The sequence below is a fragment of the Marmota marmota genome, unplaced genomic scaffold (assembly GCF_001458135.2).
Source record: "Marmota marmota marmota unplaced genomic scaffold, marMar, whole genome shotgun sequence".
Classification (NCBI taxonomy): domain Eukaryota; kingdom Metazoa; phylum Chordata; class Mammalia; order Rodentia; family Sciuridae; genus Marmota; species Marmota marmota.
In genome coordinates, this window is record NW_026000169.1 from 3,126,987 (window position 1) to 3,232,670 (window position 105,684).

Sequence of the window (105,684 nt, forward strand, 5' to 3'; positions counted from 1 at the left end):
GAATAAAAAAAAAAAAAAAGTGGAGGAAGGGGGAACTAGTTCTCTTGCACTTGCTCTCCCATCATAGGTAGTGTGTTATTCTGTGGCTTTCCTTACCCTTGAATATTATCAGACTTCAGGTTCTTCAGTCTTTGTGAGATATATTTTTTTTTTTTTAGATTGGGTGGGGCTTCTTGCTAGGTTGCCATGGCTGGCCTCAAACTTGTGATCATCCAGCCTCAGTCTCCTGAATAGCTGAGGTTATAGGTGTGCAGCATAGAGACTGCTATGGTTCTTCAGCCTTTGAATGCAACAGTGGTTCACAAGAGGAGTGTGGAAGGGTTTAGAGAGGCTAGATAAAGCCAAACTGTTGTAAATGTAGCTTAATAGATGATTCTGGTAGTGGCTTAGAACACCTTATGCTGACAGAAATGTAGAAAGAAATGTAGGCCATACTGATGAGGTTTCTTTTTTCTTTTTTTAGATGTTGATGGACCTTTATTTTATTCATTTATTTATATGTGGTGCTGAGAATTGAACCCAGTGCCTCACACATGCTAGGCAAGTGCTCTACCACTGAGCCACAACCCCAGCCCCCTGATGAGATTTCTGATGGAAATGAGGGCTCTCCTGGGAATTAGACTAGAGATCACTTCTGTCACACTGTGGTAAAGAATTTGGCTGTATTTTGTCCATGCCCTGATACTTGGTGAGAGGCTGAACTTAAAAGTGATGGACTGGTTTACTTAGTGGAGAGGATTTCAAGGAGCAAAGCCTTCAGGCCGTGGCATGAGTATTATTGGCTGCTTTTAACCTAATTTACAGTGAGAATAAGTAGCAAAAAGGAGCAGAGTGGAAAAATTTAAAAAAAAATTACAGAATGCTTTGAGTAATAGGAACATTTGTTTTTGTTGGCTTTCTGACACTTTAACAAATAGAGTTAATCGATTTGTAAAGAGAAAAGGTTTCTTTTGGATCATAGTTTTAGAGGTTTTAGCCCATGATTAATTGGCCCTCTTGTTTTGTGTCTGTGGCAAGAGAAGCACATCATAGGGAAGCATTTGGTGAGCAAAACTGCTTACCTCATGACCAGGGAGCAAAAGAGAGGCAGAGGAGGGGACAGGGAGAGGCTTAAAGACGAGCCACTAGGCCCCACACTTTAGGGTTGTCACCAAACTGGAGACCAAGCCTTTAAAGTATGTGCCTTTGGGGAGCATTCCAGATTCAAACTATAGAACATTTTAACAATGTTAAGTCTTCTAATCTACAGTCGTGGGCCATCTCTACATTTATTTGTGTCTTCTTTAATTTGTTTCATCGATGTTTTGCATTTTCAATGTACAAGTCCTTTTCTTCCTTAGTTAGGTTTATTTCTAAAAAATTTATTCATCTGATGATACTATATATAGGATTGTCCTCTTAATCTTTTTTTCAGGTGGCTTGTTGCTAATGTATAGAAATGCATCTGATTTTGGTGTAATGATTCTGTATTTTGCAGTTTCACTGAATTTATTAGTACTAACAAGCTTTTGATGGAATCATTGGGGTGTTCTACATATACGATCATATCACCTATGAACTGAGATCATTATAATTCTCCTTTTCTGATTCAAATGTAATTTATTTATTTATTTGTCTAATTGCTCGTGCTAGGATTTCCAATATTATGTTGAAGAGAGGTGGCAAAAGTGTATACCCTGGCTTTGTTCTTGCTCTTAGAGGCAATACTTTCACTTTTTCTCTATTTAATATAGTATTATCTATGGGTTTTTATATAGTATCTTCATTATGTTGAAATACTTTCTTTTTATTGTTTGTTTGATAAGTATTTCTATCATGAAGAGTGTCATATTTTTTAAACACTTTTTCAGCATCTATTAAAATAATCATGTGATTTCAGTCCTTTATATGATGTACAATGGCATATTGCATGAACTGATTTTAACAAACTGAACCATCCTCACATCCTAGGGGTAAACCCACTTGGTCACAGCACATAATTCTTTTAATATATTGTTGAATTTGACTTTTTATTTATTTATTTTTTAAGTGTTGGAAATCAAACCTAGGGCCTTGTCCATGCTAGGCAAGTGCTCTACAATTGACTATATCTCCATCCCAATTTGCTAACATTCAGTTCAGATTGTTTGCATTTATGTTTATCAGGTATATTGGCCTTCAGTTTTCTTTTTGTCTTGTATAGTGTCTTTTTTATTGTTTTAATATCAGAATAATTCTGGTTTTACGAAAATGTTTAACAGTGTTTTCTTTGATATTTTCTTCGATAAGTGTTTGAGAAGGCTTAGTGTTAATCATTTAAATGTTCAATAGAATTCAACAGTGAAGCCATCTGATCTGGGCTTTTGATTGTTGGGAGAGTTTTATGATCGACTCAGTCTCACTAGTTATAGATGGGTCTGTTCATGCTTTCTGTTTCTTTACGATTCAGTCTGGGTGGATTGTATATTTCTAAGAATTTATCTTTTTCTTCTATGGTTTTCAGTTTTTTGATATATAAATGTTCATAGTAGTTCTTTTTATTTCTGTGGCATAAGTTGTAATGTCTCCTCATTTATAATTTTATTTGCATTTTCTCTTTTTCTTAGTCTAGAAGATGTTTATCAATTTGGCTGCTCTTTAAGAAAAACTAACTCTCAGTTTCATTTATTTTTAAAATTGTTTAAAATTACTTCATTTATTCCTGCTCTAATCTTTATTATTTCCTCATGTCTGCTAATCTTGTATGGTTTGATCTTATTGTTCTAGTCTACAGTGAAAAATGAGAAGGTTTGAGATCTTTATTTTCTAATTTATCTATAAACTTCCTTCTCACTGCTTTTGCAACATCCTATAAATTTTGTAGGTTGTCTTTTGTCTCAAAAATTATCTAATTTCCTTATTTTTTATTCAACTCATTGGTGTTCAACAGTGTGTTGTTTAATTTCAACATATTTGTGCAATATTCAGTTTTTTTGTGCTATTGTTTCTAATTAAATTTCATTGTGGTTGGAAAAAAATAGTCGGTGCAATTTCAAATTTCTAAAATTTGTTTAGACTTGTTTTGTGACCTAACAAATTAAATATTCAGGAGAATGTGTATTCTGCTACTATTGAGTGAATGTTCTATATTTGTCTGTTAGATTTATTTGTTTTACAGTGTTGTTCAAATCTGATATATTTTTTTTTTTCGTTGTTGATTTTCTGTCTGGTTGGTTCCTTTTTTTGGAAAGCGGGGTATTAAAGCTTTCTTTTTACTATCACTATCTATGTCTACCTTTAGTTCTGTCAATGTTTGCTTTATATATTTAGGTGCTCTGATGTTGGATGCATAAATAATTTATGAGTGCAATTTCTTCCTGTTTAATTTACTCTTGTATTATTATATAATGTCCTCCTTTGTCTCTTTTGACACTTTTATCTGAAAGGATAACTACCCCTGCTTTCTTTTGTTTACTGTTTCTCCAAAATATATTTTTCTATCCCTTCACTTTTACCTCCTTGTGTCCTTAAATGTAAAAAGAGTCTTGCAGATAACATAAAGTTGTATTTTGTTTTTATTTCATCCAGCTACTCTATGCCTTTTCACAGGTGAGTTAAAACATATTTAAAGTGTTATTAATAGGGCAGGGTTGACTATTGACATTTTATTAATTATTTTCTGTCTGTGTTATAGCCTATTCATCTCTCTTTTATCTGTTGCTGTCTTCCTTCTTGTTTCACTGATAACATCTTAATTCAGTACCTTACAAAAATTCTATGCTTTTATTCTTCTACCCCCCACTGTACATTATTGATGTCACAATTTATGTCTATTTATATGGTGTACCCATCAACATTTTCTTATGTTATTTTTAATACCTTTGTCATTTAACTTTAGGATAAGAATTAAAAGTATTTTAACTAACATTGTTATAGAAATGTGATAAATATGAGGACTGACCTCATATTTATCTTTATTGAGTTTTGTACTCTCTTACATACTCAAGCAGCTATTTAGTGTCTTCATTTCAAGTTGAAGAACTCCTTTAAGCATTTCTTCTAAGGCAAGTCTACTGATGATGAATTTCCTCAGCCTTTGTTTGTTTTATATCTCCTTCATTTTGATGAATAGTTTTATCATATAGAGTATTTGGGGTTATCTTTTAGCACATTGGTATATATCATTTACTCTCTTTTGGCCTGCGAGGTTTCTGCTAATAAATACACTTAAAGTCTGATGGAGATTTTCTCTGCCACTGTATGTGACAAATTGCTCTTCTCTTGCTGTTTTTGAAACCCTTTGTCATTAACTGTTGATAATTTTATTATAAAGTATTTTCCTGTGCATTTCTTTTGATTCATCCTAATGAATGCCCTTTGGATTTCCTGGATCTGGGTTCCAATTTCCTTCCCAGATTTTGGAAGTTTTTATCTATTATATCTTTGAATAAGTTTTGTGATCTGATTTTTCTCTTTTCTTTCTATGACTCTATAATGGATGTTTTTTCACTTGATGGTGTCCATTAGAATCCCTTAAGCTTTATCTCATTTTAAATTTTTTTTTCCTTTTTCTCCCCTACTAAATAATTTCAAATAACCTACCTTTGTATTTATTGGTATTTTTTCTGCTCACTCTAGTTGGTTATTTGACCCTTCTATTGAATTTTTCAATTCAGTTATTATATTCTTCAGCTCCAAGATTTTTGTTTCATTCTTTTAAAAAATTTCAATCTTTGTTGAAATTCTAACTTCACTCATTCTGGACCTTTGAGCATTTTTATAATGGTTATTTAAAATTCTATATCATGTTATTCATAGAGATCTTTTTTATTGAGTTTTGTTCTGGTAATTTATCTTGTTTCCTTGTTTGAGCTGTGCTTTCCCCATTTCTTCACTTTCCTTGACTCTTTGTGTTGCAATATGTGCATTAGGAAAAATTGCCACATCTCTATTCTTCAAAGACTGGCCTCATGCAGGAGAAGACCCTGACCATAAGCCAAGCCAGAGATTCTAGGAAATTCTCAAACCTTTTCAAAAAAACAAAACCTGTGTTTTCTCTGGGCTTGTGCATACAAATTCCTGATCAGAGGGATAAGTGGTTTCTCTGTTTCAGGAATTCATATCTTTCTCTCTGGTATTCTGTTTGCTGACTGCATTTTCTGGAGCAGTGGGCCCTAATTCTTTCCTTTTTGTCTGCAAGAGCCCCTAGGCATCTAGAGAATGCTGGTCCCATCAATACTCTGGGCCAAAAGCCAGTTCTGCCAGCAGTCCCTTGAAAATTAGCAAGAATGACTACATAGTTCAACTGTTTCCCTCTCCAGGCAGAAGCTGGAATATGAGGTTTCTGCCTATTCACTTGGCAATTAATTAGGGAGAGGGCTTTATAGTGAATGTCTGTGCTTGTTCTAAGTTGCCTTTGTTCTCTCTCAGGGCTCTTTGATGTCAGTGTTCATCTTCAAACAAGACAGAAACCAGACTCTCAAGTCGCCTACAGAAAAGTCAGAATATTGGATTAAAAAAATTTTTTTTAGTTGTACATGGACACAATACCTCTCTCTCTTTCTTTCTTTCTTTCTTTCTTTCTTTCTTTCTTTCTTTCTTGTGTTGAGAATTGAACCCAGTGCCTCACATGTGCAGGATAAGTGCTCTCCCACTGAGCCACAACCCCAGCCCTGAATATTGGATATATTGTCCAGTCCTTTCCTCCCTAGAAAGGGAACTGAAGTTTTCTCCCGATTGTGTGGTGCTGTGCACAGGGAGAGATTATGTCAAGTGGGTGTCTCAAATCTTTCTATCTATCTACTCTGTTGTAACAGGTTTTACATTCACATGTGGTGGTTTCTGAATTTCTCATGAAGGGAAATGGTTCTGTGTATTGTTGCTGAATTTGTGTATTCCTAGGTGGAAATAGGATCAGATATTTTTATTTTGTCTTCACACTGAAATCCTTAAGTGTTGATACTTACTGACTTTTGAGAGTTCCTTATATAACCTAGGTGTTACTAGATATTGAGTCTGCAGTATTGTCTTAAATTAACAGTGTCTTTCAAGGATCAGAGAGGAAGGTCTTAATTTTGATGAGGTTCAAAGTTTTCATCTAGAAGTTTTAAACGTTTAGATCTGTGAACCATTTTGAATTTTTGTATGTGATACAAGACATTGGTGGATGTTTTTTCTTTCTCTCTTCCTTCCTCCCTCATTTGTGTGTTAATTTTTTCTTCTTTTCTAATGACTTCAGTCTGGTTATGCCATTTTTAAAAAATGTATTTCTTTATTCTAATTTGTTATATAGGACAGCAGAATGCATTTCAATTCATAGTACACATATAGAGCACAATTTTTCATGTCTGGTTGTACACAAAGTAGAGTCATACCATTCGTGTCTTCATACATGTACTTAGAATAATGATGTCCACCTCATTCCACAGTCTGTTCTACTCCTCTGTCCCCTCCCTTGCCCTCCCTCTCCTTTGCCCTATCTAAAGTTTCCTCCCACGCTCCCCCCACCTAGTCCCCATAATGGATCAGCAACCTCATATCAGAGAAAACATTCGGCGTTTGGTTTTTTGGGATTGGCTTACTTCACTTAGCATAGTATTCTTTAATTCCATCCATTTTCCTGCAAATGCCATGATTTTATTCTCTGTTAATGCTGAGTAATATTCAATTGTGTATATATACCACAGTTTCTTTATCCATTCATCTACTGAAGAGTATATGACAAAAAATCTCTGAAAGAGAAACTAGGAAAACTACCCCATTTATAATAGCCTCAAAAAAAAAAAAAAAAACACCTGGGAATCAACTTAATAAAAGACGTGAAAGACCTCTACAATGAAAAATTACAGAACACTAGAGAAAGAAATTAAAGAGGACCTTAGAAGATGGAAAGATCTCCCTTGTTCTTGGATAGGCAGAATAATATATGTCAAAATGACATACTACCAAAAGCACTATACAGATTTAATGCAGTTCCAATCAAAATCCCAATGATATTCCTTATAGAAATAGAAAAAGCAGTCATGAAATTCACCTGGAAAAAACAAGATGCCCAGAATAGCCAAAGCAACCCTTAGCAGGAAGAGTGAAGCAGGTGGCATCACTATACCAGACCTTAAACTATACTACATAGCAATAGTAACAAAAATGGCATGGTATTGGCACCAAAATAGACTTGTAGACCAATGGTACAGAAGAGAGGACACAAATAAAATGCCATTTATTTGTAACTCATTTATTTCTATCATGATTTTGTTTTGAGTCTCCACTTGAATTCTGGTTGCTTTCAATTACATAGGTAGGTAAGTAGATAAAAAGATAAACAGATAAATAATGAGTAGGTGAAACACTAACATGGTTCTAAAAGCTGGAACTTCACAAAAAGTTCTACTCAGAGAAGCATTCCCACCTCTTTTATCCTATCTCAATTCCCACATTCTGTTCATATCAGTTCCCACCTCACATAGGTAACCAATCTTATTATGTTTGAATTTATCTTCCCTATTTCTTTTTTCAAGACTACATCATCATTAATTATAGTTACCATGCTGCCTAATAGGTCTCTTTATTTCCTTATTTTCCTTAATGTAATTATCTACCCTTTCACCAATATTTCCCCCATGCCCTCTTTCCCTTCCTATTTCTTTTTCAGTTTGTCATTCTTTCTTACTAAATAAAAGGCATCATACTACTTTTTTTCTCTTAAAATATATCCACAGAAATTCATAGAGAACATTATTTCTTATAGCATTTTGTGGATTTTTATAATTTTTTTAAACATTCTTCAAGGTATGAGCATTGTTTCCAGTGTTTTACAATTACAAACAAAACTGCAACATGTGTGTGTGTAGTTTTATATGTTGTTAAAAGTATATCTTCAGGTAAATTCCTAGAAGTAGGATTTCTGGGTAAAAAGGTGTTGTGGGTTGGATTTGAGGTATCTTCCAAAAAGCGCATATATTTGGCAATGCTGGAATATTGATAGGTGAAGTGATTATGTTATGAGTTTAAACTCATCAGTGGATCAATCCATTTGATGGATTAATAATTTGCATTTATTACTGGGTGTTAAGATTAGACAGGAGGCCATGGCTGCAGGAAGTAGGTCACTAGAGTCATGATCTTAAATTATATCTCCTGGCCTCTTCCTCCCTCCTTTCCTCTCTTCTTCTCTTCTTTCCCAGCTTCCATGAGCCGAGAACAGCTTTCCTTCACTATGCTCTTCCATCATGATGTTTCTGCCTTGGAGCCAGTTGATTGTAGGCTGAACCTCTGAAACTGTGAACCTTCCAAATAAACTTTTCATCCTCTAAGTTGTTCTTGTGAGGTATTTTGGTTACAGTGAAGAAAAATCAACTAACACAAAAGGCAAGTACATATACAGTTGGTTGTACTAACTTGTTTGCAAAATTTCTTTCCAAAAGCATTGCACCAGCTTGTATGTGTACTGTCATGTGTGAAATAACTTGCTTCCTCAATGTCTTACCAATAGAATGCATGCCAATCTAATTGGTGAAAACTGGTATCTTAGTATTGCTTGAATTTATATTTCCCTGAGTGAGTCTGAATTATTATCCATTCATATCTTCCCCCCATTTTCTATTACATTTTTAGTCATTTTGTTATACATTAGGAGTATTTTATCTTTATCTGTGTTGCAAATCTTTTTTTTTTTAAACAAGTTTATAGTTGTCTTTGGCTTTTTGGGAAGCTTTACAAATACTTGCATAGCTCCCTTTTTTATATTTAGATTCCAAATACATTTGAATTTACTCTTATGTATAGTATGAGTCTGATATATAATTTTTTTCCAAGTTGCTAACTAGTTGTCCTGGCATATTTATTATAAAAGTTCATCTTTTCCCCAAATGACTTGAAATGCCATCTTTATCATACCCAAATTTCTATAGGTACTTGGATCTATTTCTTATCTGTTTTATTCCACTATCCTATCATGGTGTTTTAATTATTGCAGCTTTATAATGTATTTTAATATTTGGCAAGTCTATTTCTCTTTGTTTTTATTTGTTTTAGGATTTTCCTACATATTCTTGCATATTTCTTTTTCTCTGTAAATTTTAATAAAATCTGGTTTAATTCCATAAAACTTTGGTTGATCTTTTATTGAGATTATGCTACGTTAATTTAAGGAAGTTAATATTTTTATGATGCTGAGTCATTTTATACAAGAACACAGTTCCCAAGAACACTTTCATTATTGCAAAAGCATGGATTATTATAACATCCATTTATAAAATACTAAAACACTTAACATGTCAGTTACTATGCTGATAACTATAGAGATATATTGGTGAGCATGACAGTTTAAGATTTTTATATAAATTACAGATAAATAAAAGCACATATGTGTCTCAATTAAAGTTAAAATACACATGTCAAAGTGAACTAGGTCTTTTTGTCTGTGATGTTTAATCTGGTGAAGGCTCACTATGGTTCCATTTTTATGTTCACACTTTCCTAAATAAACATCTTTGCATTGAAAAGGCTTGTTTTGAAATATGACAGAACCAATATCTTTAAGTTTCTGGAGCTTCAACAATATTGGAATTACTGTGGACCTACCTAGGCCATTCATAATGGCATCGTAATGATCAGTTTAACCCAGCCAACAAAATGCTTAGATGAATTTAGGTTAGTGCTTTGTCTGTGCCTCACTCATTACCCGAGCTCTGATGGAGGAAACTAATAAGCAGAAAAGTCTGGTGCCATTAAATATTCTCAAGACTCAATCTCAAACAGACCCTCAACTTCCCCTTGGCCTGCTTTTATATTTCTTTGGTCAGCCACATTTTCACTTCCATAAAGACTTCTTCAAATTCTTTTCACTGTCTTCAAACTTCCCTTATCATTGCTTTTGTTCTGAGCAGATGTCCCACCTCCACTACAGAAAGAAAGCAGAAGTCATAGTGTGGGGACTCCCTCAACTTCCCCCTATCAACTCTGTGCAAGGACTTCAAGAACTTGAACTTATGATCTCTTCATTCCAGTCTGTTATGGTGAAGGAGATATTATTATTATTGTCATGGTCTAGATTCATCCCTTAGCTTACTTCTGGTCCTCAACTCTTTTTTAGCTTTTTTACTCTTAATTCAGCTTTATGCCTTCAAGTGTCTATTTTTTTGTTTTCTATCGTTGGCCTTTCTTTTTACTCTTCTCCTTTTCAAAACATATATACCTATTGAGTTCTAACATTAAAAGCAAAATTCTTTTTACTTTCTGGCAATGGCTACATTTCTTTCCTCTCCTTCAATCTAATTTCTCAAGTCATAAGTCTGGGATTTTGTGAGGAAAAATAGAGATAATTAATATGGATGCATAAGTGCACACAGAGAAATAAACAAGCTTGAAGAAAACATGGGATAGCTGCAGACCACCACAGTGTACCTGGGCTTTGGGGCCAGGTTTAACCCAAGGGGTTGGGTGCCACAGCTGATGCATAAGATATGCTTGCCTAGTCTTGGTGAACTATGTAATATAAACAACGTGGTCTTAGCAAGGATCTTCCTTTATTTGGAAATATGAAATAACTAAAGTTATCTTACAATGTTGTTTTGAGGATAAAAAGTTGATAGATATAAAATCATATATTATGATATATGTCTAATATTATGTTTATATTTCTAATCACAATTATTTTGTCATATGGGCAGGCTTGCTCCACCAACTATGGAAACATGCGTATTCAAAATTTTCTTTGATCTATAACTGTGACTAGTGCTTTAGACAGAGCATTCACTCATTCACTTTTTCACTCAGAAAAAGTGTATCAGAAACTTTGGTGTAGGCATTAGGGATGCAAAGAAGAAAATGAAATTCTGTGCTCAGTGATCTCACAGTCTTAAGACTGTCGAGGCTTAAGCATGCAATTATAGTGCTGTGTGGTAGGGGCACTGATTGACAAGCGTAGAGTATTTAGGGAGTTTGAAGAAGGAAGCATGTGGTTTGGTGTGAAGTATATTGAAGATGTCTTCCTGGTTCACGTGAAGCTGGAGCTGATTATTAAGGAGGGTAGGTATTAACAGATAGAGGAGGCCCACAGTGAAAACTACAGTTTATCTCTCCACACAGTTTAACTTAAAGGCACTGAAAGTACCTGCTTTATTTAGCTAAAAAAAAAAAAATATTATCCTAAAAAGATACTTGAAGCCCACTGGCCTATTTGAATATGTAAAGAACAAGATACTACATGATGATACAAGAATAAAGCAAATCTTTCTTCACTGGGAGTGGAACCTAGCAGGAATTGCTGTAGGCAGAGTGACATAATATATTTTAAGGAACCTGGTGGCTGGGAGCCCAGGTAGGACTAGTACCAATGATGAAATGCCCTATAATGTCACCATGATCCAGGATTTTGCTCCTTGGCTTTGAATGGTACAGGAAGTTGATAGGTAGTAAGAAATGGCTAATCTGTCTCTCTCTCTCTCTCTTCCTCCCAGCCCCGCTTCTGTGATGGCTAATATTTTGAGGACTGATCAGTTTAAAAACAGGAGATGAGCATTAGGGATGTAGCACGCTGGCAGAGTGCTTGTCTGGCATGTGTGAGGCTTAGGTGTGAGTTCAATTCCCAGCACCACAAAACCAACCAACCAACCAACCAATCAAAAGCAAGAAATGAGTTTATATAAGTTTCAGTGCATTCACTTGTAATAACTATAAAATTTATGCAAGGTCCTTGTCCCCGATGCCAATCCAATAACCAGGGCACAGTTTTAAGAAAAAGGAAAAAGCCTTATTGCTTTGCTAGCAAAGGAAAAACACAGGGAACTCCTGTCCCAGAGGCCGTGACTCTGTCCATCGGCAGGCTTTTAAAGAGGTGATTCAAAGGCTACATTCCACATGTTCTCTGTTGAAATTGTAATTCGCTTGTTAATATGGGAGATAATCATTTCTGAGATCTTCTGGTGCCATCCCCAAGTCTGAATTACTTTGATCCTGTGGTGGTATGCTCAAAGACAGATAATTCTGCCTAGGATGGGGAAGAAAGGTAGTCCTGTTTCCCCCCGTGATTAGGCAGGGGAAGAGATATGGGAGGAAGAGAGAGAGAGAGAGAGAGAGAGAGAGAGAGAGAGAAACATTTTCATTTTGAAAATAAGTTGCAGTGGCATAGCATCGAGGGCTATACCCAAAGCATAAAGTAGACCACTGTTACATCATAATTGGTATATTAGCTACACATAGGTGTGTTTAATAGAGCCCTGGGATCTTGAAACCAGAACAAAAGGAGTTAGCAGCTTTCTGGTTCAGACAAGGATCTGAGCAACAGAGGCTCAATTTCCTGCTGTGATTCTTCAAAAATCTCAATCTATATGATTTTAGAAGCTTCAGAATTCTCATTATTGTGGTTAACTGAAAGATGAGATCTGAAATCAAGGGTAGGTCTTAGGCTAATAAGCATCTAATGAGAATACGTTCTGGAATAGATACAAGTAATACTTGCTGAGGCAGCTAAGACCGTGTTAAGTCATCTGGGGAAAGAAATTAGCGTGAGAATATGCAACTGCCAAAATGCTAACGCAGCACATGCTGTGGAGGCGGGATAACTCTGGAGGTTTGAGAGCTAGTTTCATTAAGATAAATTAAGAGTATTATGTATGTTATTCATTTGTGTAAAATAGTCCCATGTATATACATAGGAAAATCTATGAAATTATATACAAAATATCCAGTGGTTTTTCCTCTTAAGGAGAGCACAGGTGTTTCTGATTTTTTTCTTTTCTCTCTCTTTCTCTCTCTCTCTTTAACTGGGGATTGAACCCCAACAGTGCTTAACCACTGAGCTACATCCCCACCACTGAGCTACATCCCCAGCCCTTTTTATATTTTACTTAGAGACAGGGTCTTGCTAAATTGCTTAGGGCCTTGCTAAATTGCTGAGGCTGGCTTTGAACTCTCAACTCTCCTGCCTCAGCCTGCCGAGCTGCTGGGATTACAGTAGTGAGCCACTGCACCTGGCCTGATTTTCTTTTTGCTCCATCTGTGACTTCAAATTTTAATGTAATTAAGATGTGCCAGTTATATAATTAAGATATAGTTAGGGAAAATTAACATGAGAGGAAAAAAGTCTAAATGCTACCCACGTTCACTAGAATAACTATTATCAATTTAGTCTGAATGATTGTTGGACATGAAAAGTTAAGATTGGTAGGAAATACTCTGGGGCAGAGCAGACGAAGGGACAGTTTAGGGGAGTATAGGAAGAGCAAAAATACTTTACAAAAAAATTTATTTTCAGTTTGTACTTAAAATAGGAAGAAGCTATTTTTAATAGTTTAAATGCCCCTCCCGTTGCTATTGCCAGCCTTGGAAATATTTATACTAGAAAAATCTTTATGAAAATTGAGCATGTTCTAGGTTATAAATGATATCTACTACTCCAGAGATCGACTACATGTAGATCATAATGCGATTAAATCAGAATAAATAGCAAAAATGTAACTAATTCCTCCCCCAAACATTTTAAAATAAAAAGTCTGCACATCTAAATAATTCATAGATGATAGAAGAAATCAAAAGCAAACTTAACATACTTAGAACTCAGTGATACTGAAAATACTGCTTCTCAAATACTTACAGAATTTGGCCATTGTCTATCCATAAGAATTTGGCCATGGTCTATCCATAAGCTTCCCTCAGGGAAGTTGTAGAGAGGATCTGCCAAGGTGTGCCACGTATTTTATTTAGACCTTATCATTTGTATTTTCTACATTATTTATAGAAATATATAATAGTATGCACTATTATAATTTTGTTAAATGAAAAATGAAGTTGCATTGGCTAATTAAAGAAAGATAGTTTTGAATTTCTGTAGAAGTTCTATAACAATTGTGTGACTAATAGGTTTTCTTTGGATCTCAGAATGAGATAAATGAATCCTGTCTTAGGACTCACTTTTTTTTTGGTGGGTGTGGGGGGTAACTGGAGGTTAAACTCGACCAGTGAACCACATTCTTCCCAGCCCTATTTTGTATTTTATTTAGAGACAGGGTCTCCTTGAATTGCTTAGCATCTCGCTTTTGCTGAGGCTGGCTTTGAACTCCTGATCCTCCTTCCTCAGCCTCTGGGATTATAGGCATGCACCACCATGCCAGGCCAGGACTCACTTTTAATGAGTTTAAAAGTTGCTATGGTTCAAATATTTTTGTCTCTTCCAATACTTGTGAACTTAATCCCTAAAGCAACAGTGTTGGGAGATGGGGTTTTTTAAGTCTTCAACTCCTTAAATGAATTAATGCCACTATAAAAGGGGCTTGTAGGATTTATTCCACTGTCAGGGAGTGAATTCTCTTTCTTCTATTTTTCTGCCATGTAAGGAGAAAGAATAGTATTTCTCCACTCTGGAAAATGCAGCATTTAGGCCATATTGGAAGCAGAGATCTGTCCATTATCAAACACCAAAACCTGCCAATACCTTGATCTTGTTTTTTTTTTCAGCCTCCAGGACTATGAGAAATAAATTTCTGTTCTTTATAATTATTACTCAGTTTCAGCCAGGCACGGTGATCCCAGTGCCTAGGGAGGCTGAGGCAGGAGGATCATGAGTTCAAAGCAAGCCTCAGCTTCAGTAACTTAGCAGGATCATAAGCAACTCAGTGAGACCCTGTCTCTAAATAAAATGCAAAAAGGGCTGGGGATGTGGCTCGATGGTTAAGTGCCCCTAGGTTCAACCCCCAGTACAAAAATAAATAAATAAATAAATAAATAAATAACTCAGTTTCTGGTATTCTGTTATAGCAGCATAAGATGGACTAAGACAGAAATCTATCTAGTAGGAGTAAGGCTTGTGTCCTGGATATATTCCAGTCTTTCTTAACTAGGTTTCTTGCTGGGTTTCTGTTTGCGACTAAAAGGCTCAGGGGTTACTCCAGTTGAACTGGGCTGACTGGGCTGCGAAAAATAACCACACAAAAGAGACACAAATACCTTTTTCTTTGGGGTCACTGTGATGGCTCCTATGACCTTAAGGGTCCGCAGAAAGAGAGAGAGCAAGAGCACACTGACCCCTTTTATTGAGGAGAAGCTATTCAAATGAGGCAAGGGGTCAGGTTTCAGGGGGCTGAGTCTATCTTCATGATGTCCACTGTCAGCAGGTTGACTGACACCTGGGTAGGCCACACCCAAGGGCACAGTAAGAGAAGGGGACACACACAAGGCACTTCCATGGAAGATTCTATCCTAAACAGGGCAAGAGGTTATATTACAAAGGAACAGGTGAGTATAGCTTCACCCATGGGGCTGTAGGAAGACACAGCCATGCACAAGACACCGACCCTCGAACCCAATAAGGATGGGGAAAGCTCTGCCATATTTCTGTGCCTGAGCGCCTCAGCACCCAGCCGGGGAGTGTGACTCAGTCACGTGCAAGGTTGGTCTCCCACAGTTTCTTATGAAGATTACACTCCAATGCCTCAAAGCATCCTTTCTATGTAATGAGTTCTCTTTCATTCATCAAAAACGGGTTAGATGGGGAGTTTGAGAAAATAGTCACTCAAATAATTTGCTGCATTCTGTGGTTTAGATGAGGCACCCAAGTTTTAAAAAGTTGTGAGACACTCCCTGACAGTGGAATAGATCCTGTGCAGACCCTTCTGGGTCCCATATCTGAGCTCAGCCCAAAGGGATCCTTATCTCTGTAAAGTAGGTGACCATGTGATCAGGAACAGAGCTATGTGAGAAGCCCAGCTTCTGGGCTGATGGGGCATGTGCTTGAGAGACACAGCCTTACGTGCATGTATTAGTTCTAAATCTACATTAAGAGTCTTGATATCATTTCTATCTGTCAAACACTTTCGTGTGTGTATTCAACCATTGCTAATTCATTTATTCATCCTTCAAAAAATATTTAACAAAACTTTGGTTTCCTACCATGTGATCAGGGTACCACATGATACCAAAAAGCTTCTTCCAAAAGCTCATAGTCATGTTCAATGTCATCTCTGCAGAGGTAGTTCCACTCGTGACTTCTCTGTTCCACTAGGTGTATCACATTCTTTCACGTATGTAAATGCAAAACCTTTGAGTTTTATTTGACTTTACCCATTTCCTTTTACCCTAGTTATAGTCAGTCACTAAATTCTATTTCCTATTTGGATTTTCAAATATACATTGCTGCCATAATACGTTTGAAGCTTCTCATACCTGGCTTCCTTCTAATTGGTGTTAAAATGAGAAGAAACTTTTATTCTCTAACCATTTTATTTGAATGCTGTTTTCAGATTATCTTCCTAAATGACAGACTTCAGTGTGTGACTTGGATTAAGACCTATCATGACTTCATAATAAACAGACCAAATCCATGAATCTGGAATTGAAGACCTCCCCAAATTTGACCTCAGCTTTCCCTTTCATTATCAAGCGTCACTATGCGCCTCTATTCATTCTGTCCCAGTTTCCAACCTGCTCCTTCTTCAGTCTTCCTCATAGTAAATGGTAGCTCCTTTGGTCCAGCTGTCTGAGCCAAATACCTGAGGGTAGTCTTGGCATCTTTCATGTCCACATCTTAACTGTCAGGTCTAATCAATCTGCCTTCAAAACACCCAGAATCTGACCACTGTTATCACAATAATGGGCTGACACTGGGCTAAATCAATGGCTCTCGCTTGAATCACTGTTAAGAGTGTCCTAAGTGATGTCACACTCTCTGCTCTCATCTGCCACACAATCTGTATTTAAGTATCCTTAAATAAGAAAACAAATTAGATAATATCAGTTTTATATTCTTTATTTTTCTACTATAGTCATAAAGGTCTTCACTCCTCTACTTTTGGCTTATTGCTTTAATTACAAATTCAATCCTAACTGGCAGCTCAGCTCTTTCCCAGCTCAGCTGAGCTTCTAACGAATCTCAGTTCACACTAACTGAGAGGATAGTTAAAAAAAAATCAATTAAACCATAGTCTCATTTAAATAAACATATGTGAAGTGTCTACTATACTTTACTCACCTTTCTAGCTCAGTTTGATATAGAGATGAGTGAATTATAGTTCTTGTCTTTGAGAAGTTCAGGGTCTGGAGGTGCCTAAAGGTAAATAGCTCATTTCAACATGCATGGCCCTGCTAATAGAGATAAGTGAGCTTGCTTTAGGGATTGGGGGTCACAGGGGATGGACCCTAAGCATAGATGGGAAATGAGAGGTCATAGAAGTCCTGCAAGAAGAGATGATGAGTGAGCTGAATCTCAAAATGTAAGAAGGAACACGGGAGCAAGTCTGTAGCATAAGAAGAGCCACCATCAGTATCAGAATCAGAATTATCAACCTATATTATGACATAAGATGCAGGGTTATTATTATTATTGGTTTGGGTTTGGTTTTTCCTTTCTTTCTTTTAGAACTATATGGCTTCTTTCTTCCCTGGGAACTCAGACTACTTGGTGGCATATGGCATGAACACACAAAAACATGCTTCAACGGATGGTTGGCAAGATAAGTGCCCAATGAGTGGTTCACAACAATAAGAAAGGTGCCCCAGGAGTCAGGGGAGGAAGACATCAGTTTCAGTCTAGAGAGGCTCTTAGAGGAAGTGGAATCTACACTGAACCCCAAACAGGGACCATCCATATAGTTGGGAGGAAGGGAGGGAGGCATAGGAGTATGCACAAAATAGTTCAAACCAAAAGAGGAATGTGCTGGAGATGCAAGAGGGACATCACCCTGCTCAACCCCCACCTTGGCCTAGGACTCTAGCATGTCCCAGTCCATCCAGGTACGCAGTCTCTAGCTTCTCACCAATGCTGTATGATAGCAGTAGGTTCCAAACAGTGGCCTCCACAATCTTTAGGCATGGGACCAGGCAAGAACCCAACAGCAGAGCAGAGCCTCCAGGTTCAATAGTCCAGCCACCGTGCTGGCACTGGTGTTAAGCCATCTCAAAGAAATCTTCCCCTCTCCCCACCTGCCCTGGCAACAACCTGCAGACAGCATCTTACTAGTTTCAAGGTATTAGGATAGGTGTTTTAGTCAGCTTTTTCACCACTGTGATGAAAGAATAGGGAGGAAAAGTTTAGGCACTCATGGTTTCAAAGGTCTCAGTCCCTAGGTGGCCAACTCCATTGCTCTGGGCCTTAGGTGAGGCAGAACATCAAGGCAGAAAGGTGGCAGAGGAAAACAGCTCAGGGCATAGCAAGGAGGAAGAAGGAGACATAGGGGGAGAGAGAGAAGGAGGAAGCAGGAAGAGGGAGGGAGGGAGAAAGGAAAAAAGAGAATGTGTGTGCATTCTATTCAGCAGGGACAAAATATAAGCCCCTAGTGACCTGCCTCCTCCAGCCACACCCTACCTACCTACAGCTACCACCCAGTTAATCCATTCAAGTGGATTAATGCAATGATTGGATTAAGAATCCGATAACCCGATTGTTTCTCCTCTGAACTATATATATATATATATATATATATATATATATATGCGCCATAACAATAGGGTTCTGAGTTCCATGTTTATCAACCTAGAGATGACGTTGTTTTCCTTCCTTGGTTTCCTGCCATCCTTCTCAACCTGTCCCTTCTTATATTCAAGCCCCTTGAGAGAAAATACTTTCATATCTCATTGATGCTTTCCTCCCAAGAGGATTTTAAAATAGAATTTCTTTGCAGGGTGGGGGTAGGGGCAGGTAAGATAGCATATTGTGAAGAGGCAGTCATGTTTGGGCACGGGGCTGAAACATTTGGTTCTTCCAGGACAAATTTCTGGCATACAGACCCTAATGACATAGATGTCAAGCAGTGGCCACTGTGGTGTTTGCTGAAAAGTTTACTGTTATGAATACATACTGTTTGTGGATTGGGCTGCCTTTGTGAGAATAAGCATTTGGAAACTTTTATGGAAGTCGGGAATTGCTACAATATCCAAGCATATGATTTTCTGGTTTATAAAAATATCATTCTCGATTTGAAATGGGTAGGGGTGGGGCAAGGAGAAGAAAGGTCCCTTCCTCAGAGTTTAAGAACCACTGCTCCACACTGTTCTTGTTCCTGAGCTGTGTAAGTGATGGGGTCGTCTGGGTTCTCTGGAGAAGCTGCAGGAGGCTCTGGTGCAATTCCCACTTTTATGTCTGTACTTCTATAAGCCACAAGATATTATTAATAGAGAAATGAAGAACTGAAAGGGATAGCTTATGGTTTTTGTAGCAAAAGGAAACAGCAAGTCACAAGTGTGTCTAAACATTAAACACATCTGAGTCAGGACACTGATTTCTTCATCATGAACTCCATCTACCCTAGAGTTGGGTTAATATGTTACATGACCCGACATTGGCATAATCTACACAGTGGCCAACTGCTATTGTTTAAAGGTGAAAGACAAAATGTTTTTAAAACTGGAGTTAGATTGTGTGGTATCTGTGTATATGTAAGAACCTGCATATTTTATAAAAGAACAGAAAAAAGATAACAGCATTTTTAGCAAACACGAAAACATTAATGCTATTGCTACAAACAAATACAAAACCATTCTCAAGGAGAATTCTCTACTGGAAAATATTCATCACCACTTAATTCATCACCACTATGAGAACAAGGACGTTTTCAGAACACATCACTCAAAAGTAGGCCTGCCATGTGCTGGTCGAATAAAAATGCATGGGACTGAGGCACAAAAAGAACAACTCCCTCGTCACTTTTGTCATTGTTGTTCTTTTTTTAGTCACAAAAATAAAACCTGTATGATCATTGAAAAGATGCTGCCAGGAAGACAGGAATACTTCACTTGTGCAATAGGTAGAGTTCTGAAAAAAAAATTACATGATTTAGTTTTTATTTCTATAATTATTTTGTACACATAGGAAATATTTAATAAAGAATTTTTTTTTACTTGGACATTTTACAAAATACAGTCATCACTAACTATGGAAAATCTATTTTATTTTTTCTGTAATAATAAGCTGCGTAATAAATGCATCTGGTAAAAAAATATACAATTAGCATTTATAATGAGAAGCAAGTCACCTGACCTAATCACTTCTCTTTCCCATTCCTCTGGGGTGGTCCCTTTCTTTTATTCATGCTTTGAGTGCTTTGCCATGAATTGAAACAATATGCTTCTATTATTTTTTCTTGTTGAAATTATCTGACCTATTTCCTGCTATTAGATGAAGAGTAAGCTCACTTGCAATACATTCCATCTTATTCTCTCTCCTCTTCCATTATGCATGGTATCCCTGCTATTTAATGAAGAATGAGTGTACTCGTAAATAAAAAGTGGTTCTCTCTTTTCTTTCTTTCTTTTTTTTTTTTTTTTTGGTATTGGGGATTGAACCCAATAGTGCTCTATGACCAGCCTTTTTAGTTTTTGAAACAGAGTCTCACTAAGTTGCTAAGGCTGATATCAACACATCCCATTTTATTCTCTTTCCTCTTCCATTATCAATGGTATCAGTCCTTCCTTTTGTCATTTCCATAACTTCAAACACATTTCATTTCTTACTCCTATCTTCTCAGCAAGTGGTGTGTGCACACAAAAAGGTTTTTCTCTCTTTCTCAAAAATCAACATGATTCATAGTGATATTTCTGACCTCATCCAGTTTTATAGTTAATTCCAGCATTCCCTCTTTGCTTATTTATAACTTTTTCTCTTTAATAATAAATCTGTTACTTATATCTAAAATATATTTACTTTATCAACCTGTAATTTCAGAATTTTAAACTCATGCTTTTCTGTGGAACATTAGATTAGAGCTTGTACTATGCTTTTTTCTTTTTCTTTTTTGGTACTGGGGATTGAATCCAATGGTGTTCTACCACCAGCCTTTTTAGTTTTGGAGACAGAGTCTCACTAAATTGCTAAGGCTGGTATCAAGCTTGTGATTCTCCTGTCTCAGCCTCCTGAGTTGCTGGGATTACAGGTGTATACCACCATACCCCGCTTGTACATGTGTTTTTTTTTAAATAAACAAATAAACAAAACCTTATAATATCCAAATATTATTTTGGAATAATATTATTTTGGAAAATATTATTTTCCAAAGTTAGTCAGCTCCTTTTTCCATCACTTTCTTCATATAATAAAGCTACATTCATTCACCACAGTCTGCATTCCATCTTATGTTCCATCCACATTTGGTTGTTTTTCGCTTACGGTAAAAGTCTTCCTTTGTGGTATATACTTTGAAGGGAGAGACTTTTGTAACCCTTTACACAGATCAGATTCTAGAAGATAAGGATAATTTCTCCTAGCCACAAAACCTGAAAAATGATTAAGAATCCAGTTAGAACTGGCCACCCTGGGCCAACGTTATATAGAGTTGTCATGTCAGTGAGGACTTGAAAATATGATGTCACCTTTCTGTCAGTCAAAAGTCAAGAGGTGGACCTGGGAGGGACTCTCCGGAAACTTCTCTGGGGTCCCCAGTAAAATTGAAGGTGGGGCTGGAGATGTAGCCCAGTTGGTAGGGTGCTTGCCTCACATGCAAAAGGCCTGGGGTTCAATCTCCAGCACTGGGCACTCGCACACGCGCGCGCGCACACACACACACACACACCAAAAAAAAAAAGATTGGCGTGCAGGAGAGGCACATTGTTCCTCTCTCCTCTGAGGGGACTCACTCTCTCCCTTGATATATTGTCCCCTTTCCCTTTTCCTATCCCTTCAATAAACTCATTCCTGACATGTCTCTAAAATCTTTCAGACTTGATTGCAAGAATTGGGGTTTGAAGGGGCAAGGGCTTTTCAGAAGGCCCCAGCTTTGAAACACATTCACCCGTTAAAAAAATCTCAGTTGTTTACAGTTTTGGTTCTTATGAATGAAGATGATATAAACATTCAAGAACATGAATTATATTTGTATAACCATAGTTTCCAACTTACTTGATAATTAGATAGGAGTGATCTTATTGGGTCCTGTGGCAACCGTATGTTTAACTTACTATTTTTAATCCTGCCAAACTAGTTTCCAAAGTTTTTGTAGCATTTTAAATGCCTGTCAACAATCTATGCTCTCTATCCTTATCAGCACTTGATACTGTTAATTTTGTATTGTAGCTCTTTTAAGAAATGTGCATTGTTATCTCATTGTGACTTTCTTTAACAATATCTTACTACTGACTGATGGTATTGAATGTTTTTACCTAAGCCGGTTTGCACTTATGTATCTCCTTTGGTGAAGCATCAAAAAACAAAAATAAAAATTTATGGTTTCTAAGTCTGTACTATTCAATAGATAATCCAAATCAAGGAGGTAAACCCAGAAGTAATTTTAGAATAGATGTTTGTTTTACCTTTACACATTCTCATTTCTTTGTATAGATCCAGGTTTCTATCTAGTATTAAATTCCTTCTGCCTAAAGATCATCATTTAACATTTATTGTACAGTAGATCCACTAGCAATAAATTCTCACTTCTTTTATTTTTTCTTCATTTTGAAATATATGTTTTGCTGGGCATAGAATTCCAAGTCCTCCTGCCTCAGCTCCAGAGTAGCTGGGATCACAGGTATGCACCGCCATATCCAGGGATTCTCAATATTTGTTCTTCATATACAATGTGTCTTTTCATCAACCTCTGACTGCTTTCATAACTTTTTCTTTGTTTTATTCCCCCAGCACTTTGAATATAATGTGCTTGACAGTGGTTTTGTGTACTTATCCAGCCTGGAGTTCTCTGAGGTTCTTGGGTCTGTGGTTTGGCATCATTACATTAGGCAAATTATCAGCCATTATTTCTTCAAATATTTTTTTCTGCATTGTTCTGTCTTCTGGGATTCTGACTACATACATGTGACACCTTTTGATATTGTCCCACAGCCCTCAGCAGCCTTGCTTGGCTTTATTCACTTTTTTATCTCTTGTTAGCTTGCATAATTTCTTTAGTCTTATCTTCATGTGCATTGATCCTTTCATTAACTGTGTGAAGTCTGCTGATAAGCCTATTAAAATTATTCTTCATCTCTGGTTAGTATGTTTTTATTTGTAGGAATTTCATTTGTTTTTTTTTTCCTATTGTTTTCAATTCTATGCTAAAATTGCCCATTTTAACTTGTACAATGTTTACTTTTTTCTTTACAGCTTTTGACAATAGTTATCTAAAATTTGGTATCAGATAATTTCGATATTCATGTTTTATCTGTGTCTGGTTTGAGAGTGTAAATAGGGGGCTGGAGTTGTAGCTCAATGGTAGAGGGTTTGCCTAGCCTGTGTGAGACACTGGGTTTGATCCTTAGCACCACATAAAAATAAATAAATAAAATAAAGGCATTGTGTCCATCTACTATATATATATATATATATATATATATATATATATGAAAAATTTTTAAATAGATCCTCTTACTTTCTCACTCAATCCATAGTTTTCTTTTCCTTCCCTGAAAAAGGAGTGTTTCCCAATTTGGGGGCAGAGCTCTGGAGCAGAGCTGTCCAATAATTAGTCATGACTAGTGATAAGTGACCTCAAGCACTTTTAATGTGGCTAGTTTGAATTAAGTGTAAAATATACACTGCTTTTAAAGACACCATAAAAAGAATAATGGTATCTAATTAATAATTCTATACCGAGATGACAATATTTTAAACACACTGGTTTAATGAGATACATTATTAGAATAATTTACCTATTTATTTTGACTTTTTAAAAGTACGAGAGTTAACATTTGAATCACACATGTGTAAGAAAACCTGAACAAATGGTGAGACATACCATGCTCATGGACTGGATGACTCAGCATAGAGATGCCAGTTCTCTCCACACTGATACATTGGTTTGATACAAATGATATCAATCTCCTAGCAATTTATTATAGCCATAGACAAGCTTATTCTAAAAATTTATATAGAAAGAAAACGAAACTCTACTAGCTAAAAATTTTGGGGAAAGAAACAATAATATGGGGAAAAGCACTCCACCTAATTTTAAGATTTATTATAGAGCAACAAGTAATTAAAATTATGTGGCATTAGAGAAGACATAGACATGTAAGTCAATGGCATAAAAAGTATCACCACTGTTGTAGGGCCAACTGATTTTGATAAAGTTCCAAAAATAATTCATTCTGTGGATTTGTTGGACATCACGCAGGTTTCCCTTCTTTTGCTGGGTGGAACAAAGTGAAACCCTCTGTTGTAATGTTGTGCCAGTCTGGAGTCCCTAACCAGTTTGCCTTCCTCTTTCCACCTTTTTGAATTCTACCTTGATTGTTTCTACATTTCATCACGGGTCTCTAGTTGTAGTTAGAGGGGAAGAGAAGGGAGAAATTAATGTACATCATCTCATCTGGACCAGAAACTTTTCATCTTTCTATAAATGTATTAGCCTTCCAGAATTAAAAGATAAGAAATGGTTCACATTATTTTTCCAGTGGACTACACTGAATGGCTCCACTGAATGGTTAATGTAACTCATAGCTGAGCCCTTTAAAATGCAGTATCTCTGTTGCTATGGTGACCACAGCCTTCTCACCCTTCCTTTCTTTGCTTTATGCTGGCATCTCCTTCCAGTAGAATGTTATGTTGTAGACCTAAAAATGATATGTCATCATAGTTTTTCTTCTGCATGGCCTAGATCTGGTCACCTCAATTCAGAGATTAACAGACAAACCTTTCAGAATAATTAACTTTTGAAGGACTTTTTTTTTTTTTTTTTTTTTTTTTGCTCTGAGGTCTGGGGAGGTAATAGCAGATCTGAGGTTCCTCTCTTGTTTTATTCCAAAGGTCAGTTTTTGAACAGGTATGCATTAGATTTTATAGTTGAAATTCCTGAGTATTTTTTGGTGGTTATTTCTTTGGAGTTTTCTCTTTTATAGTTTGTTATTTCCAATAATTTTCAAAATATTACAAGGAAGGAAAATAGGACAAAACTTATTTTTCTCATTTTGTTCCCAGGTTAGTGGTTCTTTTAGCTCTTGCAGGACAGAAATCAAACATGGTTAACAAAGAGAGGGTTGATGAGAATTATTTACTGCACTGATTAATATAGCATGATGGCGATCCCATAGTCAGAGAACCAAGGAGATAAGGGGTAAACAACATATAAATGTTTGGGGGTTATAAAATAATATATTCATAAACTATGTTGCATTTTGACATTGTGCCTGTGCTAATTTGCACACAAAAATGTGTCTAAAATTATGTTAAGTCTTCCCGCTGGGCATTGTGAGAAACATGCTTACCTGTCCAAACCCAAAGAATAGACTAAGAGGTGTGGAAAAAGCGAGATTTTTACTTTAATGACGGTCTTGTAAGAGCATGTGTCTAGGGGAGCAGGCACCCTCATATGGGGTACAACCAACATGCTATCCTCTAGAGCATAAGATCCTTCCCCTGTATCCTCATTGACTGAGTACTATGAGGTGTACAGTCTTCCTGAATGAATGTCTCCTAAGTTGTACTGTTTCCTATCTGGTTAAAGTTGTCCCCAACTCCCTTTGTTCTCTTGGGGCGGGGGAGCCCCCTGGGATCGATTGCTTTTGGATTGAGTGCCTTTGGGCACATATACAATTTATTCTGTTGGTAGGTTGGTCCTCTTCCTTCACAGTCAAGGGGCTGTGAATTTTTACACCCTGTGTTAACTGCTTGTAACTTTTCATTCTGTTCTCCCCTCCAGCTGTCTTTCTAACATCCCAAGTCATTTTACATTTAAAGCTAAATATTGCATTTTGAAAATACACAGCATGTCTTTTAGCATTTAAATGCGTTTCAATGAACATCAGTTGTTTTGGGGTAAATGGCTGTGGTTGTTGTTAGATCTGCTTAGTCAGGGACTGGGGTTGTGGCTCAGTGGTAGAGCACTCGCCCGTGTGATGCTCTGGGTTCCATCCTCGGCCCCACATAAAAATAAATAAATAAAATAAAGATATTGTGTCCAATTACAATTAGAAAATAAATACTTTTTAAAAAAACCTGCTTAGGCAGTTTCCGTGCTTTCTCTTCTTTTGTCCTAAACAATAGCTGTAGTTGGGGAAGGTCTTCTTGCCACTTATCTCAAGCACAGAGCATGCCATTTTTTTTTTTAGCAGTCACCAACTTAAACTTTAACCCTATACTCCTGTCTCAATATACACTCTTTATTTACTTTTTTGATACTGGATATCTAGCATTAAACAAATGAAACACATGTCTAATTGATTTAGTATCATTATTATTTTAATATTTCAAAGTCAGACCTTGCATGTTTTTAAGAATAGCATATATAACCAAATATATGAAGATTGATTGTAGTATTCATGCCTTCCTCTTGAATTAATTTCTTGTATTCACAGAGTACTTCTTTTACTCTTCTTTCTTTTTTTGCAATTTTTTAAAAATATATTTTTAAAAGATGGGAACCCTTTTTTTAATGCATTTATTTATTTTTATGCAGTGCTGAAAATCAAACCCAGGGCCTCACACATGCTAGGTAAGTGCTCTTACCACTGAGCTACAACCCCAGCCCTTCTTCTTCTTTCAGGTAGAGTTTATGCATGATAAACTTTCTGAGCTCTTACATATGTGAAGAGAATTCTGAATTAATAACTATGTTTCTTCAGAAATATGAAGCTATTGATCAATTTTCCTTTAACATCTAGTATTCTTGCTGAAACATCTAGTGCTGATCTAATTCATATTGCTTTGAAATATTTTTCTTTGTCTAGAAACCCTTAGGATCTTCTGTAGTTTCTCCATAAGTACTTATGTCTGTTTTGTTTTTAAATCCACCTCTAGGTAGTGTATTTTTTTTTCACTTCTGAGCATTTTCCCCCTATAATTTGTCCATTCCTTCTGTTTATAATCTCTGCTTTCCCTCCTAGAACTCCAGGTATTCAACACTGAAACATCCTGATCTACCTTACATATCTTATAACTAAAACACACACACACACACACACACACACACACACACACTCATCATGCCTCACTTAATGAAGGGATTACATTTTGAAAAACATCAGGTGCTTTAGAGATTATTACTTTTTTTTTTTTTTTTTTTTTTAGAAAAAAGCAGTGTAGGAATTGGACCCCTGCCTGGGTGCCATTCTTAGGTCACTGGCATTACTTGTATTACATGTCCATATTGCTAAATGGGACAACCCAAGGCAAGGTCTCTGTTTAAAGGTTAAAATCCCCTTGCATGCAGCAGGTGAAACTTCCCTGGCAGGCTTTCACCCTTGAGCAACAGTTAGCTTTGTCATGCTTCATTGAGGGAGCATTTAGTCAGTTTTCAGCAAGCAGAAGATAATAGTTGGTACGTTCCAGGAAAACAGGTAGAAACCCATACCTAGACTCAGGAACTTCAAACTTTTATTCTTACCTAACATCTAGCATATTTTCTGCAAAAATTTTGAGATAAGGGGATTAAATGGAGATAAGATATCTAAATGGAGATGAGATAGCTCAAATGTAGTTGGGACCAGTTTTAAAAATCCACAAACAAAACAATAAAACAAACATGAAATACATAAAATAAGAACAAAATCTCAAGTTTTAGATAGTATATGTCTTCCTCTTTTCCAGCTGGATGCTCCTTGGAACAACTGTTGGGATAAGTCCAGAGTAAAATGCAGTGATTTCACCGAGAGCACACATCTGATTCATGGAAGAAAGTCTATGTTCCAGCCAGGACCAGGTTAAGTATTTTCAGTGTCACTGAGGTCTCAGGAAAATGCAAGCCTTAGGACACTCGAGGCTGCTGCCTAAGTGCAGCTGGATTTGGTGTGTGTAAGTCCTTAAACTTTCATTGGTCTAAAAATAGGTGTTCTGCTGGTCCGTGGTGTTCAGTTGCAGGTATTCCAGAGTGCCTTTCTTATAGCTGGCTACCCGTGTTGGTTTTCGGCTTTTTATTCCTGCAGCCTGTCTTTTCTGTAAAGAGTTGAGGATCATATCTGAAAATTCTTCTTGCAAACGCTGTTGATTCTCCCTGGAAAGAGGGTGGGGAGAGAAAAATGAAACATCTTAGCAATTCACAGAGAATATTCCCCAGCTCCAGAATCATCAGTTCAGTTCCCCAATTACTCTGTGAATGTCTATTCTGTGCCAGATGTAGAAAGCTCCAAGAATGCAGAATGATCCTTACCTTTAGTGAGCTTGAAGGACTGCCATCCCTGCAATGCTTATAGAGTAAGCAGAATATATTCTACAGCAGGCAGGGTATTCTACTGCAATTTCAAAATGAATCAACAAGCTGCTAGAATTTGGAAGAATAGTCAGAAGATCTAGGTTTTCAAATACCACTGTATGCTACTGAGGAAGGGGAAAGGAGGCCACCCAACCCTCAAAATACATTGGTCCCACATATACCTGTGGATATGGGTATTGTTTGGGGAGAGCTCAGGATGGTAGAGGGCTTCAAGAATGGACCTGGGGTACTGCTAGTAAGGAACCAGGTTTCCTATGTTCTGGGGAAGATCTGGGTTATCTTGGTGTATCTCTAGCCATGCACCATCTCTCTGATGGCATCTAGGCGTCTGCAAGACAGGGATTATTCTCTGCTCTAGCAAAAGCCATGGCAATAACCACACGACGGATTGCTGCAATGTCTACCAATATGCAACTGAACTTGAATCACCTTTTAGAGAACTGAAACCTGCTATTTAGACCTTGGCTTTGTCATCTCAGGGTGAACACAGACTCCATGTGAAGATGCAGAACCATGGTTGTGGGGCAGAGGAAGGTCCTGTTTTCATCAGATGACTAGCAGAAAGATGAGACAGGAGGAGAAATGCTGAGAGCTTCTTGTCTCCAGCATGTTCTACTCTTGTAAGAGCCAGACATGCATTAAGTGAGCTCCAAACTGCTTTTTGTTCTTTCAAGCAAGTCTGGAACACAGCACTAGCTTTGCCATACCTCATGGCAGGGACATTTAGTCAATTTTTCAGCAAGCATGAAATGATGGCTGGCACATTTCAGGAAAATGATGTAATAGGTAGAAACACATACCCATACTAAAGAAACTTCTATTTTGTATTCTTACCTAATATATGGCATGTTTTCTGCAAATATTATGAGCTGAGTATACTTTAATGGGGACAGGTATTTAAAATACAATTGGGACAGTTAAAAAAAAAAAAAACTCTCATTTGTACAGAAGGAAAAAAGAGCCAGTAAACGAAATCTCAAGTTTTATATAGTATATCCCTTCCTCCTCTTTTCCAGGTGGACGCTCCCTGGAACAACTGTTGGGATAAGTCCAGAGTAAAATGCAGTGATTTCACTGAGAATACACATCTGATTCATGGAAGAAAGCCTATGCTCCAGCCAGGGCAGCCAGGCTAAGTATTTTTCAGTGTTGTTGAGGTCTCAGGAAAATGCAGGTCTCAGGACACTCAGTTCTAGAAGCTGGAGAAGGGAGGGTTCTCATGTGTATAGCCCCCTGCCTCATACTCAACACATCATTGCCACTTGCAAGGCACTTGCCCCAACTTACTTGAATGGCTGTAAGGAGCATAGCTTACAAGGCCAAAACCTCCAACTCCCCTATCCCTCCTGGTCACACCCAGAAACTTACACAGTTGGTGGGGTTGGCAGGTTGTATTTATGGTCCTTCATCCCAGTCAGCCAGTAGGTGATCTCTGTTCCTTTTCCCTAGGGAGACAGAAGAGGTGAGTCCAATGGATGCCAATGAGACAGTTCCGCTCTAGCCCACTGTTCTACAGGGATCTGTTTCCAAGAGGCATCTCACCTCCACATTTCTCATCAATGCCTATATTTAAGCGCATAGCACATGCCTTTATGATTTGTGTTATCTCTAGATAAATTTTTATTTCCAAATTCCTTTAAAAAAATAAATCTCTGACTAAATAGGTTTTTTCCCATAAGATATTTGAAAATATCACTATAGCTACATTTCAACAACTCTAATTTAAAAAAAATCATCTGTAATTCTGTTGCACCAACAAACCCAACCAGTTTTCATTGCCTACATTTTCTTCTTTTCCTTTTTTTTTGGGGGGGGGGAACATGCTGGAGATTGAACCCAGTGGTGCTCTACCTCTGAGTTTCAGCCCTTTTTATTTTGAGATAGGGTTTCACTAAGTTACTGAGGCTAGCCTCAAACTTAAAATCTCATGCCTGAGCCTCCCAAGTAGCTGGGATTACAAGCATATGCCACCATGCCCAGCTGTCTACATTTTTATTTTAGCACCTTTTGCAACAAAGTTTTGTCACAAGACTTTTGTTACTTTACCTACATTAAATGTGTAAATTATCAACACATATTCTCCATAATAAGCACTCCTTGAGTGACATTTGTTTGGCTCATCTGGGGACTATGAAATAAACATAACTTTATCAGAAACTGTTTTTGCTTAAGCTTATACTCAAAAAGGATATTAGATGGCTGTGTGTGTATGTGTGTGTGTGTGTGTGTGTGTGTGTGTGTGTGTTCACTTTTAAAAATAGTGGCTGGTTGACTGTTTAGACTGCAGTAATCTATAATCTATAAGTCACTTCTATTTTCAGAGGAATGCTCTTATGTAGAAAATATATTGTCCATTTATGGGCTGGAAATGTAGCCAAGTAGCAAATGCCAAGCATTTGCAAGGCCATGGGTTCAATTCTCCACACCAAAAAACAAAACAAAAAACCTGTAAAATGTGTTTATGGAGGACTCAAAAACTGAGTGTGATGTTAGGACACCTTTACATACAAGGAGGCTTTTCTAAGTGAAGCTTGGAGATCAGGGCATTATGGCTACTGGAGACAGAAAACTGTTGATAGCTGGCTTTAGACCAGTTGTGAAAAGACTGTAATTTTCAAAGAGCAGACTGAGAGCCAGTTGGAGACAGTTGGTGGCTTTGGAGGGCAGCTGTTTTGTTTGTTTGTTTTTTTGTTTTGTTTTTGGTAGCAAGGATTGAACTCAGGGGCACTCAGCTGCAGAGCTACATCTCTAACCCTATTTTGTATTTTATTTAGAGACAGGGTCTCACTGAGTTGCTTAGCGTCTAGCTTTTGCTGAGGCTGGCTTTGAACTCGTGATCCTCCATCCTCATCCCCTCCCCCCCAGCCTCTGGGATTACTGGGGTGCACCACCGCACTGGCAAGGGTAGCTGTTTTTGATGTGAGGAACAGCATGGGGAATTTAAAGCTGTAATTGTCAAACTTCAGTGTGATCACAAACATTTGCAATACTTGTTAGTAAGATTTCTGATCTATACCATGGAGTCTCAGTAGGCCTGGTGGGTGTACAAGTCAGGAGTAATGGGCCATACTTTTCAATCTGTTGGTCCAGAGTTTCAGAATAATAAAAGCAACTGACAAGAAGGGTGACCTGAGACATAGCATCTTGCCATTAGAGTAGGAAATTGGGGCTTTTGACTTAAACAAGTCTTGAACAGAACAAGCTCTTGTGTTTGGAGGAATAACTGAGGACAAACCTTGTACATATATAGAGGAAATAGCAGTGTTGTACAACATATTGGTCATAGACCTAAGGGCCTTCCTGAACAAAGGAAAGTTCTGATGCTCACATGTAGGTTCCTCCTACAGGGATGGTGGAAGATCTTTGTGAGGCATATAGAAAAGGAGTCTTCATCCCTGTGCTTCTTGACTTTCTTGGCTAAGTCTCCCAGGAGATGGCCCAGATGTGTGTGACAAATTGTCTCTGTAGATTCCTTACCTTTAAGTAGGTCTCTCCTCTTACTTCATACAGGAACTGACAATCGGTTCTCTTCAAGGTGGCTATAGTGGAGCCACTCATGTGAATCCTATAGGCTGGAAATGCAAAAGAGACAAATGAAAGCTCCTCGGTTTTGACAGCTATGATATGCCACATTTGTTTCCCCTTGATTTATGCTATCACAAACACCTGAAGCAAATATCCTAAATTGAGGAGAAACAAACATAGCTTTTTAAATGAAAGTACCCTTAAAAATAATGCCAGTGAGCTGGGCACTTATAATCCCAGCTGCTCAGGAGCATGGGCTCAGGAGTTTCACATGTTCAAGCCAGGTAAGCAATTTAGTGAGGCCCTAAGGCAACCAGCAAGACACTGTCTCAAAGTAAAATGTAAAAAGTGATCGGGGTGTGGCTTAAGCACCCTGGGTTCAATCCCTGGTACCAATAAATAAATAAATAACATCAGTGAGATAAGAAATATTATCACACATGATAAGGAAAAAAGGGTTCTGGTTTTCAGGATCCTGAGTGATGGCACTCCTTGGGTTTTGTCCTCTGATCCTGGCTCAGGGTGGTAGCCTCTAGGACCAGGTTTTGGATCAGACTTTCAGTGCCAAGCTTAGGAGTTAGAATTTGCTTTGGGTTCCTGTGAAAAAATTCTAGCGCACAGCTAAAGGGCTGGTGGCAAGATGAAAATCCAGAGTCTTGATTTTCTCAAATTATTTTTCTTCTTCTGTACAACAGTTATCCTCTGAAAAACAAGCAGGGGGCACTCCATGCTCCATTATTGACTACGGTCTTTCTCACTATGGTGCCTAACAGCCACACCACAAACAGTGTCAGTAGGAAGAATGATGGAAAGCCCAGGTGTACACCTACCACAGGCCAGAGCACTACTAAATGCTTAACATACATCATTCCGAGTTCTCCCAGCAAGGTTAGGGTATTATCCTCAATTTACATCTTCATCTTTCAGAGTCCTAGAAAGATCGGGTACATTTCCCTCCAACTTACTCTGATAGTAATTAGCATAGTTATGATTTTAACCCAAGTCTGTATGACTCTTATTCTTTTCTTTATACTCTTGATTTTTCCAGCATATACTAGTATCAGATTGTCAGTTGACTACCAAACTACTATCCTGCCTCCTGTGTTTTTGTCAGCTCTTATCTACTAGTGCTTTTTTCTTCTACTATATATTTCCATTATTATCATTATCTCCAATATTATTGAGCAACTACTACATGCAGCACCCTGTGCCTTTATCTTGGCAGGGCAAATATAATATATATCTTTGCATATAACAAACACCAAGACTCTTTCCTTTACTAAAATTAATTCCTAGAAAAACCAGATAAAAGAGAAATGGGAATTTGAAGCAGTGTGTATAGTCCATATATAGCCCATAGGAGTTTTTTTTTTTTTAACTTCCATAGATCTATGATAAATTTCATGACTATTCCAGGTAGAGCACGGTTGAATTAATTGAAGGTGGATGAAAAATATAGAAAATTAAAAACTGAGCAATAATAGAAGAATAAGATAATTATCAGTAAATGACAACAACAAAAGCAAATACAGCAAGGACCAGATTGACACAGGCTCACATTCTGCTGCTGTGCAGGATCATCCTGCATCTCCCCGGTACTTTGTGTCTGCTTATTGTGCATGTAATCCCACAATTGCCCTCCTCTGCAAGAAAGCATCTTTGTCCTCTAAGAAAAACAATCTCCATCCTTACGAAGGCCAGTGGATTCCATCCTAGAGGCTGTGTTGACGGTGTCCCCGAACAGGCAATAACGAGGCATCTTGATTCCCACAACTCCAGCGGCACAAGGACCTGAAAGGAAGAACAGGAAGCTAGAGGTGGAGGCAATGGAAACTGCAGAGTGGAGTTGAGATGAAGGAGCCTCTTTTCAGGGTCACAATGTCAAACACATCATGTTGTGGGGAAATGGCAGAGAGTGTGATGTGCTTGGTGATTTTTGCTTTAAATGAATACACCCAGCAAGGACATGCTTTCAGAAAATATTTTGCTCTGTGAAGAATGTTGCATTGACTCAGAACAAGAAGGCACCCAGAGATCCAGGTCACAAAAGCGGCAAGTCTTTCTTAATATTTTAAATAGAAGAGTGAGGGTGATCCCATGGCTTGCTTACTGTACCAAACCACTCAATCCTGCACCCTGGACTGCTGGAGGACACTGTGGACTTGGTGGTTCAATGGCCCAAGTTAGTTTTATTTTTATTTTAGGGTGTTATTTCTGGGATTGGAGGTATAGTGATGGAAGACCAAAAGACAAGGATTGGGAATAATTTTCTCTAAGTAATTCAGGTTTGATGCAAAACAAAACAAAAACCGATTTAAGAAAACAAAACAAAACAATAACGGAAAATGTACAGCAGGAAAGATTTATGATCTGGCCGATGCCCAGGAGTTCCCTCATATAAATATGGAAACATGATATTTGGCTCTGGTCATGATGGGGAAACCACAGCTATATTCCTGAATACCACTGGATAGGCGAAGCCTGTGGAGGAAGGACACTAACAAGCAGAACAAAAGCCAAGGCAAGACAGCGTTGAGGCATATGAATCATGTATTTGTGTGGGCTGCCTGAAAGCAAGGAGTTAAAGACTTTAGAAGCTAAAGATTAACTTGAAAACTGCAAAGCTGGGTTTTTGGTAGAGGTAATCATTAATTTTCTAGTTGACAGTAGTTTTTGATCTATTTGAGTTTCCTTATAGATTTATTTTACCCCTGTGTTTGTGTGTTCATAAAGAAAGAAAGAAAGAGAGAAAGAAAGACAGAAAGAAAAAGAAAGAAGAAGAAAAATCCTCAAAATACCACATCTTCCCCAGGATCCTTAGCCTTCACTGTCAGGTTTGATGTAAAACAAAAGAAAAATCGATTAAAAAAAAAATAACGAAAAATGTGTGGCAAGAAAGGTTTAGCAGAGGCAGTTTTTGATCAGATCTCTGAGTTCCCCAGCCGCACCAGGCTGTGCACTAGGACTGGTAGGTCTATTTGCAAGTGACTTCTTACTTCAACAACAGACTGATAAGGCTGTGGAAGGCCTAAAATAGCAAAATTCCTGCTGATACTGTTTCTTATTCTCAGTTATTAATACTTAACTTTTGTGGAATATGATATGTCAAGAAATTTGTAATGTTTTGAACAACCCACAATAAAAAAAAAAATACTTAACTTTGCAACTGTTCAATTTCCTGAGCCTAAACCCTTCCAGGCATATGTGCCTAATAGCTACTCTCATGCCAGCCCAGTATGGCAGTACCCCGGTGTTTAGCTCAGACATGGAGCAGGTCACAGGTAAGGCCTCCACCCTCCTTGATGTCAATAAATCAAGCCTGCTGCTAACCCCTCCTCCAGGTTTGACTATTTGTGATGGGACAGAAAGGAGATAGTTCACTCACTGCCTGGGTGGTCTGGCAGATGCCAGGAGTTCCCTCATATAAATATGGAAACATGACATTTGGCTCTGGACATGATTGGGGAAACCACAGCTATATTCCTGGCTGTCAAAGATTTGGCAGCAGTTTTTAAGTTCTATTTACTGTCACTTTGAGAAAATCATTCATTCATATCAACAAATATTTACTGTCAGGCTCTGTAGATATAAGAGGACTTCAGGAAATGCAGTTGTTTGGTCCTTGCCACAAAGCCTAGGGGCATCTTTTAAGTTTTCTGTACTCTGGGTCTCCTGTAAGCCTTGGACCAGGAGCAATGCCAGGAAATTTATAGAGATGTGATTTAACATGAGGAAAAACTGTCTTAATAATTAACCATTTCAACAGTGGAGTGAGTTGGAAAACTATGAGTTTTCAAGGAGTCTTGGGGTTATTCTAAATGTGCCATACTATTATTGATCTTGGGACCTATAAAGACAATTGTACCTTGCAAAGGATTAATCCAGATGACTTTTGAGTTCCTTTCCAACTATGTTTTTCTGTATCCATAACTCATCTTCTCAAATCATTATGTTCAAGACTGTTAAATAAAACTAAATATAGCCTGAGGCTGCTTCCTACCTGGCATGCCTATGGAACAAGCACAACCTAGTTACAAATTGAAAGCCTAATTTAGAAAGATACTTTTGGAATAAATGGCTAAATCTCAGGTAATCACAGCAGCTGAGAGTCAGCCAATCACAGGCTGCTAACTGATCATATCAGGCCTACAAATGGCAAACATGGAGCTGTAAAACCAAGTGGTTTCTGTACCTTACTTCTATTTTCTGTCTGTATAGACTGCCAGCCCGTATTACCCACTGGAGCTCTCTAAACCTCCTCTGGTTCTGATGGTCACGGTTTGTCAGTTGTTCTTTCTCAATTAAGTTCTGTTGAATTTGCCTAAAGTGTTTCTTTTCAACAAAGCTATGAAGTTTTTCATGGTCTTTTAAGTGACCTATGTAATTTCAGTACAACTGCAGGGGAGCGGGGTATACCTGTTACAGGAATTTGACCAGTTATTTTTTCCCCTGTAGATAATCAAATCCACTTAGGTACTATTATATTTTAATGGGAAAATGTACAGAAGTTGAGATTGAGAAGAAGGAAGGGATGAGGAGGAGATAAGTGCAATAGTAGATACAGTGACTTAAATGGGAAGTCCTTCTTGTTTTCATATGTGGTTGGTGTTATCCATCCAAGAGTGAAAACTGCTGTCAAATGTGTTGTTCCAATCACTCTCTATAGACTGGGTCTAAATATGTCAGGATGTGTAATGGTATATTTGATCCACAGAATTCAACAGTAAATCTCTTGTGAAAATCAATCATGTTTGAGGTCCCTCTATTTTTTCTGATATAGTTGGTTAACAGAGGTACAAATGGTCTTAAGAGGCTTATCTCCATACCAGAGTGAACTCCAATGCGAATCCATACTGGGAGGCCGGGAAGATGCTCCAGTTCAAAGGTCCCTATGAAGCTGAGGATATCTAAGGCCATCTTGGAAATATCTACTGCATGCCGATTGCCATTTCTCTTAGGCAAACCACTAGCCACCACGTAGGCATCACCAATGGTTTCTACCTGTGGAAATACTTTCTCATCAGTGGCTCTGTTCCTTCAAAAGGCACAGATTTTAAACAGAAGCAGTTAATCACAAAACAAACACAAAAGGTTTTTTGGGAACTCAGAGGCACATCCTATACACTTTTTCTGGGCCAGTTCAACACCAGTTTTATGCTAATTTCTCCAGAGTAATTTTTTTTTTTTTTTTTTTGGTACCAGGGATTGAACTCAGGGGCACTCAACCACTGAACCACATCCCCAGTCCTATTTTGTATTTTATTTAGAGACAGGATTTCACGGAGTTGCTTAGCACCTTGCCATTGCTGAGGTGGCTTTAAACTCGTGATTCTCCTGCCTCAGCCTCCCCAGCCACTGGGATTACAGGTGAGCACCACCGTACCCAGCTTTTTCAGAGTTTTTGTAGTCTAGTTAAATGAATGATAAAACAAAGTGTTTTATCTAAAAGTGTTTCATAATTACGTAAATTGTACAGATGTGGTGACAATTCTTAAAATGTTTAAATAATCTGATTGGGTTTAAGTCATTTTAGGAATACTCTTAATTTCCAGAAAAGTAATCTATAGTTGTCTTTGTCATTTTCTACATGCAATTTGAGCAAAAATAATTGTAGTTTCCTCTAAGTTATAAGATATATTCTATTTATTTAAACTCTAGTGTATTCTCTGCTTCATTTGCACTCAATCTAAATATCATCCATTTTTTGAAGGTAATTTGAGAGGGATGACATTTTCTCTAAATTTAGTTTCCAAAATTCATTCCTGTGGAAATTTTCTTCTTTTGTGCTATTTCTTAAAAGTTAAATGGTAATTTTGATATGTCACCCTTCCAATTCTTCCACTTCTCTTCCCTATTAGCTCAGTTTCAACCATCAATTCATTAAAGGTTAAATTACAGAGGACAAGAGAAATAATAGGAAGAGCCATGTCAGGCTTTGATGCCCTTGGTCTGTTCAACCATGAGGGAAGCAGTTACCTTGTAGACATCATGGTGATCCACGATTTGGTCAAAACTCTTATAGATGTCATTAAGCATGTCCACCACTTCCATGGGGGTGCTGTATTTGCAGATAGTAGTGAAACCTACAATGTCGCTGAAGTAGATTGTAACTTCCTCAAATAGTTCTGGCTCCACAATGCCTTTCTCCTTCAGTGACTTTACCACTAGCCTAGATGATGAAGGGAAAATCATGCCTTCAACTTCAGTAACTTTTTCTTGTCTAACATAAACATTTAAGATAGTAGTAATTGTTTACCAAGAACTTAAGAATTCTAGATTTCTGGTGAATGATTATCTAGGAAGCAAAGTTAGGTTGTATCCATTGTATATATAAACACATCACAAACACACACACACACACACACACACACACACACAATGTGTGTATTAGAACCCAGATGAATCTATGCAGGTTAAACATTCACTTAATTTTAGGGTCCGTAAACAAGTCAAGATGGCACCTGGCATTTTGCCAGAGGGAGTGGTTTGAGAAGTAACGCCAGCGAGCCATTAAGATGATAGATTCCTTAATGACTGACTGCTGTGTCTAGATTATGTCAATTAAGTTAAGCTGTGTGTAATCATTAAGATGATGATTCCTTATTGGTTGACTGCTGTACCTAGTTTATGTTAATTAAGTTAAGCTGTGTATTCAGTTATGTATATATACCCCTACTGTCCTACAATACATGGCTCCCACTGCATCAATCTTCACAAGTTCCTCGTCACCGCCCCCCCCCCCGTTAGTTTGCTGCAGCCAGACTGCAGCAACTTAGTATTTGATTATTAACCATAAAACACATACATACATAACCTTAATAGCTATTTAACCTTAAGGCATATAAGTCCTTGCCCACTTTTTACTTCTGTACTGTTAATCAATTTCTTACAGACATAGTTCTTTATCCAGAAGCAGAGATGGCAAATGTTATAGATATAAGAGCTTGACTCACCATAGTTATCATCTGACTCTCTCATCAAAGTTGATTGTTTTATTTCCCTGCCATATTTAAAATGATGTTGTTTAATATCATTATGAAGGAATAATGCATTTAACATTAATTTTGATATATTCTAAACCAGAGTTCATTTGATATATTTTGAACTGGATTTGAGTCAATCACTATGTAAACAAGTTAAAACTATGGTAGATTAGCAGAAGTCAAAGAGAAACAACATAGAATAGCTTTGAAGAAACATAACCAGCTGCATTTCAGACCAAGAATTGAAAGAGAAGAAGTACAAGAATGGACTCCATATTTTCTTCATGTACCCAGTGGCTTTCCACTGAACAGAAGGGATGGGGACTGACATGATAAATGCTGTCTGACCTTGGGATCACTTTGGAGTGGATCCAAGTATAGAACTACCAGAATTAGAATCTGGAAGTTGGGAGGTACCACAGAAGCCATTGAAAATAAACCCCTTATGTTTATAGACGAGAAAGTGAAGACCTGAAAAGGAAGTATGAATTTCATACAATCCCAGAGTCCATTAAGGACAGAGCTGGTATTAGGACTTGGCAACATTTTGTCTTTCAGTCTTATTAATGTACCACGATTCTTCCACCATTCAGTCCTTGGATATTTGGGGAGATGGGGAAGATTGGGAGGTGTGCTGATTATGTAGCAAAGGAAGGATGCCCATGTCTCTCCCAGAAAACAAATCAACCATAAGCATTTGTAGTACTCATTTGGAGAAAATTCAATGCACTGAGGGAAGTCTTTTTAACTGGTGCAGTGACACAACTTGGGACCTTTGAAAAACACCCCATTGTGTGGCTGGGCAGGCTCTCAGAGGTACTCCTGGGCTGGTTACTCTAGGCATGCCAGATATAAAGGGCAGAGCATTTTGGAGGTTACATAGATATAATGATTACATAAAATTTTCTGCCATTGTTGCCCTTCTTTCTACTGCTTATAAAAAGTCACTTGAGCTTGGAAAATAGTGTATTATCCAGAAAAAGAAACTACTCTGTTGGTAGAAAAATAAAGGAAGGAAAGTAACTTAGCTTTGATAATAGGGTGTTATTGATGCAATTAGTATGCAGACTAGATGTCTTAGAAAGGCTTCCTACAAGAAGAAAAACATCTATTCTGTTTCAAAACCCCAAGGGGTAATATTCAAAGAAGTGTTTAAATGCTTTTTGGTTCCTACATAGAGTCTTAAATGTATTTACCCTTTTTATATAAATATTTCTTCTTAATTCTTCTAGCAATCATTCATGCATGATTTAATTTTACTTTTCAAATATGAAGAATTTTTGCTGCAGTCATGGTGTACTGTAGCTTCAACATATCCGAATAGATGTGTTGCATGACTTTAGCAATCTGATGAAAACATCTACCACCTAGTGGTCAAAGTTGCATACTGAGCCAGGGCTTGGAAAAAGGCTGAGGTGGTCAGCCAGCTGTTCCAAACCATTTGGTTGACATTATTGGTTAAAATCACCAATAATAAAACCTAAAAAGGTAGCCATATAATCAGGATATTGTTTTGTCAACTAGGCATTAAAGGCCAGGCAAGGAACTATGCATTATATAATTAAATTTTATAGAGCTCCAACAGAAACTGCCATCCCTGAGATAAGCGTGGAGGGTACTATTCCTAGCCTTCTCCTACGTGCTCTGAGGGCGGGTAGGTTCTGTATTAAACTCTCTTCAGGCCTAGAGACCAGACAGAGCATGCGTGCGACTCCTAACTCTTCTCATAGCACTCAGGCTTGTAGAAGAGATGCTGTTTTTTAATTGAGAAAACAGCTAATTTGATCTTGAAATCTTTCCTTTACCTGTGTGGAGCTGATATTCTAAATGAAGCAGGTGTTCAAATTAAATAATATGACTAATATAGAAAAGTCATAGTTGCCATATGATATGCTAATTATTTCTATCCTGCGCATGATCTCAGGGAACTCAGAGCCAACCTGGAATGTGGATGGGAGACTGGGGCTTGAAGCATTTGAACACCTGCCCAAGATTGCTCATCAGCAGTGGTTGATGGAACCATGTGTTGAAATCAGGCCCAGCTGACCTCAAGTTCCATGATTTTACCTAAAACTGGACTGGCTCATTCATCCTTCATCTGATGGAACAGTTGGTTACACCTGAAGAATGCTACGTCTCACTGAAGCACAGTGGCAGGCCAAACCTATTTCCTCACTCTTCACATTTCAATTCCCTGCTTAACATCCTACCTGACTGTCAACACTTAGGAAACTTTAAGCTGTTTGGGAATTTCATTCTTCTGTCATGGCTGTCATGTTGCTTCACAAGACAGAGGTCAGCCTGTACATGCCTCTGATACACCCAATGCATTTCCCCTGCCCTCTCTACCAGGGATGGCTCCTAGTTCTTGTAAGTTGGATTCTACTTGCAGTCAGAAGAAATCAAAGAAAAAACTAAGAGTGCCTGGAAGCATCCTATAGTTTCTATATTCTGCAGGCAAATTTTAATTTCCATTTTGCAGTTGAGAGATTAGGCAATTTGTCTTAAGTGGTAGAATTAATAAAAGTGGCAAAGAGGTGCTGACACCCAGGTGTCTGCACAGTGCATGCTACTCCTGTGTCACCATGCATATGTTGGAAAGTAATCTCTCTCTTTTAGGTATTTAAAGAATGTATGGTACATGCATTTTTAAGCCCTATAATCTGTTGAAGAATATGCAAAAGGAAACAATCCTGTATAGATCTGGGAAAACAAAAGAAAAGCAACAGCAATGCTAGTCAGATATGCCAAAGGTTTCAGCCACAGGCTGTGAGGCTTGGCTGTGGAATCAGGGAACTATGTCAGCAGGAGGGCTGCCTCACCTGGGGAGCAGCATGAAGTTCAGTCTGTCCGCCCTGTCCCTCTCTGCCTTGTACAGCTGCGTCCTTTCCTCTACCAGATGTTCCAAGTTCCGAGAATATAGCTGCAGGCGTCGAATCAAGGTGTCCATATAAGTTTCATTTTTTTGATCATGAAAAAGTCTGTAGGTAGTAGTAGATAAAGAGATCTTACCCATTAATTAAGAAAACACTCAGTAAAACAATGGAAAACCACATGGAATAGGAAATTAAAGAAAAATAAAAAGGGCCAACAACAACAAAAAATTTAACCTGAAGAGAAACCAAAGAAAGAAAAAGGAAAAACAAAATCATGAATGTTTAAAATTATCTACAAAGAAAGCCACAGAATTATTTATAATAGCAAAAACTGGAAAATAATCTAAATATATACCAAAAACATAGTCTAAATATTATGTGTAATGGAATACCAATGTACCATAAAATAGAAATTAGAATAATTAAAGACAACATAAAGAAGAACCCTTTATCACTAAGTGAAAAAAGTCAGTTTATAAAATAGTAAAACTATAATCTCAATTTTACTGGAGAATAGGTGCTTTTACTTTCTTGCTGGCTTATTCCTCTTTCCTAAAATTTTAATAATACACGATTTATAATAAAGGAGAATCATTTTAAAAATGGCCTAGAAGTGATCAATGGAAGCATAAGAGAAAGACCAAGAAAGTCCACTCCAAGCCACAGAGCATCTCCTCAGGATAATATTCTAATTCTGGATTATGTTGTTAGACCAAGAAGGCACAAGATGAGAGGCCAGCTTTCTGTGACATTGGGACACATGATACCCGGTGCAGAACTCAGGGAAGAGACACATTGAGTTCTTGTGGTGTCATGTATCAGAGATGACGCTCCTGCCACTTGGTCACTACAACTATGACAAGCACAGGCCACCACTTCTGCTCTCAGGAGGAGATGGCCTACATCATGATCCCCTGGGGTAAGGAGGGATGTTTGTTAAAAAGTCAATATATTTCTGAATCCTACCCCAGACCTCTGTAAGTAAAACTGCTAGGCTTGCAGCAGAATTTTTTTTTAACAAGCTCTCAAGGGACTCTTAATTGCTCCACTTAGAGACTAGCTGGGTAGAATGGGTGAGGGAGCAGGTATAAGGGACAAAGATGGATTGTTTTATTCCACCATTAATTAATTCAATTAACATAGTTTTCCCAGCCTTGACTGCATATCTTAATCACCCGGGGAGCTATTAACACTTCTGATGCCAGCCTGCACCCCAGACCAATTACGTTAGACTCTCTGGGGCAGGACCCAGGCATCAGCAGTTCTGAAAGCTGCTCAGGTGACTCCAATGTGCAGCCAACTTTGAGAACCACCACTGAAGGCTACAATCTTCACAAGTCTACATGTTATCTGTCATTGTACAATCTCAATTGCTCTCAGTAACAGGCCTATGAAAGAGTGAAAAGGTGGCAAGAATTAAATCCCTTATTACTTTCGGCTCCATTCTAACAGCTGACAGCTTAGTTCTACCTATCAAGGGCCACACACTCATTAACTTCACTGCACCTCATCTCCAGCCCTGGGCTTTTAGCCTCCTTAATTATCTGAATCTTTTGACCTAATGAGAACTGCAGAAAGTTAGAGCTGGGAGGGATTGAAGAAATTATCTTGTCCAATCCAATTTTACTAACAAGACAACTGACACCCGGTAAGGGTGAGAATTTTGTCCTACGTCTCATAGCAAATAATATCAGATCCTAGCATGGAAACTGGATCTCCCAACTCTTCATTCAATGTTTTTTTTTTTTTTTAATATTTTTTTCTCATCTGTAATGTATTAGCTGAAAACATGGGTCATCTAGAATTCAATCTCACTGGATAAATGTGTGCTGCTGTTTTTTCTTTGTTGTTCAATTGTACCTGATTCATAAGACAAATCTTAAGTACGTAGGGCCAGAAATGGTGATTTTAACATTTAAGAAACTTGCTGATCTTAAGAATTATCAAGAGGCTTTGCAGATTCTCAAGACCTATGTCTTAATTACCTGCACAAGGATCTGGTACTATATTTTTAACAGAAAATGCTATGATCAGTTAGAAGTTGTTTTCAACCAGACAATTTGTCTGACATTTTTAAATTTTCAAGTGAGTGTGTCCCTGAGAAAATGGCCTGTTAGTCTTCATATCATTTTAATTTTTATGAGACAGGTGTTTGCAGTCTGGGATTTTTTTCACTGGAATAGGCAGACTCATTCTTGGATACCACTGAATGTCAGCTGTCACTGAAAAACCCAAAATTTGTGAAAAGTAAACATTTCATCAGTACCCAAATATCTTGGCCAGTGTGTTTTCAATTTTCTTGAAATCTGGTCTCTTTTCTGGATCTTCCTCCCAGCAGCTTTTTACAAGTAAATACACCTGGAAGAAGGAAGTGGGGTGAATTAGTTCAGAGGATGGTACATTCAGACAAGGTCGCCTCCTCTTCTCCTCTTTGATGGGAGTAATTAAGAAGACATATTTCTCCCTCACCGTCCCCCAAAAAGCCAAACCTCACCTCTGACATTGAGGATAAAGCTAGTTCTGCATTTTCCATCTCGGGTATTACCACCTAAACTACCTTACCCAGTAGTTCCTGTGGGTGAAATTAATGAAAAACGTGATACCAGTTTGGATGAGACCGGGTTGATGCGAGAGACTAAATGCTTTACTGTAGTTTGCAGGGTTTGTGCTGTTGAGGGCAAAAATTAATGGGACTTGATGAGTAAGTGGCTCTAAATAAGAATAAGAGCTGGACGACGATTCAGTGGTTTTCCATTGCGGCTAAAAGAATTGCCTGGTGAGCATGTATATTTCTTATAGCCAGGCCCCACTTCAAAAGCTTTGGGTGTAACTGTAAGATAAACAATGACTAATTCATTAGAATAAGTATGTCCCCAATTTTGCATGAGGAAAGGACAGTTTTATATTTTTTTAAAGTTCCTCATGTAATCCTAATACACAGTTGCACTAGAACAGCAACATAGAGAAAAGGAGAGGTGAGGAGGAAGAGGGGAGGCAGAAGGAGCCCATGGAATCTTTATTTTATGAAAAAGAGAGGTGAAAAACTTTTTTTAAAAAAATTTGTTTTTCACTCTGACTAAAAACAGGCAATATTAAATCCCTGTTCTTGTACTTTGCTTGGGAAGGAAATGGAGCCCTGGTGTAGCCTCTGGCTGTCTATAACTCACCATGAGATGATGTCCTTGCTTGATAAATGGCCTGCTGACTACCTTATAGGAGATTGGATAGAAACAACTAGAAATGTTCTGGAACAGCACCACAAAGGAAAATCCTGAGTAGCTTTTGGCATCGCTCAGTGATCAGACCTGTATTCCATTGGAACCAGCTACTAGATATGAAATCTCATTCCTTATTTTCAATTCCAGAACCATCCAACTATGCACAAATGAATTGAGGATGAAAATGCTTTGGTGAAAAAGGTTTTAATCTGAATATACTCTTGGCCCTCTGTATCCCTATCTGCTTCTGCATCCATGGATTCAATCAATAGCAGATTTAAAAAAAAAAAAAATCAGGTCTGTACTGAACACATATAGATTTTTTTCCTCATCTATATTCCCTAAGCAATATAGTATAAGAAGTATTTACATAGCATTTACACTATATTTAGATATCATAAATAACCTGGAGATGACTTATAATACATGGGAAGATGGGTATAGACTATATGCAAATGCTATGCCATTTTATATGAGGGACTTGAGCAGACAAGGAATCAATTTCCTGCAGATCCTGAGGATAACTATGCTCAGGTGAGAGAGTTTGAGAAGGGATGGGTGATATGTGGGGAGGTATAGAAAGCAGAGGAAAAGAAGGAACAAGGAGCAGTTGTACCTCAGAACCCTGGGCTACAACATGCCTGTGCTATTGAAAAGGAGCAGACGAAAAGGAGAGGGAAGAGTGGCCCATTTTTCCTGGGTGGATTCTGGCTAGAAAACTCCTCTGGCATGGACTTGTAAATGGAAGGACAACATTTCTGCTTTTATCCCACAAGGAACAAAAAGTATATATGTGTGTGTAAAGCACCAGAAAGGTTTTTAAAATACTTGACTATCTCTTGTATTAAGGTTCAGATAAATTCTTAAAAAAAAAAAAAAAGTAGAATTTTTATCCCCAGCAGTAAAGCCTTTTCTGAAGGATTGTTAGAAAAATAAATAAATAAATAAGCAAATATGGAGAGAAAAACTCCATTTCTTCCTGGGGAAGAGTAAAAATACACTTAAGTTTTTCTAGATATTGGAATATTTCTTTTTAAATCATTAGATAATACTCTATAAATATAGGGTATATATTTTTATAAGGTTAACAAGGATATCACATTGACATCTTGTTCTTTTAGCTGATAAAAACTGAGAAGGTGATGTGTGTTTTAGGAGCCAGCTGGTGTTTTCTGATTTGGCAGCAGAGGAGGGCATGTGGAATAGCTCATCCCTAGAATGTGTGAGTATTACCTTTCTGTAGTCCACCTTTATCTGCGGGGGATAATTTTAAGATTCCCAGTGAATAACTATGGGGTGCACTGAACCCTGTACATACCCATGATAAAGTTTAATTTATAAATTAGGCATAGTAAGAGAATAACAACAATAACTATGATAAAACAATTACAATAATATACTGGAATAAAATTTCCAGCTTCATTACCTTTGCATTTGGGGGCCATTATTAAGCAAAATAAGAATTACTTAAATAAAAGCACTTTATCCCTCAACAGTCAATCTGATAACCTAGGTGGCTACTGAATGAACAATGGGAGGGTAGTATATACCACATGGATATGTGAGCAAAGGAATGATTGATATCTCAGGTGGGACAGAGTAAGATCTTGTCACACTACTTAGGATACACACTGTCAGGTGTCACACTATCTCTGATACACAACACCACCAGAACTCAATGTGTCACACTACTCAGAACAATATGCAATTTATAACTTATGAATTGTTTATTTATGGAAATTTCCATATAGTAGTTTCAGACTACAATTGACCATGGATAACTGAAACCACAAAAAGCAAAACTGCTGATAAGGGAACCATTATATTTGGAGAAAGAGTCTTTGCAGATGTAGGTAAGTTAAAAATCTTGAGGTGAGGCAATTATGCTGGAATTGGGTGGGTCCAAATGCAGTGACATGTGTCCTAATAGGAAGAAGATTGAGGGAAAACAGACAGAAAAGGAGGAGAGAATGTGACCAAGAGACAGAGGTTGGAATGTGGGCCCACAAGCCAAGGAATGTCAACAGCTACCAGAAGCTTCTGGAAAAGGCAAGGAATGAATCATCCCCTTAGAGCTTGTGGAGGGAGTGCAGCCTTGTCAACAACTTGATTTTAGAACTGTAACTGAATAAGTCTTTGTTGTTTTCACCACCACATTTGTGGTGAATTTTTAGAGCCAGCCAAAGAAATGAATATAGGGGAAGATGTACTCACTTCCAGCTCTTTTTCATCTGCTGTTTCCAGGAAGAGATCTGGGCGGAAGGGTTTCATTCCATTGGAATTTTCCACTCTGAAAATCTTCTCTGATTGGTGAAAATAGTCAAGTTAGAAGAAAGAATACAGCACCATCACCTTCAGAAGGCTTCTTGTGTCCAATACTTTGGCCCCACCCTCCTTAAATCCCTTAGTTATCTTACTTCCCTAGATAGTTCAGAGTTGGCACATAATAAATGCTCAGTAAAGACTGAATGGATGTTTAGAACATAATAAAAAATCGCATGCTATCCTGACTCATGGATTTGTACTCACTACAGTGACAGTGTTCACCTTTTGAGTAAAAATAAGTTGTGTATGTAAAAAAAAAAAATTGGAGAATGGAATGAAATATTTTCCTCTGAGAGGATGTGACAAAAAAACTGTAGCTCTTCTCATAGTAAAAACTGAAATATTTGTGTTATCTTGCTAGAGTGATCAGCTCTTTCAGAATCAGAAGGAAAAGCGGAAATTGTAAGGGAAGATTCTATGACCACAACACTGACAGCAATGACGCCTGGCAGGGCACGTTATCCTGTGCTTTTCGGGGACTCTAACTCTTAATCCTTCCAATAACCTTGTAAAATGTGTAGTGCAGATGCGCAATCACTACTTTTGCAGATGAGATATGGTTACAAGGAGATTAGGGCCTCACTGAGCCCAGAATGCAGTTGGCTGGCTCCCAGCTGGGGCAGGTGAGGGGGTTCAGACTTACCTTTCTGGTCCCGGCAGCTCAAGGTGTAGAAGGTTTCTCTCCGCAGGATGATCTCCTGGGCGATGATTCCAAAGCTGTACACATCTCCCTTCTGAGAGATGTTGGCTTGGCGGAGGTGCTCTGGAGAGGTCCACAGGTCTGTGCATTCAGATATTGAGAGTGCAAAGTTGGGGTGAGCAGCCTCTGGGTCTCCAACCTGCTTTTGCTTTTTAAGTTCTATGCCATCCACCCAGAATACGGTTGGTTTTGGAATGGTGTGGTCCCAAACTTTTAAGGAGTGTAGGTTCATACCAGTGATAGAAGGTAGAATAACACACTTAGCTTTAAAGCTGACTTTGAAAAGTCAGAATTTGGGTGAGCTCATATGGGTTCTCTAAAACAGCTAGGATAATAGTTCTGAAAACCCTTGAAGTCTACCCAGAACAGGGTCTGGTGTGTAGTAAGTGCTCAGTAAATATGTTGAATGAATGCAATAGAATATGAGAGGCTGAGGGATTTAATAACTTATGGTACATATGGAATGAATTTTTGAAAACTTTTATAAGCAAATAAATAAAAATTTATATATTTAAACATTTTATTATTTAAATTATTAGAATTTACTCTCTCTCTCTCTCTCTCTCTCTCTCTCTCTCTATATATATATATATATATATATATATATTTNCAGCTTCCTGAGCTGCTGGGATTACAGGCGTGCGCCATTGCGACTGGCTTTATATTATATATATATTATATATATATATATTATATATATATATATATATACATATATATATATATAATATATATATATATATATATATATATTTAAATATGTAGTTACTGAAAGAAGATAAAAATATTTTCCAAGCATAATATACTGGTGGCCTCCAAGCCAGTTCATGCCCACAGAGGCAGTTTCTTTAGTGTTCCCACAGTATTCTTAAAAAATATGATGTATGTAATTTAATCACATTTTATTATGTTCACACCACTGTAATGATTTACATAGAGTCCATTTCACATGAATAAAATGCCTGTGTCTTAGCACCTAGAGACACCTGTGTTCTGGACACACATTATGTATCTGATTTAGCAATGACAGGAGCATAGAATTAATTCATTTTTCTTCAGTACTCTCTGGAAAGTTTTTGAAATCACCCCACTTCTTATAAATGCTTTGAGATTTTGATATTCAGTAGTTTTAATAAAAACAATACATAGATTCATGTTGCTGGGCACAGTGATGTATTTATGATGTATTTATGTATTGTTTTAGATTCATGTTTCTGGGCACAGTGATGTATTTATGATGTATTTCCTCATTTGGTTCTCCGACCAAAGTTACATCACCTTTTCGAATTCCAGTCTTATAAATATTTGTGACTTGTGATTCACTCACAGTGGATTCTAAAGGTTTGAGGTTGTTGAAAAGGTATGTAATCTACTAATACTGACACTGCAGTCATCTGATGAAGGAGATTTGCTCCATTACATCATGAGCCATGTTTGGCACACAGTAGGGCTTCAACAAGAATTTACCGGATTGAGTCCAATATCATTTTATACTTGACAAGACTGTGGAAGTCAGGGCAGAACTGTATTTTTTACTAAGGAAAAACTAAAGAATTGTGAAATTAGAATTAGACACAGAGTTAATTTTTGGATTTAGTAGTAATTTTAGGCAACATGAATACTAAATTTCTAGGGCTGCTTAACTATGAGTTATAGTAAAGAAAGGATAAATATTTAACATGAAAAACCCCTCACACTCTACAAATCAAGTTACCTTTTTTGACCCACCACATTCTGAAAATGATGAGAATATATTTCATTGAGAAGAGGTTTTTTTTTCTTATGCTTTATTACCATAGAAGAATGAAAGATGTGTAGCTTTGAAAATGCTTTATATTTTATCTTCTAGGGAAATCTTGTAACTTCTCTGAGTCTCAATTCTGATTTTTTTTAAAAGAAGAGGATTAAACCAGATAATTTCTAAGATTTCTGCCTGCACTAAACTTCTATATTTTTTCATCCTATTTTGTTTCACAAATCAATAAATTCTTCATGATCTCTCACTGATATCAGGGGACACTCAGCTGAGCATTGAGGATAAGGTCCATAAAGAATATTTGTTTAACTCAGATGGAGAATGAGCCTCTGGTCGCTCCAAGTGTTTGTTTTCTGATCAATATCACTGTTTTCTAACCACTTTATCTGGGCTTGAGAGAAAAAAAAATTTTTAAAGTAAGAATAGAGAAAAAGAAATGCCAAATGGGAAGCTAGTGAAAAATTTCATTCATTACAAACCTTTCTTTGGAAGTAAAATGGAATTGCAGCCGAAATCGGTGATCTTCACCACCATTCGACTGTCCACTACGCAGTTGGTGGATTTCAGACGACCATGGACCTCTATTTTACTGGAGTGCAGATATGACATCCCCTGCAATTTTTCGGATGACAGGAAAACAAAGAGATGAGACACACTTCAGCTGCTTGATTATTTTAAAGGAAGAAGTGACATTTTGACACTATTTCAGCATAAAAGATAGTCACACTGTCAGATTTTAAATTTAGTACCATTACTTTTGGTTTATACATTTTATTAAAGCCTTAATATTTTCCTACATATTCTATATCATTTTGAAGTCTATTTAGGCTACAGAGTAGATAACAGAGTAAAAGACCATTGTGTAAAAACTCTGGTTAAGTAATTTTGTAGGAGGCACATGGTTGAGATAAATATAAATGTGTGTTAATATATGATTTAATTGTTTTACTTGCCCGTGATTTGGTTTGTGACCCTGTGTATGTCTCTGGTTCTTTGCTACCTCAATTTTTCAAATATGAATTATAAGTCCTTGTTTTTTGAAGGGAAGGAGCTGGCCCGGATTATTCCTTAAAATTGAATTGGTTTCATTCTGTTTTGAAACAGAAGCGTTTCATTCCTTCTGTTTGAAAGGGGAAGTACAATTTTAGCTCTTGTACCACCCTCTGGTGGCCAGAGGTGTCATAGCCAGAACTGGTTTTCAACCTTTGTAGGAGTGAAATTGTACAAGCAAAAAGGTCATGGTGACATTTTTTGGAACCATACAAAACGGTTTACTCTTGGGACAACTTCATTCTCGAATAAGGCCATGGTTACTGTGTCCGCTTCCTTTTTCATGTCATGTCTGGAAATAGTCATGTCCAAATTTATTATTGCTTCATGTAAGACAGCTGCTTGTACTTCGTGTTTTTTCTTAGAAAGTTGAAAAACTTCAGTGGTCTTCCGTGAAGTTTAATATGATTTTGATTTCTGACAAATCTATTAAAATTTATGCCCCACGCCCAGAATACAAAAAAAATACAACAACAAAAATAATGTAACCAATGTATATGGAATATTTATTTGTACTGGGCCTTGTGGTAAGCATGTGCATGATTTCATATTTTATATTTCATATATGACATAGCTACCATTATCATTCTACAAATGAAGAAATCAATGCACGCTGAGGTTGAATATAGCCAAATCTGTTTTATATTTAATTTTCATAAATGTTTCTTATTTTCATAGGTCTCTTACCTTAGCAATGTCATACAAGACAGAGATCTTAAACTCCCAATCCATGAATGTGCCATCAGGGTAGGAAATTGTGTCATTCAAAACTTCCTGAATAGGAGAAAAGAAAAGAAAGAAAGAAGGTGAGCTATTGTATGGAAGAATGGTTTGGAGAGACTATTATGAGCCAAACAATAATCTCCTAATCATGAGAGCTTGGGATCATGATTGAGTGAGGGTACTTACACAAACATAGAGGGTTTAGCTTAGTACCCACATAGGCAATGCGGTATGTATTTTACATGGTACAGTCTATTGCTCCTAGGGCCATGATGATTAAGAGGGAACAGACAGATGTGAGGTGTGGGAATATGAGGTTAAGGGAATAATAATTCTATAAACTGGGCCCACTGTGCTGACTCCCACTTGCTTTTTTCTTTTAAAAAACAATTTACCTGCAGCCCTACCTGTCTGAAGCCAACCAGGATATATGACATTCCTCAGCAAACTACCTATTATCTTCAAATGAAATGCAGGCCCCAAATGCTGATAAGAACTTACCCTGAAGTAGGGGTCGGGAACTTTTGTGATCCTCACATAGACCAGATTCCAGAACTCAATGAGATAAAGATAATTCCCCCTAACCATAAAACCTGTAAGAACAGGTTCCAGTGAGAATTGGCCAGCATGGGCCAAAGTGACCTAGAGCTGTCATGCACAGTGGGGACTTGGAAGTCTGATGTTATCATGCTGTTGGTCAAAAGTTAAGAGGTAAACCTGGGTGGGACTCTCTGGAAACTTCCCTGAGACCCCCACTAAAACTAGAGGCAGGAGAGAAGACACCGTGTACCCTCTCCTTTCTGAGAGGACCCATTGTGTCCCTGGAGAGTGTCATCTTTTCCCATTTCCTGTCCCTTTTAATAAGCTTATGCCTGTTACTCTGAGTAACATCTGAAATCTTTCTGGCATGATTGCAAGAACTGGGATGAAGGGGGTGCCTCAGCTATACGGTGAGTCTCTGCCCTGTAACAATGATCAAAACAACAACAGTAAATACAGCACAAGATGGAATGATGTCATGAAGAGCGCGGGAAACACGACGTTTAAGGGGCAGCTGCCTGCACAACACCACACATTGTTTACAGTACGACTTCTTTTAAAAGGAGTACACTCTAAAATAGTGATTAAAAAACATACTGTGGTGATACCTAAATCAATCACATGATCATTTATTATCATCTTCAAATATTATGTACTGTATATAATTCTGTGTGCCCTCTGACTGGCAGCACAGTAGGTTTGGTGACACCAGCATCACTACAAACCCATGAGGGGTGCACTGGGCTGTGCTCTTAAAGTGGCTACAATGCCACTGGGTGATAGAAGTTTTTCAGCTCTGTTACGGGACAGCTGTCAGATCTAGGGCCAATGCATGGCTGAGCAAAGTGTCATTAGTACATGACTATTTCTTTCCTTCAATGAGAAGCATTGAGTGGCTTTCACCATTAGGGGCCAAGAAATGAGCACACCCCACCTGGAAGGAGAGCTGGGAGCTTGATTAAAACGTGATTGCCCTGCATGCTCCATCTTTCAAAAGTTGGATCAGTACTTTTCTCAATAGCTTAATAGTGCTAAGTTTTTTCTTAGGTTTGCTAAGCCCTCTGTCAAAAAGAGAGTTCTTGGATTTTTGTGTGAATTGTAAGAGCTAGACTTTTGACCTATATTAACACGATGGAGGCTCTATCAAGACACATCTTTGTGTGTGTGTGTGTGTGTGTGTATGTGTGCACACGCTCCTGCTTGCACCAGGGGTTGAACCCAGGGGCACTTAACCACTGAGTCACATCCCCAGACCATTTTATATTTTATTTTGAGACAAAGTCTCACTAAGTTGCTTAGGGTCTTGCTAAGTTTCTGAGGCTAGCTTTGAACCCACAATCCTCCTGCCTCAGCCTCTTAAGCTGCTGGGATTACAAGTGTGCACCCCTGCATCTAGCAAGACACATCTTTTTAATAAAGTCAATAAGTAATTGTCATTCACAGTATATACAGGATCCTAAGTGATAACCTAACAATACTTTCTTATTTTAGGAAAAAGCTCAATTTGACCTTTAGTTTTAATTTAGGCACTGTAGCCATAATTTCTAAGAAAGTGTCTGAAGTCATTGACCATTTCAGATGAGACCGGCTGAACTGTGGGTACTAGGGAGTTAAGAGAGGAGAGCCATGAGCACACAGCTCTCTACAGTAATTATTTCCCTTTCTATCCATTCTTTACCTTTATCTCACCATTCACCCATCCTATCTTGCTCTCATCGGACAAATTATAAAAAGTGTATTATTCTGTTTGACTATGAAGGGAATATATACATAGTATAGAAAATATGAACAAAATTTACAAAGTATAAAAAAGGAGAAAATAAGAATCACAGCTAGTTGCATCATCTAACTTGTTCTCATTCTGGTATTTCCTTCTATTCCTCTCAATGTGCATTTACATAAGGTATATGTACTATGTCTTACAAAATTGGGACCATAATATATATGTAGGTTTATGTGCTGTTTTCTCATCAATTTTATTAGGTGATCTACTTATTTCCTTAGAGATAATTGAGTGTATACAGCAGGCCCTGAGTTTGGTGCTAAGATTACAGTGGGCCCTCTTAGAGCATTCATGATCTGGTGGGGGAAACTGACACTCGTAAAATAACTATAATAAATGTGAAATTATAAATATGATAAGTACTATAAAAAGGGGCTACAAATCTGAGGATTGACCCCAACACTCTGGGAATTTGTTATGTAAGTCAAAGATGTTTCCTTCAGAAAGTGTGAGTAAAGCTGAGATCTGGACACAGTAGGGAAGCAAGTTCTATGGAGAGAGAACCGCTCGGGCAAAGTCTCTCATGTGGATGAGAGATGAAAAGTCTGAGGGTCCTATTATCTCAGCACCATTTACTAAATTACCCTTTCACCAAACTTGACAATATACTAATGCTATTCTTGGACCATGTATTTTTCTTCCATAAATCATGTCTTTATTCATGAGCTATTGCTAGACTGCTTTTATTATAACTTTCTGGCAAGTAGCCTCTCATTATTCTTCTTTGTTAAAATGTTTTGTTTATTATTGCTCTTTTATATTTTTTCCTGATGATATTTGTTAACTAAAAAACAAAAAGGAAAAAAAAAGTCTGCCTTTGATTGGAAATTCTTTGTTTTTAGAATTTATATATTTCCATATAAATTACAATCTGTGGTAGGCAAATAAACTGGCTCTATGAAAATAGCCCTGATTTAAGTACTTGCAGACTCTATGGTGAAATGCTCCCATTTGAAATATTTTCAGCCACCAAGAATTTAACACTGACTAGTTAACAAATTCCTAAATATTTAACAATCAGCTTTGAGCTAGCACATGTTGAATGTCTCTTATGTGAAATGCTTGGGACCAGATGTGTTTCATATTGTGGATTTTTTCCCCCAATTTTAGAACATTTGTATATACATAATGAAATATCTTGGGCATAGAACCAGCTTGCTATGTAAATTTATTTATCTTCCATGTATATCTAACACCAAAGCAGCAATGTTCAGAGGTGAGTCTTTTGAGAAGCGATGGGATCTTGGGGGCTCTGACCTTATCAATGGATTAATCCTCACTAGTGGATTACTTGGAGTTGGTGGAAACTGGAGTGGGGGGGGGGGCATGACTGGAAGAAATAGGTTACGGGGGTCATGCTCTAGAAGGGTATTTCTTGTCCCTACCCCATTCCTTACTTTCTTTTTGCTTCCTGGCTGCCATGAGGTGAGCACCTTTGCTCTGCCACACCAGTGATTCCACCATGATATCTGCCCTTACCACAGGCCGAAAGCAATGGAGCCAGCGACCATGGACTGCTACCTCTGAGATCATGAATCAAAATAAATCTTCCCTCTTTAAATTGATTTTCTCAGATATTCTGTCTCAGTGATGAAAAGCTAACATGGTGAGCCTCTTCACCACTTCAAGATAGGGACTAATTGCTGGAAAGAATCAGCTACATGATTACAGGGTGGATATTTTGGCCCTGTCCCTCCCCTTTCACTAACAGGGAGGGGAAAGGGCTGGAAATAGAGTTAACTGTCAATGGTGGATGGTTTAATCAATTGTGGCTAAGTGATGGAACTTCCCCCAAGTCCCCTGAGTGAAGGGGTTTGAAAGCTTCCAAGTAGGTCAACACATCTACAGGCCAGGAGGGTGGCACAACCCAAGTCTCTAGGGACAGAAGTGCCTGTGCTTGGGATCTTTGGGAAGTTGCCCTAGGTATTTCTTATGAGAAATTGCTGTGACTCCATTTTTGAGAAACCGGCCTCTACCTCAGAGCAAAGCCTGTCCAAGGAAGGGGGCGTGACCCTTGTCCTTGGAAAAACCCACAGAGCACTCCTAGGCACATACCCACCCTGCTGAGTTGTTTGTCTGCAAATAACAGAAGAGATCTGTGGCGCCAGGTGTCCCTGACTCAGTTAGGCTAGGGGAGGACCCGTAGCAACCCCCTAACAACCTCCAATCAGCATGAGACAGGGAAAATACCTGGGATGCCGGATGATCCCCAGTAGTTTATGGTGGTTGATAACATGTTGGGAAACCATGAAGTTTAGCACGTATACCCCTCATGGCCTAAACCAATCAGTTCAAAGGAATCCCTCTCTTGTACTAACCAATCACCCCTACCCAACTTGTTCCTGCCAGTGAATGTGCTAATCAATGTTAAAAGTTGTTGTTTGAGTTTCTCTCAGTGTGGAATGATTTTCTGTGTGATGTTGTGACACATAGAGTATCCCCCCAAAACCTATAAAATCTCACTGAACAAAGGACCAGGACTCACTCCCTGGACCCGCTGCGTTGGGAACGGTTGTGAGTCCAGGTTCCAGCTTGCAATAAAGACTCTTGTGTGATTGCATCGGATTCGGTTCCTAGAGGTCTATTGGGGTCCCATGAATCTGGCATTACACTTCATCTGGCTGCTTGTCTGTGGTCTTTATAATATACTTTATAATAAACCAGTAATAGTAAATAACTATGAGTTCTGAGTCATTCTAGCAAATTATCAAACTCAAGAAGGGAGTCATAGGAATGCCTAATTTTCAGCTGATTGGTCAGAGTACAAGAGGCCTGGGACTTGCAACTGGGGTCTGAGATAGGGACAGTTGTGGGACTGAGCCCTTAACCTGTAGAGTTTGATGCTAACTCCAGGAGTTCATTGAAGAAAACTGAACTGAACACCTAGTTAGCATCCAAAGAGTAGAAGAACTAAGTGGCTTTTAGGATGAAAAAACTTTATGTATCTTATGTCAGAAGTGTGAGTGAAACTGGTTCAGAATTGGCCTACTTAAAATTTTACTTTTTGAGTCAGATCTTCATGATTTTATTACTTCTGAAGTTTTTATTTTCAAAGATATTATAATTTAGTAGCAAAGAAGTGTTTTCCACAATTATAAGCATGTTTTCACTGCTTTTATTATTCCTACTTTTAGGTATTTGTATGTTTGTTTTTAAAACCACAATTAGAAGTAAGAGGCTTGTGTGTTTTCATAGTTTTAAAAAAAAAAAAAAAAACTCAGTGCATTTTTGAATTTTATTTTGTTTTATAATGATTGATATTGATATTGATATTCTTCCCCTTAGGCCATAGTTGTTAGAATCTAAGTTTTGAATAACTACATTATTTACTATTGTTTAAGAAAGAGTCACATTTAGAGTTACAGTTTTTTTCTTTGAGGATAGATTTTGGTTTATGCCACATATTTGGAAAGCTAGTGTTCTTGCTTTTTTGTTTTGTTTTTTGTCTTGTTTTGTTTAAGTGAAGCCCATTAAAAAAATTCATAATTTCCAAATTATTAGTTTTGACAAAAAATTATTTTTTAATTTCATTGAGTTATGAATATCTGGACCTCTTTGAAGTTACCAAAGCTTCTTAGGAATTTGGCTTAGGAATTTGGCTTTGTTATGAGGACATGAGGTTCCTAAGAGGTACTGAATATAATCCAAAGGCAGGGCTACCCACACATCTTGATTTTCTTGGTCCAGTTACACTTTGTGTCTGTTATTCCAGGATCATTATTATAACACCCCTTCACTGTCAAAGTATCCTGATAAATCATCGGGTCACCCTACCTTTGGGCCCTCATGGCACATGCCCATAGACCGTTCAGTCTGGTTCAGGTGTATCAGTGTCCCTTGAAGTCATTGTCCCACAGTCCTTCCTGCTCTTGCCCCTTTCAATCCCTGTTTCTGTTTGACACCTGACTCTTGTGTTTTGCAAATCAACTGTGCTTGCCCTTCAGAACTATGTGATGATTTGACACTCTTTGCTTAGTGCTTGGTTCTTCCTATGAACTTTACTCAGTCCTGTCGTATTCTTCTTTTTGCTTTGGACCCGCTCAGCCAGAATACCTGACCAAGGCAACTCCTGGTTATCTTCAGTCCCCTCACAAGGAAGAGCAGGTAGGAATTTAGACCAGAGCAGACCAGGACTTATGAACAAGTCCTCTTGTGCTTATTTGGTGCTCTGATAACAACTATCCATTGATCTTTCAATACAAAAACAAGTGTAAAATATAATGTATTTGAGTAAAATTCAAGTAAAATATAATGTATTTGATCCAGGTGTGATAGCACACACCTGTAATCCCAGCTACTCAGGAGGCTAAGGCAGGAGAATCAAAAGTTCAAGACCAGCCTCAGCAACTTAGCAAGACCCTGTATCAAAATAAAAATTAAAAGGGCTGGAGATATAGCTCAGTGATAGAACACCTCTGGGCTCAGTCCCCAGTAACTGCCCAACCTGCCCAACACACGCCACAAATTGTATTTTGAAGTAACCACTCACTTTCCTACTTCTGTTCTCTGTTCCTTTTTCTCCCATCTACATTTCTTTTCCGAATATCTTTTGGCTTCTTTGTAAAGAGATTATAGGATTGATTGATAAAATCTGAGGAATCTAGTTTGAAAAGTATGTGGGTCTACCAACTTTTCCTGATAACTCTACAGTATCATCCCCCTGGGAAAATATTTTTTAAAGATCTGCTGATTTTTTTTTTAATATGGTTGACTTCTTAGGAAATTGAAAATGATGCTGGTTTCTTACCCGGAGGGATCCTCTCTCACAGTATTCGATCACCCCAAAGATCCTGGAGTCAAGCTTCACTGTGCCATAGAACTTGGTCAGGTTGTAATAGTCAGTCTGAAGAAGCTAGGAGAACATGTGTGTTTATAAAGCATATCAACCAGAAAACGGAACCAGAGAAAATATTCATATGCTAGCAAAATGTGTTTCTTTTGGGAAGATGCATTGCTCTTAATAAATTGAATGTCAGTACCCGTTTGTTACTACATATTGTGTTACATCTTATTCAGCAGTCTTTCCTTTGCTAGCAAGGTGACTTGAATACAAATGTCACTACTTTCAAATAATATTAAGGATGTATTTTAGAACATACCAGCATATTTCCAGAATTTTTACAATGTAAAATCTCACCCTCCAACATCTCTAGGCAGAGTTTTCAAAAAGTAGCTAAGTCATTCATTTCTTTCTCATAAGACATTTCTCCACAGGGGACCTCTGTGTTCAGGGAAAATGGAATGAGGTTAATTCTCAAGGGGTTGAAGTATAGGACACATACCTTGTTCAGTTCTATCTTCTGTTTCTCATTGAAATTGCCATCACTGTGCTTGAGATCTTTGAGGATCACTCGCTGCAAAGATCAATTGAATTAAGGAGTTACTATTGCAATGTAATTCCTCATATAAATGGGTATTATAATAATTTGTTCCTATGTCCTATTAGACTGTAAGTTTTTTTGAGCAGTGACATTTGATTGTTGTTTATATCCCTGGTATTTAGGACCTGGTGTTTAGGTTTGTTTGTTTCTTGCAAAATGACTAGGGGAAACATGAAGATGGGAGGAAGATGGGCAAGAAGATACAAAACTCCCAGATGGGATTCTCAAGAATGAGCCAAAATACAATATTAGGGTTGCCCTCAGTGCTCTGAATCTATTTCATATTTATGTTTCCCTCCAAATAGTTAACTTATCCTTTGGCTCCCCCAGGATGTTGAGTTTTGTAACCTTCAAGCAGAACCCTGCCTATCCTATGAAGCTCTACAAACGGCCCTTTGAAGCAACCTGGGAAACATCCCCCCCCAAACCCCTCACCCACTATCCCCCTAGCAAAGTCAGGGCTGGGACAGTGATGACTCAGAACCTACTCCCAGTTAGAGTTCAGAGAAGTGGGGGAGACTGGAGTCACCTTTTTGTCATACTTGCATTGTCGAAGTCTCTGGATTGTATCTCGTCTCTTGTCGTCATCAATCTGGCACAAGAAAAGGCTGATTATTCCAGAACTTCTTATTTGTCCCATTCACTGCCAGTCAAAGGCTGAGAGGCTCTTCCAGCTGGGCTGTATCTGCTGTTTGCTCAACAGCTTGCTGGGCAGGATCCCAGAAACACTGTGGTAACTGACTTGTCTTTCCCTCCCACTACTCACTCCGACCTCTTCTTCCCAGTATTGATTATATCCTCCTTAACACTGGGTTCTCCTGGCTTTCTCTCCTCAGCCATGGATTTTCTTTATTCCTTCTTCCCTTACCCTCCTCCTACGGTGAATTATTGCCCATAGTATAGACAAATGCTCTTAGGGAATGGTGCTAAAGGAAGATGCTATGCATTTATTTCAGTTGCAAATTAATGCTTGAAAGTCCAAGTAGCAGTGCGCATGAGGCACATGGGCCAGGTGTGTCTAAAGAGATGCAGTCCCAACAATTCTGGGTTCTGCGCAGAATTGTCAGATCATCTGATTTGTCAAAAGAAGCTGGATTTTTACATGCTATACCATGATATTTATATGCTGGCAATTGATTTTTAAAATGTTAAATACTGAACAACACACATACAAACACTGATACCTGTGGGCTAGATATGGCTGTTGGTTTGCCAGTTAAAGATTTCCAGTCTCAAGACAGAGGAAAGGTTGGGAATGAGTGAATATTTTAGTTTGGTTCTTAAATCTGGTATGTATGTTTATCTTTGTTAAAATTTACCTTACAAGGACATCTTGAAACTTGAGTGAAATATATCAAGGTCCAGTCATGATTCCTAACACCATGCAGATGAATAAATATTGAATCTGCTAAGGCCTAGACATGCCCAGACTAGGGATTGAACCCAGGGCTTCATGCATGCTAGGCAAACACTTTCCCACTGAGCTACACCCCAGCACAAACTTTTTAAATAACAAAGTTCTTAATTGTCTTTTAGGCAGTCTCTGGAATCCACTGAAGGACAGTTTGAAACCAGCTTTTCAAGAATGCACTGGTGCAGAAGTAGCCAGCTCATCAGGTCAATGACCTCAAAATCCCCCACAGAATGTGATAATCACCCCCCCCCCAAAGAAATACATGGCCTGTGAAGAGGCAGGTTGACTGTTTTGTTTATAGCTGCCAAGACTCTCTCTTCTCAGCAGCTCTCTCCTCTCTCTTCTTAAAAATTGTCCTGTTACTCATAAAGATCTGGGAGGCAGATCTGAGCTGATATCTCCTGGTCGCCCTGTCAGTCTGCAGCAGAATAAAGCCTTTTACTTTTGCATATACCCAGTGCCTTCTTATTTGGTTTCTTTGCGTATTGGGCAGCAAGCCTGTGCTAGGTGCCAACATCAGTTGTTGTTATTTTTTATTTTACAAATGAGGCATAGAAGGGTTAAATGACATTAAATGCTACATTAGAAGACCAGCAGAGGCTAGGCTGCTTGTCTTCTTGTCTAGTGTTCTTTTTACTGTTTCTGACCTCAATGAGGTCATTTAAACTACTTGAACCTCATTTCCTAACTCTGCAATCCTTATTCAGAAGGGTACTTGGTGATCAAATTAGACATCATTGGTGAAATTTTTCTTGCAAGCTAGAGGATCCCAACTCCTCTTTCACTGGGGATTGAATCCAGGGGCACTTAACCACTGAGCCACCCCCAGCCTCTTTTTATTTTGAGAGAGGGGTTCACTAAGTTGCTAAGGCTGGCTTTGAACTTGTGATCTTCCTGCCTCAGCCTCCCAAACCACTGGGATTACAGGTTATGGGCATGTGCCTCTATGCCCAGTAAGGATTTCTCTTTTTATTCTAAAATGAGATATCATCATCTTTATCATTCTTTTCTGTTTTTTTTTTTTAATCATTCTTTTTCTGTTTTTCCTGACTTCTCTTTGTCTGATTCTCTGGTCTGACTTTCTATGTTAGTACTGGGATATTTGACTATTATCTCATCCTTTAGACTGACTTCCTTTTTTCTGTCTTCAGAGAGTATCCCAAACTTGAACTATTACCTGTCTGGTTGTATTTTCCTCTCATGCTGACCTTGAGTTTTCTCCCTGTTCTGTCTGATTCACAGCATCTGATGAACTCTCTATATAGCCCTTTCCCAGTCTTCCTTCTCCCTAGGCTATCTAAACTCAGGGCAAGAATGATACCTCCATGCTAGGAACCATTTCTGACTTCCCTCCTTTGAATTTACTGTCCCAAAATTTTATTGGGTATTCCTGTGAGTGACTAACCTGATAAATTAACTATTAAATATTCTGTACTCAAAAATTCTGCAAGAAACTGGCAATGGATGATGCCTTCTACTGCTGGAAATGTTTAGATTTTAAGAAAACACACAAAGATACAGTGTTTAAAGGTTAAACCAAAGGATCAAAGTGGGGTTTTGAGGCAGTAGAGATTGTTTCCTAGGTAGGGTTTTGCAGAGGTGGAACATGCGGGAGCCTATCCAGGTGTCATCTCAGAAACAGGAGCACTCACTTAAAAATCTCCTCAGCTACTCCTAGTGTTAAACAAAATAAGCAGGAGGTAATTGACCTGAGGCTGCCTGAGCATTTTGAGTTCCTATGTAACAAACCACAATCTAACTTACATCATCATACATAAATAAACAGAAACCTTATTTAAGAAAACGTTTTGGTAACAAGTAGCTGAGTTTCAGCCAATCACAGGCAGCCAACTGATCAGACCATGCTCAGATCAGGCAAACTTCTAGCAATAACCAATGAACTTATTTCTTTGTATAACCTGTGAAAGCTCACTGCCCACACTGCAGAGTGCTCTCTGACTTTCTTTTGGTTTTGAGTGTTTCCCAATTGATGAATCATTTTTTGCTCAAATAATAATCTGCAAAATTGAATCTGGCTAAAATGTTTCTTCTACCAGCAGGTACTTCTAGTCAGTCATTTCTGTCAGCAAATTCTCTCTTTGGAAGTCAATTAGTCTTGTGGTTCTTTGCACCTTACTGTGAATTACTGCAAGCTTGATTCCTCCATGTCACTTGTATGAGATACTTGGTCTTTGGGAACACAGTGTTTAGGAGTGAGGTTCAGAATGCAGCAGAAGGGTCACTTTGGAGCAAGGGGCATTTCTGAAGGAAGGAAGACCTCATCCATGTTCAGTTGTGAGGGGATATGAGCTCTTAGAAGGCCAAGTGCAGTACTTGGGGTAGGGTGTCAGGGGCTGGTAGAAAGGGGTCAAAGATAAACCTGGCTGAACTTGCTGCTTCAAGTTCTCCTCTGCTGATTTTGGGCAGGGAGGCATTTCAAATAGCACTACCTTATCAGGTTGGTCCTACTATGAGAAAGTCTACAAATGCCCTTATGTGAAGGTCCTGGGTCTCCATTCCTTCTTAGTATACTTTGATATAAAGACCCTTGTAATTGCAGTATATAGGTGTTAGGATCTTAGACTTCACAGACACACTGGGTTCAAACTGTAATTGTTTCTGAAATTCCATCTGTTACCTCAAGGGCTCAGGGAAGATGGGTTAAAGTATCTGCAATGTAATAGTGTTCAGTTAAGTGTTAGCTATCATTATTTGTAGTAATCTTACTTACTCGCTGTAGGTGACCCTGCACTGTTTCTTAATACTTTGGTCTTCAATTTCCTTATCAGCAAAGTTATGATTATAAAGCTCAACTCACTGGTTCATTGTGAGGAGAAGATGAGAAACACAGGTCTAGCATCAACTGCAGTAAATGGGGTGAGTTGTTAATAATGGCTACTGATTATACTTCCTGGTTGGGGACGAATTTGAACAAACATCAACAGAGGTCTCTTTCTTCAGCAATGAGCAAGGTAAGTGATAGGTCCTTAGTAGAAGTAGATTAGGTTTGGGGGAATTCAAATGCCTTTCCCATTCCTATATCCCTTCCATGACAAATTCCCAGCAAGTGCATGTCTTATTTCTCGTGGGTCAGATGCAAAAACCCAATAACACTCTGTAACTCAGCCTCCACTGAAGTGTTCACTGGACGACATTAGATCAATGAAGAACAAGAGAAATGGGACGTGGAAAAGTAGAAAGCATCTAACTTTTAGATTCTAGCACAAACTAAGATTGGACCATTTCCTACCATGCTGCCAAAGTCTTGTCAAACACCTGGCAAACTGCACCATTGTCCAACAGGTAAGGCAGGCCTTACCTTCAGGCTGATTTGGTTGGTTTCATTGTTTTCCAGAGGAAAGATATTTTCAGAAGGAATGTGGGACCATTTTTTCTGACGAAGTTGATTATCTCTTTTATATTTTCTGTGGAAGGAACAGAATTGGTTGATAGGTTTTATTAGTGTCCATGCTGTTCAGTTTCTGAACACCAGGAGAAATTTAGGACCCTGGTTTTCTCAGGAAGACATGTGTTGAGGAAGACTAGCTCAGTGGTGAGACTCTCCATGCCCCAAACTGGCCAGTGCTGGCCATAAGTGGACCCAGAGGCGGTTTCATGGACTTCTCTGTTCTTTTGTGTTTGTTTCATTTTACTTTCCTTGATCCTTCTCTATAATAAGGGGTCTGAACCGATGACATGGAAACATGAGGGAACAAAACAGAAAAAAAAAAAAATCAAAACTGATAGCCTTACATGGCAGAAATGTTCATTTTTAAACCACCAATGAAACACACCAGATTCTAAGTAAGCCAGTTCCTTTTACACATCTGTGCCTGATGTTTAGAGAAAATGGAAAAGCACAGAGACAATGCAACAACATGTGTCCTAATTTATAAAATGTTAGAATCTTGTCTGTAGTGCACATGAGGAAGAATTCTTGAGTTTTGAGGAAGGCTCACTTTCAGCTTTACAGATATTGCCAAATTGTTTCCCACAGTGGTAGCACCAATTTACCTTCCCATGCTGTTAAGAATATTTAGTATTGTTAATTTTTCCCCTTCTCTTTATGATGTATGTTAATGGTGCGTTAGTTTTGCTTTAGTTTGCATTTCCTTGATTACTAGAGAGATAATCTTTTCTAATATTTGCTACATATTTTATAGAATATATAGAATTATAGAATTATGTAGAATCATTTACTTATAATTTCTCTAATATTTTTTATTGTGCAATTTTTTCTTTTCTTTTTCTTACTAACTTTTGTGAGTTCTTTATGTCTTCTGAAAAACAAGAAAATACCTTCTCACAGTTTATTTTTTTAACATTGCTTTATGGAAAATTTTTATTTTACTAGGGCCATATTTGTAGAGTTTTCTTCTTCGACTTTTTTTTAATCTATGACTGAATCACACTTTCCCAACCTGACTTCATAAAGTCATTTCCTAAATTTCTTCTATGTTCTGAAATTATTTTTTCACATGCAGATCTTTTTTTCTTTTAGTTTTGCTACCAGGGATTAAACACAGGGGTGCTGAACCACTGAGCCACATCCCCAGCCCTTTTTTTACTGTTTATCTTGAGACAAGTTCTCACTAAGTTGCTTAGGGCCTTGCTAAATTGCTGAGGCTGGCTCTGAACTCATGATCCTCTTGCTTCAGCGTCCCAAGCCACTGGGATTACAGGCGTGCGCCACCACACCCAACCTATTTTATGTAGTTTTAATTTCATTTTTTACTTGTGGGATGCCTACTGTAATATTACCTCTGTAATATAAGCAAGTCCCTATACTTGCTTGAGTCTGATTCTGTAATCAATCGTCTTTTCCATTGACCTATTTGTCCCTGAATACCTTTTTGTTTTTTAGTCATTTGACAAACTGCACCTCATCTTTTCAAGTTCATTTATAATGCCTTTCTCATACTTTCCTAAGCAGAAATCATTTTCCTCCTATGCTTCCATCCAATTCTATTAAATACACATAAATAGCATAATATTAACCAATTATTTTTACAGTAAGACTGGGAGCATGGAGAATGACTCTTGAGACATCAAAGGCAGCCAGGCTTCCATCTCTGCACCCATGGAGACTCTTGGAGCTCAACGAGCTAACTGTCATTCATATTGAATTAGGGATTCTATAGGCCATTTACTACTTTTCTTGTTATATTGGAAGAATACATGAATGACAACCATTTGCCTGGTGTCCTAGAGGAGACTCTGGCCATGAGGAAGTCTTCTTTCTGCCTCCCATGCTTAGAAACAATGGGAATTACTTGTTACTTTTGTCTTGCAATTTGCTCCTCTCTTAAGCTGACTCTCATTTGGACTTGGTTTCTGAAGGAAATTTTGGCTTCTGCTCATTCTTGATTAAATGGTCACACTGTCTATTGTGTATATTTCTAAGCAATACGGTTACAGGAGCCCAGCTCTGCCTCTGGATTGAAGAAAACAGCCCACTTCCTTCCTGCTAAAATAGGAAATTTGGAATAGATGATTTCTAAATCCTCTAGCAACCTAAATATCATGCAGTACAATGATTTTAAAATCTCCCACAATATGCCAATAAAACAGTGAGAATAGCTAGTTTCATTTACATAATGCTTATTATATTGCACTCTGTATACATGACCCATTTCTAATTCTCATGGCAGCTCAGAGAAAGAAACTGAAGCAAAGTAACTTGTTTAAGTTGTTAAGTAACGTGCTCGAGACCACATAACTGATAAATCACAGAACTGGGTCTGAGTTCAGGCGTTTGACTCCAGAGCTCTAATCTGCCCCCCAGGTAATATTCTGTCCTTATGTAGTCTTTGATGCAGAATGCCTTCATGATCTTAGGTCTGTCTAGAGATCTCCTTGTGAGCATGTGTGAGCAGCAGAGTCAGATCTCTGCCTCCTTCCTCCTCTGAATGAGGAGCATTCTGTGGCAAGGAGGGGAGATACCTCAGCACCAGGAGAGCAATGATCAGGACCAGCACCACTGTCCCTGTGAGCGTGAAGACAGCAATCATCAGGATCTGAGGGCCTATGGCAGGAAAGAGTAGAAAATGCATTAGCAGGATCTTTGAGAAGAGAATGAAAACATTTCAAAGATTCTAGTTGGGGAAGGGACAGAGAAAGCCCTTTTGAAAAACATTTTTTTTTTTTTATTAATTGTTTCTTGGTAATATATGTCCTGTGTTCCAGTCCTGAAAAAAGCAGTCTGGCATGTGTCCAGGGAAAGCAGTTTAATTTCAGCTCTCATTGAAGTCTATATTTCTCTTTTATCTCTAACAGGAATCACCAAATGGTTATAAGAACATAAAGTGGTTTCCAGCACACAAATAATTGTGGGAGTAGAAGCCTACCTGCTGTCCTTGAAACCAATATACCCCAGGAGGTTTCACAGAGAAGAAACAGACAGTTATTTTTTAAATGCAGAACACATGTTGGAAGAAGAGTCAGTGTAGACTGTTAAATGACAGCATTGCATGCTGGTTCTTTCCAACCTCTCTGGGTTATTGATGTAGTCAGTGAGGAATGTGATTTTTGTTATTAGAACACTAGTGTATGGGTGGATGTATTGTATTAAGTAGATGGAGTTAAGTTGAGAGATTCTCAGAAAAGTTAGTGGAATTCAGGAAAATGTGGCTCCAACCCCAGGAAGCATTGAAGCAGAGTCTGAGAATGTGAAGGCCTATGCCTGGGAGGAGAAGGCCCACCATCATAAAACCATACAGAGAAATCATGGCTCACACAGCCCACAGTGATTCCTGTTGGGAAAGGAAATCCATGGGTTCAAAATGGAATGGATTCCAAGAAATAGAATGTGTTAAGAAGCTAAAAAATAATAGAAATATGGTTAAGACACAATTCTTTCTACATAAAGAGAGAGAAAAAGGAAGGGAAGAAGGAAAGAAAGGAGGGAGAGAAGGGGTGCCCCAAAGAGAAACTCTCAGGGAAAAATGTTCAAGAAAGGCATAATCCAAAAATGAAACAAAGTAAAATGAGGTCTGATTTTGTGTATTTTAAAAAGGAGAGACAATCCTTTTTCTTTTGTGTGGTATAAAAGAGAAGCTTTGGAATCATACATAAAGAAATGTTATCACAGCATAATATTTAGCTTTGTATAAATATTTACATCATGATAATGATGAAAATGTTTACTTACTTCAATTTATAGAATCAACTTATAGGTAAAGACTAAAGAACTATGATATGATTGCCAAATAAATATTAACAACCTTGATAAATTAAAGAAAAATAAAGGAGAGTATGGGAGATGGAAAGAGGGTAGAAGGAACGATTGGGGAACTTTTAGCTTCATCTCACGAAGTAGGGGAGCAAGAAATTTTTATAAACAGTTGATTGAACAACACTAGAAGCTCATGTATATTAATTAAATACCTAATAAATATATTGACAAAAAAGGTGATATTGAGAAGTAAGGAGGACAAGTGAAGAACTAAATCTTAATTCATAACACAAAAGATAGATAACATCTAGAGCTTTTAAATCAAGAAACATTACTTAGAAATATACTGAAGAGATTGAGAGTCTGGGGACACACAGAGGTGGGACCAGGCATGCTCACCTTCCATTGTGAACATTTCTACTACTGGACTGAAAAATCACATACAAGAATTTTTCTTTGCTAAAAATATAATTAATGAAGGTGCCCTGAAGAGGAAACACCAAGATCTCTCTATTAAAGTCGCGCCCTTCTTCCCTATCTTCCCTGTCATGGCACCATGACACAGAATCCTTGAGACTATGGTCCATGATCTACTTGTTTGTTCCTGTACCTTTAGCACATATCAGGCCCGAGACCTGGTAAAATATCAAATGAAAATGACTAAATGAAAAAAAAAAGAAGAAAGAAAAAAGAAAATGACTGAATGAAAAAATAATTGAATAAAAGTTTGGCCTTGCTCATCTTACTAACTGAAAGAGGCTAGGGAAAGGAATCCAAATATTAAGACACATAAATTCATGTCAAAAACTGGTATGCCGTTAGACTTAGGTTACACATTACATGCATTTTAGAATAATTTTTGTGTCATCACATCATATTCTAATGAAGTAATCCTTTTTTTTTCTGAAGTGGGGTGCTTTTTGTGGGGTTAAATGTTGCAGCACTCTTTTAAGGGTGTACGGTACATTTGAAAGTTTAAGCTTTGCAACCATACAGCTGCCTCTAACTACCTGTTTTGTGCTAAAAGGAAATTTTCAACAGTGAAAATGTGGATTTATCTCATCTGGGCAGAAATAAATTCATACCTTGGAGATGAGGTAACATTGTGGGCATGTTTGTCTTTGGTGATGGCCGGCCGTATGTCACTACAATCACCACTTCCATCATTACTATTACTACTCCCACTTCTATCACACCAGACAAATAACAAGAGTGAGAACAAGAAGTGCAGTTTCAACAGTGCAGATGATTGCACTCAGCGGCCTACTAAAATTGCACATTCCCTGGACTAGCACAAGAATTAGAGAATGTGGTAGTCTCAGCCCATCTCAAGCCCCATCTGCCTCTTGCAGTATACACATCTCACTGTGCTAGGTGTAATTATGACATTTACACATAGTATTTAAATATGCCATGTACAATTTAATATAGTTTTAAATTAAACATGCTTTTTAGTTCTGCTTGTTAGGTTGTCTGGGTCACAGTAGTTCTAAGGCTAAGCTTTGGCTGCCTCCTGGTGGTCACTGTGATTATTACATCCTATTTATCTCTTCCCAAGGAATGCAGAATGACCTTATAACTGCAAGGTCATATGACACTATGATTAAAAGGAACCCTAAGTCTCCTGTTGTAGCAGAGGAAGAAACTCACACTCAGAGAAAAGAAGGAAAATGACTAAAATTAACACAGTGTAAATTAGTGCTGGAGTTCAGTGTAGAAATACAGTTATCGCATGTCATCATTCATTGATTTCAAGGCATATGTTGAGGGGTGGAGAGGATAGGAATAAATAATGGACTGTACCTTTAAAAATATAAAAAGACATGTAAACAAATATAAATGCTAGGAGTCAGGTAGGGTAAGAGCAAGATAAATAAGATTAATAACCTCCTGTGTTGTTAAAATAAGTTAGGACAAATGAAATAAAGTTAAATCTTGAAATGAGTGTATGTTTGCCAATTGAATGGGGGAGGGTAATAAATTCTAGACAGAGGGAGTAGCATGAACAAGGACACAGGGGCACAAATTTGTATGCCCTTCCTTTAAAGAGGTAGGAGGAAGTTGAGAGTGGGGAAGGGATTTTTCAAGAGAAAAGATATGGCTGGAAAAATAGGAAGGTCATGGGCATATTGTACTCTATTCAGTCATTTGGACTTTGTTCTGCAGGTAGAGAGAGCTGCCAGTAGAAGTGTTGGCAACAGTGTGGTGATGTGAGGGGTTGCCTTGGAGGTGGGAGCACTGGAGCAGGAAGGCTGCTGGATGTTGCTATAATCCAGGAAGCAGATGATGAGGGCTCTGAGGAGGATACAACCAGATCTGCATTATCCACATTGTTGTATCCCAGATGCTTAGCACATCTTGGGGCACTAACTAACTCTTCCTTAAATGAATGAATAGACAGTGAGGGTGTGATAGCCAGATGAAATATTCTGATTAGTTAGCAAGTGTGTACACAGAAAAAAAGGCCAAGCATGCATTCCTTATTTGTATACTATTAGATTATTTGTATACTTTACTTGTAAAGTATAAAACTATAGTAACAGGGAAGTAATGGAAAGTTCTGGCTCAGTTTTCTAGTTAACTGAAAATGGGGTGAAGTTGCCCAGGATAATATAATGCCTCTGTGCTACAAAATATAAATATTTCATGTGATATCTTTTAAGTAAATAATGAGAGTGCTCAAAAATTACTTTTTGAGAAGTTTAGCACTTTAAAAAATCACAGCCTTCTATTAAGTAACGAAAAACTTAAACACTGATAAAAACCATACTAAAATTACAAACAACATTGTCACTGAGAGCTGTAATTAGGAGAAAGAAAATAATATTTTAATTCAAGAAGTTACAAAAAGAAGAAGTAGAGAGTTTCAGAAGCCCATGGTAAAAGAAAGAGCTATTTAGAAAGTCAGGTTTGGTTTAGAACTAGGAAGCTTGAAGTTCATTCTAGGGATAATAAAGAAAGCTGATTAAAGAAAAACCAACTTCCAAAAGGAATGCCAACAGTTCCAAATTGCTTGTTGTTTAAAAGACTATGATCCCCAGCCCCACCTCCTTGTGTGCTTTAGTCAACTGCTAATGTCTTTTGAATAAAAGCACGGGGATAATTTTGAACCAAAAGTGACTGATGCAGTGAAAGAGAACTAGGACATTACAGCTTTGGCACAAGCAAGCCCACTGAAGCAGAAATGTGCCCCCTAAGGCACATCAAAATTCCAGAATTTCTGGCTGCAGAGCAGGGCTGGGTTAGAAATATTTTTAGCTTATAATTTTTAAATGCTTTTTAAAAGTGATAAACAAATATAATCAGTAGAAAATATTGAAAATTCTGAAATAAACTAAAAAAGAAAAATGTATATCTTCCAGAATTATTCTACTCAGTAGCTACCACTGTTAAAATTTTAGCCTGTTTCTTTAGAATCTTCCTTCTTTCTTTCTTTCTTTGTACCTGGGATTGAAAGCAGGGGCAGTTAACCAATGAGCCAAAAATCCCCAGCCCATTTTTTTTTTTAAATTTTTTGCATTTTTTTTTTTTTTTTTTTTTTTTAGGTGCAGATAGACACAACACAATGCCTAGACGAGCACTCCACTGCTGAGCCACAATCCCAGGCCCTTCATGTTTTATTTTGAGACAGGGTCTCACTAAGTTGCTTAAAGCCTCGCTAAATTGCTGAGGCTGGCTTTGAACTTGAGATCCTCCTGCCTCAGACTTCCAAGTCACTGGGATCACAGGTGTGAGCCACCACACCTAGTTTACAATCTTATTTCTGCACAATGTTTAACGAAGTTAGCATCCCAGCATCTTAAGTTTCCTATCATTTAAAATTCTCTGCAAATAATTATTTTAATTGGTTGCATGATGCTCCACTTAAGAATGTCTCATAATTTTCTTTAAAAATGTATTAATGGTATTTACATTTTTTTTTTTTTGCATCTTTGGGTGTATTTGTCCAAATGTAAAATTTTTTCCCTAAAGACAGTTTAACAATATGGAATTACTGATCATCATTTTAAGTCCTGGCCAAAGCCAGTCATGGATGGAATATTCCAACACTTTATGGCTGAGGAGATACCTGTTCTGCCCAACCTGATGATGATCAATGTCACAGAGTTGCCTCGCATCTTGCCTGGGTGACAACCTAGCCATGTTGGGCTTTTTATGATGGAGAGACTCTCATCTGATTTGGGTGGGAAACCTTCACTGTAACTGAAATATATGTCCGAGGAAGGAATGGGGGACATGATAGGGGAACATAATCACCAGCCACACCTCAGCTTGATAAAGCATGTATTCATTGCTGAAATAGGTGTCCTTTGAACTTTTCCCAGTAAAATATAAATGGAGAAAAAGTACATGTCTCCCTCTCATTTTTGTCAATTGCCAAACTTTAGACTTCTATGGGATAATTTATGTCCAAGGGTACAACACATTTTTAAAAGATGGGTCTGGCAAAATTAGAATAGGGGTATTTTCCGTGTTTAATCAGAACTTTAATGTAATTCATGGTTCAGGGAAATAAAGTCCACATTTACAAACCTGGAAAATTTAGTTGGAGGACCAAACCAAACAATAATAATCATAAATTAACTTCATAAACCATATAGTTTACTCTTCTTACTAGAAAAACAATTTTAGGGAAAGGAAATTCACTCAGAATATCTTACCCCGGCCTGGGATATCATTAGGAAGTTTACGGTTCCTCCAGACGAATGTGGGGTACATGTCCTCTGTAGTGGTACTATTTGTGTGGGTGTCATAAGTCAAAAGAATCTTGTACTGTGTCAGGGCACAAAAAAGAAATGGATGAACAGGTGAGGTCTCCTGTCTTGCCCAGTGATATTTGCATTTAAATAACACTTCTCACTGGAACAAGGTAATTGTAAAAAAGCTTGGAACTAGTTAGGATCTGTTTATTGGTTCATGGCATGAACATGGATTTATTTTTTTCTTGTGAACAAAATTTTTATTTACACACTGTATCTAGGAGCACATAAACTCTTAAACAATTAATTTCCAAAAATGTGCAAGAAATTACTATAATTTGTTTACAAACCAAAACACATATTAAAATCAATGGACTTTGGATAGTGCGTTCTGTGGTGTACGAACATGGATTTAATTTCCATGTGGCCCAATTAGTTTTATATATCTTTATGGCCATGTACAATACCATTAGTCTCTGCCCAACACAGTTACTTTAATTCTTTAGAGAACTAGTCCACGTCGTTCATTTTTACCAATGTTAAAACAGAGTCCAAGAAAAATTTAAAAGCCAACTCCAATTCTCGCCATACATGGTCACCAGTGTTTTCCACAATATTAAGCTGCTTTTGGAAACCATCATGAGTAAAGATATCACAGGTAAAATCCATTATAACATTTTTTAATACATGCCAAGGGATCCTGAGATAATTCTACATTCCTTAAATTCTATCAATTTCATAATTTTCTAATCTCTTCTATCCCATTAGGTCCCTACACATGACACTAATTAGTTACTACAATAAAAGATTTATTTTTCAAGTAATCTGCTAAAGGAAACATAAAAGGTATATTCTTAAATTATTATTGCAAATATTGAGACATTTTCTAAGAGACATTGGAAAAATAACCATCCTTCTAAATTTACCACCATTTCTTCAATATACTCTGGACAGATAGTTAACATTTTCAAAATTTTACACTTAAGAACAGAATATATAATTGCATACATTGAGGATAGGAAATATCTTATGTATTAGGACATGGCATATTGAATCTCTACTGAAAACTACCTTTGATATGGACTACCATCTCTGTAGCTGTCTTGAGAAGTAATCTCTGGTTTTCCCAAATATACATAATACAATTGATAGCATTAGATTATTGAAAAATTCAACCAAATTTGCTTTTAGAGCAGATAAATGCAGAGAGCAAAGTTTTTCACTTTGAGGAGTTGTCTGAGGCTGAGATAAGATATCATACATGTCTGCCTCTCTCCATGGGACATGAGGGCATCATCTGAGGAGCAAATACTTGGAGGAGGGTGTAGGTATATTTGTAGTTCCTATTAGTGGTTGAAACATTGAGGAGATCCAATTTTAAGGTATTCCCATGGATTTTATTCCAAAAATAGCATTATATTAAAGGTTCATTATAGTAACTAAAAACTATAGATTACTTCTCTGAGATGTTGCCCCCAAATTTCCAGTGTACCTTTCCAAACTGCACATCTTTTCTCTAGTTTTTCACATTTGTCATTGTGGATGTCTTTTGCAAAGCTAGGTCAATATATATACACTCAATATAAGGCAAGTCATAACATTCACTCTGGAAAATGAAAAAATGCATGACTTTTTCTCTTAGATTCCCCAGATATATCAGAATCTGATCTGTTGAAGGAAAAAGCATTTTATTGACCATTTGGTTGGCTGGAACAGTGGCTTTCATAGTTTGGATGAACACAACTTTGGATGACAAAGTGGGGTGTTTTCTTTTTAAATTAAATGTTGATCAGCTGTCACCTAGGTGCTGAATAAAAAGCAAAACACCGGAGACATGGAGAGATGAGTTTAACCCACTCCCTTTCTTTACAGGAACTTCTATATAGGTAAGGAAAAAAGAGATATACATTGTAGATAAAGGCAAAACATTATGGGTCTGACTGTGTGCCTGAAGGATTGCACAGGTCATGATTTTCTTGGGAGGTTTTTTTTTAATATTTATTTTTTAGTTGTAGTTGGACACAATACATTTATTTATTTATTTATTTTTATGTGATGCTGAGGATCGAACCCAGGGCCTTGCACGTGCTAGGCGAGAGTTCTACCGCTGAGCCACAACCCCAGCCCATTTCCCTGGGAGTTCTGATGGAGAGAACAGAGACTATCTCATAGAAATCTTGAGTAGAGAAAATGAATAAGCAATTCTGAGGAGAGACTTGTTATCTTCTCATTGATATTCCATGAATATTCTGATCCTTATATTAATCTATTTTGGATATATATATATATATGTGTGTGTGTGTTTGTGTGTGTGTGTGTTTTCCCACACACATATGTATGGAGAGTAAATATAATTGATAATCTGGGTAATAAGTTCTATGGTCTAAAATGCTTAAGGAATACTACCCCAAGTAGGGTATACTTATAAAACGGAAATGAACTGCCTTCAGATTCTAAGCATAACTTTTCCAATTGCTTCGCTATCGACCCTCATCAGGTAACTTCAGGTTATCCTCCTCACCCAGTTGTATCACCCCTATGTTTCCTGATAAGCCATCAGACGTACCTTCTGGGTGTCCATGGAGGCATACAGAAGCACCATAGTATTGTCAATATCCCCACAGTCGTCCAAAGTCACAGGACCCGTATAGCCTAGGGCAAAATCAGAGAGCTTTATAGGCCACTATTGACTTCTTGCCTGAAACCACTTGGAACCTGACAGAAAGGTTTCAAATAGCTCTATTTCAAATTTGCTGAAAAGTCGTTAAGCTTAATGTTCTTGTCAGAGGACACTTGAATTGGCTCTTGACCCTGAGATTTCTGAAGGATATTTTTGTGGGAGATGTTGTTTGAGGTAAAAATATTTTTCATTGCATTTAGGATGACACTAAATGTAATCAGTTAATAAATTCCTCAATTATTAGTGACAAACTTTTGCTGAAAATATTTACTAACCTAGTCGCGTAGTGTATAAGTCTAACTTAGACCATAAAAAGAACAAAATCTCTTCACTATCATTTATCTATGAAATAATAGCAGTGTAAGATGAACCTATTAAATGGCTGTTTGGATTTAAAAAGGATCAAATCAGCAATTTCACATGGTTCAACATGATATCTAACACTTATCTCACATTTACGACAAATCATCTCTGTGCTAAGTATTTTCTACGAAGTTATCATTTCATTCTCCCTAGACTACCATGATATGGAAACTATTATCATTTCTATGTTATTCGTAAGAAATAATTTATTGATTACATTCAGAAATATTAAGTAATCTTCTCAGGATTGTAAAGCTGATAGGTTATTAAACTAAGACTGAAATAAATGTCTCCTGTCTGAGCCTGGGCCAGGGGCTATTAGGATGCTTGACCATGATCATGGAGGTAAGAAGATTAAGAATGCACTGAAGTGCCTGGGAGAACTTGGGACACAAGGAAGGGTCAATGATTCTCTCTCCCTCCCTGCTTCTTCAGGGGACTGAAATGATCTCTTCTTATCATTGTCATAAGCCACAGCTCCTGGTACAGCCCCTAGATCTAGTGCCAGGCAGCTTCTGCCCACTGAAGCTGACAGAAGACTCTCTGTGCAGTTGGACAAAGGTTTTCCAGAGTAAGACTTTAAAGGCAAGTTAGAGAAAAAAAAAAAAAGCTTAACAGGAAAATTTCTTTATAATCTCTGGATAAGATCTGGGAAGTGAAAGGTGAGAATGTGGATAGAGACTTGTGAATAAAGGCGAAGTCAATCCAGCAGTTTGGAGGGACATGTGTTGTTTTGGATGGTATTGTTATGAGGGGTTTGGGCAGTTATAGGTTTAATGGAGTCCTGGATCTTTGAAGGATAGAAAGGGAGGTATAAAGAACCAAAATCAAACTACAAATATTTCTCTTCTTGCTAGTCTCTGAGCATAGCCAGGATGCCACTTGTCTAACTGCCTTGTGAGAGCTCATGCTTTCTGAGCCACATGCTTACTCTATGATACCCAAAGGTTCTGAAAGTCTGAGGTATAAACTACTGGGCAGTTATCCAGAGTGGCATTCCTAAAATTGATGCAATGATGTTTGCCCCCAATTGAGTTCAAAGGTCTTAGATCTTGAATCATCAATTGCCACCACCCCCATACCATGCCCCATTTCCCAAAGCCCACATCTCTTCAGCTGTGCTGTTTGCTTATAGGAGACCAGTACCTTGAAATGTGAGGTTCCTGAAAGCGTGCGCAAATTTGGAAGTGGCAATAGCTTCTCCATTCTCAAGAAATATCTTCAGCATGTGCCCAAACAGCAAGGTTCCATCCAAGTAAGCAAGAGCAAAGTCATTTTTTTCCTGAATAAGAAAGGAAAATCTTAAAAAGGGTCCCCCCCCAAAAAGAGATTCTGGTCTTGAGACTGCAGCAAAATGTTCTTGGGATCAGCAGGTCATTGGAAAGGTAAAGGAATATTTGACCCTTCCCTGGGTCAGTGTTCTTTGTTATTCAGTGGCACAATTCTGCTTTCTCTTGGGATCAATAAAATAAGAATACTCCTTTAGGGAAGTACCTACAGGCAGTTATACTTCTTTCCCATGGTGACAAAAGAAATAACTGCAGCCAAGAAAGTCAACATAAAGCATTTTCATGATTCTTATAAGATTTTATACAGAAATACTTGCTCATAGTTTAATGTTTTATTAAAGCGAAAAAGAAGAACACACATGCATGCACACGGGCACACACACAAAAAAAACCTTGTCTTTAAGAATCCTGAATGTGACATGAACAGTTTTGGTGACAGAATACTACCAAGCCTACTTTGAGGACTGGGTATTACTTCAGGCCTCAAATGTCTGCCCTGGGGAGAATAATGGGCAGATCAGAACTCCTCTGTCTCTGTGGCTGTTGCGTGGTGATCCTCACAGAACTGGGCAATGAATTAACACTCTTGCCCCAGTGAGACCAAGTGGTTCTTTTACCTTACGCATTTTGGTCTGCCTGTCTGTGAAGAATCATGTTTGCCAGAGATAGGAAGCAATGCACCTGGGCTGGGGATACAGCTCAGTGTGAGTGCCTGCCTCACATGCACAAGGCCCTGGGTTCAATCCCCAGTAGCGCGTGTACACACACACACACACACACACACACACACACACACACAGCTTACCGGTAAATTACTCCTGGAGAAAGAGGTATTTATCATGGAATTTCCAGGAGGCAGTGTCAGAACAAGGACATTTTTCATATAATCAGGGGCTATGGCATTGTCCTCAAAGTAGTAGTCACTATAATCAAAAACATATGTTCCTCATAAAATTAAGTTCCTCCCAAAACTGAGCTGCATCTTCCACAATTCATAGAAAATATAACATTGGCCTGGAAAATACTTTAAAACTTTTTTTTTTTTTTAGTAATCTACAAAATTTTCTACCTCCCCCAGATAGAAGTGTTTCCCTCTACATTTGCTAAGATGCATGAGAGAACTTAGGCTGTTGTGATTAACATAGGAAAATGGAAAAGAAAATCAGAATACAGGAACATCTTTGAGGGAAATTTTTGGGCTCTGGACATGTGAACCAATACTTGCTCCAAAGGCTTAATGACCCTGGGTGCTCTTAACAACTTAGAGATATTGGGATATGGTACAGAGAAATATTATCATTAAACTTACTTTCCAGATGGTAAAGCATAAGCATAAAAAGTAAACGTTTTCTCTAGCACTGTAAGCTACTTGACACGTGGGACAGTAGCTCATTGACCCTCATTTCATAAGCTCCTCGATGACGCTTGACACACTGCAGACTCTTGATACTGTCTGAGATTGCTCTGAAAATTATGGGGTTTCTATGCTTCCTAATCATTTGGATGTTTCAAAATGCAAAGAATCTAACATGATCAAACTGCTATCACTAGAGTGATCATCATTTAATGTTTAAACACATCTGTGTGCTAAGGACTGTGTTGACTCTTGCTCATATTATCACATCTAATCCTAAATGGACACGCACAAAATGGACATTTTAATTCTCATTTTACAAACGAGAAGATTTCGTCTCAATATGCTAAGACTGAAAGAGTCAAAAGGACCAGAAGTGTCAGAATTAGAATTTGAACACAAATTGGTCTATTTTTGAATCTCATGATGTTCTTGAAACTTAGCCATGAGTCCTTGGGGAGTACTCACAAAGGAAAATTAGCATTTTAGCAGTTGATGGAGGGTTTGCTGAAAGTAAAATTATACCAACTTGACTACATTGAAGACAAAGCAGTCACTAGAATTAATGTGTTGGTGGAAGTGAAATGTTGATAACTTCCTATACTTCTATAGCTATAGTTTCATCTAGCTGTGAAACAGGCCTGCATTCATTTCCCTTCACACTAGGAAAAGTACTCTTAGTGTGGGAGTAAAGACCAGGCTAATATCGGGGAGATGGAGAGCAGCAATCACCTCAGGTCTGAATGCAGACAGGTAATGATTAATGGTCCAGTCAGATAAGTAAAGTCACATGATTCAACTCATGGAACAAGGGGCACAGGCACACCAGCAACACCTCCTTTATGCTTAGAATAACTCATATTACTTTGGCACTTGTTAGTGGGTCTCCAGACATATTATCAGATGAGTGCTAAAAATATGTATGGGCTGTGATAAAAGATGGTTTCTACTCTGCAGAATTCATAGTGCAGAAAAAGTGCAGAGAAGTCACTTGGTGGCAATCTTTTCTTCTGCACATCTCTGGGACTGAGAATAGAAAGCATCCAACAAATTTAATCACATTAAGGTACAATGACTAAGTCCAATGTGTTCTGCATTATAATAAGGAGACCATGATTTAATGTCCAAGTGGAAGCCCTTTTCCTCAGACAAATGCTCCAACCATATAGGATACTAGGACAATGTTAGAGTCTGTAAACAAGTCAAAATAACACCTGGCATTTTGCCAGGGGAATGTTAGAGTTCGTAAACAAGTCTGGATGGTGCCTGGCAAAATGCCAGAGGGAGTGGTTTGAGAAGTAACAAAAGCGAGCCATTAAGTGTGGAGATTCCTTATTGGTTGACTGATGTATCTAGTTTATGCTAATTAGATAAGCTGTGTGGAATGTATAAATACTGCTCCTGTCCTACAATAAACGGCTCCCACTCCTGCTGTATCAACATACACAAGTTGTTCGTCACCCCCCCGGTTATTTTGCTGCAGCTGGGCTGTGGCAGGACAACAGGAATAAACTAGGACTCCTCTGGGCTAATATGGACAACAGTCAACTTGATATAATGGACTATAATGTCTTATTGAGATACTATAGTCCCAAAGAAGTGCAAAGAAAATATTACCACCAAGTGATTAGGTCTTAGAAAGCAAGGAATAATTTTACAAATCAAATCTACATAGCTAAAGCTTTACTCTTAACAAATAGATCAGAAAGAAAAGTAAAAGAGGGTCAAATGCCATTAGCAACTGAAGAAAACAAAATGAGGCCCATATTCACAGGAATAATATTATTGAACGGTTAATTGATTTATCTTTTCCTAGACAAAGACCTTAAAATCAGCGTGGGAATCAGGATCCTAGGTTGATGAGTAGGTCTCATGGATGAATGAACATGGATTTAATGGACCTTTAATAAAATTTTGCATTCAGCAATGATGAAGGTGTCAAAGGACTCTATTCCTGCGAAGCTCACAATTGATTATATGAGAATGAGGGTGAGAAGGAAACTTTAATTCAAACACTACTGTCAAACTGAACCCCTTAAGAGGCTGTGCAAAGACCATGTATCTGTTGGAAGCCCTTGGAGTACTTCCTTTCTGAAAGGTGGTCAGTCCCTCCAGGTATGATACCTACTTGAATAGATCCACTAAGATAATGACAGTGTCTTCAGCCACTTCCTGGTCACCCTTCAGGCTGTTGAAAGTTTCTGGTGTACCACACATAACAATTACTGGAGGAGAGAAAGCAAGACAAGGAGAGAAATAAACGGTTGTCTGCACAAGATTGGGAGAAAAACCAGTTTTCTGGATTTGAATACAATATGTCCATATTATATTTTTTAAAATTAATACCAATTCCCTAAATCTCACTCCCTTTTTCACTTATGGTTATGAAGTCAGAATAGGACTGCATGGAGTCTTTAAAAATCTTTTGGTCTTGGGCTGGGGATGTGGCTCAAGCGGTAACGCGCTCGCCTGGCATGCGCGAGGCACTGGGTTCGATCCTCAGCACCATATAAAAATAAAATAAAGATGTTGTGTCCATTGAAAACTAAAAATAAATATTAAAAAAAATTCTCTCTTTCTCTTTTAAAAAAAAATCTTTTGGTCTGTTCCCTTAATTTCATAGATTTAGGGAGACTGACGCCAAAAGCCAAAGGGGTCCTTTGATTGGTAGATGACTGAGACAACTGAGACAGCTCTGAGCAGAACTCAAGTTGTGAATGCTTATTCCATTACACTAAGGTGAAGTTATTATAGAAGTCATTTTCAGATAAGGGAAGTGCACCCTACCATTTCGAAAATGATTGAAAAGATACAGTAAAAGTGAATATGAAAAGAATTTATAAAGTCCTTCTAAGCAACTTTCCTTGGGCTTTGCCTGTACCTTTTTAACTTGGAACTCAGTCTTAGAAATTTGAGTGACAGAATCCAATCGGAAGCTCTACCAGAAACCATAGCTAACTATTTCCTAAATGCATGGTTTTGTGAGAAAGACGAGTTGGGGGAACTTCATTCAACATTTTTTTATTTGCCGTTTTTGTCCAGTTGAATTGTAAAGAATTTAAGGGCATGAATAATGTTATACTTCTTTTATCCTCAGATCTTGGTTAATGTTTTGCAACTGGTAGGTTTTAATATAGCAAATTCTTAATCACAACAGTTTATTTGAGTGAATTCAGACAATCTGTCAAGAAAGCATCTTTTCTTCAAGGAAATTCTCACAATTGATTCCTTTGTTCCTGATATGTTCTGGTTTATAAAAAGAATTTTATGGAAAGTGCAATAAATCACCTAATGATTTATGAGGTTGATTTTATTCCATTAGTTTTTCACACTTGGCTTCTAACTCATGGGGCAGGTGAGATATAGATTAGGAACGTGAGATGATCTTTGCTGCCTTGTAATTTTTCCTGAGCCTGTATATCAATAAACTTATCTTCTTGGTTAGCAGGAGGATCAGGGTTCAGAACATGTGATAGTCACAAATCTAATAATATGTTGGATTAAAGTGCACTTAGCAGTTTACCAATGATAGTTTTTGATATCATTTTAGTTTCTAAAAGCTGGATGTTAGCATAATTATCTATATTCATTATGTGAATATATTTATTCAATCCTACTTTTGTGGGTTTTTTTTCCAGAGGATAAAAGATACAGTAAAAGTGAAACAATGAAGTAACTAATTAACTAATCAATGAAGGAAACAAAATAATAAAGTTGCAAACAATTATAGATCTATAGATCTCCTAAATATACAGAATATATACAGCTAATGACGATAACTATTCAGTGGTAAGTTTGTCAAAATGACTCTGAAGGAGGTGGTAGTCATGAGGAAAGGTCTTGCAAAAAGATTGTTTTCCTATATTTTTACCATTGCTTTTCCTTTTATGATTCACTATGATATCCCGAAACTGGTCATCTCGTCTCAAGGTTTCCTTGAAGCTGAGTACCTGAGAAAAATAGGAAACTCCAGCCTCTAGAGCATTAAGGTACCTGGAACAGGAAAAGGAGAAAGTAAGAAGACAATTTTGTTTCCTCATGGCCTTCCCATGACTTTCACTTGTTATTTGCAAATCTGTCCTGGGACTTTATTTAAAATTAATTTCTGCTATTAACACAATAGGTAGTACACACCATTATACCACTGATTTAAATTGTGGACAGCTAACTTAGTGAAAGTATAGAGGACGTTTTAGGGGATCTTCATGCATATATAGAAATAATAGGCATTTGATGGGTCCCTTCTACTTGCTTCCTGCTACTTATAGAAGGGAGGGTCTACTCTGCTCTATGAACCAGAAGCCATTGAAGGTACAGTTCAAAAACTCAGAGTTGATAAGAATAACTTCTGCTCCTATATGAAATGGGATTTTTTGGTGTTCTCCTTCACCCCAAAGTTTCTAGGGTGAGGTCTTAGGGCTGATTCCTATATTTTCCCAGAGGTACATCCCTGTGGTATCCAGTCTTACACTTCTGCAAACCTAGGGGGACAGAGACTGCAGAACTACGCAGCATTCTGGAAGCACCATCTGTAACCCAACCAAAAGACTCTCTCTGCCACTTTTGCTACAGTTGATAAGTACATGTAGCATGGGCAGAACGTACTTTCTCTGGTCTTATAATACCAGTTATTTTTTTTTCTTCAGAGAACTTACTGTGGAGAATCAATAAAACTAATGTGAACATACTTTCAAAACTAGAAGATATGTCATGAATGATCTATGCTGATTATTTTTATGATACTTTATTTGCTTTGACACCTTTGCTTTTATATGTCTCTCTCTCTCTCTCTCTCTCTCTCTCTCTCTCTCTGTGTGTGTGTGTGTGTGTGTGTCCATTACTGCTCTATAGATGAAAGGCACATCTGATAATAACCAGGTATCTGCTATGAGTTTATGGCTTACTTTATGGTAAGTGCCCCACAATGTTAATGATCCTCCTTACCAGAAGCAGTCCTCAGTCTCGTTACCATCCTTATAAACATATGAAGTGTTCCAGGAAAAAGGTTTGAATGGCAGATCATTGATCTTCCAAAAGTCAACCAAGAAGTACATCAGTTTTCTAGCTGGAGACATCAGCCTGGTTAAGGTTTCTTTATAGTCACATGACAATCCAAAACTTCCAGCTGAAATCATGGGGTAGTTCAACTGGGTGTCAAGGCTATGCCGAGAGGTGAGAAAGAAACCAATGTTAAGGTTAACTTAAGTAGCACAGATAAGATCCCTCTTTCACCTTTTCTAGCATGTGCATATAAATAGCACAAATGAACTAGGGTCATTGGAGCAAGGTCCTCATGTATATAGATAACCCTCCAGCACAGGTGAATTTAAAAACATGTATTGGCCATGTGCTATGTTCCCAGCACACTGTAGATGGTTTCAGCATTATGCAGATTGGTTACTTTGATTTATTCCTAAATGAGTTATCATGCTTTCTGGGCTGGGAAGGGAATAGGACTGAGAAATAGAGATTTGGGCTACCAAGTTCATCATAATTATTTTAAAGCCAGAAAGATGCTTTTTCTCATTTCCCTCCACATATTCCCTTCTTTCCAGCTCTTCTAGGGACCACTTTTGAAATAGATGGTAGCAAACGACTTTTCCTTCCTTGCTTAGCACAAGGAACCCTTCTTGTAATTCTTTAAACATATCAAGCTCCATTCTCCATCAAGACAGATGCTAGGATAATGCTCCCTGCCTCTTTTCCTGGAGAACTTTTATTCACCTCTCGGGACCTAATTAAGATATCTCTTTAAGAGGAAAACTTTCACTGATAGCTAAGGACAGGTAATGATTTCGGAGGGTATATGTTGACTATTTGTCATCCCTGCTGGACCGCCAGTTCCCTGAAGGCAGCAGCCATGCCTGATGGCTCACCTCAGTCTGCTGGGCTCACAGGTCAGTGCTCGGTATGTATTTAATGATGGAAGGAAAGCAACATCCCTTTCCATCCTCTGTGCTGGTTGAAAGGATTATTGGGTGTCCTGCTTGCACCTCAAACTCACCATGTTCATGGTCGAATTTATCTTTTATTTTAACTCCTCCAAAATACCTTACCTTGATTTTTTCCCCCATTTCTTTCAGTGTTTTGAGATCTCAAAGTCTATTCCATGCCCTACTTCAATATCCAGTCAATTATGGAGTATGATTGATTCTACCTTCAACCATCTTTAAAGCTGTCCTCCGTTTCTTGCCTGCTGGCTTTTGCTAACTCAGGCCCTTCTTCTCCCTGTGGACTTTCCTGTCATCAGTCTTTGCCCTGTCTTACCTATATGCGGTCATCAATTATTCCTTTCAAAGTTGAGGTTCTTTTCATGGCTCTCCCATGCTCAAAACTCTGGAGATTTCTATGCAAATCTCAACAGATACAACTTCTTTCACCTGGACTGCCCTCACACAGACTTCTAACTATGGTCCTACTTAACGTTTCTAGTCTTTGTCATTCTTCCATACAGTTCCTGAACTCCAATTAATAAACACTTTCACAGATTTTCGTCACTGCCCTCTTTACTTGCTTTTACATCTGCCTGGATGGGAAGATTACTCCCTGATCTTTGCCCATTAAAAATCGGTACCGTTCTTCAACACAAAACTCAGATTCCATTTCCTTCAAGAGGTCTTTTCCTTTTTGAAGCTTAACCTCCTGAACCAGAGGTGACCATTTTCTTCCATGTATTCTGCACCTTCTTGTTTGCTCTTCTCTGATGGAAACTGTCTCTCCTTGTATTAGTCACTAGTGTCCCTGTCACCTTCTCTACTTGGCTGTAAAGGGGTGTGTTTTACTTAATTTTCTCCTCACTAACAAAAATAAAATGCTCCATTGCATACAGAAGGTCCTCACAAGTGGAAAATAAATTTTTCTGGTGCCTCTTTCCTTCTCAGTAACAACATTATAAGAGATCAGATAAGACAAATAGTGGGAATGAGTGCAAGGAGTACGAAGAGTGTGAAAATATCTGAATTTTGGTATGGAGGATGGAATCAGAAAGTGCTCCTGTGGTGTGTCTATGGTATGTGGTGGCCTGGATCTGGGTCTGTTTTACTGCTGGGCGAAGGTATCACAAGCAGACTTACCAATAGAAATTTTGGAAGTCTAATGCTTACCCTCCAAAACTATTGCACAGTTTTCTTTGTGCAGACAAAGTATGGTCCTTGATTCAGGAGAACACTGCACAGGTGAAAGAAGTGCACAGGAGAGCCGGGTGCAGTGCTGCATGCCTGTAATCCCAGCAGCTCAGGAGGCTGAGGCAGGAGGATTGCAAGTTCAAAGCCAGCCTCAGCAATTTAGCAAGGCACTTGGCAACTCAGTGAGACCCTGTCTCTAATAAAATATTAAGAAGAGGGTGGGGATATGGCTCAGTGGTTGAGTACCCTTTGTGGTAAGCCATTCTTATAGACCGTGGCCGCCATTAGAAGATGGCGCCGGCTTCCACTGTGGCCTGTGATAAACAACTCCTTTTATGGAGAGTTGGCGCGTAATCCCTTACCACCCTATGAGAGAGATCCACGTGGCGGCTTGGGATTGGGATGCGGGGGGCTTTATTAAGCTGTGCTTGGGTGTGTTCGGGCGGCGGGCGCTAGAAGATGATACATGACTCAAGGCCTGAATAAACTGCTGAAAGAAGAATCCTGTGTCGTGTTTTCCCTTGCCGGCGAGGGGTCGCGGCAACCCTTGGGTTCAATCCCCAGTACAGAAAGAAAGAAAGAAAGGAAAGAAAGAAAGAAAGAAAGAAAGAAAGAAAGAAAGAAAGAAAGAAAGAAAGAAAGAAAGAAAGAAAGAAAAGAAAGAAAGAAGAAGGAAGAAGAAAGAAGAAAGAAAGAAAGAAAGAAGAAGAAAGAAGAAGAAAGAAGAAGAAAGAAGAAAGAAAGAAGAAAGAAAGAAAAATGTACATGTGAAGGATTTTGATTGGAGAAGGTGTGATGAGACAGAACAAAAACATTTTGTGGTGATGTGAATTACACTGAACAAAATTAATGAAAGGGATGGGGGCAATTTTCCTAAAGCCAGATAAATTTTTTCATTCTATAATGTATTATAGGCTTTTTTTCTAAGACGATACGTGTAGTATGAAAACACTTAAATATGCTATTTTTTTCATCTTCAAATAAGTCTATAAAATAAGTATCTTGCTATTTATTCACTTTTATAAACCTGCATATAAAACAGAGCCCCATTAATACCCTTGGGTGTAGCATTGCCCTTTGTATTTTCCCCTCTGCCCATGCTTTTGTGAATATTACCTTTATTAAACTCCTCAGGCTCTCCGACGTTTGATGTCCCTGTTTTTTGCTAGGTCCCTGATTTTCTACTCGTAATGTGTTGCCTCTTATGCTCCTATGTTAGTGACTCAAACTGAACAACTACTGTGGTCACCCCACTGAGCAAAAGTAGAGCTACCTGGGGAAGGAAATAGCAATTATAGAGAAGAGACAAAATATTAGGGTCCCAAAGCCCTTCACTCTACTGCCTTGACTACACTATTGGTTATTAAATCATTTAGCTTGCAATATCATGTTCTGACTTCAGTTCACAATGATAAAAAACAAAAACAAAAACAAAAAACAACAGCAAACCAAACTACTTACTACATCTGGAAGGTGGAGTATGTGCATGAGGGTCCCATGAGAGCACAGCCCAGCTGACCTTTCCTCTGTAGGAGACAACAATACCACTAATGACTAAAATGAAATAAATTAACAAGTGAACAGAAAAGATGTGACAAGGGAAAGGCTTATGGAAAGTTGGGATGTGGCCTGTCAAGAGTTTGAATGTGCAGCAGAAAGGAGTTGCATATTGTGCTTGGGCCAGGCCAGGGACAACTTAAGGGTAGGAAGGTATGAGGGAGAGGAGATGCTGTGGGTGGAGGGGAATGTTATTCCACCAAGGTGAGGTGGATCTCTTATGAGGAGGGGCGGGAAGAGATGAAGGAGGGGCTGTCAGGGCAGATTGGAGATATGGAAGACTTGGGAGTGAAGTTTTAGTTTCAGGGAGAGCTACAAAGAAGGGCTCCTTTGAATCAAATGCAATGTGATCAATTGAGCAATTATCGAACTTATCTCTACTATTTCTCCAAGGGAACCTGGTTGGGAACATCCCATTCCTGGTTTGGAGAACCATGCCTCCACAGAGAAGAGGGAAGAATTGCATACTTCTCTGCAACTGTGAAGGAGAGTTTACCAAACTACCCGGACCACCTTGCGCCCTCCCAAGACAGACCCAGCCAAGCATCCTGACTTGAGTGCCACCTCTCTGGTCAATGTGAGGTTACTGATTAAAGTTCTAGAGTCATGGCTCTACTCCCCACGTTCTTAAATGTCATTTCCCTACTTTCTAGTGGTTGGGCATCTTGAACACCTATGTGTCACTAAAGAGTTTGTGCTATTCTTCAGCTCCTTAAAGTTCTCGTTAGGGTTGAGATTGGAATTGGGAGGAGGAACTGGGCAAGAACGTTCCTCTTCCCATTTCTATTCTTAGATATTACCATTATCACTTGAAGTCAGGTTTCAGATTCAACCCTCAAGCAACCAGCCCGTGACCTGATATGTGGCAATGGCTTAAAACAGATTTCTCATGTGGGGCTGGGAAATGTGTTTTTTTTTTTAATTGTTCTTTTTAGATAGATATATTATCTGTGTATTTTAACACATTATATATTCATGGAGTGTAACTTATTCTAATTAGGATCCCATCCTGTGGGAACTTCATGTAGAGTTTCACTGGTGGTGTATTGACATATGAACATAGGAAAGTTATGTCCGATAATGTGTTTTTAGATATGGCTCCTCGGATATTTCTTGAGGGAAACAAAGGCAAACCAGGTTCATATCAACATGTACATTTTTAAAAAAGTTTATCATCAGTTGAAAACAAAATAATTCCTCTCTATATTCCTGAAAGTGTGCAGATAGTACGTAGCTATGTTTCTCCCCACATTCCTGGATTCCTGGAGGGCATTTGGAGAATCCATAGGACACAGGCCAGAAAACCGGCCTCCAAAGCAGTCCACTGCATGGCTGCAAAGGATGGGGAGATGCTTCATGGACACATGCACAGGTTTCGCACTGTGACCATCCCAAGCCAAGGGGGTGGAGTGAAAGCTACATCTATAGAAGAAAACACTTACTGTAATTTCCCTGAGGAGATCCAAGCCTTCGCATGTGCTGCTCCGGCAGTCACCTGACTTGTGAATCAGACCATCGGAATATATAAAGGTAGCATTCACAGTCACATTTAAGCCTGTTATCCAGAAGGGAGGGAAAAAAGAAAACTAGTTTTTTTGTTTGTTTGTTTTTGTAATTTATATCACCTATAGATCTATCTCTTTTTACTGATTCTGAGGGGGAAAAAGGAAGATCCATTTGTAGGCCTGGGAATATTTGAATTCTGAATTTTAAATTCTATTCCTCAGTCATTCCCCCCTCTCCTGCCCCATCTTTCTGTATGTTTCTTTCTGTTCATTTCCCTCTCTCCACAGTATGAGGTATGATTTACCCACCATAAAAGTCATCCATTATAAGAGTAAAATGCCATAATTTTTAGTAAATAAATGGAATTGTGCAGCCATCATCACAGTGCAGCTCATTAAGTCCCAAGTTTTCAATTCTGTGAGTATTTCAATGAAACTGACACAGGTGCATTAAAACAGGTTGGAAACCATAGTCTAGGACTTATATATTATTATATCAATTAATTTGAGCTAATAATAATTAATAGTATTCATTAATAATTATAATTATATAGTTAATATTACAAAGATTATATTATGATTATATTCTTATATAATTTGGTTACATAAAATATAATTGCATTATATATTTTATGCTATATTTAAGTTTTTTGGGGTTTTTTATTGGCACCAAGGATTGAACCCAGGGGTGCTTAGCCACAGAGCCACATCCCCATTCCTATATTTAAGTTTTTATAAGTGTTCCACATCTGGGACAATGGGACAAAATGACATTTTTCATATGTCTGATGTTCTTGTCAACTTTTCAAAACTCCAGGTTCAGCAAATTTCTTACACAGAGTTGGACAGTGTGAGGAAAGCAGAAACAGATGCTATGATATCCTGCTCATTCGTATTCCCAAGATGCTGGTTCTGTTTGCTGCTAAATGCATACACAGTTACAATCTTCCTTGGTCTTCGGTCTTTGTTCATTCAGCCAACAAATACTTGTTAAGTTTCTGTTATGTGCCAGGCACTCTTCTTTGTGCTCAGGAGACAGCATTGATCAAAATAAGTCCCTGCTTTCATGAAGCTTACATTTTCTTTGGGGGAATCACCCAGAATTGTGCTATTTCTCATAGAGTGGTTGTGGAAACCCCTAGGGGGAGCCAGAATCTGAGTGCCACAAGAAGATGAGGCATGCAGATAACGGGTTTCCTGTTGGAGATAGAGCAAGGGCAAAAGTCTTGGGCAGGGTGGTTTTAGAAGCAGTAAGGAAGCCCCTGCAGTTATGGCAGAGCTAGTAAGGAGTAGAATGGCAAGAGAAAAGGTGGAGGGAGGTCATATCACTCAGGACCTTGTAGGCCTTAGTAAAGACTTTCAATTTATTCTGGGATGGGATGTCTGGGGTGGGAGTGGAGGGTTAAGTAGAGAAATGATATTGTCTGACCATCATTTAAAAAATATTTCTCTGGAATCTTATATGGAGAATAGATTATAGAGAACAACAACAACAAAAAAAGCAGAGAGGTTAGTTAGAAGTCTATGATTAACCTAGGTTAGCTTGAACTAAAGTACTAGTAGCAAAAGTAGAGGAAAATTGCTGAATTTTTTGTTGTTGTTGTTCTTATTAGTTACACATGTCAGAAGAATGTATTTTCACATACATATATGGAGTATAACTTCCCATTCTTCTGGTTGTACATGATATGAAATGACATTGGTCATGCATTCATATATGAACACAGAAAAGTAATGTTTGATTCATTCTACTATCTTTCCTATTCCCACCCCCCCCTCCCTTCCCTTCATTCCCCTTTGTCTAATCCAAAGTACTTCTATTCTTCCCTGATCCTCTACCCCCTTATTATGAGTTAGCATCCGCATATCAGAGAGACTATTCAGCCCTTGGTTTGTTGGGATTGGCTTATTTCACTTAGCATGATCGTCTCAAATGGTTGTATTTTGGATGAATCTTGGAGGAAGGGCTGGCAAGAAATTGCTGACAGATGGCATAAAAAGTATGAGAAAATGAGGACTCAGGATAACGTCAATATTTCTGACCTAAGCACGGGGTAAAGGGAATTGCTATTGACCAAAGTAAGAAAGAATGTGGGAGGAGCAAGTTTGTGTATTCCAGGGAGGAATCAGAGTTCAGGTGGACATGTCAGGTGTGGGATGCAGATTAGACTTCCCAACAGACTTAAGTGAGCAGTTGAATATACCAGTGAGGGATAATTATCAGAGCAGTTATACTTACTGATAAAAACTGTCACCTGTGTCTCTCAGATTTATAATTTTAGCACAAAAGGGATGTCTTAGTTTTCTAGAAAACAGCTTGAGACAAAAGTTTCACTGGGCTAGGAGCTGTGGCGCATACCTGTAATCCCAACGGCTCAGGAGACAGAGACAGGAGGTCTGTTGAGTTCAAAGCCAGCCTCAGCAATTTATCGAGACCCTAAGCAACTCAGCAAGACCCTTTCTCTAAATAAAATATTTTAAAAAGGGCTGGGGATGTTGCTCAATGGTTAAGCCCCCCCTGGGTTCAATTCCTGGTACCAAAAAAAATTTTTTTTTTTCAATGGGGTTGTCCCATGTAATAGATGATGGGATCTGAAGTCATGATTATCTCATCCCTAACCCATTGTACATTTTTGATATCTCAGACCCAAACTCATGCATGAGAGAATAATTTTTGCCAGGTTCACTTAGAGGTTAACAAAATGTATCAATGAACACATGAGTACTCTCACAAAGTTCCCAGGCCAAGACACTCCTTCTCAGATAAAATGAATATAGTTAACAGTCTGTCACCTGTTTTTTTATAAAGAAGATGCTGCCAGATTCTGTTTGCTTTCTTGGTAGACAGGGAAAGAGATTGTATACCATTGCAAAATCTCCAGAAAGGACTTTCTTTATCTTGAAAAATACTCTCTTACTTTAAATGTTTCTCATCAAGGGTATGGAAGGAAAATATCGCCATTAGTGCCCTAAATGGTGTAAGAGTTTTGATTGGATTTCACTGTAACTTACAAATTTCTCTCTTAGAAATATAAGAATTCAAAACAAGTTTCTCTTTGAAATATCTGCTTGGTCATAGGAGTATCTAGTCTTACTGAACAGTTACCACTCCTGATGTTAGGCATTTCCTGTGTGGTCCACTCCCAAAGACAGAGTGAAGGGTTCTCATTCTGGCCTGAGATCTTTGGATAATAGCTTTAGGTGAAGGCTAAGGCATTGATTGAAGGATATGGGAAATGACAACCCCCAAGACAAGGAAATGATAATCCCTGGGAAGAAAGTGAAGCATTGATTCTTTCCCAATAAATCCTTTCCCAGTGACAAGACAATCCCTGGGAAAGAGATATCCATCAATCTTAAAATGGCAGTCTCTGGAAAGAGGACAAGGATTGATCCTTTCCCAATAAATCCTTTCCCAGTGACAGTACAATAGACCCTGGAGGGAAAGAGATAAGCACTGAATTCGAACCCCATCCTTGTCTAGCAAAAACATTACCCAGTAAAAACAAGTTTCAGATTCTCACAACATGTTTCTTGAATGCCCAAACTGACTCATTCTGTTAAAGAGATTAAGTCATCTCTCAGCATCCCCTATAAAAACCCAAACCCCTTCTGTAACAAGGGGCCATTTTCTACCCAGAAAATGAGCCCCTCTGATGCCCAAGTCTTTTGCTGAATAAAAGGCATAGCTGACCCATGAAGTCTGCTCCCATCCTGGTTATTTGTGCTTTCATTATGGTGCCAAAACCGTTTTGGGTTTTTTTGTTTGTTTGTTTGTTTACACCGATGACAATATTCCTGGGTATTCTAGGCACCACATTTTGAAAGATAAAAATGAGGTAGCAGAACATATCAAGCTCTGTCTCTTATGCTATTGTGTCCTTTCAGTAGAAAAATAATCTGGACAAATGTCTGATTGCTAAGCCAGAGACATTCTTAATTTGCCAAGACTACCTGGAGACTGGAAAACTCAGTCGTTAGTCTGTCATTGTGAGTGACTTTCTATGTGTTCTTTTTAGAGGCTATTTTAATTTCCCTGACGTGGTATCCTTATATGTAAAGAGAGGTCTATACCTAAATTGTCCAGTGGGATAATTTTTAAATAGTACCTCTAAAAGTGTAAAGAATATCTATAAGAGAAGTTCTTCTGAATATCCAAATAATGCTTTTAAAAGTAGAGACCTGTTATTCCTCGTGATGGAAGTATCTTTGCACACATTCCTACAGCCACCTAAGAAATATGATTATGGGAAATGACAATCCTACAAACTAGGGAGCACTTTCTTTTATTTTTGGTTAATTCAAGAAAGCATACACTGGTATTTTGTTCAGTAAGAGGTCCAAATAAGAGGTGTCAGTTCTTTGCTAGGACTCGCATAAGAGAAGAGGTCAATAAAATTAGACTTGTCAGAGAAAATCAGTGGAAGAGGTGAGGTTAGTGATGGGTTTAATAATAATTAACACTTGAGTATGGCCATGAACCAACCACAGGACTAAGCATTTTATAATGTTTATTTCAGCTAATTCTCACAATAGGGAGAATATAGGGCGTTGAAGCCAGGAGAACAGGAGGCTGGGGTGCTGGGAGGGTGCAGGCGAGGAATGGTAGAAAAGAGGGCAGGAGAAGGTCTTGGGAAACAGCAGGAGTCATCAGGCTGACCAGGAGGCAGTGCGCAGGCGCCTGATAGAACCTGGGCTTCAGGAAGATGGCAGTCCTCACCCCTATTAATGTGAAAGCTAACTCCTCCCTTGACATTTCCTGTCTCTATGAGACTTCTGCTCTCTCCTACCTCCATGAGGTACATTGAAAATGACCCATTTAAAAATCGTAGGTTCCAGGCAGTTCATGAGTGGCACAATAAAACACAAGTGTTAAACCCTGAACAGAGCTTGGGAAAAAGGAACCATTGTGAGTTGAGTGTGACCTTGGACAAGTGACTTCACCACAGGGGCCCCAGTTCCTCTTCCACTTGTGTTATAATAGACTGAAGCATCTCTATCGCAATATGCCTGGCATTGGGATATGAATTTTTACATGCATCATTTTACTTAATTCTTTTCTGAAAACTGCAAGAGAACTAATATTTACCCTAATTTTTAAATGAGAAAATGATGTCATAGAGAAAGTTGATTTCCTTAACATTACAGAGCTAGTAAGTAGTGGAACTGGGATGTGAGCCTAGGGCAGTCTGATTCTAGAATTTATCCTGAGTCCCTTTCAGGAGGTCCATGAAGTCAAAGCTATTTTCATAATTGCACTAAGACATTCTTTGCTTTTTCTACTCTCTTTCATGAGCATATCATGGAATTTTCTGGAGGTACATGATATATGTTATATTGTAACAGATTGAATATAGAGCCAGTATGAGAATTTAGTTCTTTCATTAAATTGAATATTAAAGACATTCTCAATATGCGAATCAATACCACTCTTCTCACCTGCTTTGTTTTGGCTTGAGAAATATAGATTTTTCTTAGAAACATTAACAGATAAAAAGTTTGTTATTTTTAGTGAACTTATAAGCAAATGTTTTAAACATTTCTCAGCTTTAATTTCCAATCTAATAAATATCAATATATATTACCACAATAAACAAAACTCCATCAATTTTTCCCTTAATTCTTTTTAAGAGTGTAAGAGGTCTTGAGACCAGAATGTTTTAACATTTTAGATTCACTCCAGTGGAATATACTATAATATGCTACCTTTGCCTATTTTATCTCTCCACATGATTTCTCAAAAAAAAAAAAAAAGACTGAACATTTTTCAAACAACAAACAAGTATGAACTTTAAACTCTTAATTTTATTCAATTTAACTCTCAGATATATTGTTTTAATTTTTTTTCCAAATAGCAATGCTCAGTATATGTAGAACACAAAGTATCTTCTCTCTAAAACCTGCTTCTCTTTTGTTTACTTTTCATGAATATCTATCCAACAAAATGCACTATTGAAGGGGGAAAAAAAACAATCTGAGTGAGAGTTCTATAGAACTCTCCTCTCCACTTACTTAATCCATTCAACAACCTCACCATTAGTAACTCTGTATTACCAATCAGATGAGTGAAATTTCAAAACAATAATTCATCCACTCCGATTCAAGTAATAAATGGTGGAGCAGGAATTCAAATCCAGGCTGTATGAATTTAGAGATCAAGATTTTAACCTGTACCCTGCACTATTTATTTTATATGCCAGGCATGTTTTTCTCCAAATAGAAATAACGGCCCAGCAACAGCAACAACAACTGCCATTTATTGAGTACTTACCAATAAAGGGACTTACATGCATTTCCTCAGCGAGTCCACGCTCTACCCATAAACTATAACTACCACTTATCCTGATTTTAGGGATAAGGAAACTGAAGTTCAGAAAATGTAAGTAATTTGCTTGAGGTTATATTGACAGTAAGTGGTTGGTCAAGAATATGAACCAAGATCTGTCAGATTCCAAGTCTCCGCTTCTAATAAAGATCTTAGTTCATCCTGCGTAAAGATCTTACAGTAGCAATATGATACACTCATCAGAACCAGACAGAAATGGATCTGGATCCATTTGAAACAGACAACCTGTAGGGCCTTAACAAAGTTATTACTTCTGCTCTGAAACCAGTGTCAATTATACAACCCCACAGAGCTGTGGCAATTAAAGAAATTATGTAATGAAAGTACTTAGAACTTATGTAACACATGACCAGTACATAATGAACAAGGAAACCAGGGCTCAGAGAGTCTGAGGGACCTCACTCACCCAGGGTCACAGAAAAACAGAAGAGTTGTGGGCAGAGACCTCAATTCAGATTCTCAGACCTCAAATCCAGTGTTCTTTTCACTATCTCACACTGTCTCAGTAAAAAAGGGAATTTTATTAAATAACCTCTTAATTCCAGTGTAGCTCTAGATCAAATCCATTCATTTACATCTGAATATAGTTTCAGAAAGAATTGAGAAATATTGTAAATACACAGAAGTAAGTTATACATATCTGAACTGTTGCTCTAATTTCCATAAGATTTTTTTCCCATAGGATTTTAAGTAGAGAAGATCAAGATGTATCATTCTTAAAACGGATAACTATTAATATGTATCAAATTCTCATCAACTCATTAATTCTACTTCTGTTAACCTAATCTCAGGGAATAGAGAAAAATTGTATACAAGAAAACATTTATTGTAGTATTATAAAAACAATCACAAGAAATTAAATAGAATAAAATATTCTACCATAGGAAAATTTCAGAAAACTTGGGTAATATTTATTCTAAGGGATATTGTATATGTGTTCACATGATAACTAGGAAAAACACACAGCAATAGGAAAATTGTCACTTATGGAATAATGTGAAGTGACACAGAAGTATGCAGAATTGTTTCTATGCCATATGGATCACCAACCACGTTCTTAAAAGAGGCATGTGAAAATAGACTGAAAACTTCCAGTGAACAGAAATTTTCCTGAACAATTTATTTTATATTTTACATATTTTATGTAATAAAGTTTATTTTTATAATTAAAAGATACAGTGAGGAACTGTAATAATGAATTTGATTACAAGTTTATTCTGCCTACTACATATGATAATTGCAGCCAGGGGTGATGTAACAAATCCACAAGTCCAGAGAATAATATCATTCTCTGGATAGAGATAGATTTGGTGCCTGAATGAATTTTACTCCCTTATTTCATCTTCTTGACTGGTAACCCTGTGGGTAATATTTATTCTAAGGGATAAATATTACCCAGGACTTGAGATTGAGCTGCTCTTGAGCTGCTATAGAAGAAAGCACAATGCCTCCCTGAACTGGGCAATAAACCCAGTTTTAACTGGGGTATTTTACTGCTGTGAACGTTTTACATTTTCCTGGCTTGAAGCTATCCCCAGAAAAGGTGCATGGTAAGTGAGTACAACGTGGTCAGGTTCAAATTCTCCCCACTGAAGATCTACTGCCTGGAAACAGAAAGGGGTTTAGAGATGGACCTTGGGGAAGGTTGAGCGATCAGGCAAAGTACAGAAGGTCCATGCTTAGCCAGAGGTGGTAGCAGAGGAGGATTCTATTACCCTGTTCTTACCAGCTTCGTGCAGACGCATTCTCACTATGTCCAATCCCTCATTCACAGCTTCTCTCAACTTATCCAGGGGCTCTGGGAAGGCCGAGTTGTTCATCATCAGGACGCTGATCTCATAGGTGTCATTATGGCAGTTTTGACTGAACTGGGAGGCCCACAACATCAGCCAAGGCTGGAACAACAGTGAACACAAAGCCAAACCCAGCAGTGGTGTCTTCATGACTTCAAACCCGTACTCCCCACACTCACTTGCTTTGTTCTGGCTTCCAGGGACGTGGGAACTCTGGCTGGATAGCCTCTAGCTGACTTGCTGTGTCCACTCCTCTCCACACTCCTTTCTGGTCATGCCCCACTGGTCACATGGGCCATGGGACACAGCCTGCCTACCAGCAATTAGCAGCTGCATTATGGTAGGAGATGAACCAAAGTTCACTATATGTTTGCACACAGAAAGGTTAGAGCTATAAACAGGGAAATTGCCTGGGCCTCACCCAGTAAAATACATCAACTTGTGACACAACACTGAGAAGAGAAAGAAGAGGATGAGTGTCATATATTATACATAATAATCCTTGTGGAATGGAAAATAAAGGTCAAAGGACTTACAGAAAGCATAGATACAATGGACAATTAGTTCTTAGGCTTTTGCTGTACATCAAACAGGAACACTCAACCAGGAAGAGCTGTGATTCAGTTATCTAGTCAAAAGCTATTTACTGAGACTTGACTATGTGTCAGGCATTGGCAAGGTGCTGAATATCCAGTCACAGGAGATGTAAATACATTAACATTCTCATGGAACATGCATTCTAATGAAGAAGACAACATTAAACAAATAAATAACTATGAATAATTAAATTCAGTAGTGAAAAAAAGTACAGGGTGCTATGGGAGCACACAGAAGGTTAACATCACCTATTCTAGAAAACCAAGGAAGCTTCCCTGGGACAGTGTCCTCTAAAGTTGAGCACTGATGGATGAACAGGTATTAGCTGAATGAAGAGATAAGAAGGGCATTCTAGGCGGGGGGGGATAGCTTATGTAAAGACATAGAGGTAGGATGGGGCATGGAATGTTTGAGTAACTGAAAGAGGTCTAGCATGGTTGGGGTCCAGGCAGCTGGGAGTGAAGAGTCAGCAGAGAATGCTAGAAGACCAGGCTGTAGAGTTTCCATCAAGCTATTAAGGATTTGGGACTCTATCATAAAAGTTGAGAAATTAACTGAATCAGGTGAATTTTGAAAAGACCACTTAGGCCAATATGGAAGGAATGTCCTGGAGAGAAGCAGGTTCTGGAACAAAGGAGGCATAAATGAATTCTAAATTAGGGCTGTGGCAGTAGAGTTGGGATGAAGAAATATCTTTAAAAAAATTTGAATGGAACTTGATGTTTGATTAGATAAGTCATTAAGGAGAGAGAGGAAAAAGGGCAACCCTGATAGTCTCAGCTGGGTGACAAGCTGTTTACTGAGCTCTGGATTTAAATGGAGATTGGAGATGATCATGACCCTGATCTGCCACAAAGAAGGAGGAGGAACATATGACCATGATCCTGGAATACCACGTGGTAGGAGGAGAGTGACCCTGGCCCACACAGTAGGGGGAGAGCAACCATGCTGCAGCCCCATCTACCAACACGTGAGGTGGCTTTCCCTGCTGGGTTCCATATAGTGACAACAGCCAGGGCCTACAAGATCATCACCCAGATTCCTGCAGGCAAGGTATTGGTAACCTGCAGGGACACTATAAGATTTTAAGGTAGAAACTATAATACCTCAAATTCACACTGCTAGAGAGGAAGACACATGGGCAACATGAAGAAACAAGGGAAGAAAGTGCCCCAAACAAACCAAGCTGATACAATAATAGATTCCATCGACAGCACAGTAGATGAAATATCAGAGAAAGAGTTCAGAATGTACATAATTAAAATGATCTCTGGAGCAAATAATGAATTAAGAGAGCAAATAGAGGCAACAATTGATCACTTCAAAGAGATACGAGAGGAAATACAGATAGCAAAAGATTACTGCAAGAAAGAGATAAAGACTCTGAAAAATAAACATACAGAAATCCTTGAAATGAAGGAAACAATAAATCAAATAAAAAAAATTCAATAGAAAGCATCACCAACAGACTAGATCACTTGGAAGACAGAACCTCAGACAATGAAGACAAAACATATAATCTTGAAAATAAAGTTGCTCACACAGTGAAGATGGTGAGAAACCATGAACAGAACCTCCAAGAATTATGGGATAATATGAAAAGACCAAAATCTAAGAATTATCAGGATAGAGGAAGGCACAGAGATACAAACCAAAGGAATGCACAATCTCTTCAATGAAATAATATCAGAAAATTTCTCAAACATGAAGAATGAACTGGGAAATCAAATATAAGAGGCTTACAGGACACCAAATATACAAAATTACAACAGATCCACACCAAAGCACATTATAATGAAAATGTCTAGTATACAGAATAAAGATAGAATTTTTAAAGCCGCAAGAGAAAGGTTTCAGATTACATATGGGGGAAAACAATTCAGATCTCAGCAGATTTCTCAACCCAAGCCATCAAGCCAGGAGATCCCAGAAAAATGTATACCAAGCTCTGAATAAAACTGGATGCCAACCAAGAATCTTTTTTAAAAATATATATATATTTTCTTAATTGTAGATGGACACAACACCTTTATTTTATTTATTTATCTTTATGTGGTGCTGAGGATTGAACCCAGGGCCTCACACATGCTAAGCAAGTGTTCTACCACTAAGCTACAACCCAACCAAAAATCTTATATCCAGCAAAATTAAGCTTCAGATTTGATGACGAAATAAAAGCCTTCCATGGTAAACAAAAATTAAAAGAATATATGAGAAAGCCTGCACTACAGAATATTTTCGGAAAATTTTCCATGAGGAGGAAATGAAAAACAACAATGAAAAGAAGCAAAGGGAGGAACTACACTAAAGGAAAATCCAATCCAATGAGAAACCAAGTCAAGTTAAAAAACCAAAGTAAACCCAAATGACCAGGAATATAAACCATGTCTCAATTATAACCCTGAATGTTAATGGTCTAAACTCATCAATTAAAAGATAGACTGGCAGATTGGATTAAAAAAATCCAACACTATGCTGCTTTTCAAGAGACTCATCTCATAGGAAAAGTGAAAGGTTGAAGGTGAAAGGTTGGGAAAAAACATATTACTCACATGGCCATATAAAGAAGCAGGGATTTCCATCCTAATATCAGATAAAGTGGACTTCAAATCAAGTTAGTCAGAAGAGATAAAGAAGGACATTTAATACTGCTTAAGGGAACCATACATCAATAAGACATAACAATCATTATATCTATGCCCCAAACAATGGAGCATCTACGTATATCAAACCATTCTCAATTCCAAGAAGCAAAAAGATCACAACACAATAATACAGGATGACTTTAGCACACCTCTTTCACCACTGGATAGATCTTCCAAACAAAAACTAAACAAAGAAAATATAGAACTCAATAATACAATCAATGATTTAGACTTAACAGACATATATGGAGTATTTCATCCATCATTAAGCAAATACACCTTCTTCTCAGCAGCATATGGACCTTTCTCTAAAATAGACCATATATTGTACCACAAAGCAACTCTCAGCAATTACAAAAAATAGAGATACTACTCTGTATTCTATTAGATCATAATGGAATGAAACTAGAAATCAATGCTAAAATAAAAAAATAGAAGGTACTCCAACACCTGGAGACTAAATAATATGATGTTGAATGAGCAACAGATAGCAGAAGACATCACGGAGGAGATAAAAAATTCTTAGAGGTAAATGGAGAACACTGATACAACATACCAAAATCTCTGGGACACTATGAAGGCAGTGCTAAGAGGAAAGCTCTTTGCATTGACTTTCATTAAAAGAATTAAAAGTCAACAAGTAAACAACCTGACATTACAACTCAAAGTCCTAGAAAAAAGAAGAAATCAACACCAAAAGTAGTAGAAGACAAGAAATAATTAAAATCAGAGCTGAAATCAATGAAATTGAAACAAAAGAAAAAATTCAAAACATTGACCAAATGAAAAGTTGCTCCAGGATAAGGCAGAGTTAGTATTATCAAAATGGCATACTACGAAAAGCACTATACAGATCTAATACAATTCCTATTAAAATCCCAACGACATTCTTCATAGAACTAGAAAAAGCATTCATGAAATTCATTTAGAACAATAAGAGACCCAGAATAGCCAAAGCAAGAAAAGTAAAGTAGAAATCATCATAATACCAGACTTTAAACTATACTACAGAGCAACAGTAAAAAACAAAACAAAACAAAACAACAACAACAAAAAAAACCACAACTGCATGGTATTGGCACCAAAATAGACACGTAGACCAATGGCACAAAATAGAAGGCACAGAGACCAACCCACATAAACACACATACTGGACAAAGGTGCCAAAAACACAAATTGGAGAAAAGATAGCATGTTCAACAAATGGTGCTGGGAAAACTGAAAATCCATATGCAGCAAAATGAAATTAAACCCTTATCTCTCACCGTGCACAAAACTCAACTCAAAATGGATCAAGGACCTAGGAATTAGACCAGAGATCCTACACGAAATAGAAAAAAAAGTAGGCCCTAATCTTCATCATGTCAGACTAGGCCCCGACTTCTTTAACAAGACTCCTAAAGCACAAGAAATAAAATCAAGAAAAAATAAATAGGATGGATTTAAACTAAGGCTATTCTAGAGGAGTGAGGAGCCTCTAAATCTAGCACCATTTCCTCGGGTGCTTCAGGTAGATGGGTTTGTCTCTTCTCCTTGGTGTTCCTGCTTCCTGGATTCCCTTCCTCCCCTATCCTGAGAACAACTCTAATTTAATGCACCAGCAATGTCTTTCCTCCCTTCTTCCCAAGCCCATTTCTTATTCTGCTATGCCAGAGCTAGCTGAAAAATTTTTTAAATTTCCTGTTGACTCTTGGATTTGCTCTTCTGTCCAGGTGGCTATGTTTATACCCTCTGTGAAGGTCTGTGTTGGAGATGTAGTGATGTATCTCAGCTGTAATAAAGTTCTCTGGATCCTGGAAATGGCTCTGTTTTCTCTTGCCTTAACACAATAAAAGGAAACAGAGGCACCTTACTCTCTAGCTGCCAGAGAGTGGTTAGTTGGGCTGATATTTCAATCCTGATAATGTATCTCTGCATAAAAGCCAGGTATTACCCTTATTTTTGTCCCCGGGAATGGCTGGAGGATTACTTCTCAAAATCATATGGGTTAAAATGATAGCTTGGGAAAGAGGAAAGAAGACAGTGATCTATTTCCTGAAGTACTGATTTTGTATTGATCATGCCTAGCAGATGGTTGGAAAGGTATGTTGTGAGGAGCCACTCTGAATGATTTATGCCTTCCATCTTGAAGCGAGAGGCTTTGACTGGTCACTACATTTCATAGTGACCTGGACTGTTGTCCTGGTCTAGGAAATTGAGGGTGTGTCATCAGATATAGGTGTGTCACCCATGGAGTTGAATTACACTCACCTATTCCTTTGTAATATTACCCCTTTGCCCTGTTTGGGATAAAAAGTTCCATGGAAACTCCCTTTGTGTGTCCCTTTCTCTTGCTGTGTCTTTGGGTGTGGCCTTCCTAGATGTCAGTCAACTTGCTGACAGCAGACATCATGAAGCTAGACTCAACACCCTGAAACCTGACCCGTTGTCTCATTTGAATGGCTTCTCCTCAATAAAATGCTTCAACACATGCTCTTGCCTCTTTCTGCGAACCCTTAAGGTCAGAGGAGCCGTCACAGGACCCCAAGAAAAAGGTATCTCTGTCTCTTGGTACTGCATCCCTGGAGTGACCCTGAGTATTTTAGTCACGAGGAATGTGACAGTGTGTAAGCATTTAAAAGATGGTATGTTGTGAGACAAGGAGGGGCTTCTTTGAGTTCCAGGAGATAGTTTGATATCTTTAGCAAACAAACATTAAACTTCAAGCTGAATTTGAACCTATTTTAGCTGTTTGCTAAGCATATGAACTTAAAAGGTGACCTAAATTTGCCAACCCTAAGTTTTCTCATTTTAAAAACAACTTTTATTTTGAACAAAGAATTGAAATACATTCTGCTGTGGTGTATAACAAAGTATTACAAATAAAAAAAATAACAAATTTTATTTCTATTCTAACATATTTCTCAGGTTAAGTCTAAGCCATGACCCCTGTTGGAGTTTGGACATGGATAAGTATGCCAGGTAATTGATGGGATTTGGCCAAGTGCACTTACTCAAGTTTGAAGAGCCATCTTGGAGGTAATTCTCCCCAAGATCAACTTCAACACTGAACTGTAGAGTTTAGTTGCCATATTATTCAAATCAGTCTTTTGTTCAACCCATAGATACATGTCTTAATTCAAGGGAGAAAAAGTCTTGCAAGAAAAAACTGTAAGAACAGCTTGACAAAGTCATAGATACCATTGTTTAAGAGCTCCTTTAACTGGCTCTGTCACATATAGAACAGGATGTTTTTCCCCACTGTGGTTAAGAATGCCAGCCAGCCTTGCTTGGCACCTTAAGGGCCAAACCCTAAGGTGCCAGGAGCTGGTGGAGCCATTGCAGCACCCATTGGGCAAGAGCAGTGTACTAACAACTGGCACCTGCCTAGGCAGATACCTGCCGGAGACTCACATGCTTAGGCTCAAGCAGTATCCAGCACAAGTAGTATTTTTGGACAACATTCAAGATATGCCCCAGGGCTTCTAGAAATGCTCACAGGGGTAGCAAGTAGAAAAAAATTACTGCTGTCTTCAAACATTGCAGATTCCAGTGTGTAGAATTGTGGATTAATAAAATTAGAAAATGGTGTTATACAGTTCCTACTACCTAGTAGGCACTCAACAAATGTTCATTATTGTTATTCTTTGATGCCCTTCTCTAGGAAGCAGCATCCATTACCCCTTCTTTTGTTCTACTTTGTGTACTTCCTTTCTAATTTTAATTGAAAATATGTTTAGATGGGTGCAGTGATGCATGCCTATAATCCCAGCGGCTTGGGAGACTGAGACAGGAGGATCAGGAGTACAAAACCAGCCTCAGCAATGTCGAGGCGTTAATCAACTCAGTGAGACCCTGTCTCTAAAATACAAAATAGGGTTGGGGATATGGCTCCGTGGTCAAGTGCCCCTGAATTCAATCCCTGGTACCCCCTGCCCTGGAAAAAAAAAAGAAGAAAAATGTATGTAATGAAACAAATTTAATTGATACGTTTAAAATATACCATCTTTTTTATATTATAAAAGAATGCTAGTGGGAAGAAATTTCAGTTTTATTCAAGTAATGCTGATATAACCAGATGTCAGTAAAAATTATCCTAAAACAAGTATTTGGAATCAACCATAGGAACAGAAGGTTAAGCTACCTTTGTTTAGATATACTTCTTTATTATCTGAAACATGTTTTAGTAACCAACAGAACACATTTTGAAGAAAGAGTTTTGAAATGCAGGGTGGTATAGAGTCCTTTTCACGTTATAGATGTGATTAGGAAAGATAATTTCTCTAATGCCTAAAAGTTCACAAAATTATTGGAAGGATGAACAAATATCTGATGGAATAAAACCATATTTAAAGAAAATAAGGAGATCAAGGGCAAGAAAAATCTTAATCCTTCAAGATTGCAAAAACCAGTTCCTGGAAGACATGGAATAAACTGTATTATGTGCATCTGCATTCCACACACATTATTCTTCTGTTAAAAACTGCCAAGATTTGTACAGTTTCACTATTGAAATGATGTATCAATTTGACTTTGCAGTTATCTTTTTGTATTATGGAGCTAAGATATTCCCTCCAGGTCTCAAACATCTTTATAAGCTCTCTAAACGTTCATCGATCTTGATGATAATGGAATGACCCTAGTGACTAAAGATGGAAAGTAGTAAGAGAAATGGAGCCCATTTACATTGGCACCCACAACATCCTGGTGAAATAAAAGGAGAGTATTTAAATTCAGGTGTTTGCCCAAGAAGTGGAAGCTTAGAGTCCACAAAACATAATCTAAAGCTATTATCAAAGTTATAAATTTGACAGGAAAGAAAATACAATTATAGTGAAGATGTAAATATGAGAATTCTTGACAAAAATTTAGAGCGCTGCAAGGGCAGATGGAAACATTAACATAGAGTTAGCAGGAGTGAGGACAGTAATGCCAGAGATTTGGTTTTAATCTTAAGAAATGGAGACAGTCAGGTCATGAAGTTTCCAGTGTCTGCTTTCTCAAGTATTTTTGCTGTGTGATTGCAAGCTAGAGAGTATGTGATGCTGCTAGGACATTCTGCAAGACCCCCCACAGAACTGGAGAGAAAAGAAAAAAAAAACAGGTCATGTGTGTTCTTGATGAAGGATGGTTGGGAATAACACAACAGTGTTGAGTTTAGTGCTTTAGAGTTTAACTTTAAAAACAGAGGAAGAGATCAAAGCAATTGAGACACACATTTCCAATTCACTGTGCCCTAGTGGAAAGGTCCCTAGAAATGGTATATTCAGAAAAAAGAGAAAAATTTCCAATCCATACATGTAAAGAGCCTGTTGAAGAAGACTGTTGAGAAGATGAAAGGAGCTGAGGACCCAGTGTGGAAGCTGGGGGAAGGTTTGAGACAGGAGAGTATGCAATTGTGGAGGCCCCATTGGAGGACAGAGAGTATGATCTCATCAGGATGACTCTGTCTCCTCTGCTAAGCGTTTGCTTAATGATTGTGTGCATTTGAGGTAGACGACAAACAAGATATCTAGACTAAAATAGAAACAACTGGGTTTGAAGGTAAGAGCTTTAAAAATCATGAAAGGGCCAGTGAAGTCTAAGTGAGAGAAAGTTTAAATGCCATAAAAATTAACATCTGCCATTTAATGAGCACCTATTAGAAACCTGATAAGAGCTTGAAAAATCATGAAAAAAAAAAAAACCACGGAAGTGAAAGTGAGAAAAAGTTCAAACGCCGTAAGAATTAACCACAGCTATTTATCGAGCACCTACTGGAAAGTTACCCCTCAAACTGTTTTCCTTAGATATTATTTTTTTTAATCTTCCCAACTGTATTTTGGAAGGCTTTGTTATCCTCATTTTGTGGAGGAAGGAAACTCTTTGGGTCTAAGATTACATGAATGATGGAGTAGAGACAAATTTGGTCAGTTCTGCCATATTCTAGGATCAGTGGTCTTTCTTCTCAGTCTTTTAACTGAGTCTGGAGCTGGGGCTGGCTAGAAGGGCCTGTAGTAAGGTCCTAGGAGACCAACATAGATAACAAAGCAAGAGCTTATAGAAAGGTAATAAGAAAATATGAGACATAAAGGGAATAAGAAAATATGAGATGTCTTTCTTATTCCCTTTCTATAAGAATAACATATGTTGTATAAGAATAACATAGAAGAAAGCAAAGTATATGAAGAGAAAACGGCAAAAACTTGAGTGCTAAATGTATAAGGGTGCTATTATGGACCACATAAGGTGTCTTTAGTTAGCTTTTATTTTTAAAATGTAAAAAAAAAAAAAAAAAAAACCCCTGAA

At 38.0% G+C, this 105,684-nt stretch overlaps 1 protein-coding gene across 1 annotated transcript; it reads right to left on the bottom strand.

Annotated features, from left to right (window-relative positions):
- Positions 1 to 27,164: 27,164 nt before the first annotated feature.
- Positions 27,165 to 96,750, bottom strand: Gucy2c (guanylate cyclase 2C). Its single transcript, XM_015498189.2, has 27 exons — positions 96,109 to 96,750; positions 87,974 to 88,086; positions 86,436 to 86,500; positions 82,795 to 83,010; positions 81,722 to 81,843; positions 79,979 to 80,075; positions 77,302 to 77,419; positions 76,354 to 76,489; positions 74,731 to 74,816; positions 72,126 to 72,237; positions 66,234 to 66,315; positions 63,610 to 63,715; positions 59,406 to 59,468; positions 58,778 to 58,849; positions 58,243 to 58,347; positions 51,137 to 51,223; positions 49,879 to 50,011; positions 47,587 to 47,724; positions 46,833 to 46,921; positions 43,667 to 43,758; positions 41,347 to 41,505; positions 37,518 to 37,710; positions 36,368 to 36,542; positions 33,234 to 33,332; positions 31,494 to 31,588; positions 29,385 to 29,461; positions 27,165 to 27,797 (listed from the first exon to the last, which is right to left on the bottom strand). Exons 1-27 carry the CDS (start codon positions 96,323 to 96,325, stop codon positions 27,623 to 27,625), a joined length of 3,222 nt encoding a protein of 1,073 aa, XP_015353675.1. The 5' UTR covers positions 96,326 to 96,750; the 3' UTR covers positions 27,165 to 27,622.
- Positions 96,751 to 105,684: the final 8,934 nt, after the last annotated feature.

Excerpts from the sequence above, each read along its gene's own strand:
- Gucy2c (XM_015498189.2), bottom strand. The coding sequence starts at position 96,325 with ATGAAGACACCACTGCTGGGTTTGGCTTTGTGTTCACTGTTGTTCCAG. Across the intron at positions 76,490-77,301 it reads TCTCCAGGAGTAATTTACCG|GAAAAAAATGACTTTGCTCT; the intron begins GTAAGCTGTGTG and ends TTTCTTATTCAG. Across the intron at positions 66,316-72,125 it reads TAATGATATCCCAGGCCGGG|GCCCTCAGATCCTGATGATT; the intron begins GTAAGATATTCT and ends TTCCTGCCATAG.